This window comes from Hyperoodon ampullatus (genome assembly GCF_949752795.1).
Source record: "Hyperoodon ampullatus genome assembly, chromosome: 10".
Lineage (NCBI taxonomy): Eukaryota > Metazoa > Chordata > Mammalia > Artiodactyla > Ziphiidae > Hyperoodon > Hyperoodon ampullatus.
The window spans coordinates 20,725,486-20,869,664 of record NC_136923.1 but is presented as its reverse complement, the minus strand read 5'-3'; the positions used below and the strand labels follow the sequence as shown (position 1 = coordinate 20,869,664).

At 38.2% G+C, this 144,179-nt stretch overlaps 1 protein-coding gene across 1 annotated transcript; it reads right to left on the bottom strand.

Annotated features, from left to right (window-relative positions):
• Window positions 1-31,818: 31,818 nt before the first annotated feature.
• Window positions 31,819-131,360, bottom strand: MDFIC2 (MyoD family inhibitor domain containing 2; the record flags this gene model as incomplete). The annotated part of the gene is made up of 3 exons (XM_079712578.1): window positions 31,819-32,078; window positions 44,606-44,827; window positions 131,273-131,360. 3 exons carry the CDS (start codon window positions 131,358-131,360, stop codon window positions 31,819-31,821), a joined length of 570 nt encoding a protein of 189 aa, XP_079568704.1.
• Between the last annotated feature and the right edge of the window lie 12,819 nt (window positions 131,361-144,179).

The window sequence follows — 144,179 nt, the reverse complement described above, 5'->3', positions numbered from 1 at the left end:
CTCCAACTAATGCAACCAGGAAGTTTTACCAAAAATTTCAATAAGTGATATTTTGATAGAGACAAGACTAACAAATGAAGCAGAAAAGAGAAGATCCCATCAAAAGTGACAAAAAATGGAAGGATGTAGGTTGTTATCTGTTCTAATGTATTTTTAAAAAAGGAAGGGGGCAATTTAGAAATCGTCTGAAGAATAAAAATCTTAGCAAGAGCTGTTATTTCCTTTGATAAAGACAGGTCTTTTGGTTGAAATTCTGATGTCTAAATTCCTGGAAAATGTCTGATTTTTTTTGTTTCAAAGAACTATAGGAGGTAAAATAAGGGGAAAATTTTCTACAATGTATGTTTCTATTTTCGGAAATCAAGAGTTGCTAAGTTGTTAATAAGGAAGACTAATTGTGATGACAGTGATGCATTGCTTCATTCATAAAAATGCTGCTGAATATTTGCAGTATATTGAGGGAGTTTGAGAACAGAGTGCTTGGCGTTTCTTTATAAGTTAGGTATTTGACACACCTAAACTCCTGTGCTTGCCTGTTCCTACTGAGTTCATTTCTTGGGTGTTGAACATTTTAGAAAGCAGGGTAGGAAGAAATAGGCTTGGGTCTCTGTCTAGCAGCCAAAGAAGATAGAACAATAACCTAGTTAACTTTTTGGAATGTATTTTGTAGGACTTTTATCTTTTGTTAAACGTATTTATTTATTCTGCAATCATTGAGCATTTCTTGGTGCAAATGTATTCTCGTAAAGATTTAATCGAGATGCAAGGATAGGAAATAATATCAGACAACATTCCACTCTGGCTATCTGGAATGGTGGTAAAGAAAGATTGACATTACATCTCAACTTGCCAGGCAAGAGTCCCATGATTTGATCATCTCCATGGCCTCAGGCAGTGGGGGAGTATGGTAGCACAGGAGTGAAATTATACACTCAAGAAAAGGTAGGTGGCAATCATGTGATTGTGTGCTTCTGAATCACATGAGTGATATGTATGTAGTAAAATAGACAGAGGAGATACATATATATATATAAAGAGAGAGGAGTTTAAGTGAGAATCATCCCTAGTGGAATGGAATGCTCTACAGGGATTAGTGGAGCTAGAAGAATAGGTACTTTTGCGTGGCAGGGGGGTAGCGACCTGTGGTGAAGAAAATGATAATAGTGCAATATGCCAAATTAGGAATGCATAGGGACAGTTCCTTAACCAAAGGAGCTTGAAGCCAAGCTCATTTTGGAAGAGCCTGGAAGTAATTTGGAGAGGTAGCTAATACTGCTAGCTACCAATCAGTGAGCACTTACTCTGTGCCTAACTTTGCTCAGTGCTTTGCATGCCTTGCCTCTAATGGTCACCATGATCTCACAGGGAGACACCATTATTAATTCTGTTTTATAGACAAAAAGTGTAAGTCTCAGAGGTGAAATCGCTCACTGAAGTCACACAGCTGGTAAGTGGTAGAGTCAGATTTGAAGCATATCAGATAGTTCACCTTTCTCCAGGGTACTATTCCAAAATTTTTTAGTAAAATTATGCAACCATCACTGTTCTAAACCAGGTTTAGAACATGTTATAGTGTCCCCGTATGGTCACTTAATTTACTGTTAATTCCTCCTCTCTGCTCCCCCTCCCATCCCTAGGGACCACTAATCTACTTTCTGTTTTTATAGTTTTGTCTTTTCTGGACATTTCACATAAATGGAATCATATAATTTAATCATATCCTATAATATGTGGCCTTTTGTAGCAGATTTCTTTGATTGAGCATAATGTTTTTGAGGTTTGTCAGTGTTGTGACTTGTTTCCACGGTTCATTCCTTTCTATTGCTGAATCGTTTTCCATTGTAAGGATAAACCACATTTCGCTTATTTATTCACCAGTTGATGAACATTTAGGTTATTTCCAAGTTTTGCCTATTAGGAATAATGCTGCTGAGAACTTTCATGTATAAGCTTTTGTGTGGATATATGTTGTTGTCATTTCTCTTGGGTATATACTTAGGAGTGGAATTGCTGGGTTATCGGGTAACTCTATGTTGCCGTATTGAGGAAGTTCTAAACTGTTTTCCAAAGTGACTGTCCCATTTTACATTTATGTCAGCAGTGTATGAGGGTTCCAGCTTCTCCACACTTTTGCCAGTGTTTATTATTGTCTATTTTTATTATGGCCATTCTAGTGAGTATCTAGAATTGTATCTTAGTTTGGTTTCTATTTGTGCTTTTCTAATGACTAATAATGTTGAGCATTTTTTCATGTGCTTATTAGCCATCTGTATATCTTCTTTGATGAAATGTCTATTTAAATCTTTTGCCCACTTTTGATAGAATTGTTTGTCTTATTTTTGAGTTCAAGAGTTCTTTGTATAAGTATGTTCCGGATATAAGTCCTTGGTCAGATACATATTTTGCAGATATTTTATCCCAGTCTGTTTCTTGTCTTTTCATTTTCTTAATGAAATCTCATGCAATGCAAACATTTTGAATTTTGGTGAAGTCCAATGTATCATTTTTTTTCTTTTACAGATTAGGCTTCTGATGTAGTATCTAAGAATTTTTGCCTAATTCAAGGTCTTGAAGATATTCTCTTTTCTTCTAAAAACTGTATTGTTTTAGCTCTTAAAGTTTCTGATACATTTGGACATTTAAAGTTAATTTTTGTATATGTCATGAAATAAAAGGTCTGCGTTCTCTGCCCCCCCCTTTTTTGTAGGTGGATAGTTTATTGTACTAGCACCATTTGTTTAAAAGGCTATTATTTCTCCAGTGCACTTCCTTGGTATGTTTGATGAGTATCCGTTATCCATAAATATAAAGATTCATTTCTGGATTCAACTGTGTTACTTTGATCTATATGTCCATCCTTATGCCAATTCCACAGTATCTTGATAACTGTAGTTATCAAGTTATAGTAAACTTCCAAATTGTGAAGTGAAAGCCCTCCAACTTTGTTTTTCTATTTCAAAATTGCTTTGGCTATTCTAGATCTTTCCCATTTCCACATAGATTTTAGTATCAGCTTGTCGATTTTGGAAATCTGATGATAATTTGAGAGTGGTTGCATTGAATCTATAGATCACTTTGTGGATAATTACCATCTTAACAGTGTTGAGTATCATAGTCCATGAACATGGAATGTCCTTCCATTTATTTAGATTTTCTTCGATTTCTCTCAGCAGTATTTTGTAATTTTTAGTGTACAACTGTGGAACTTATTTTTGTTAAATTTATTCCTAAGCATTTTATTCTTTTTCATGCTGCAAAAAGAATAAAATTTATTGTGAAAGGTATTCTTAATTTTATTTTTGGACTGTTCATTGTATATGGAAATATAATTAATTTTTGTATATTGATCTTATATCTTGTGACCTTGCTGTATGTGTTTGTTAGCTCTAAAAATATTTTTTTTCTGTGTGGATTCCTTCAGATTTTCTGTATACAGGGCATATCATCTGCAAATACAGACATTTTACTTCTTCTTTCTAATCTGGAGGGTTTTAATTTCTTTTTCTTGACTGATTGCACTGGCTAGAACGTCTAGTAAAAGAAATGATGAGAAGGCATTTGAACCTTGTTCCCAGTCTTAGGGCACTTCCTTCATTTGTTCACAATCAGGTATGATATTCATTGTAAGTTTTTCATACATGTTAAGGAAGTTTCCTTCCATTCCAAACTTGTCAAAATCAGCTGTGGCAATTTAAGAAGTGGCAGTTTTCTTTTTGAATCTTCAACACTGAATATTCACCTAGAGCAAAAATTTAGTAAATTCTAGATCATTGAGGTCCAAAGGTTGTACAATAAATGTCTTAACAGATTTTCTCTTCCTTTTCCTCCAGGGAAAGAGAATATTGGAAATACGTAAGGCTAGAAATTATTGTATTTTATGGATATTACTTGCTTTAGTTGATCTCTGAACTAGCCTTATCTTCTATATAAGCCCTGTCCAACAGAAATACAGGGTGAGCCTCAAATGTGAACTATATATGTAGTGTAAAATTTTCTAGTAGTTACATTATAAAGGTGAAAAAAGTGCAGATAACATTATTTTTAATAATGTATTTTATTTAACCCAATATATCCAAAATATTATCAAATTTACATGTAAAAAAAATTCTTTGTTTTTGTATTTAGTCTTTGAAATCTGGTGTATATTTTATACTCACAGCATATCTCAAGTTGGAACCGCCACATTTCAAGTGCTCTGTAGTTACATGCGGCTATTGGCTATGGTATTGGAGAGTGCAGTTTTATATACTTGCATATAAAACTGTAGTTAGGTAACAATATTAAATAAATATATTGGTGGAAACATAAATGGCTTGTTATTTGCTACAGAGTAATAGGTATGGAATATATAGTTGTTGATTTTTGCATTTAAATAACACATGAGCAGAATTTTAGCATCGTCTAATAGATAATCTTGTGACATGTTATACCTGAAAATAAAGACCATGCCTTAATACAGGATTTTCCAAAGTGCATTTGAGTCTATATTTTCACAGTGTTTGGACATGGTGAGCAATACACTGTCTTTTGAACAATATAAATCTAGTAAGATGCCTATAAGAACATGGTGACCGAGAGATTGACCTGAGAAAAATATGGCCAGTGTACTCCCTTCAACTTCCTCTTAGGAAACTCTGGATTTTCTCCTACTAGGAGATCTATATCTCTTGGATATTTGGTCAACGAAATGTGTCAGCTTTCTTGCCAGCATAAAGAGCATCAGAGGAACAAATGGGCATCACAAAACCAGATGAACATCAGCACTGACTGCATTATGACACTCTAGCTGCTAAATCTTTCATGGTAATGGGCCATGCTGGAGATGGCTGCAGTGATAGACTTCATTCTGGAAGAAGCCTGTGGTCATTGCAGGTGGTGCTAATGTCATCTTATCACTGAATTCAAAGGATCACTTGCACGGCCTGTAATGAGTATGGCTAAAGCTATTGATTTTGAACTCCATATGAATGTGAAAAAGACAATGGCTTTGAATCTTCGAGAGCCGCCCTCCTGGGGCACAGTACCACCTTCACAGAAGCAGTTTTAAGTAGTAAAAAATAAAGCTTTGTTTCTGTGCTCAACGCTATGTTCCATGAAAGATTCATATATTCTGAACTGACGGCAAAGAGCATTCTCCTCATGCTTCCCTATTCCATCTTTGGGTATCTTGGTTAGAGCATTCGATAGCAGGCTTAAAAGGTTCAAGGGCACAGGTTCAATCATCATACAGACTAGTGAACTTCAATATTTCCCAGCCACAGATCACCTTCCTTCCTCTAGCTGCTGTCTTGAATGAGTGTGTACTTGGTCCCAAGGGAATTGGTCTAGTAACGGAAACTTTATAACAACAAGGTGGAGATATCAGGGCCCCGTCCAGAAAGAGCTCAGCATCTAGCTGGGGAGAAAGATTCATTAAATAACTAAAATATAAAAGGAAAATTGCTATCACGAAAAGGGTTTTTGCACACATGTGTTTAATGTCACAGATCTGGGGGAGAAAAGAAAATTTGGATAAACTTTTGGTTTTGCTTATGTTGCTACCTATGAATAATCTTTCAAGGCAAAAATCCTTCTCACTTTTTAAGATGGAAAATATCATTTGAAGAAGCTTAAAATAAACATGAGTATCGGATACACTATGAAGTCATTGAGTGAAGGCTATTCAGCCACAGCTTACAGGATATCAAAAAAAAACATATGATGTTTTATACAAGGAGAATTTGTGGCTTAGACTTCAAAACTTCGTGGATTTAGGAAAATGTTTGTATTCTTATTTGGTTTGATTTAGGGAAATATTTCTTTAACATCTCCTTTTCATATTGTGCAATTCACAGTAGAGACATGTCTGTGAAATATTTACACATGATTTTTATTTGAAAAGAAGTAGCTGCTTGCTGCATGAAAGCTTCATGGCGAAGATTCCTTGCTCTCAAAAGAAAATTGAAGCAACATAAAAAGATTTCAAGGAGAGTTTAGAGAGGTCTTTTCTTTCTTCCTTTTTTTTTCTTTTCAAGAGGTAATTGATTTGCTCCCCAAAAGGGTCTTTCTAGAAGTCTAGGTAGACAATGCTCTAACCTTGTCAGAAGAGGATAATAAATTTAACATTAGACTGGTTTGGAAGGAAAGACTTAGAAGGAACTACATTTTATAGGAACAGAGCGCTGAGGGCCTGTTGTTAGTTTATAGGGCCTTGATTAGGTAGGTTATTGATTTTGGCTGCTGGTGATACGGTTCATGTTCAGAAGGTATCAAACTCATGCTGAATAAAATAGAAGCAAACGCTTAAAAAAAAAAAACAACAGAAAGTAGTGAGACACTGGCTAGCAGTCTAGTTTTTCTTCAAATGGAACGGGCAGCTGTGCCTTATTGCCTTTAGCCCCTCTGGAAGCAGTTATGTGTATTAAATACTGGAATAACTTGATATTTTAAAAGCTTATATGCTCATCCAAGTAAAAGGGTTTTAGAAGACTACCGGGAGTTTCATGAGTTTATAGTTAAATCAATACCCAGATTTATGCCTTTTGGACAGAGAAACTTGAATTTAATTGAAAAAATGGATCTAATGAGGATAGACATATTTTGTGCAGATGTAGGAGAGGTTTTTTCTTCCCCTTATTATCTGAAAAATGAAACAGGTACTTTTGGTATGATAGATGAATATAGCTTTATAGGAAAATGACAAATGTTCAGAAACTTTAAAAGAAGATTTGTGATATTATATACAGGTTCCTGAATGTATGGAATCTGGTGGAATAATTTTTTGCCTCTTTTAAATTCTTGAATTTAAGATTCATTAATTATACAGAAAAGCACATAATATTTTACTTTATACCACACAGTTAATGGCCATATGGTATTAAATTGGCAGCCATACTGTGAAAAATAACAATTTTAAGCAGAATCACTTGCAGTCTAGATTTTCCTTTTTCTTGTTTTGCATTGACGATGCATTACATAGAAATTTGTATTTTATTCACTAGCTAAATGGAGATAAAAACATTTTTAGAGAAAATTGTAAGGGACATTGTTAATTTTTTTTAGAGATACCTATAAATAAAAATTCTCTAGATATTCCTTTCTGTGTTCTCAGACGTCTTCCTGGCATTTTCCAAGTAAAAGGAGAAATCTTGTAAGAAAAATTAGCCAGTTCAGAGATGTTTTGATGATCTGCAGTTTATTTTCTACTAACCCTAGTTCTTCACAGTCTTTGCCCACATTTTGCTTCGGGAAATATTCAAATACACTGTTCTTACACAAACAAAAATTCAATTTCATGGAGATTCTGTCTGTGTAATAACAGCAAGGTTAGACCTTGAAATGCAATGAAGCAAATTCAGCTTTTAGAAACATATGGACTCAAGTAAGTTTAAGAAAAATCATTTGAGGGCAGAATTTGGCTCTGTGATATTTTAATGCAGTGAAAGAGTTCCAGAAATAACTGCTTGCTTGCCTGCTGTCCAGAAAACACATGTTAAAAAAAATTCCCTTGTTACCTTTTCTCTCTTCTCTACTTCTCAGAAATGAAAAAGTCTTTTCTTTCAGGCAGCTCTATGAACATCGTAATTTTAAAAGTGGAATTTGTATATCAAAGTGTCAAAGACTATCCTAGGTTTTTCACAAGTGTGCAGAATTGATCACTAGTAAATCTGGGAGTACCTAAGAGTTATGTCTAGAAGGTTAGCTGAAGTTTAACTTCATTGCCATATATTTCTCCTGGAAGATATTGTGAATATAAGTTAAAAAAAAAAAAAACTTTCAGACATATCAAACCCATACTGTTGAGAGCATTTATAGGTTTTATGTATAATGCTATAAATAAAAATACATTTTCAAAATGTGCACTGTGGAAAATGGAAAATCTGAGTATTATTTTTGGCTGAAATAATTTTGAAAAAGCACCAAAAAACCGGACATTGGTGTGGGTAAAAAGGCACAGTCTTTTGGAAGAGTTTTACTCCCAGGTTTTTACTCAAATATGAATGATCTTCATTTAAAAAAAAAAAAAAAAGCATGAGGGATGTTTATATTCTTCTACTGTAACCTCATGTAGTGTGTTTAGAAATTTGTTCCGTAGTCCTTTAAACCTTCTCTACTTTTTTCAAAGTACGTAATCATTATCCCAGAAAATCAAAATACTAATGAATGGATATTCAAAATGAACAAATCCTCTAATGCCCACCATGGATTCAGGAAGACACCTGGCAGATTAGACAAAGAGAGATACAGAATTAAGTTGAAGAAGCTTCAAGTTGCAGGTTTCTGTATTTTAAGGCTGTGTTGGAAGTGATTTAGTTGTGCTCATAAGTGATTTGAAAAGAAAGCAGTGACTTAGTTATTTTGTCGCTGGAATGTCATCTGACAAGGAGATACTATCTAAATGACAATAATTTAATCTAGACAGCTGATCTAATCCATTAGACATACGCTTCCCATTACAGAAAACTTTCTATTAAGCTTTGTTAAATTGTTTCATTTTTAAACATATTTTGCCTTTATCCAATAAGTAACCACAGGCCAGGTAAAATATTTTTAAATTCCCTACAGGCTGGTTAGTTATTGAAAACCAGACATATACCCCACCTCCCCAAGTTGTTAGTTTGCTTCACGAGTAGTCTTTTTTTCTTTCTTTCTTTTTTTTTTTTTTTTTAGGTGATAGTCTTGTTTTGGCTAGGGGAGTTCTCTGCATCAGACTAAAAAGAGGTTATGGTCCCACCTGCATCCGTGAGAAAGAGAAAACAAAGCTTCATTTTTAAGTCCTTGGAAATTCTGTGTCATTAAGATACTGCTACTGCCAGTTTTTTCGTGCTATTTAAAGGGGTAAAAAGTTTATTGCACTAGTTTGCTTATACGTGCTGGTTTATTTTCATGTAATTTGAAGAGACATCCTATTTCATAATAATAAATTACTTTTAATATGTCAGACCCCTGTTTGGGTTTGGGATGGCTTTTGGCTGCAGGTAAGAAAACTCAAAAAAGAGTGGCTTGAACACAGTGGAGGGCTCAGGGCAAAGGCAGTACCTGTAAGACCTGCTCCTTTTAAAGATAACCATATTTTCCCCAAAAGCTCATTGAACAGAACGATTTCTCATGGCCCATTACAGCCAAATGTGAGGCTGGGAAATTCAGGATTTTAGCTGGGCACAAAATCTGAGTTCTTGATTTAAAATGGGAACAGGGCTTCCCTGGTGGCGCAGTGATTGAGAGTCCGCCTGCCGATGCAGGGGACACGGGTTCGTGCCCCGGTCCGGGAGAATCCCACATGCCGCAGAGCGGCTGGGCCCGTGAGCCGTGGCCACTGAGCCTGGGAGTCTGGAGCCTGTGCTCCGCAATGGGAGAGGCCACAACAGTGAGAGGCCCGCGTACCGCAAAACAAACAAACAAACAAACAAAAAAAATAAAATAAAATGGGAACAATATTAGGGAGATATATTTTCCATAATAGTTATTTGTTTAATAAACATCAGTTCAGGTCACATCTGAGATTTACAACTAAATTATTTTTTCTTTATTAGAAATTTTATTCTCTATGAATGTTCTACCTTAGTTAAGTTTGTCTCATAACATCTTTATAAATTAATCTCATATTGGTCCTTTCCTACGTAGGGTGTTGAAACCGTCCCCATAAGATGATGCAGTTCTTTGCGGGGATTAGGAATACGTATGAATTATTGCTTGCAAACTTAACCACCAACAGCCTACTGCACTTTTCTTCTCAGATAAATATAAGAGGCCTAAATTTGTACTGATAGACATGTTATTACCCTATCGTATTAATACATTTAATAGATTGTAATACAAGCTACTGTTTCTTCAACTGTTTATTTTTCAGCATGAATTACCTTTCAAATAGCCTCTGTTCTCTTTGTTACCTGGCCTGTGTAGTGCTGCATTGATCAATTCAGTTTAATGCTTAAAAACATTTATTGAATGCCTACTCTTTGCTGTGGTTTTTCAAAATCCATTTTTTAAAATGGCTTTTGAATATTTTGAGAAATGGTGTAAAATTTGCCCCAATTTTTCACAGCAGTAAAAAGCAAAATCCACTTTAACTAAAAAAGCAAGTGTGTGTCATAACTTGTAAGTCACCTGTTTAGGCATTATATTATCCTGGACACTCCTCCCTCCACCACTACTGTTATATGTGCTTTTAATAAATACTAACATTTGTATATGCTCACACTGGATTATTCTTGCAAAAACTTTAAAAAATACTTTTCTCTGCAATGATTACTTGCAGTGACCATCCATCAAGATGACAAAACTTGATACTTCTTAAAATTTTGCCTACTTTGTTTTCACTATCTTGTTAATCACATTAGCCAAGTTAAAAACTGTATCTCTGTTTAATTTTGTTCTCTGAGGATAATAAAAGGTGTGTCCCCCCCCCACCGATACTCATAAAATTTTCTCCTGGAAGTGGTATTTTCTTTTCAGTATAAAAATAATTTTATACATTGAAATTTATAGGGGAATGATCCAGCTGTATCATAACATGTTATCAAGTTTCACATTTCTGTATCTGGGGAATGCAGAATGGCTGGCAATCAGAATGGCTGATTAAAAAAAAAAAAAAAGACAAAAAGTACGAAACAAAAACAAACTGCCCAGGAAAGTGACTCAGTGTGGGGACTCCTAAATTATACCCTCTCTTTAGTTATTTGGGTGTCTTTTTGAAGAGGCATCCTGTCCCGTTTAATTTCTTATACCTTAACTAGGTGCTGAATGAGGTGCTCTTTTTTTGAATGATTTTCCTATTTTTTGGATGATTGTATTGGTTTGTATTTGTTCTCAGGCTTAAACCCAGGACCCCTACACCCAAGTGTTTAATAAAATGGTTTGGAGCACGGTGAGAATAGAAATTGTTTATGCTAGGAAACTACTGTTTCACCTTTTGGAAAAACTCTAAATGGTACATGTAATCATGTTTTGATCTCTTTTTAAGTCTGTTTTAAAGAGCTTAAGTAGCTGAGTAGAGAAAGAAAGGTGTCAGTTGCTTTATGAAGTGGTTGTATCTGAAACTCAGGCTCAGAGTTGAGCCAAAATAGAATAAACATGAAGGCATGTAGAGGAGAGGCACTGAACAAGGTATAATAGTAGAGATAGAGGATCCTGGAAGTGGCCAGAGATATTTATTAACTCTAGATTTAGGTAAATAGCCTAAATCTAAATAGCCATTAATTATAAGAAGAACAATTATGTGAGTTAGAAGTATTCATGATATCTAAAAAGAATTTTCTTTTCAACTCTTCTCAGTAGTCTATTTTTCTTAAAGGATCTAGTTTTATTGTGTTCATATGCGTACAAATGAAAAATCTAGAAAAGGTTAATCTCTCCTTTCAATTATCTACTCAATTAATATCAACACGGTCTAAGATCTTTTAGGCTGCTGTCTATGAAGGGGTCGCCACTGTCCTGGAACCACTTCTAATTATAGACCATAAAGTGGACATTCTAATTTCAGAATCATGAATCAAGCCAATTCCAACATATTTTTGTCTTATAGCTTGTCTCCAAAATTTTAATAAGTACTGCCCCTCACACTCCCATACATATTTTAATGTTTTCAAATTGAACTACATCTTAAAATCAATATGGACAGTTAATGCAGTAGTTTTCCTTTTATATCACAAAAGCGGGTATTTAATTGGCTTAAGTGTAAGGAAATTTATCACACTTAACAGAAGGTCTAGAGTTGAACAGGTTTGCTTTTTAATTGTCATAGTGGTTTAACAATATTAGGGAGCTTAGTTCTTTTCATCTCTTCTCTGCCAGTGATATGAATATAGATACGGCCTTGATTTAATCATGGCCATCAGTTGGCTATCAATAGCAACCAAGACACTGTAGTTCCTTATTTACGCCAAATGAGAATGACAAAGAGCACCTCTCCCCTTCGCCTAATATTTAAGTCCTTCCTTTCAATCAGATTGGGTCAGTTTAGGTCACCTGGCCATCCGTGGACCAGTCAGATTCGTTTATTCTCATCAGGCTCTACCCGTGAAGCTTCACCTGTGTCCCATGAATTACATGAGCTATATGAGAGACAGGAGGTGCATGACTAAAATTAGAGGGGTTTTTTTGGTGAGAGAAAGAATAGATCTGGGTAGACAATTCATAGTGTCCGTCTTAGGGAAGTGGATATGTATGAGCTGAGCCCAGTCCAGAAATCTGTGCTAAAAAAATAATGATAATGGTCTGTATTGAGACTTCATAGATATCATCCAAGGATTTGGATTTATCCTTCCCATTCCCTCTGCAGTCTCCTCCAGAAACTCTGCCAAATGACTGGATAATAAATTCCTGATGAGATGATAATGGCTTAGAATAACTTCATTTGGTCAGCTTCTCAGGAGTATTGCATTATAACAAGGAACTCTTAGATAAAACTCTCTTTTGATGATGGTAAAAAGTTGGGCTCTGTGACTCCCTAAGAGAAAGCTAGCGGAAAGGTGGGGTATCCTGACCATTCATGGTTGCTCTTTTCACTGGGCCACCAAAACACCTTTCCACATAGTCATTACACTTAATTTTTTATTGTTTGCCATTCAAGAGCACATTTCATCCAGAGATATTTCTGTCCACGCTCCAAGACTTAAATTTACCACACACGTAGTATCTCCATGCATTCAGGATTCACAGGTTAGATAAGAATTTGAATTCACCAAATTTACTAAGATACAAGATATAATGTCTGGAAGAGTTCTTCACACAGGTTTTTAAAGAGAGTCTATATGATCTTCGCTTTAAGATCTAAGGCTGAAATTTTAGGCTGTGCATTAAGGAGGTGGTATATGCAAGAAAAATGATGCAGGTCTTTATCAAACATCCACTTGTCCTTCGGCATTATCCGAAAAGATGAGAGAAAATATGTACATTCATATATTCTCAGTGAAAGAAAATATCTGAAGAAAATAGTCTTTTTTTTTTTTTTAACACTCCTTTGCTTTATCTGGACTTCTTTGTTTAAGAGATCAGCTTTTACTGTGATAATTTACATTTGTACATCTCCCTGATGGGCCAAATCTGACACTTCCCAGTTGCAGATCTTTCTGCATAGGATGTGTCATCTATGAATAATAGTTTGTTCAATCAGTATTTATTGAGCACCTACCGTGAACTGTCTCTGATCCACAGGCTGAGAAAACAAAGATGAAAAACACACGGTTCCTGATTTCAAGATGGCCATAGGCTAGTGAGGAGAGAGAGCTGCCATAGGGTAAGTACAATGACAGGCGCGTGCCTGGGATATAGTGAGAAACAGACAAGAGACGTCAAGTTGTTGAAGGCCCTAGATGGGCACTGTATAGTATCTTGCCATTTGTTTTGACTTCTCTTGATTCTGAAAGAAGTTTGGTGAGCACAACCTGGCTTGGTATCTAGAAGTAATACTGCCAACCTTTGCTGAGAATTTACCTGACACTGGATGATGCGCTGTTTTACATGCATCATCTCGAGTAGTCCTTACAGTTATCCTATGGGGAAGATCCCAGTATTATTCCCATTTTATAGAAGAGGTCAGGTCACATAGATGGCGAAGGTCAGGCTGGAGTTCAAGCCCACTTTTTTCATCTCCAGAATACATGCTCCAAAGTGTTCACTGTGGTACCTTTTGCAACTTTTTGTGTAAAGAGATCTTTATTTGTTCATGATATAGCTTAAAAATTGTTTGAACATATGGACAATATATGTGCGTGTTTGTATATCTGCAAAATATACAGTTGGATGGTCTCTATATGTACTTGCTGTGAAAAATGTATGGTGTATGTATATATCTATAAACACTCCCGCCCCATATGCTGAGCGTTATAGTTAGCAAGATGAACCAGTTGGCCGTTACACATGCTGGCAGGGCCATCCTAGGAGCAGTTGCTGGGGATGGATAGCACCCCATTCTCCAGGCCGCTTGTCTTATTGTCTTACGAGGGCTCTTCAAAACGGTTCCAGCCTCTTCTCCAATGCCAGCATTTCTGTAGCCAGTGGATATTTTCTGCTCCTCTCTTATGCTGGAGACGTGTGGAGGGGAGGCAGGGGCATTAAAATAATTCTCTGCTCGAGGCTCTGATACACTTAAGACGGCCCTCTTCCTGGAATATATAAATGCCTGCAAATCAGCGTTTCTTAAGATGCAGGATCCTTCCTGGAAATCCTGTTAAAGGACATACCCTGGCTACTTGTCTCAGACTGAATGAGAATATAGTGAGGCTCATGATTTTCACTGCTGAGATATTAGCATAAATCTCCCACTAATGCCCCTCTGCCTGTTAGTGGACAAATTGCTGCAAGAAAATACGTTAAACTGAGAAGGGACGAATGTTTTGCAACTGGGGTGTGGTAGTGGGAAGCCAGCATGTGTGGGGCATTTGCAGCTCGGCAAATACCGCTGGGGAGGCACTGAGGGTCTTCCCGTGTGGGTTATGAGAAATGATTAGATGCTTCTTGAGGAAAAAGGGTTTTTTTGTGGCTCATGGAGCAATCATAGGACCTTTATAATGGATAGAGCAGTTTTGTCTTATGTTTTTTTCTCTGACATCATACAGCAAAACTATCTCATGAAGCCTGAGGCAGGGTAACTGTCCCCGTTTTAAAGATGGGGAAATTGAGACACAAGAGGTTAAGTGAGTGTGAAACTTAGAATGTCAAGACTGGAAGGACTGCCGTGGGGCTCTGTCCTGTGGGTGCTGTCTGTCTTTTTTCCTTGTTCTTTCTCCTCCTCCCTTCTGAAGCCCCTGCTCCTCCTCTTTTTAGAAGTGAAATTTGTAGCCACTTAAACATTGACTAGAGCATAGTGCTCAATAAATGTATTTTTGGTGTGTGTTGAATGAATGTTCGGTGGGTGTCAATGACATCATATATAGGACCAAAATACCTAAGAGTTACAGTGGCTGCAGGGCAAGAGCAGGCCAGCATCTTGTCCAGTCATCTTCTCTTGGCTGCCACCCTGTATCCATTGACCCCCCAAAGCAACATATCAAATATACCCATAATGGTGTCCAATATCTCATTTTACTGGGAGTCTTACTTGCTGAAGGCCAGTATCACTAGGATATTTATTGACAAGCCCCGAGCTTTGCTTCTAAGCAGGTCTTTACTTGTTGATGAGAATGACTGTGTCTAGGGGTTGGAAGAAAACTTAGAGTTTACTTAAGCACCTACTGCGTGTTAGGATACTTCCTGTTATAGCTGAATGGAGCCAGTAAACTTCTATGTGAGATCTTGGATTATAATGTCAGGCTTGCTATGTCCAGAAGTCTTTAGGGAAAAGTTCAACTCAAAAGGAAGATGTCCTTGTTGAGCAGGTGGATGGATGTGGTAGCAGGTTGTTCATGCACAGTTTCAACTATCCTGTGGCCTTCATTTTCCTGCTCTGTTTCTTTTTTTCTCTTATCATGCGATGGGTTTTTGTTGTTCACTTAAGCTTGGGATGTGTGTGTTTGTGTGTGTGTGAAAAAAGAGAAAAATGGATAAAGGGGAGGGAGTTCTGATTTTTTTACTTTGAGTTTTCGAGTGATGAAATTATGAATTGGAAGTCGATTGTCCTTGAGGATAAATGGCTTTGAATAAACTTAGCTTTTAATCTTAGCTCTAAAAGAATCTTGGTCAGATGTCTTAACTGTTCTAAGCCGTAATTCTTCATATGTAAAATGAAGGTATTAATACCTTTGTATGGGTTTTTTTTATGAAGCTTGAACTAAATAATACATATAAATTGTTTAGGCCAGTATCTACCACATAGCAAGTTCTCAGGCCTGTGGGAGCTACTCTAATAATAACAATAATAACAAAATTATAATAATGACAAAATAGTAATCATGTTGATAGTTACTAATATACATGTATATTATATGTAATATACATACAGTATATATAACACACATATACATACTAGCATATACGTGTATGGGTGTAATATATATTTATATATAACACCTAGGCATTAGAAAATAGATATCTAAGACCTGAAACCTTTTTACAAAGCCAGTGTCTCTTTTATATACCTACGTAGGCAAGAATCTCCTTCAATTGCGTCAGTGTCCAATCAAGCACATGTTCAAGTCCTTGGCTGAACTTTTAGCTGTGCTATTCCTCATAGAACAGTCAGGGAGTACCAAGGTAGATTGTGCTACCCTGTATCCATTCATTCTTCCATGAAATATTAAATCCGTGCCAACCGTGTACCAGGGAATATACTAGTTATGGGGTGTACAGGGGTATATAAAAGACATACTCCTCCTGTTCTTACTGTGGAGTTACAAATTTAATTATGTAGCATGAAGGAAAAGAAAAGTGCTAAGGGATGATGAAACAAAGGCCTCCTAATTTAAATCTAGGTTTCAGAGGGAAACGGTAAAAACCTGTGACCTGGAGGGCTGACTGAAGCTAGTCAGATGAAGGAACAGCCCACGCAAATGGCCTGAGGTAGAAAAGAGCCCCTTAAGTTGGGGAACTGACTGTTTTTCTGCTAAGGCTGGAAGCTTTGTGCAAGGATCGTGGTGGGGAGCTTGGAATTAATCAGAGAACAATGGGAGATCACTGGAGGAGCAAGGAAGTGACAAGTTTTAGTCCCCGTTCCATTTTTAAGAGACTTCTTTTCACCGTCTCCCTACCAGCAGCTGCCCTCTTCTTGCTCCTTTCCCATCTACAGCAGCCCAGTGATGTTTCTGCCCTCTCTATCTAGTAAAACATGCCCAGAGAAAAGGATCTAATTTTCTCACTCCTGATAAGTTAAAGTGGCTGATGAAGCTGTATATTTTGTCTTGAGAGAACACTTACATCTTAACAGAGATCCAAGTTTAAGCCAAAGGAATGAATCTCTGTGTGTGATTTTCTTTGCATCAACAACTCGATAAGCTGAAAGGGCTTCTTTTTCAGAGGAATGTGGCCTGCCTAACAGTGAGAGCTCAGAGATAAAGAGACCAGGGATCAAGTCCAAGCCCTGCTTCCTAGGAGTGTGACGGGTGACTTAATCTTCTTAACCCTCTGTTTCCTTAACTGTAAATGGGGAAAATAATTCATAGGGTTGTTGAATGAACTGAAAAAATGCATGGGAATCAGTACACCATTGTGGAACTTTTTATCTTTAACACTACTGTGCAGGGTCCGAGAAGCACCTCCCTTCCCCTGAATTCTCCTTCTTTTGAAAACATTATCACAACGTTTCAGGATAATTTCAAATTGACTTTCTCATGATCTGTATCATGTCATCTATGTTTAGACATTTTCACACTTTCATCCGAAAACATTTTGGGTGTTCTTCCTTTAAGAAACATATACTTTCTTCCACACACATTTTTGCATATTACAAACTGTCTCAACGTGTAAATTATTTCCTTGAAATAATTGGCAATTTGGTGTCGGTGATGGGCAGGGGTGATTCAACTGAGAGCTCAAGAGAGAGATTTCAGGGAGGGGGCTGGGGAGGAGGTGGTCTTCGGAGTCCATGGTGATATATGATAGGCTGAAATAAATGTCAAGTAGGCTCAAATGCTCAGAATTCCAGTACTAAGATTGGCTGGAGGTCCTCATTTTGCCTTCAGAGAAGGGACTGGGCAGGAAACAAGTGTCCAATGGTGGTAACAAGTTTTTCAATTCCCATGGCATATGCCCTCCGAAAGCTTGCTTATCTCCCCAACCCCGCCCCATTCCACCAGCCCCCCTTCCAAAGAAAGGGGTAGGGGGGCTGCAAAACACTTGGCACAGGTGCAAGAAAGCTGAAAACGCCTGGCAGAGCTCTCAGGCGTCTTTTTCCACTCCGCACCAAATGTTTTACAGTCTTCGTGAGCCCATATAGATCCTGGCTTCTGCCCAGTCGTTTGTTTGAAACTGTAGGCTCCGAGAAAAGGCTCCACACTGCAGCTGGCCTTTAAACTGTATTTTATGGGGGAGAGCGTTCAGGGTACAGTTGGAATGAGGAGAGCTCGCCTTTGACGTTGGACGTAAAACTAACAGATTGGAGTGGGGTGGAGCTAACGCCCAGGAATTGTTGGTCTGTTCATTTTCCCAGAGAAGACCAAGCTTTTGGAAATTTCACCTCAATCTCAGGGATTTCACGGGCTAATTTATAGGGAGGCCCCCCAAATGTGACTTGAGCCCAGTTTAGCTCAATTTTAGCCAAACATGAATCTAATAGTTCCAAGTAATGGAGATGGCAGAATCGTTGGTAGGGATGTAAATTTCTCGCTAATTTAGGGCAACTGTGGCTTCGCTCCCACCTACATACAAGTTCATTATGAATGAACAGTTACTAGTTAACGATTTGTCTTTCTCCTTCTCTGTAGCCTTTTTTGCCTCCTTATCATGCTTATGGCTCATGATTTCAAAGGATTAATGACTAATTAGATTTTTTGGTCACTATATTTTAACGATGCAAAAGGAAAAGACTCCCAACAGAAGGGTTAATCCAAAGTGAAATTTGCACATAAAAAGTCCCTCTTACTTAACAATTTAGGGAAAAGTAGGCATTTGCGTCCTCCCCAGACCTTTGGATTTACGTAGCTATTCTTTGTTGAATACCTGCTGTGTCAACCACTCTCCTAAAGACAGGTAATGTACTTTTTCACTATATCTTCACTCTGAGGTCTGAGTTTGATCTCCCTGTTCTAGGTGAGGAAGCTGAGGCATAGGAAATTTAAGTGACTTGCCCAAAGAAATGACTATGAATGTACATTATGGACTTATTTGTCTGGTCCTTTTGAAAAGTTTTCAGTAACTATGACGAACAGAATATTCCCAGAATAAATGTTGCACCCACTTCGCTATTGTCAGTGGCTTGTGTGAAATGACTTACCCTGGAATGGAGTTAAAGAAGAATCCAATACTGCAGGAGCAGGGAGTTTCTCAGAGGTCATGACATTTCTTTCTCAAACAGAGGAATCATGGAGTATGCAGCTGAATCTCCGAGTTAACTAATTAGTTAATCTGGAAGTTACAGTTTCTTTATTATTTGGGGAGCAGCTTTCTCTGAAAGCCAGCAGATACCCCATGTCCCCTGGGGTGCCAGAATTGTGACAAAAAGGTAGACCCTTCTTGAAATAAGCTAGTCATCACATACATGGCGTAATGTGAGTCAGGGCCCCTGACGTTGTGATTCTATCCTGTTCTTATGAACGACATCAATAAATAAAGGAGTGTTTTCCCAGTTCTCAAACTGAGAGCAGGTAAAGAAAAAATAATAATAGGAGCATGGATATCTATTTAGAGGGATGGTTAGGGAAGGAGAGAGCACATCGCATACTGTGAAACAAAGAGAAAGATAAGAAGAGAGAGTGTGTCACTGCTTCCCCGTGGCAGAATCAAAATCTTCTTTTGGATGTCATGTTGAAAAGAATCCCAAATCTCAGTTCTGTAAAGCAGATGGATATTCCATGTTGGTGCAGATTCCTGTTTGAAGCAGTGTGGTTACAAAGATGGGGTGGGTCATTTGATTTTCTCTGAAGAAGTCTTGTGCAGCTATCTAAAAGAATTATAATACCCCATGAAGTGCACCATCCATGATGCTTTTAAAAGTGTTAAATAAAGGCTTCAACCAATGTCTCACATCTATTTGCCCTTATTAATAGACATGATTCTTTGGCTAATATATGTTTGGGAAATGCTGAGTTCAACACATATGTATAGGTGTTTTAACTGCAGGACTTCTCAGAGCCTTTAATCTGCCCTATGAGTCTCCAAGAAGGAGTAATATTATACCCCTTGATCTTAGAACGCTTATTCCACAAAGTATCTGCTTGAAACCACTGTGGTGCCCAACAGCCTTAGGGAAATGCTGGGATACTGTCACTTCGCTAAAGAAGGGTCTGACTTTTTCATTTTTAGGGTAATTGAGGCTAAGCCCCCATCTACCTAGACATTCATTGTGAATGAGTTTTTCACAGTTAAGTCTTCTTTCTCCCTCTCTTTAGTCCTTTTTGGTTTCTTATCATGCTTGGAGCACATAATTCCTAAGGATTAATAACTAATTAGATTTTCGACAACCATAAATTGAAGATGTAAAAGAAATGAAAGCAGTAGGGTAAGTCAGAACTGAAATTTGGAGTCTTGGCTTTCACTGAATAATTTAGCTGTAAACCCTTGCTGGAATAACTATGTGTGTTTATGTCAGCTTTGTGGGGAATCCTCGGGAAGAATCCTGAAATGGAGCCCGGGGTACCTCTTGGCACACTGTATTTTACTTCTCAAGTTGTCAGGTGAGACTAATGCATTGTGTACTGAGCTGAAGCATGATGGGCAGTTTGCTTTGCCCTTTTCCTGTAAGAAAGGACTGTCTACACCCAAAGAGAATGCTAGCGTATGCAAATCCCCTGCTGAGGCCCTTTCCCATTAGGTGTGAAGTTGCTTGCCCTGTTGATGTCTAGACCTCCATCGTAGATTGCAGAAACACTTATTCTATTGGATCCCAAACAGAAGCAAATTTTATCTTGAAGCTAATGAAACATACGCTTCCAGGGTCCTCTCTTGTGCGGAGCCCCTTTCAACACGTGACTGTGTTTTTATAAAATTGCCCAAGCAAGATATGTTTGCAGTCTTGAGTCTTAAAATGATTCTCCCTAGTATTGAGCACCAGGCCACACAAAACGTGAATTTGCCTCCATTCCAAAGAAAGCCTTAATTGGATTTTCCCACACAAGGAAGGGCCGTATTAAAATTTCATCCATGGTCACATCTAACCTCAGGCATCATAATAAAAAGGCTCAAAACACCCCTTCCGTGTGCTGGAGTGTTCACCTGAAGCTTTTGTGCAGGTGCTCAGCTGTAGCTGTGAGTGTCCATTCTGTCTTTTCTCCCCCCAGTTATGGGACTATAGCAGCTTCAGGGCCTAGAACTCTTCAGTGATCGAAGTTTCCCACCAACCTCTGGGCAGAGCGTTGAAAACCTTGCAGAGAATATCTGGACATTGTATAAACTTTACAGGACAGCAGAGAGCATGACTAACCCTTGAGTTGCCTCTGATACTTTTGGAAACTCGTTTTCATGATGAGTAAAAGAATCCAGTTTGCCAGATCCAGAACATACCACCTAAAGCCATCTAACTTCTATTTTAAACTCTTCTGTGGACATTCAAATAGGTCATGCTATAGTCCTGACCCAGCACTGCCAGGAGCTTGCAGTGTGACCTGCAAGACCCCTTCACTCCATCAGCACCTCAATACTCCCACCTGAAACACAGAAAGATCATTTCCTCATCACGTTGTATATTACCCAGAGCATGATAGGCTCTAATAACCAGAGGATTTCTTAAAAGTAGTTTCCCCTACCTTGTGTGACCATACATTCATCCATTGGAAGAGAAAATCAAAGCCTGAAAATGTTCTCCTCATATCCAATGATGGAATTTTTATTTTGGAAAATAATAACAGTGTTACTTTGAAAAAATTAACAGTTTTGTAATAGTTGGAAGGGATTTGATTGCAATAGCGAGTTGGAGGGTGGTTATGCAGAGGATCAGAAACCTAACTGTGTAGACCTTTCTTGGGTGAAATATGACATGATCAACACAGAAGAGCCCCCAAGAAGCTATCATGTTGTGAATCTATTCCATGGGGTGATGAGAAATAAATGTTAACAGTATGTGTTGACCAAGCAGTACTCATGGAGTGTAGTCATAAAGGCAACTTTATATTTGTCTCTTACCATCTTTATATTTATTCAGCAAACGGAGTCCTTCCCTGGCCCTTGGATGTGAACTTAGGGAGGCCCCATGACATTCTGTTTAGTCTTCAGCAATAGACAGTCTTTACATCATAAACACAACCTCAGTTCATAACTTAGCTTGAGCAATAATAGCCATAGTTCTGAATTTTATTCGGTCAATGTTTTCTTCTGCTCTAGTTGGTGACTGCCATGAGGACTGGCTGCTGGAGGAGAGGGTGTGTGGGTCTTTTCTCTTTCTCCAGCTGCCACTTTTCCTTCTCGACTCCCTTACTTGCTCTGGTTTCTGATTCTCCCAAGGTTGAGCAGGTTGAGGGGAGAGAAGAAGGGTTAGGAGGGTAGAAAACAACTAATTTGATTGATACCCTCATAAGATGGTGTCACCTTTTCTGAAACTGTCATACGTGTAAGATGCCAATTTCATTAATGCTGCCTTTTGTGGGTTCTTCAGAGAACCCATCATGGAGAACATTCTCCCACTTGCATTTCCTTTGACCTGGGAAAGTGAACCCTGTTTCCCCAGGTCTTGGTGCTATACACCTAATTGCCTTTCTGCTGAAGTCTCATAGACACTTTGGGTGGCCCTGTGACACAGGATGTGAGGCAGTTCTTGAACCAACTCTCTCCCAGGTACCTCACCCATATGTAATCCATCAGAGGCACCCACACAACTCCTTGCCCACACTCACTCATGTGGGGGGCTTTCTTGGGGTGAAGGCCACTCTCTCTCACTCTGTTGACAAAGCAGCTCACCCTTCTGATTTCCTGGGTGGGAGTCGACACTGTTCACCTCTTCCCAATAAAACAAGGGGAACACATCAAGCTCTCTGAGTGGTGACATTGAAGTCCCTCTCACCAGATTAAGGAGGAGGACAGACCCTCCCACTGCCTACCTTTTGAAATTGGCCAATCTGGACTTCAACCATGGTCTTCTTACAGTTTAAGTGGCTAACAATATGAGCTTTGGATTCAAACAGACTCCTGAGTTCAAATCTCCACTCTGCCATCATGTTCCCTTGACGTGAGACAGTTATTTAAATACTGCAAGCCTCACTTTCCCAGTAAAATTCCTCAGAGTTCGTTGAGGAGATTCAATGAGATAATACCTGAAAGGCCATTCATACAGTGCTTGGCACATAATAAGTGCTTATTAAAGTTATCTATTGTAATGAGTATTATCCTAATCTTGGGGAAAAAGGGTACTGTATCATAAGAGAAGGAAAAATAAAGAGATATGGGAATTAGATACTGTGCTTGTTTCCTGGATAAGTAACCAGGGAATAATGAAAAAGATGGCATATGGCTAAGTCTCAAAAGATTGGTGTGATGTGGGCTATTACAGAAATAGAGCATAAACATCTCTCGTGTTATGGGAACAAGTGAGCTGGGTAGTGCTGCTAATAATAATTAGAGCTGAAAATTTTAATGAATGTACTCTACGTACTAAATCTACACTAAAGATTTTGCTGAATTATCTCTTTTTACCCCTTACAATGACCCATGGGGTAGGTGTTAATAGCCACATTTTACTGATGTGTGACTCAGAGAGGTTTAGTTACTGATTCAATACATTTAGCTAGTAAGCAGTGGAGACAGGGCTGGTACCCATGTCTATCTTTAGACCTCAACCTTCTTATCTACTGTTACATGGCTACTTGAAGTCATTTAATGGAAGATACTTGCATTATAATTGGGCATTCTGGAGCAGGGATGTCCTGACAGCCCAAACACTCCAAGACCAGAAGGGAGGGCCCTTGGGACGGTGAACCTTTGGGATGCTCCTCTAACTGAATGCTTAGGTAATATTCTGACCCCACCTACAGAAAAGGATCTAAGATCGCTTTAAACCAAAGGATGTCCTCCATCCTCCCAACTCCCTCATCCCCTAGAAGGAAGCTTGAATTACTCATAATTGCTATGTTGGCAACAGATAACACCAGACAAACTGACAGGGATTTTTTTTTCTGCATCAGTGGTATTAGTTATAAAATTTCTGCTCTCTCTGGGCTTTCACAGGGCATCCTGCTCATGGCATAGCTGTCTCCCTCATGCAGAAAGCCCCAGCAAGGGCAGAGAGAACTAAATTTCAAGCATGACTAATAATATATACCCTGGGTTCTAAGCCAATGCAAATGTGCTGAAAGATCATCAGATGAGTTTTCACTGATTATTCCTACAGGACCAATCCAGCTATTGAGAAGTCAGTTTCCATTATCCTTCCCCATGCGGCAGAACTTGCCAGGGGCCTGGAATACAGTTTAGGCTCTAGTCAGATGGGATTTGCACTTCATCCAACCCTGAAAAGTCACTCCTTGGCTATTATTTTTCACTCTATTGTAAATAGCAAGAGGCAGATGAAAAAGTAAAAAATATGTTGGTTGGAAGATACTTATTCTCGCCTACCTAGGGCAATCAAAGAGGAGACATCAGCTCCAGATTTGGTAAGTAATAACTCACATTTGACTTTAATACACTGTGATAAACTTTGAGGAATATATCTTTTAAAACATAAAATGCTTTACCTCTGATTTAAAGTTTGGGGGATTGGTCCTGTGCCGTCAGCAGGTTAGATTTAGCATCTCTGGAAATTCCAGAGCAATTTTAAACTACTCTTTTTGATCACTTGCTGCAGCTCCAGCTTTCAAAGAGAATGAGATATTTTGGGAATGAATTGTGATGGACTTATATGAAAATTTATATGACCAAGAATTGGATTTGTTCCCCTGGAATATTATAGATTATGTTTTATGTTGGAATTACATCAGTGTGCCGAGCAGCAGAAGGCTGGCTTAATGTAGCTAAAAATATACCTTGACTTTCCACTTGGAATAAAACTCTCCCCTCCCCAACCTGTTCCTTCCCTAATGAAAATAATGGCTTCATGACTCATAGACATGATAGACAGTAGGGAATATTTGAGTCTTAAACTGAGAAGAGTTTGAGAAAGGACTAATGGTCCTTTTCTAATTTCTTTCCCATCCATCTCTTCCATCTTGTTTTTCCTGTCACCATCCTATTTGAGGCCTTCAGCACCCCATGCCTCATTGCAATGGCTCCTTTGTCAGTCTCTAGTGTCTCCTTGCTTTAATTTGTCCCGTACATTGTGTCATGGTCCATCTTCCTCCTACACCACTTTAATCACGTAACTCCCTGCCATTCTTCAGTGGTTTTTCATTTGCCCCTAAGTACATCACAAAGTAACATCCAAGGTCCTTTCTAGATATGAACCTTGTCTCTTCCTCCTTTCCAAGCACTCACTTCCCAACCATCCACCTAGTCCAGGCCTCTACTAAGTCTTACCTGGAGCTGGGCAATAACCTCCCAACTGGTCACCAAATTTCTCTCATTTGCTTTCATTGAACCTACTGTTGCCCAGTATAAGTACCATTGGTGGCATGCAGGATGATTTTTGGTGCTACAGACACTTCTATTCTCAAAATTATTTCTAATACCTGGCTAGTACGTTATTGTAAAAATGTTACTAGTAGATCAAGACCATGAATTTATGCATATTATTGCTTAGAACGAGAGTCATCAAAAAAGTGAGCTAGGAGGTAACTTCATGAGGTCTGTGGATCTGTTGGGGTCCTTCTTCAGCATTGAGAACCCTATCTCTGACTCATCTCTCCAGGAGCAGTTCCCCAGACTTGTCGCCTGAGCTAGGTGGTTTACTGCCTTGGCCACATGAGCAGATATTTGATTGTAACAATGGCGGAGTGACAGCATTGGCACAATCCTACCTTCTTGCCTTCCTCCCCCATCGCAGGGGCCTGCACGTCATATTACAAAGCTGTACAGCCGTGATTTGAAACATTCATGCAGCTTTCTGAAGAGCCTCAATTACAAATGATGAGTAGCTTATCTGCTGGGAGAATCTTGTTCGATATTCTTATTTTTTTTAATATTTACGGGAACTTGATGTTCGGTGAAGACCCTTAGGCAGAAAGTGCTGAAAGAGGAAACAAAGAGGATGTTGGAGAGGGCTGAACCTAGTGAAAGCTCAGAATCCACAAAGTAAGTTGTGGCATTGTAAATTCACTGTAAGTACATTTGAGGGACTATACACCATTAAAGAGGTTACCGTGACCTTGGTTTCTGCATAGCTTTTGAGATAAAAGGTCTCAGAATCAGAATGCATTTGGTTGACATCGTGTTGTTGACTGATTAAAAACAATTCATGCTCTCAGGAATACTGATGAGGGCTGGCCTGGGTGTGTGTGCAGGATATGGACTCTGGAGGTAGAGATCAAAGTTGCTTTGCTAAAATGGAGCACTAAAATGTAAGCCTTCATAACCAGACATGAATGGGGCACAGCTACTGGCATAAAGATTAAATTGCAATACATTCACTTTGCATTCACATAAAGATTAAATTGCAATACATTCATTTATTACTTATTGGGTACATATCTTAAAAGCATATTTAAAAAAAAGCATATTGAAGATGTTTCAGATTCTCATCATTGCACAGGATAACAACTTGGAAAACATTTACTATCCGCGAATGGGTTTCTTTGAATAGTGTCATATTTTTCTGATTGCTTTTGCTTTAGAAGTGAATACTTGAACTTTATTTTGATTTGGTCATTTTTCATATGGACAACTTTTAGGCTTAGTGATTAAAAGCATAAACTTTGGAATGAACAGACCTGGGTTCAAGCCTTGTGACAATTGCTTATTTGGTATGGACCTTGGGCATGTTACTTAATTTCTTTAGGTCTCTGTTTTCCCTAGGAAAATAGGGATGCTAGTAGAACCTGTGTCATAGGGCTGTTTAGAGAATTGCGATAATGTATATAAAGCACTTAATCAAATATTTTCTTTTCTTTTTTTAAACATGTATTTATTTATTTATTTTTAACAGCAGGTCCTTGTTGGTTATCTATTTTAAATATAGCAGTGTGTCAATCCCAAACTCCCAGTCTATCCTTCTTCCATCTTACCCCCCCCAAATATTTTCTATTTGATATTTTTCTCATCCGTAAAATAAATAAGAATAATGTAGTAACAGGAACACTTTCAGGCTCTCTGGTCTCCTCCTAACTATATACTAAGAGTGCATGTTGACGTTCAGGTGTTAGTAGATGGTATTGAAGAAATGTCTCAATTTCACCCTCCCACTCACCCTTTTTCCCTTACTGAATTTTGGCAGAGGGAGCTATTGATTATATGGAAAGCAAAACAGCTAGACGAGGAACAGACTCCCTTCTACCGATGCAAGCACTAATCAGGGCAGGTTTTTCTAGCCAAGACTGAATCAGAAAGTATGCTTTAGATGTGAAGGTGTAAGTGAAGACCTCTGCTTACTACTTCTTGAATCAAGATAGCTCTTGGCTAAGGTGCTTCCTCAGTTGCCAACAGAGATGTGACATGACCAGCTTAGTCCAAGACAGGAAACTTAGGAGGGAAAATGAGAGTGTCCTGTTTTAGAGCTGATCTTTAAACCAGGTTCCCCGACCTAAAGTACACCACCAGGTAAAATGTGGCCCAGTGAATGTCCTGGCTTCTGACCAAAGAGGTCAACAATCATTCCTCTCTTGGAGTCAGGGAGGGAGCTGAAGGATCACCATTTCCCTACATTCCTTCTCAAAATGGGGAGTCTGTTGAACTAGGGCTGCCAGACTTAGCAAATAGAAATATAGGACAACCACTTAAATTTGAGTTTCAGATAAACGAGGAATCATTTCATAGTACAAGTGTGTCACATGCAATGTTTGGGACATGCTTATACTAAAATATTTTTGTTACTTATCTGAAATTTAAAGTTAACTGGGCATCCTCTCTTTTACCTGGCAAGTCTGTTTCCAACAGTTTTTTTTTAAGGTCAGTTTGGTGATGGTTCATTGAGACTGGTAGAAAGGCTCGCAGAGCTCTTTGGGGAGGTTATCCTGTGTGTTGTAGGACGTTTATTAGCATTCCTAGCTTCTAATCACTAAAGGCTAATCACATCCTTCCTCTGTCCATTGTGACAACCAAATATGTCTCCAGACATTGCCAAATGATTGCCAAATCACCCCTAATTGAGAACCACTGCTTTAGAGATAGCGGCAAAAGCGAGGCTGTGAAGCATACCAAGATGGTAGACCTGGATAAAGGTGGTACTTTCATCCAGTCAAGATGGTAGAGCAGAAGGTGGCGCTTTCATCCAATCAAGATGGTAGGCCAGAAGGAGGCACTTTTATCCAATCAAGATGGTAGGCCAGAAGGAGGCACTTTTATCCAATCAAGATGGTAGGCCAGAAGGAGGCACTTTTATCCAGTGCTGATACAGGTCCTGTCCCTTCCTCCGTTTTCATCCCTCCCCACATTCTGGACTTCTTCACAGTAATGTAAGGAGCTGTCTAGACATACATAGAGGATCTCACTAATACAGTTTTGGTCCAGTGTTGATTACGATCACTAGAAAATTATTCTTTATTCACTCTGCCTTTCTAAACGGCTCACGTGAGGCTCTATATGGCAACTCTTCAGATTTTAACTCAGGTATATTTTTCAAAGAACACCCAACAAACTATTAAACCAAAAACGTAAATTTTATAATTTTATCACAGGTCATCAGTTTGTGTACCCTTGGTGAACTTAGCATTTGATGGGCAAAATTCTTATAGTCAAAGTGCCTCTCTTAAGTGTATGTATTATTCTTTTGCTTCATTTTGTAGAGGGAGAAATTTGGAGGCATTGGATAATGAATTCTGTCCTTCAAACGTTTCCACCTTTACATTTATCCTTGAAAAAATGCTGATATGCCTTCATGTGATGTTTCCTATTTGTAAAGGTTCCCTGACTATGTTGTCTTACTTCTTTGGAAAAAAACTGAAGCGACTTTTGCTTTATTAACTTTGATTGTCCAGCATTGATAATTAATTTTGTAGGCCTATCAGCTTATGTAGTGGGAAAATTTCATTAGCAAGTTAATGTAACTTCGTTTTTTCATGGCTTTCCATATATTGTAGGCTTTTAGAGAAGCAATGGTTTTATAAAAATCCATTGAGCAAAGCAAAGACAACGTACTTATCTGGTTATATTGCTGTGGGGAAAAAAAATTCTCTTCTGGCATCCCTATAAAGTTTGTATGTTCTCAGATCTCTCTTATCTAGTGTGCTTCCTTAAATCAGAATATTCTTTTCCCTTAAAAGCCCACCTTAAAGAACAACGTTATCTTTATTTGTGATCACCGGCCTTCATCATTGCAGAGAAAAAAGTCTGAGCCTTCTCAGATTCTGATATTTGTATTTAATCAATAACCACATTCCTTTTTCATCTGTCTTACCTCTGCAATTGCATTTTCCCAGCTGCGTATATTTTATTGTGTAAGAATTCAATTGAAAGAGCCATTCGTGTTTGCAAAAAGGATGATGTTTTATTATTGGTGATAAAGAAAAGAAATTGCACACTTTGTATAACTGATCCTTTCTGTTAGAACATGGAGCATGGTGAATTCTGAAAGTGAGGAATAAGTTAACCAACCGTGGTAAGAGAGGCCACAGAAAGATCTTGTAGTATTCTGACCACAGTATAAAATAAGACCTGACAATTATTATTATTTTTTTTTATTTTTTGTGGTACATGGGCGTCTCACTGTTGTGGCCTCTCCCGTTGCGGAGCACAGGCTCCGGACGCACAGGCTCAGTGGCCATGGCACACGGGCCCAGCCGCTCCGCGGCATGTGGGATCTTCCCGGACCGGGGCACGAACCCGTGTCCCCTGCATCGGCAGGCGGACTCTCAACCACTGTGCCACCAGGGAAGCCCAAGACCTGACAATTCTTAACGTCTCTAACTGACAAGCGTTCAATTCACATTCGAAATGGACCATCTTTGCCCAATTTGAGGGAATGTAGACTAGAAAGAATAAGGGGATGATGGTCAAAATAAATAACACCGATATGACATGGCCTGATCAATGACACCAGGTACCATATTATTGGGACAGGATCCCAGAGACCCTGTGCAGGTCCAGGTGTTCTTCCTTGACTGGCTGGATCAGGGGGAGGTGGGTGGGTGCTTGGAGAGGGGCCAGGTGGCTGGGGGTACAGGGGTAAGCCCTAAGGAGGTTCATGGTAGCAGCTGTTGATGAGCCAGTCTAGTAGTAGTTTAATATTTGAACAGTTGGAGTAGCTGTACCACTGTGTAGAGCTGGACTAAGAAGTGGAGAATCCTGGGGTGGTACAGTGTCATGAGACAATTAGACCACAGGTTTGAGTTCCCGACACTGCCATTAAATCACTATATGGTCTTGGATAAGTCAGTTCTTGGGGTCCTCTATTTTCTCTTATGAAAAATGAAAATACTGGGTAAGAACAGCTCTAAGTACCCTTCTTAAGAGTTTACAGTTTTCCCTCATAAAGATCTACAAGTTCTATGCATAGAGAATAGAGTTGTCTCTGAGCTTCTGAAAATCACTGAGACCAGAGTGTTTCATAAGGGGTGGGCAATCACATGCTCTGTACTTTGTGGAAAACATGATAGTCAAACAGGGATGAAGCCTGCATTAACCATGGATGCTCTGTGCTATCAGGAACAAGACAAGAGCAGTTCAATGCCTTTGGATGGGAATTTCAGCGTTTTGAGGAAATTACTGCAGAGTAGAAGAATGTGCTAGTTGACTACAGAAACAAAACAAGTGTAGTGGGCTTCCCTGATGGCGCAGTGGTTGGGAGTCCGCCTGCCGATGCAGGGGACACGGGTTCGTGCCCCGGTCCAGGAGGATCCCACATGCCACGGAGCGGCTGGGCCCGTGAGCCATGGCTGCTAAGCCTGCACGTCCGGAGCCTGTGCTACCACAACGGGAGAGGCCATAGCAGTGAGAGGCCCGTGTACCACAAAAAAAAAAAACAAACAAACAAGTGTAGCTTTTGTCCAAAATTACCTAAGTCAGGCAAAGACAGGTATTTTGGAATTTGTTGTTGTTGTTTGCCTAAATCATAAAAAGTTCCCTCAACTCTTCATTTTACTTTTGTGTTCTTTGTCAGTTATTGATATAGTGTGCTTTTTTATATTCGGTGAAGATGTCCATGGGAATATTTAAGCACATGTTTGTGAGCAACACCATGCCTATAGAAAGTAAAGAAAATTCCAAAGTAACTTCAACCTGCACAAATTGTTTTAATTCGTTTGAGTTGGAAGTCACTTTCTACGTTTGTATCACATCTTTAAAAAATTTTTTGTAAGTATGAGGAAGTGCTCAACATAATTATGAATCTCTTGAATTATCAGAAAAAGAAAAAAAAATATGGTTTCTGAAGCACATGCTGTATTAGGAAACTTAGTGCTGAATGAGTACCTGCACATGTATTTCTTTCAGGTGCCTACACAACTCATCGTTCAGTAAAATGAAATGGTTCTGTTTTAATATCCTGCTGCTTATTGTACCTGACAGACAGAAATGAGGAAAATGACAAATTGATGATCTGGGGTCATTTTCTTGAAACTTGCACATAATTCCCATTTCTGCTCATTAGAGTAAAGAAAAGCCTTTCTGTAACAAATTAAGAACATGCATAACCTGTTATGACATAGTCATAGACATATAATAATATGGTCTAGAATTACAGTACTCTCTCAAAGTACATCATATTCAAAATTCACTGGATATGTCTTGGAGACATCTGTAGTAATTACAGGAACATGGTTTCTAATTCATTTAATTCCCTTTCCTACCTAAACTGAACATATAAGTGAATTATTACAAAATGATGTTATGCAATGCATTATTAATAATAACCAACAATGCATAATGTTTATACATGAGTCCATTAGAAGGACAAGCTAATGTATGTCAGTTCTAAAAGAATGTGCTAATTTGTCCTGAATTTGTGAATGAAGTTGAATCCATGATGCAAGCCAATGAGTGCAATAACAGAATGGTTTCACATGCTGTTTTACAGTTAAGAAACATCTTGTACCTATGGCATTTAAGAGGTATTTAAGATTTGTTCATCACATGTGATCAAGATCTGATTTTTCAGTGAGCCATGCGGTTGGGAAATTTGGAATAAGGCCATTGAGTTGACAATACTAGCTTTTTCCCAGACAGGTGCAGAATAAAATGGTCTGGAGCATCCAAGAAATGTATACAGTCCTTGCATTTTAGCACATAGAAATCACAGTCTCACTGTAATGGAGTTTCCCCCGGGGGCCAAAGGGTCTGCCGGGATGTGGTTCCTTTGTCACGCTAGTGGTTACAGATTTCTGAAATCTCCATGGCCAGCTCCAGACACTCACTGGTCTCCTGGCAAGATTCAAAAAGGCTGCAATCTATGTCACAGTTGCAGTTGCAGTCATTCTGGGAGTGGCTTTCCTCTGAGGTGTGGCGATACCTGTGAGAGGGGCAGCACAAATTGGTACACACCGTTTCACACGTATCCGGGAGCATCAGGAGACAATCCAAAAACTGGCAAAACAGACAGGTGAGGATGAGGGAGGCACAGTCCTCTGTTTAAAGAAGAAGAAAGACAATTACAGGTGGCCCCTCTGGGGGCGCATATGAAGAGGAGGCATGTGCAGTGGTGTGCTTGATAACTTTATAGCCAGCTCTTAATTATTTATCCGTATGAGGGGCGATGTACACCAGTTATCCTCTCAAGCTCCCCCTCCCCCATCCAGTACTCACTCTACTTAATTAATTGCTTCATTAACTTCCTGAGCATTTCCTATTGATTCCACATAATCTGGTTATTTAAAGTGCTGTCACTTTTCTAAACTCCTTTATTTACGTTGCCTGCAGAGGTGCTGGGAAGCCGCACAATTAGCTGCCTATCTGGAAGCCTTGCAGTGGTCTGAAAAACAGCAAGTCCTCCCCAAGTGCAGGGACCTTGCAGCAGCAATTACATTTGGGGACAATGAGAGATCATACACATTTCTGGGTTCTCGTCACAAGTCTTTCTTATTTGTTTGATGTGCATTCCAGTAAATCGGCCACACCCATATTCAAATGTGAGTGAAAAGCACATTTCAAAACCTAACATAAATGATTTTTTAAATAATCATAGTTGTTTCGGGTTGTATTTTACTTTTAATCCCTGTCTTCTTTTTCCTCCAGTTATGTAAAGCCTTGATTTTATATCAACTTAAATGAAATATGTCATCGTGTACACCTAAAATGGTATAAATCTAATCAATCCTCTTTAAGAAAATTGGTTTAAAAATTTACTATGCAGACTTGTAAAAATGTGAAAAGTATCTCTAAGGCATTGAAGGTAATTGGTAATTCTAGCCAAACAGCTGTGATGGGTTATAGATTATTGTATTTTTTGTTTCCATAAAGGGAATTAGTTAGAAGATGTAGCAGTTCTCTTGTTAAATTATAACTTCTTAACATCTTCCTTCCTTCCTCCCTCCCTCCCTCCCTCCCTCCGTTCCTTCCTTCCTTTCTTTTTTTTAACATCTTTATTGGAGTATAATTGCTTTACATTGTGGTGTTAGTTTCTGCTGTATAACAAAATGAATCAGCTATACGTATACATATATCCCCATATCCCCTCCCTCTTGCGTCTCCCTCCCACCCTCCCTATCCCACCCCTCTAGGTGGTCACAAAGCACCGAGCTGATCTCCCGGTGCTATGTGGCTACTTCCCACTAGCTATCTGTTTTACGTTTGGTAGTGTATATATGTCCATGCCACTCTCTCACTTCGTCCCAGCTTACCCTTCCCCCTCCTCGTGTCCTCACATCCATTCTCTACATCTGTGTCTTTATTCCTGTCCTGCCCCTAGGTTCTTCAGGACTTTTTTTTTTTCCTTTTAGATTCCATATATATGTGTTAGCATACTGTATTTGTTTTTCTCCTTCTGACTTACTTCACTCTGTATGACAGATTCTAGGTCCATCCACCTCACTACAAATAACTCAATTTGGTTTCCTTTTACGGCTGAGTAATATTCCATTGTATATATGTGCCACATCTTCTTTATCCATTCATCTGTCGATGGACACTTAGGTTGCTTCCACGTCCTGTCTATTGTAAATAGTGCTGCAATGAACATTGTGGTACATGACTCTTTTTGAATTATGGTTTCCTCAGGGTATATGCCCAGTAGTGAGATTGCTGGGTCATATGGTAGTTCTATTTTTAGTTTTTTAGGGAGCCTCCATACTGTTCTCCATAGTGGCTGTATCAATTTACATTCCCACCAACAGTGCAAGAGGGTTCCCTTTTCTCCACACCCTCTTCAGCATTTATCGTTTGTAGACCTTTCGATGATGGCCATTCTGACTGGTGTGAGGTGATACCTCATTGTAGTTTAGATTTGCATTTCTCTAATGATTAGTGATGTTGAGCATCCTTTCATGTGTTTGTTGGCAATCTGTATATCTTCTTTGGAGAAATGTCTATTTAGGTCTTCTGCCCATTTTTGGATTGGGTTGTTTGTTTTTTTCATATTGAGCTGCATGAGCTGCTTGTATATTTTGGAGATTAATCCTTTGTCAGTTGCTTCATTTGAAAATATTTTCTCCCATACTGAGTGTTGTCTTTTGGTCTTGTTTATAGTTTCCTTTGCTGTGCAAAAGGTTTTAAGTTTCATTAGGTCCCATTTGTTTATTTTTGTTTTTATTTTCATTTCTCTAGGAGGTGGGTCAAAAAGGATCTTGCTGTGATTTATGTCATAGAGTGTTCTGCCTATGTTTTCCTCTAAGAGTTTGATAGTGTCTGGCCTTACATTGAGGTCTTTAATCCATTTTGAGTTTATTTTTGTGTATGATGTTAGGGAGTGTTCTAATTTCATTCTTTTACATGTAGCTGTCCAGTTTTCCCAGCACCACTTATTGAAGAGGCTGTCTTGTATACTCTTGCCTCCTTTATCAAAGATAAGGTGACCATGGGTGCATGGGTTTATCTCTGGGCTTTCTATCCTGTTGCATTGATCTATACTTCTGTTTTTGTGCCAGTACCATACTGTCTTGATTACTGTAGCTTTCTAGTATAGTCTGAAGTCAGGGAGCCTGATTCCTCCAGCTCCATTTTTCTTTCTCGAGATTGCTTTGGCTATTAGGGGCCTTTTGTGTTTCCATACAAATTGTGAAATTTTTTTGTTCTTATTCTGTGAAAAATGCCATTGGTAGTTTGATAGGGATTGCATTGAATCTGTAGATTGCTTTGGGTAGTATAGTCATTTTCACTCTGTTGATTCTTCCAGTCCAAGAACATGGTGTATGTCTCCATCTGTTTGTATCATCTTTAATTTCTTTCATCAGTGTCTTATAGTTTTCTGCATACAGGTCTTTTGTCTCCTTAGGTAGGTTTATTCCTAGGTATTTTATTCTTTTTGTTGCAGTGGTAAATGGGAGTGTTTCCTTAATTTCTCTTTCAGATTTTTCATCGTAAGTGTATAGGACTGCCAGAGATTTCTGTGCATTAATTTTATATCCTGCTACTTTACCAGATTCATTGATTAGCTCTAGTAGTTTTCTGGTAGCATCTTTAGGATTCTCTATGTATGGTATCACATCATCTGCAAACAGTGACAGTTTTACTTCTTCTTTTCCAATTTGGATTCCTTTTATTTCTTTTTCTTCTCTGATTGCTGTGGCTAAAACTTCCAAAACTATGTTGAATAAGAGTGGTGAGAGTGGGCAGCCTTGTCCTGTTCCTGATCTTAGTGGAAATGGTTTCAGTTTATCACCATTGAGAACGATGTTGGCTGTGGGTTTGTCATATATGACCTTTATTATTATGTTGAGGTAAGTTCCCTCTATGCCTACTTTCTGGAGAGTTTTTATCATAAATGGGTGTTGAAGTTTGTCCAAAGCTTTTTCTGCATCTGTTGAGATGATCCTATGGTTTTTCTTCTTCAGTTTGTTAATATGGTTTATCACATTGATTGATTTGTGTATATTGAAGAATCCTTGCATTCTGGGGTAAACCCCACTTGATCATGGTGTTTGATCCTTTTAATGTGCTGCTGGATTCTGTTTGCTAGTTTCTGTTTCCTTTCTTTCTTTTTCTTTCTTTTTCCTTCCTTCCCTCCTCCCTCCCTCCTTTCTTTCTTTCTCTCCCTCCCTCCCTTCCTTCCTTCCTTTCTTCCTTTTTTTAGTTAAGAAAGTCTCAGAAACTTGTGAGGGTTTTGGAAAAGGGTAGGTAAGTGTTCATGTGATATAGCATCTATTTAATTAAAATCAGCATCCTGAAGACTTGATGGTTGAAAGTAACATTCTAGCATGAATTGGAGAAAAATTCTTTCCTCCTGATGGGCTTATCAATCAATTAACATTAAACTTTTTGTAATCTATTTTTCCCCCATTAAGAATGTCAATAACCTTTGGTTTTCAGACTTCAGTTGACTGTAACTGTACAAGCCTGCAGGAGGGATTTCGCTCTTTGTCTCATCTGTCAGAGTGATCTAAGTGTTCTTAGAGCTCCCTTCATTGATTTCAAACAATGTTTTCCAGAAAACTTTTTTCTTTTCTTATTCATATACTTCTTAGTGTTTAAGAGAAGGGAGAACATGGAAACTTGCTCTGAAAGGGAACAAATATTTTAAAGAAACCCTTTCTTATTTCTTTTAAAAACATCTATAAAGGTCTAAAGTGAGTTCTGCATATAGGTAAACAGAAATCTGCCTTCATCCCTGTGTTCCTCCCCCTCCCCCCACCTCTCACCCTCCATTTCTTTCTTCCCCATAAGTGGTAAAGAACCACACCATGACTTTTATGACCACTTTGATTGCCATATATTGTTGCAGGTGCTGTGGCCATTACTCAGTATTTGTACTTTAGGTGGACTATTCCATAGTATGTCTGTGGTGTGTGTACTCATCTCTTTGCCAGACTGGGTGTATTTTTGTTCACTCAGAGCCAGTTTCTAGTATGTGGCCAACTCACCCATAACTCATAAGTCACTATAAATCTCCTGCAGAAATTCAGGAGTGAGTGAGTGCCGTACATAGACTCTATTCTGCATATGCATTTCTGAAGAGGGCGTGTTGGTGGTCAAAGATTTCAGGCATAAACCCTCGTCACGTTTTTTGCAATTCCAAGACTGCTGCTATAGCAGCCCCTGGCAAAGAAGAAGTTCTCTGGAGAAAATATTCCAAGCAAATGCTCCCTGATCTTTTAGGCTAGAGACTCAGGTCCATGGCCATATAAAAATGATTTTCCCACTAAGTCCTGTGTTTTGTAGTTGCGAGACTCAAAGTTTGGCTTGGAAGTAAGTCAGGTTGGGTGTAGGGTGTTCTGTGGGGATGGGAGCTGGTGTTTCCCATCAGAGTGTGAAAACCTGTTTGTAAAATGGCCTTATAATTTCCTGTGGGCGTATAACCGTTTGGTTCAAATCCTCTTGCCAACGTCTTCTCAAATTGGCAGACTCTGGAGGTCTCCGCTTCTGATGTATACTGTAGATTTTATTTATAAAAAAATATATGTTGGCCTAATCCTTTGGTCAAGTTGGCATTTGTTTCCTTCCATCTCTCTATTTTGCACTTGAGAATAGAGCCCATTTTTTTCTGTTTATAAGTCAGTCCTTTTTATTTGGTTGTAAAAGGCAGAGCCTCTTGCCTAGAGAAACACGGCAACATTAATGAATTGAAAACAGATTTTTCCCCACTTTCAAGTGTGTTCCACACTGTTCCTAAAAGACATATTAAATAACTCTACGCGAGCAGGCAAAACTGTTCTGCATATGGCCAGTTTATGTTTGCACAAAAGTAACGTAAGCAGTTCAGAGGAAAATTGACGCCCTGTTTGAAAAGAGAGTTGGACTTTCCATTCTCCTGAATGGGTATATTTTCCTTTGCCTGCCGTATTCCTTGGGACTTTAATGTTTAATAAACTTGATGTTCAGAGTCATAGCCTATGATTAGTACTCCTCTCGGCCCATCCAAAACATCATCCCTGCATCCAGCTGCCTGCTTCCCATCTCTTCGGCTCTGTGCTCAGAACATCTCACACTTACCAAGGCCGCATTACATCATGGGTGTCCCTCTTTCCCGCATCCCACAAACCTGTCTCTTCCCTCGTTTTCTCTTGTGAATGGCTCCCGAACACGCAGATGAATTGGCACAAATCTGGGACTCATTCTTGTCATTTTCCTTTTCCTCATCATACCCTTCCCAGCCAGTTCTTTCCTGAGTTCTGCTGATTCTCTCTCAAATTCCTATTTGAGGGCTTCCCTGGTGGCGCAGTGGTTAAGAATCTGCCTGCCAGTGCAGGGGACACAGGTTCGAGCCCTGGTCCGGGAAGATCCCACATGTGGCAGAGCAACTAAGCCTGTGCTCCACAACTGCGGAGCCTGCACCCTAGAGCCTGTGAGCCACAACTACTGAAGTCCACAAGCCTAGAGCCTATGCTCTGCAACAAGAGTAGCCCCCACTCGCCGCAACTAGAGAAAGCCCGTGAGCAGCAACAAAGACCCAACACAGCCAAAAAATAAAAAATAAAAATAATAAAAGTTCTCTCTTAAAAAAAAAATTAAAAAAAAAAATTCCTATTTGAAACCCATCAGCCTCTATCCACCGTCCTATAGCCTGTAGCCACCATCAGCCATCACCAGGTCAACAGAAACAGCCTCCTGTCCTGACACTGCTTCCACATGAGCCCACCTCAAATTCATCAGCCCCTGTGATACTGTTAATCATTAATTAGAACATCTCACTCTCCCTTTAGAGTCAAGTCCTAAATCCTTGCCATAGCCTGCAAGCTCCTGTGTGATCAGGTTCCTGCCTATTTCTCTGCCTTCCAGTTCTAGTGTCCTCCTAACTCACTGCACTCCAGCCACACTGGTTAAATTTCAGTTCCTGGGATGCACGTAGCTCAGGGCCTTTGTACATGCTCTGTCTCTGGCCTGTGTTGCACACTCTCCCCTCACAACTTTACCATCTCGTACTCAACCTTTGGCTCTTTAGCTTAAAACACCTTCCCTGTAAATCACATCCTTGCAGAAACTCTCATAGCACCCTGCTTTGTTTTTTTCTTCATAGCACTGACCACAGGATAGTATACTAATTAGTTTATTGATTAGTTCCCCCCCACACTAAAACCTAAGTTACAAGAATGGCTTATCTCTAGTTGAATGAATGAATAAATGAACAATAAGAGATAAACAGCATGGTCCCCACTTTTTAGATGTAAGGACTAAGGCTTAGGGATTGTCACTGACTGTCCTAAAACTTTCACCTGTATGGTGGTGGAGCAAGGAATTAATCTAACTCTGGATCCAAAATCTGTGCTCTCTTTCTCATTGTTAGATGTGTCAGCTGGTTCATGTAAAGCAAATTTGCAGTCCTGTACAGTTTACAAACATCTCACATGGGTCCTGAGATAACTCTCAATTGAGTACTACTACTGTTCTATAGATGAGGAAACTGTGGCTCAGAAAATTTAAGAAATACAGGAAGTGGTGGGGCTGTCATGTGAACCTAGATTGTCTCCTCCAGAGCCCTTAACTCTGAAGCTGACCTGCGCTTCATAACACACACGCTTTCTTCGGTCACGTTCAAGCCTGGCACCAGATGCTCTAGGCCTCCTGGTGACCTGTTCTCCCTTCCATTCCCCTCTCACCCTACTCCCCTCTGTATTCCCAAGACTGGTAAGGTGTGTTTTGCAGGTTCTTCCAGGTGGCTTCTGGCTAGCTCCAGCCAATAGGAGGCAGCTATAGGAAATGGGAGGGTGGGAGAAAGGAAAGCCTGGGGTATATCTCCTTCCTTCTCTCTGCTTTGTATCTTCCCTTTGGTTTTATCTTTTTCTGAATGCCCTTCTCTTTGTGACTTCTGCTAATGCCACTTACTAGTGGTCTGTCTACTAATAGTTAGTTGCTAGTGGCCAATGAGCTAATGCCAGTAGTAGTGATTTACTAGTGCCCTAGAGAGACCAAGGAAGGAGGTGGCAGAGCTTTCCTGTTGTCGGTAATTTCCTCACGTAGCTTTTCACTTCTCCCTATACCTTTGTAACACATTCCCAAGTATTAAATTTCTTTTATTGGACTACCTGGCATCATGGCATAGGCTCTAGTTGCTGCTGTCAGAGTACCCATCTCATTTCCTACTTCTTCCTTCCTTAAACCTGGATTAAAGGAGGTTTAAGATGTATCCAAGACCTGCAGGCCATTCACCTGGAAGTGGTGTTTGCCTTTGAGCAAGAAGCCATGATAAAAACCCTCTCTTAAGTTGGTTTCATTTCCTCTTTACACCCTTAGGGTACATTGAGGATGTGGAGGCTATAACATGCTAAGTGATATCCTTACGACCCTGAAGGACTACTGCAGCTTCTAAAGGTGCTAAATGTTAACTGGGTAGTGGCTACTTAAGAGGGAGAATCTGTTTCTGTTTTGTGTATACATTCATTTGTATTACTTTTAGATTCCACATATGAATTCTATCATATAGTGTTTGTCTTTCTCTGTCTGATTTACTTCACTAAGCAGAATATTCTCTAGGATCATCCACGTTGCTGCAAGTGGCAGTATTTCATTCTTTTTTACGGCTGAGTAATATTCCCTTGTATATGTGCACCACATTTTAATGTGGTTACCAAAGGGGAGATGGAAGGGGGCTACAAATTAGAGGTATGGGCTTCACAGATACAAACTACTATGTATAAAATAGATAAGCAGCAAGAATATACTGTACAGCATAGAGAATTATACCCATTAACTTGTAATAACCTATAATGGGATATAATCTACAAAAATACTGAATCACTATGCTGTACACCTGAAACTAATACAGTATTGTAAATCAAGTATACTTCAATTTAAAAAAGAACAAAAAAGGGGACAATGGAGGAAGAATCTGCCTCATAAGAATGGATCATGTTTAATCATAGTGGAAAAGGTAACAGTGCGAAGGAGTTTCCACTCATATACCTGAGGTCGGCCCCACATTCATGGTCCTGTAATCCCTGAGTTTGTCTTTCCAGCTTTCAGTGTTCTTGCCACCATGATTCCCCGGGGTCAGGAGGAGGGAGGAACAAGAGGTAGCTGTGGCTGCCCTCTGTGGTCCCTGGTGCATTCCTCAACTCCAGAAACATGCTTCCTGCATCTTTGGGAATCATTTTCCAAAGTGGCAAGAACATGGTTCTTCTAGAGGTGACCCCAGATAAACAACAGTCTCCCTTCCTCTCCCCCCAAAACAACGTAAGAGAAAAAAAGACAAGATGAACCTGGTCCACCCCCAGTATTCTCATACGTTAATGGTTAATGTGCTGTCCCTGAGAGAATTTGGCATAATAACAAGATTCATGACACCCTGGCGCCAACTGATCACTAAAAGTTTTTGGTCAAAGAGTATCAAAATTGGGACTTCCCTGGTGGTGCAGTGATTAAGAATCCGCCTGCCAATGCAGGGGACACGGGTTCGAGCCCTGGTCTGGGAAGATCCCACATGCCGCGGAGCAACTAAGCCCGTGTGCCACAACTACTGAGCCTGCGCTCTAGAGCCCGTGAGCCGCAACTACTGAGCCCACATTCTGCAATTACTGAAGCCCGTACACCTAGAGCCCGTGCTGCGCAACAAGAGAAGCTGCCACAATGAGAAGCCTGCGCATCGCAAGGAAGAGTAGCCCCGCTCTCCGCAACTAGAGAAAGTCCGCGCGCAACAACAGAGACCCAACGCAGCCAAATGAATGAATGAATGAATGAATGAATGAATGAATAAATAAATAAACCAAAAAAGTATAAAAATTGGTTCCCACTCCCCCAACATTTAGTTCTTTAAAAAAATGTCTATAATGCAGAATGGGAATAAATAAAGTGTGACTGCCTTTATCTAGCTGGGGTATCATCCCTGATGTTATCAATTTTAATAGCTACTTAAATATGTCAAGATCTATTTAAGTTCAGACAAGCACAACTAACATTCAAGTCAGTTCTTTAGAACTAGAATGACTGGATTTGGGTGATACTTAGTAAATTTTTGCTTATGTTTTTTTCTGAGCAAATGAACTGAAATAATTATAAAATTGAAACATTTTATAAGATGACACTATTCCATTTAATTGTATGAAATTTACAGTGTAGAAAATGTAATCATTTTATTCAGTAGTCCATGATGTAATTAAGACTGTTCTTTTGAGGTATCTTGTATTTATGATTTTCCCCTTCCACCTGGATGAGACATCTCAAATTCAAAATTATACATCAATTAGGTATATTCTCAGGATTCTTTTTAAGGAGCCTGTTTTCTCATATCATGTGTATCCCTGGTTTTATCATCCACGGGGATGCTTCTGCAATCCGAACATAGAAGCAGAAGCAGAGACACAGATAGCGCTCTGTACTTTTTCCATTTTCTTCAGGAAAGGGACCACACAGGATGAGGCACAATTTAATAATAATGTCGCAGCACATAGTGTGTGATGTGCAGTAAAGATCATTTTAAATTCCCATCAGAGCACACACCATGAACTGTGCTAATGGATGTAACACATTTTACAAAATCTGCATGTGTGAGGCTTCTGCATCCTGTTTTAAGTGGGGCAATGTATATAAATAATAGATATTAGCAATTAAGCATCCATTCCTATGCACTCATTTATATATTTGAAAATAAATTAACCACAAACTACATAAAAGTGGATGCAATCTTCTCTTTTCCCTTCTGTTTCCCCTGCTGTTCCTGAAAGATATTTCTGTATTTATCTCAGTATGAACAGTGACCCCAGCTCTCAATTTCTGCATCCTTAAATTAATTACTATCAAAATTTTCCTAAAATGCAATGAGTCTGACTTAACTCTTTGTTTCCTTGATGTTTGCTATCTAGGATAATGAGAGGTTCTTAGCACTATTTGTGGGCCCTAGTTGAGGTGTTTTACTCTCTTTTTTAACCAGGTACCAAAAACTCTTACCTCAGTGGGGGGATTTTTTTTCGCAGTGTGGGAAATGAGGATGAGCTGTTACCTGTGTTGTCAGCTTAATACTGGAATTTTCTGGGTTGTAGTAGCCTCTGTCCAGGCCCTAAGAAAACAGTCTAATTCAATGGTCTTCATGAATCTCCTTTGCTCTTTTGAAGAAAGAGTAGTTGGTTCTTTTCCTACATGAGGCTCCTCAGTATGTGTTGCCATTTTAATGGAGTAGTCATTTTGGTCTTCCCTGAGAATACAAGGGTTCAGATATCATGCTAGCTGCATTGGTCCTTCTCATTCTGCCAGGATACCTGATAAGACAGGTCAGAGTGGTTCCAGAGGGGCACTCTCCTGTATTGTGTGGATACATATAATGGTAATTCGTAATTCTGGGATCATTACAACCAAGATCCATTACAAGTAAAAATCCATGCATCCCTTACATGATCTGATAAAATAAAATTCCCTATTGTCAAAATGCAGAGAACTCACCTCTGTTGCCTGTTTTCTTTTCTTTTCTTTCTTTTTTTTTTTTTTGCGGTATGCGGGCCTCTCACTGTTGTGGCCTCTCCCATTGCGGAACACAGGCTCCGGACATGCAGGCTCAGTGGCCATGGCTCACGGGCCCAGCCGCTCTGTGGCATGTGGGACCCTCCCGGACCGGGGCACAAACCCGTGTCCCCTGCATCAGCAGGTGGACTCTCAAGCACTGCACCACCAGGGAAACCCTTGCCTGTTTTCTTGATTAGCGTCAAGCTCTAACAAAACCAGAAACCTGGACATCATCTTGGACTCAAGGTCATACCTGGCAGCCTGTTGGCCAAAGTTAGCTGAAAGATTGCCGGCACTTAAAAATTGGGAGATTTCCTGTAACACTCTAGTCCTGGCAGGTCTGAACCTCTTTTTCCTTCTGGCAACAATTAGCTGGAGCTGAGCAGAGGCAGTGTTCTTCTCCTTGCCACAGTCCTCACCCATCCCTATCATACATCTGGAGGTCCTTCCTTATTCGCATTGTCTCCTGGCAACTGCAGGCAATTGTGTCTTCTAGTCTAAAGCCTCCATGGCAATGTTTTCACGAGGTCATATATAACGTGTGTTAGAAACCTCTCCCCTTACTTTTTAAAACCATGATCATAATAAAAGCAGAAGTCGAACATCTGTTCTGTGAGAGGTTCTGTACTGGTGGTTTCACCCATGTTATTTCATTTGATCTTCAAAACACCCTATTGCGTGTTACTAGCTCCATAATATAACTGAGTCTGAGATTTAGAGATGGTAAAAAACTTAATCCAGTCTTATACAGTGAATAAATTTCAGAGCCAAGAATTAAACTGATGTGATTTCAAAGTTCCTGTTATACAAAGTTTATTTCACTTTTTTATGTTATTTTGAAAAAGTAAATATGAATTTAAATATAGACCAGAAACTGTACCTTTTTATGTTTTCCTTTGAGAAACTTCAAGGTTTCTTTAAATGCAAATGTCAGTATGGAACATTACACAATTCCTGAATGGTTTATGTCTCCTATGAAGGTCAGTGCAAAGTTAACATGAGTAAAATTCCATGTCTTGGTGTGGAGTCCATGACCTTGAACTTGACTGTGCTGATCATTTAGCATAAATTCAATTTGAAATTGGTTTTGCAAATGCAACATGCTTCTTATGTCATATATAGAGGTGGTTTGGTGTAGTTTTGCACTGATTCGAATGCCTAGAAGGTGATGTTACCTAGAGGAACCACCCCTTTCCCACAGGCTGCTGGTGTAAGCATCCTTGTATTTTATTGCAGTCTATATTTATACTTTTCCAGCTTTGCAATGCTATTCCACCCTGTCTTCTTCTCCTCTCAGCCTAGAGTCGCAGGTTGAATAGTCCCAGATGCAAGAAGAGAAGAAAATTGGCCATTTTTTAGTCTACTTCATAGCTCCATAGCAAGAATGATTTTACCTCACTCCGGCTATTTAAAACACTTTGCCTCAAACTCCCAGCTTTGAGAGCAAACAACCTGCCAAGCACCTCATAATTGCAAGGTGACCTTGACATGTGTCATTCCTCAGAGTTTTCAAATTGAAGCCTTCCTGTTTAATATTCATAAAGACTTTTTTTTTCTAACAGCATATATGATGGTTTTCCAGGGGCTGGGGTTTGGGGAGCTTTATTTAGAAATGGGTTGATTGTGAGAAACATACCATCAGTGTCTCTTGGATGAACTGAAGGATGAGTTTGGAGGTAGGAAAATTTCGTTTGGCATTCTTCAAGGGAGGACAGTGATATGCTGGATTCTGACAGTTTTTTCTCACTGGGGGTTTCCTTGGCTGGTCCATCTGTGATTTTGAATTCGGATACTGAATTTATAACGATGGTATTAATGGCTTTCTCGTCTGCCTGCTTTTCGTTTGTGAGTTGCGTATCTAGATGAAAAAAGAAAACACACATACACAGACCCGCTTATAGTTGATGTGACCTCGCGATCCAAGAAGGGACATTTGCAGAAAAATTCACATTCTAGACTTTTATAAGATTAAAATCTTATTTAGAAGCATGAAGCGTTATTGGACAGGATTATCTTGAATGAAAATATATGTAAGAATAAAAGTTCAATAATTATAAAATCTTACCCATATTACAAGTTTCACCTCTCCCAGGAATTTGTACCACTTATTTCAAAAACACAGATGGTTTTTATAGTGATGGGTGGGGAGAATCAAGGCATTCATTCACTAGGATTAACAAAATCTCATAGAATGTTGTCAGCTTATTGTCATAATGTTTTATGGATCTCAGAAGTAGTAGAAGCGTCTTAAATGCTGTTCAGTAATGTATATGATCTCAATCAAGTTGTTTTATTTCTTTGTGTCTACAAACCTCAGTTTCCTCCCCTGTATAAGAAAAGTGGTCACACATAACCATCCTATAAGCTCATTTCTACATCTGCCCTTAAAGACTCTTACTTTGCCAGTCTTTTCTCTGCCTTGCCATTTGTTAGATGTCTATGAGGTGATAGTCTTTGTGGCTTTGGGGGTGCACTTCTTGGGAACAGGCTTTTATTTCCATGTAACCACCTAGCAGGGAACCTAGAGCAAAGTCCTTGACTGAGATTCTGGTTTGGAGAGGCACAGAGAAGGCTGAAAAGACCTAGGTGCTTCGTGTATTTGAGAACTCCCATACTCATTTACTGGTTCCCGCAGAATAATTGAGGGTCTGTTATATAACAAGCACTGGTCTCGAAACTGGGGATTAAGTGCTGACTAAGACAGGCACGGTCCCTGGCTTTCAGAGACATCCAGACGGGGTAGTGATGCAGGCAGCGTATAGCTCACCTACACCAATTAAATCATCCTAAGATGGAGAGAAGAGTTAACAGAAGGTATTCTCAAACCTGCATCCAGGATGACGCCCAGGGACTTCTTCAGACCTAAACAAGCATCAGTCCTGGTGATCTGGCAGCACTGTTGGGAGATAGTGAAGATGCTTCTAGAGAATTGCCTTTTCCGTCACTAGCCCAATGCCTGATTCAGTGATGCTCACAGAGTGACTGAAATCAATAAGGCAGTTGGCAACCTGGTTTAATTTTACTGCGCTTAGGCAGCTCCGTGCAGGAAATACATTCTTGCCAAGTCCGTTTTCATTGTCCTTCCAGAAATTTCTTCTTAGTTTGAGGTAGATGGAAATCTCTGCTTGATCCAGCCTCCCAGGACAGTGGTAGATGTGTCTACAGAGTAGAATCATCTAGGAAACCTTCTAAAAATTTGGAATTTTTTTAAAGCTCAGGCAATCCCTCCTCCCCCTCAAGAGATTAGATCACGTTCCCTGAGGGATTTTTGAAGCTCCCTGAGTGATTCCAACATGCAGAAAAGTTTGGGAACCACTGCCACAGGGGCCTTCTGCTTTTGAGAGTGGAGAAAGGAGAGGACAGCCCACTGATACATACATACATCAGTGATTTTCAGAAGCTAATCATGAGACAGTTGCTCTCCAAAGGCTCCTAACTGGCACGGGAGCTGACAGTATTGCACGCACAATTGTCTTAGGCCATTTTTGTTGCTTTCTGAGCCTCCAAACAGCTTTGACTTTCAACAGTATTTCATTTTTATTCCCTACCTCTTAGGCTGCTAGCTTTAAATCTCTTGGTTGCAGTTTGATTCACCTTAAAAGGGATTGGCAGAAATAGGGATTCAGAAAAACATCTATTGTTGATAGCAATTAATGTAATATTGAATAGATAGAATTAGTTCAACAGATTGGGAAAGTCTTGGGTTCCTTTAACCCAAGAGAGATTCACCAAATTAATGGTATAGTGATGATAACGATGATGATGACGATGATGACAAAAATAATAGTTTATTTTTCTTGCTTGTATATCAAAGTGTCAAGTAACCAGCTTTAATCACAAATAGTCATTCAAATTATGCCTTCAGTACTTAGAGAAGAACTGATATTTGGGGCCAGGTAATTCTTTGTCACAGGGAGATCATAGGATGTTTAGCAGCATCCCTGTCCTCTACCTACTTGATGCCAGTAACACCAGTTGCCCTAGGACATGACAAACAAAAGGTCTTGGATATTGCCACATTTCCTCCATGGGGCAAAATCACCAATTTTGAATATCAACCCACTGCTTTATACACGCACACACACACACACACACATACACACCACAGAGTTGTATACCTTGTATGTCAAGTTTTCTGTTATCACTATATTCCTTATTTAATTTAAGCATCACAAAGACTCTAGGAGGTAGATACTGTCAGCCTCCCAGGACAGATGGGAAATGTATAAATTGGTACCCCAAGTTAACAGATGAATGATTGTAACCAAGGCTTAGTTTATTTAGATAAGTTCCCTAAGGCTTCCTTGTTAGTAAATGGTAGAGCTGGGATTTGAACCCAGGCTGTTTGGATTCCAAAAGCTTTGCTCTCGTCCCTGTCTCTTTATATTATTCAACATTTTCTCCAATTTGTTCTTAGCTTTTATCTCTGCTTCCTCACTATTGGGACTGCACATCAGCAAAACCCTCTTCACTCTAAATCCCGTGATGTGTCACCTACCTGAAATCAAGCCTTGCAAGTAACGTTGCTTTACAGACATACCTAAGCAGTCTGTGCAAAGCAAGACTACTTTCTTGCACACTTAGGGAACCCTGCCTCTTTAGTTACAGCTGCTGTATCCCGTACATTAAAGAGCATTTCAGGAAGAGCTGATAGATAACAAAACTTTGATGAGTATAGAGATTACAGCAGCTATTTACTACAGAATTAATTGACAGTCAGTTCAAATTATCACACGTAGTCAGGCTGCATGTAATGTAAATTGCTTTTGCACAAAGTAATTCAGTAACAAAAAAAAAGTTGGATAGAGGTTACTGGAATATAAGAACATGCGGAGAATACAGTATACAGCCAAGTGGTATATGATTCTCTTTTTAATTTCTCGACACTTTTAAGTATAGCATTTTGAATCTAAGTGGTGTGCTACATTAAGCAACCATTTGGAGACACTGGGCTTGTACTGAGAGAATTTTATGGAGAAGTTAAACTGCCATTCATAAAGTTATTTTAATTCTATAATCTCTGTTTATATTTTTATTTTTTTTTCATTCCCCACTGGGAGCTATCTGTTACTCATTAGAAAATCATCTGACAAACACACATTTCAGAACCCAGTCTGTTCAACCCAGAATTCTGACATCTGAAATGAGTCACAATTTTTGGGTGAATGTTACTGACATCTTCCATCTTTTATAGATGGAATACTAACAGTAATTTCCCCAGATTCCTTCTTTTGCGGTGTTATTTGACTTTGTACCCAAAGTATTATAAAGTAGCATAAGCTAAAAGGAGAAACACATAAAAAGTGGTATCACATCTTCTGCAGAGAAAACTATTTTGGAATTAAATAAGGAACTCGTGAAACTAAATTTGGGATGTTATACATAGTTCTTGACATTAACTTAGAGAAAATAATTTTTTTCAACAGGAAAAAATCACCAAAATTAGGACAAAAATTAGAAGTTCAACTGTACTTCATGGGAAAGAAATTAAAGTGTGTACTGAAAGTCAGGGAAATAGAAAATTTCTGTTTGGGCTAGAAGTAATTGCAGAAGCAATGGGCATAAACTTAAGTAACAGAGACGACAGACAGTAAATTAATTTTTTATTACCATTGAGCAAATGCTATTAATTTAATTCAATTAACATTTATTGAGTACCCACATGCAATGGATGAATCAATGTGACAGGAGCTATTAATTTATTTACTTTAAGTCATTAATGAAACATTTTAATGATTTTCATTTTTGCTCACTAAGTGTGACTTTAGAATTTTTGCATTGGTGCATCTTCTGAGTCTATCTATATATGAATTCAAGTCATGAATAAGTAGCATCTCTTCTCCCCTCCGCTCCTCCCATCCTATTCTTGTTTTCCCCCTCCCTTCCCTTCCCATTTCTCTGTCTGGGTTTACTTCTTTGACCTTTCCTATCTTGATTATTGGTTTCTTTTTTCCCTCCCATTCCTTCAATGTAGTTTTTCCTCACACTTTGTTCTCTTGGCTCCTTTCTTTGTTCCTTGGTCTTAAAGTCTGTATTCGTTCACACTCACAACTTATTTTCTTTGTGCACTTGGGCCCCAAATCTCTATGCAGTTAGCCAGCTAGCCACAAAAACTATGTGCCTAGCTGTACTAGGTGCTTGGGAATTCAAAGACTAAGAGCAAATAGTCCTCAAGAGACCCAGAGTCATCACAAATTGCAGTCTCAAACTTGCAACTGACTATTGGATGTTTTATTTGAATTACTGGCTAAATCCTTACAATTACTGTGTCTCTTTCTATTGGCCCCTCATTCTCCTCCCCAAACTTGGTAATCCTGGATATCCCTGGAGAATTCACAGTTCAATTTCTTTTCATAGTATTGTCATTTTGCCAGTTTCATGAGCTTAAAAATATTTGATTTGCCCCATCTCTCCGTTCAATGACCTTCCAGTTTTTCTTTATTATTCCTTCTAAATATCTCACAAGTCCATCTCTGTTTTTTCATTTAAAACACTACCACTCAGGTTTAATCTTCTGTGCCCTCAAACCTGGACTCCAAGGCATACCTCGGAGATATTGTTGGTTCTGTTGCAGACGGCCACAATAAAGGAAATACTGCGATAAAGCAAGTCACACGAATTTTTTGCTCTCCCAGTGCATATAAAAGTTCTGTTTACACTATAGTGTAGTCTGTTAAGTGTGCAACAGCATTATGTCTAAAAACACAAGGTACATACGTTACTTAAAAATGCTTCACTGTTGGGCTTCCCTGGTGGCGCAGTGGTTGGGAGTCCGCCTGCCGATGCAGGGGACACGGGTTCGTGCCCCGGTCCGCGAAGGTCCCATATGCCGCGGAGCGGCTGGGCCTGTGAGCCATGGCCGCTGAGCCTGCACGTCCGGAGCCTGTGCTCCGCAGCGGGAGAGGCCACAACAGTGAGAGGCCCGCATACCGCAAAAAAAAAAAAAAAAAAAAAAAAATTAAAAAAAAAAAAAAATGCTTCACTGCTGAAAAATGCTAACCGTCAGTGAGTTGTCTTCTTTTTGCCATAGTTATAGCAAAGATCAATGATCCCAGATCACCATGACAAATACAGTAATAATGAAAAAGTTGGAAATATTTTGAGAGTTATCAAAATGTGGCACAGAAGCACGAAGTGAGAAAATGCTGTTGGAAGGAATGACTCTGATAGACTTGTTTGATGCAGGGTTGCCACAAGCCATCAATTTATAAAAAACACAATATCTGTGAAGCACTATACAGCAAAGCACAATGAAACAAGGTCAGCCTGTGTTTCAGTAATCATTGATCTCAACTATAATAACAACTCTCCTAAGACATCTTACTCAATGTAATCAAAATGATGTCGTGAGCAGTACTCTTATCATATTACTCATGAAAAAGCAAAACAAAACAAAGCAGACGCACATCATGCATACACACAAAATGTCAGTAGCTCTTTCTTTCCCATTCTCTTATTCTCAATTAACTTATCCATTCTACTGACACATTGCCTTGACAAAAGTTGCTTGTTGTTAAGTTTTTCTTGTGAACACTAAACTCCACAAGCCTCTGTGAAAATTATTAGATAAGATGTTAAGGCAGCGTGATTTTAGTTTTAATTCTAGACCAAAACGTTTAAGGTGAGTGTGTATTTCAAATGTTTGGACCATTTTTAAAGCTGTAATGGTGAATTATATTTTCCTTTGGATTTAAACTATACTCTAGCTTAGAATTTAGTACTGTGATTATCTGTGGTTGAAATCAGATCGAAACAGACAAGTGACATTTCAAAGTGTAAGCTACTAAACCATTAATAAATAATTATGGTTAGTAAGCTGACACTGTAGGGGTAAAAAAAAGTTATTTCCTTTGTATGTAAAGTTTGTAAAGTTCACACAAATGTCAGAAATTATATTTGGTTATTGTTGGACTCTATGGACTTTCTTCTCCACAGCTTGGTAGGTAATGACACAATACACAAAGTAGCGAAAAGCATACAACATGATCACACATGATGAAAATTATTAGAATGAGCTAGAATCATTTTCTTTATGTATAGAGCATTATTTTTCTTACATTGAGTTAAATTTGAGATTTGATACTATGGCTAAAGACAGAACAAAATGAGGACGATAAGGATTCCCTAGTAGTCACAAAAGCATAATAAAAGGTAACTGATACTCAAAGAAGGTGTTTTTAAAAAAAAACAAAACAAAACCCACATTTTCTTTTTTGGAAGCTGAGTGGGGTAATTTTCTCAAGGTGAGGGTTGAAGGCTTCCTAAAGTGTTCTCACCTTTTGAAATGAGTGGCAGTAAGTAATTCATGGAGCATTCCAGTGTTACATCCTGTTAGTTAGATTGGACAAAAAATCTTGGGTTCATTACATCTATTTTTTTTTTTTTTTTTTTGCGGTACGCGGGCCTCTCACTGTTGTGGCCTCTCCCGTTGCGGAGCACAGGCTCCGGACGCGCAGGCTCAGCAGCCATGGCTCACGGGCCCAGCCGCTCTGCGGCATGTGGGATCTTCCCAGACCGGGGCTCAAACCCATGTCCCCTGCATCGGCAGGCGGACTCTCAACCACTGCACCACCAGGGAAGCCCTACATCTGTTTTTTCATGGGGGAGGGGTAAATGAACTAAGAATATTATACTGGACCTTCTTTTTCTTTAATTTTTCAAATGCCAGCTCTAGTTAGATGTCCTTTAAAGACATTCAGGTTTTTTGTTTGTTTGTTTTGTTTTTTAAGACATTCAGGTTAAAGCAGCAGTTTTACATATCATTGTTTTGCTTTGTCTTCTGCAGCAATTCAACTGAAACTCTGCTTCAAAAAACATTAGATAAAATGTTTATCAGGGGCCGTGACAAGAGGACATTTTAAGTCTTTTCAGTCAGCCTTAGTAAATCTTTTTTTTTTTACAGAGAGAAAAAGCAAAAGAATATTATTCCTCCAGATGTCAAAGCAGTGAGTGTTCAAGGTAAAAAGGATTCATGGGGAAGAAAGTTCTAAGAGAAAGTTGAACGTGGCCCCCTCCTCAGGCTTCCCTGATACCTGCAAAGCAACTTCAGTCTTTTGGGGCCGAAGTGGGATTTTTGGCCTAATGTTTCTAGATAATTACCTGCGTTTTCTGCTTGCCACTATACTTTGCACCGGTAGGCAGACATAGGCTAAGTGATATACTTTTATAGCTTGATCCTAAACTTTAACAAGGAGCAATTCAGTCCTAGGAAGTGGTTGAATCTTCTTTAGACATGAAAACAGTTTGCAATTATGAGTCTCCATTTCATTTTCATGCACTTAGCTTCAGTTTAACGTTAGTATAAAGTGTCTCAAGAAATAGAGATTATGTTATCTTAGGAAAAAAATAATTGGTTAGCAGTTTTTATAGCTTGATGCACTTGGATTAGTAATAGGTTAAGAGCTCTGAAAAAAATAAATGAAGCCAATCAGGCTATAAACTCATGTATAATTGGTGTTGTGTATACATTTGATTTCTTTTTTTACTGTTATGTTTGAATATAAATGTTAAAAATTAAATTATAATTATTCATGATCGTCCCTATTATGTTAAAACCATCACAATTTATCATCCCAACTATTTGAATGTCACTGAAAGTCTCTTACTTGCATTATCTCATTTGACGCTCACAACAGTATTGCAAAGTATTATTATCACCATTATATGAATGAGGAAGTAGATGGAGTGTCAGAGATTTTAATGGTTTGCCCAAGATTACCCGGCTGGTAAGGGGCAGGGCTAGTACTTGAACTTATGCCTTCTAATTCCTATGACAGTAAAACTTTCACAAATTGCTTTATGGAACCAGGCACTCTGATATGAGATCAAGACACTTTTCTTAAGTATAACTCCGTTGTCCTTTCTGATTTTCCTTTCTCTAGGCTAAGCGATTTTGCTGGTGTTTGATTAGGAAGCACGTTCTGTGTTTGCTCAAAACCAGGATTCTTACAAATGATTGCATTTTCCAAACTTATCCCTCAAAGACCATTGCAAGTGTCATCTCCTAGGTGAAGCTTCCTACACTGCCCCCCACTCCAACTGAAATTGTTACCTTTGGGAGCCCCCAGAGACCTGGGTTGGTCCTCATTATAGCCTATACTTCCATTTATTGTACTGTGGCTAATTGTGGATGTATTTCTCTTCCCTTTTCTGTTGTGAGCTCCTTAAAGAAATGTGACCTCCATTCATCTTTGATTTTCCAGCACCTAGCACAGTGTCTGGCAGAAAGCAAGCGTTAAGTAAATTTCAGATGACTGATGAACTGACTGACAGATTGAACGTGGGGTGTCTCAGCTTTCAGTTGACAATTGACTCATTTTCCCTGGGACAGGTGTTTCTGAGCACATCTTCCATTGGTCTTCCTCTCCCACTCTCGCTATGCCAGTTGATCCTGGTGAAAGTCTAAAAATTCTCTCTTTTGAGCTAAAATACATGTTGATTTTTATTTTGATGTGAAAGCAACATTTGCATTTGTATCTATAAAACTGTGAAGAATACAAAAAGACACAAAGAAAATAAAATCCCCTGTAATTCTACCATTATTAGCACATTATTTCATTTGTTTCACAAAAAGACAATGGAAAAATCTGGTGTATATATAGCATATATATCTACATATATGTCATATTTATAATATATAAAATATTAAAATTAGAATATTTATCTAATTTTAATATATTATTATATATGCAATATATATGTATATATTATATATAGTGTTTCCAAGATGTGCCACTCACTCTTCTAGGAACTTTGCATGTATTAACTCATTTAATACTCCCAGAAACCTTATGTGTTAAGTACTACTAGTATCATCCCCATTTTTTGGATGAGGACCCAAGAGCACCGGGATATAAAGTAACTTACCCAAGGTCACCCAACTAAAAAGTGATGGAGTTGGGATTATAATTAAGGCAGCCTGGCTACGGGTCTGTGCTTCTAACCATCATGCTATATTGTCTGTCTAGTTAGAGGTTTAAAAAGAAAATCAATATTGCAATTTTATTGAATATATTGTATTATATATGTTACAATTATTTCATGAATATTTCCCTGTATCCTAAAGATTATTTAAAAACATACATCTCAGCTCAAAAGTTACCTCCTCAAAGAAGCCTTCCCTACACTAAATCTAAAGCAATGGTTCTCAATTGGGGCAGATTTTGCCACCGGGGGCACTTGGCAGTGGTTGGAGACGTGTTTTACTGTCATGATTGGGATGAGTGTTTTTAGTGATTAATTGCCAGGGATGCTGCTAAACATCCTGCAATGCACAGGAATCCTCCCTGCCTCTCCCCACGACAAAAAAAAAAAAAAAAAAAGAAGCCTACACAAAGAATATGGTTTCCTCTGAATTTGAGAAATCCTTGTATAAACTAATCTCAAGCCCTCACCACCAGCCATTTCTACTACATCACAATTTCATTGTCTTCATAGTGCTTTCCATTATTCTGAAAATGTTTTGTTTATATATTTGTTTACTTGATTACGGAGTATATGTCTCTTCTACCCTTGACTAAAATATCACCTTTATGAAAGCTTTGTCTATATTAATTAATTGCAATCTCCTAGAAGGGTGCCTGGAACATAATAGGTACTTAATAAATAAGAAGTCAAATAATGCATAACATTTCTTGCATGACATATCATATTAACATTCCACCATTCAATAAAACTGTAAATTGTTGCCAATTTTTGCTATTATAAATATTCTTAAACACTATTTTCATGAATCTTTTCATATATCTATTCATTTATGCAGGTTTAATTCATAAGTAAGGACTTAATTGGATTAATGGCCAAATTTCTAAAGCTTTTCGTATAATTTACTATTTGCCTTCCAAAAGGATCATGTCAATTTATACCCACACCAGTAGTGATTGGGGGAAGTTTGCATACTCTCTTCTGGCTGACTCTAGGTTTTACCAATAAAATAATTTATTTTTATCAATTCAAACAGAACTTTGAGCCAAGTCTTCAGTTTTCTATATCTGAAAAGACAGTCTTTCACTATCATGAGAAGTGCGAGGTTTTTTTTTTCATATCCACTGCCTTTCTGAAGAATTTTTGCTCCACAACTAGATTCATGGGTAATTCTGAGCTCTGCTGCATTATATGGAATTAGACAGTGAAAGACATTCATTTTGGGTTTATAGATCTATACGTTTTTGTTCAAAAATATTTATTGGATGAGTGATGTTTGGTTTTTGTTTATTTAGCTGGTTCTTGCTTTTGTGTCCTGAGGGCTCTGAGGTGACATGTCTGTTGACAGACTGTGTAAGATCCCTGTTGGCTTGTAGGTCTTGACAGGTTCATACCCATTCATAACATGCCTATATAAATGTAGGATAGGGATGAGATCTATACAGAGAGCCTGGAGGCTAGAAGTCAAGCCACACTAGGAGGAAGGGCAAGAGGTAACAAGATGGAGTAAGTAGAGAAGCAAAGCACATGCTCATTTACAACTCCTTTGGCCCATTGTATGTGCCCAGTGTATTATGGCATCTATCAGAAGCCTAACTGGGCTTTATGATCTATTTTCCTGGTAGCCCATCTGGTGGAAGTTTAGTCCAATGGTCTCCCTCCTAGGGAAGGTACAAGTCTATCCAATGTGGGTTAGAGCAGCTACTGACATTTTTTTTTAAGAAAGTTATCATATAATAGTTATTTTGGTATATTTTATACCATACATAGCAGTTAATGTGGCAACTTATATATCCCTTGCATGCGCACGTGTGTGTGTGTGTGTGTATGTGTGAGTGTGTATATGTGTACGCATACCTACCTAAAGTGGGCCTTGCTCTTTTCCCCCCTTTTTTACTAGTAAAGGTTTACAAGAAAAACTCTGGAGACCGCTGGTCTAAGTAGTAGACTGAGGTCAGCCCTCTACATCCCTCTCCACCTGAAGGAAAATCCGTTTTCTTAGGCTTCCTTTTGGTACCGAGGGTGTGGCACACTGGAAGACTGACAGCCACAGCAGCTGCAGTAGTGGCCTGAGTAGACTTTTCCTCTGAGTTTCTATAGTGGTAACAGGATTAACAGACTCTATTCTGGAAGTACTTGGGTGGCATAACACCTCCCAGCAGAACTATTCCTGACAAGGACGTGCAGATGGAAATGCATATTTATGTCACTTAAAGCCTACCAGAGACACAAGGATTTCAGCTATAACAATAAATAGAAAAAAAAATTCTCCAGAGTTTTTGGTAACCCATACTCAAGTGCACTGACGGTGCTTGGCGAAAGACCTACGGTTTGCTCCTTGTCCAAGCGTAAAATATTCAGTATTCCAGCATGTGAAGGTAGACTATTCTGAATATATTTTAGAATACTTAAAGCAGACTAGCACAAAGTTAGGTTACATTTTCAGGTCTTAAAAATAACAGAACAATTCTATGAAGTGTTTGGACCATTTGAAGGAAAAAACAAAAGTCTCCTTTAAAAAAATATCCACTTATTCCATGTATTAATCATGATAGGTTTTAAAAAATTATTTCCACAGGCCAAATAGTCACTGTAGTCACAGCTTCCAAGTTTAAAATATTGTCTTTATAGCAATCCTTGATAGAATTTCTCCTAGTTTCCTTCTTAAACACCTCTGACAATATAGAAAAAGAAAAATGCTCACATCCACAAAATATGGGCTTGCTTGTTCTGGGAAGAATTAACACAACAAATTTACTCATTAGAATTAAACTAAAGAATCCAGTCAGTCTGGCGCTTCGGCTAGCTCAGCTGAGAGGGCAGTGAACAACCTCTGTCTCCCTACCGTGCCCCAACACCTTGCCTGGTCCAGTAATGAATATTCTGTATCATTTGGAAAATTGAGCTGCCCTCTCCTTTGAAGAGCTGTGCTTTTTGATCTGACCAGCGAGCTGTAGTTCTTTGTCACTCTAACCAGTCCAGGTATGATTTTTTACAATAAACAGAAAATTTTCAAAGATTGAGATTCTGATTAGATTGCCTGAAGAAATCTGTGAAGAAAAGAGAAGAAAATATTAAGGAGCAAACAAATGGAGGTGAAAAGCCTGCAGGATAGATCCAGAGGGACACAGTGAATTAAGAGATTCTGGGGCTTCCCTGGAGATTCTGGGGCTTCCCTGGTGGCGCAGTGGTTGAGAGTCTGCCTGCCGACGCAGGGGACATGGGTTCCTGCCCCGGTCCGGGGGGGATCCCACATGCCGCGGAGCGGCTGGGCCCGTGAGCCTTGGCCGCTGAGCCTGTGCGTCCAGAGCCTGTGCTCCGCAACGGGAGAGGCCACAACAGTGAGAGGCCCATGTACCGAAAAAAAAAAAAAAAAAAAGAGATTCTGAAGAAGTCAAAATTATAATGACAGAATTAAAATCTGCGTTCTGGGCAGTAAGAGAATTGACCCTACAGAAAATATAAATAGTCATGTAGAGAGTAAATATGAACAACTTTCCCATAGTTTAAAAGTAAAGGATAAAGGACTGAACTTATGATGACAAAAATGGTGTTAGATACAGAGGTCAGAGCTCATAGATCTCACCCAAGACTTAATAGTTTCCTAAAGAAGAAACCAAAACAATTTAAATATAAGCTTTGTTTAAAGATAATCTTGATGTGTATGTCTTCAGGAGAAACAATTTATGAGTGTGTACCTCACTGTCTAAAATTTAGTAAAAAAGAGACCAATAATCCTACAAAGTATTTTAAATTATAAAAATAAAGATATTTTTCAAGCACCCAGACAAGAAAAGTAGATCATATAAGAAAGAATTGTTCTGAGGTTGTCCCCAAATCATTTTTGCCAAAGCTAAGTGCCAAAAACAGTGGTGCAACATTTCTTAAATTTTGAGGAAAGATTAGGCCTTGACAGTTTTATCCTCAGTCAATTTGTCTTTTCTGTGGGAAGGTCTACTAAGGTATTCTCATGATACGTTATCAGAAGAAAATATTCTACTCTAAAGAAAACTAACAAAACCTTTTTTGAAAACATTATTTAAAGTTATATTTTCACTTCCAGAGAAAGCAAAAGCAAAGGTAGGAACTCAGGTTTTGAGATGCTGAGGCAAGGAAAGAATGACAGTTGTCTTGAGGAGCGATCCATGGTTATTACAAAATTAAAATTACAATGAAAACATTGAGGTGCATGTCCTTATTCACAACTAACACTGGAGGTGACAGAGCCAGAAACCAGGAAGTGTGTAGAACTCTTTGGTCTCCTTATCAGATGGTACCTGGGTGTAATTATAAAGCAACCTTTGCAGGATTCATTTTTATTCTTCATTATAGCAGTTACCTGGAAATTATACGTAAGAAAGATTCTCAGATAAAACCTCCACTCACAAAAGTGTTTTCTGAACTTTCCAAATGCCTGTAACGAGCATGAGTTTTCCAAATTTTCAGAATCTTTCACGTTTTCTTAAATGAGCATTTTGACACAAAAGGCCTTTGTAAAAACTAAGAAAAATATATTTCTTCATTGAAAAAAAAATTCCCTTTCAAAATGGCCAATGAAAAATGGGGAACCTTAGGGCTTCCCTGGTGGCGCAGTGGTTGAGAGTCCGCCTGCCGATGCAGGAGACACGGGTTTGTGCCCCGGTCCAGGAAGATCCCACATGCCGCGGAGCGGCTGGGCCCGTGGGCCATGGCCGCTGAGCCTGTGCGTCCGGAGCCTGTGCTCTGCAACGGGAGAGGCCACAACGGTGGGAGGCCCACATACCGCAAAAAAAAAAAAAAAAAAAAAAAAAAAAAAAAATTTTATTCTTTGGAAAGTATTAGTATAAGTATTTCCTTTGTTTAATGAAAGGAATGATGAAGGCAAGTATTGTATGTCTTTATTCTTTAGTGATTCTCTAAAATATTTTTATAAAGAAAGGCGGAAGAGAGAATTCAGGCATTTTGGAGAAGATCCTGGCGCTAGTGAATGTTTAGATGAGGAACCCATCTCAGAACCCTATGGGATGCCAAAAAGGTCAGAATCAGGGCAGCGAGCAGCACAGTAGTAATACAGCTATCCGGGACTTTCAGTTCACACAGTGTGTTCAGAGCCACTGTCTCTTTTTTTTTATTTTTATTTTTTTCACTGTCTCTTTTGATCTGCAAATCCTTTCCTCCCAACAGCATCCTCTCCACACATAGACATTTGTGACTCCCAATTTTGTGAATGCCCTTTACAAGTGCCATTCTCTCTGCTTACGGTTCCCTTCCCTCCTTCCCCACCTTACTCAACTCCTCATCCCTCAGACCTGCAGGACATGGTACTTTATTTATTTAACAGCTATCTGTCATCTGCTCCTGTACTCAGAAACCCTGCCAGATACAGGGAATATGGGGATTAATGAAACCCATTTCCCATCCTCATGGGCATTTCACCTTCTCTGAAGCCTTCCTTGACTTGTGACAAAGGTTCTTTCTGTGCTTTCAAGACATTCTGTTATGTGTGTGTCTTCCTTTTCTGTGAGGAAGGGGGTCCATGCCTTGGTATTCCTGACCTTCGCAGAGCATTTGGCATAAAGATTGAATGAATATAGATAGGTGTCTGCTTACTAAGTGGTAGGCAGTGAAATGTTTAAATTCTGGTTCCCCTGGCCTCTAGTCTCTTTCTCTTTCCGCTATATTATACTGCATCCAAAAGAGGTACAATAATAGCCAGGACAGGTGACATATTTTCAGGTAAGTTTTCAGATATGAAATTCTTTGGAAACTGAGTCAAATTATAGAATTTTAGATGTTGGATAAATCATAGATGTCAGTTTCATCTTCCAGACACCAATTCATCCATCCATTCATTCACTTAGCACCTGCTGTAATAATGAAAAGAAGGACACCTAACAGTCGCTCCACACTGTGAGAAGCTTTGGCTAAGTGCTTTAAATGAATTCTCCTTTAACCCTCACAATAACCCAAATGAGGAGGTTATTATAAGTACAGTTTTCCTAGCGAGGAAAATGCAGTTTAGAGGGGAAGGGGGCTGTGCTTTATTCATTGGTGTGTTCCTAAGCTAGTAAAGATTGGAGTAGGAATTTGAATTTGGGCATTTGGAAGCTACGGTCCTTCCTCTTAACAAAGATGCAGGAGGTACAAAGATGAATGTGGCGTGGTTGTGCCTTTGGGGTCTTTATGGTCTATTTATAGGAGGCAAACTTGTCAACGGATAGATTGCCCACAGGTATCCCTTCTCTGCCATCTGTAACCTGATTTTTGTACCAATGAAATTCCCCTTAATGACTAATAGCTGGTCAGACATCCCCAGTGAGGCCAAGGTTCAGATGAAGGGGCAGAAAGGACAATGTATGATGGAAGATAAGGCAGTTTGGCTCGTGTCCCACTCCCTGGGACTCTGATGCATATGATGATGTTAGGCTGTCATTGTTAAGGAGATCTCCCATATTTACAGCGCATCACGAAATTAGATGATGAGTGTTGGTTCTCATCCTATCAGTTGGGTAGATTAATCTCCTGATTCTCTTTAAGAGCCTCTATCAATTAGGTTGTCATAGAAAAAGAACCCCTGAGCCTGGCTGAAATCCTCTGTGTCTAGCAGGTGAGTGCTCTGACTCTCACTTAGAAAATAACAATAGTATTAACCATGATGTCATCCACGCTTTATGCTTTAGATTGCTGTAGGTGCTTTTATGGTCCACACACTCTCCCCCAAGTTTACAGGACAAAGAAGCACTGCCGGTCTCTTTCTTTGGAAATCTAAGAACTCAAGTAGGAGAACAGTCATAGCCGTGGAGAGTTGGAGGTTTGGGTAAAATTTGAGTTGTTCTTGGTAATTGGAGATGAAGACTCTTTGAGATTCTAAGTCCTCAGCATCTGAAATGCTTTTGTGTTTCCATAAAGATAAAACTAGGCATTTTAGCTCTTTGTTAAGAGCGCATTGGCATTTGTATTTTTGTCAAATGAGTTATATGAAACTATGCATTTTAAATCACTTTAAAGAATTGATATTTGTGGATTTGTTTGTGTCTATGTGCTTATAATTTAGTACTTTGGATGGGTAGGCTTTCAACAAAGCAATTCTTTACTACTACTACTACTACTACTACTACTACTACTACTACTACTACTACTACTACATCATCTATTTTGGATTAATCTCACTTTAATTGAATGCCAAATACATTTGCAAGAGCTCAAAAGGTTGAAAACAGTAACAGAAACTCTAAAGGAATAATACTTAAGGTGGAACCACAGGGCCTCCTGAGTTACGTGAACTTCCTTAAAACTTAGCTAATGGGATATTTAAACCTGAAATGAGCCAACCACACTTTGAGGTTGTCCCTTGGTGATACACAAACAGGTATAAATATACAAGGTGTTTCCAATTCAATAATTGTGGCAGACTGGAACGAGGATTTTTGTTTCTCTAGGAGAGCTCTGTAAGTCATCAGAAGATACTGCTGATGTTTTAAAGGAAGTACCTTTGCTCTTGTCAAGGTTGCTCTGAAAGGAATACCTTTATAGGTGATCAGCTTGTTGAGTCCAGCTGGTAACTGTGCAATAGTTTATACATCATTTTAGCATGAGCCCACCTAGATCTTGTTTTCTAATACCTAGGAGAGTGGTCCCCCAAATTTTTGTGTAGCTATTATGAGCCCCAAAGCAACTGAAATTCAGAGAGATGAAGCAAATTGTCTAAGGTCACACAGCCAAGACTCAAACCCAGTTTGTTCTGATTCCAAAGTCCTCTCTCTTGTTACCATCTATCTCTGCACAGATTCCTTCAGATCAGCTGAGATGAGTGCAGAGTGCCGATAATAAACACTCGCATCCAATACTTCGGGCACACATATGTTTAAGAAGATGTTTGAGTTAGAATTAGAAATGATTCTCTCTTTTCCTTTCCGAGCAAAAGTTACTCTTCTAGATTACAAAGAGACTAGTTGCCATGCATCAATTAGGAAAGATTGAAATGCTCTTCTAGAAAATGAGTCATCTATTAAATTCTCGTACTGTAGAATGAGACTTAAAGGCCAGTGCCCTGTCCTAGGTTCATCACCAGAACTTAACTCTGAGATATTTCTTTTCCCAACCTACTACCCAATTCTAAGAGCATCCTAGGATAGAACCAGGTCAACATGGTTACAGGCAGTCGATTTAATTCACATACAAGTGAGCAAGTGGCGACGCTGGGCTTCTTTGGTTTCTTTTGGTGGTTTTTTTTTTTTTTTTTCCTTCTCAGGGGTGAATTTACTTTTATCACTTTTTGGGACCCAATCTTTGACCCTCTTCGACTGTGCTCTTTCTGTGGTACCCGTTAGTCAATCTGACTTTTGTAACTTCTCCCCCCGGCCCCCCTCCCCAGTCCTTGTGGTTTTCTTTCTTTCTTGACTTAGCTGATATGCTCTCTGCGTTGGATACGTACAAGAGTGCAATATCTCTAGTCGTTATATATTTCCTCATGTATCTCACTCTTTATTCTTTATCACAACAGACGTTGTAGAAAACGCCAGGTTCATGTAAAAGCCAAATCCTCATCTGTATCCTTATCACTAACAAGCAGAGGGAAAATATTGAGTGTGGATGAAATGGGATTAGTTAACTGCAAGAAATAGCCAAAACATGTTTTCTTCTAAGTTTGTAAGTGGACTTTTTGCTTACTGGTTCAGTGTCCCTTGAGTTGAATTCTACACGGACCAGATACCCTGCGTTCTTCCTTGGTCTCACGAGTATTTATGATGGTGGATGAATAACCCTGGTACATGTGCAGAAATGACTCTAGCCCTCAATGGCTGAGGTGTTTTGCTTTATTACGTTCTTCCATCTATTCTGGAGGCCCTTTGGATGGGCTCCAGATGTTTCATAAAAGGTGGCACTTTTTCTAAAGACCAACGCATAGTTTTTTCATTGGCAGCATTTCATGAGTGTTCTCTGAAGATAGGAAAGCACCCTGCAGAGGACGCATGTAACACAACGCTATGACTCCCACGATGCTCACTCAGGGTCTGACTTTACAACTGCCCCTTTGCCTTCCCAGTGCCCAAGGCATTAATGGGGTCAGTTAGAGAGCTTCCTTCAACACTTGGGGGGTCTTCCCTCTGAGACTTCAGTGGAGATAAACACCAGGAGAAAATTCATCCCTGTGGTTTTTTTTTTTCCCCATTCATTTAGAGGTTCACTCAGCAAAATGCCATTTCCAATTCTGTTCTCTATTAAAACACTGCGGTTGATAACACCACTGTAATTTTTGTAGTATGTTTTTCCCCTCTTAACCATCCAACAAAGAAAGGAGATGGACGAAAATGTATGTTAAGTGAAAACATAATATTGTATCTTCTTTGACTTTCGCAAAGGGTGCTAAAACAGATTCATTAGTGTTGCCTAAATGTAAGGTTTCCATGAGGATTTGGGATAAGTGACATGACAGAGTTGATACGTGCGCTCAAGACAATGGAGGTTAAAACTGTTTTGAAAATATATTTCTCTAATATATCTCACATGTTGAGCAAGTTACAGAATAAATACATGGTAGATAGTTTTCAATGTAAGAAGAGAATTTTCAAGGCAGGTCTGTCTTTTCATGAGATGCCTTTTGTGCCATGATGAGCTAGCCAGCAAAAGAATTTGGGGGGGGAGGTCAATAAGAGAAAGTAATTTATAATACTGATATGTCAATATGTGTTTCAATAAATTTTTCCCCAGATTTTCTTGAATTCTCGTCATTGTAAGAATTATAATTATATGTCTTCCTCCCACTTTCAAAGTGGCACAAGGCGCCCGTATGCAGTTCTGCTGTCGTCGTCACTAGAATAGAAATGTCAGGACTCAGTTAACAATGCTTTATTATTCACATGGATCTTTTTTTTTTTTCTTACAGTGTTCTTTATCTCAGAAACATTGTAAATCAGATATCTACCTCCCACTCTTTTGTTCACTTGCAAATTTGTATTATTCTAGTTGAAGAAAGCAATGGTGTGTCAGGAGTCAATGTGTACTGTTTATGTTCTTCCTGCTTCAAAATCCTGCTCTCCATAAAAAGGGAAGATGCCAGAAGCATGCCTAATTCTAACTTCTTTATACATGTTTGTAAGAAAATTTTCTCTTGTGGATCAAAAGAAGTTTGGTGTTTCTGTAATCCATGAAGATGAAACAATGGAAGGAAAATATATTTATCATAGAAAGAAAAAAGTACTTTAGATGTATGTCTTTTAAAAATATGTCATTTGCTTCTATCTCAGTGTCTCCCTTTGGAGCTATGTATGTGGCTTTTACTGCAGCACTGCTGTGTTCAGTTCAAGATGTATGGTGGTGCTTTTATTGAAATAACTTCAAACTGTCCCTTTTAGACAAAAGTTACTAGTGGAAAGAGTGTTGGCCTCCTAGGACTTAAAAATCACGCTATCAAATCTTTGTTTCATCACCAACTATCAAGGTTTTTTTTTTTTGATATGATACTTAACACGATTTAAAACAATTTAAGACGTGTGAAACATAGCACCTTATTCCTGAATTCAGAAGTATGATATTCATGTGGATTAACCACACTGATAAAAAAAAAAAAGATCCCTCAGAAAATATCATGCAATATCCACCTAACAGATGAATTTGAAGCAAGACAACAATCAGTAATTCACTCATTCATCTGTGAAACATTTATGGATCCTTTATGTAGTACTTAGCAGTATGCTTACTGCTGGTAGATACACAAAGGTGAATAAGACCTGGTCCCTGTCTTCTGAGTTTACCCTTCAGTGTGGTGAGAGGCACTCAGATGACTTCAATAGCATATGATAAATGGATAATAAGGTTAGGTGGTACATAGTTCTCTGGGTGTGAAATTCAGGAATTTCTAATAATGCTTGGTGTATTGCAGCAGATAGATGTCTAAAAAGAGATGACGTTTTCACTGGATCTCAAAAAATTAGTATTCAGCTGCCAGGTGGCCACTGATATTCAAGAAAGAAGAAAAAGTTTGTAAAACATGGGAAGTGTGAAAAACAGTACTTAGTAGAGCATGGGGGGAAAAGGGAAAAGAGAGAAGAAGGACTGTGAGAGTTAAGGTGGAGTTTTTTTATGTATATCTTTGGATTTTAGATGTTAGCCATTGGGGCAGTGGTTCTTGATTTAGGGGGAATGGACCCCAAGGAAGTATATGAACTCTTTCCTTGGAAAAATGCACCATACACAAACATATAATGCAGATTCCTGACCCCCCGCCCCCCAAACACGCAAACTATATCGAAGTTCCCTTGACTCCTGTTTAAGAGCGTGAAAGAAATGTTTTAAGCAGAAATAAAACAAGATCATCTATTTGTCTTAGAAAGTCCAATATGGAGGATGAACTATAGAGAAAGTAAACTGGAGTCCAGGATTCTAGCTATTCTTATTTTATTCCATCACATTACCTGTAAACCAATTACAACCTTTTCCTTACACTATTTTTTCCGGGGCCAAAACTATAATATCAGTCTCTCTGAATTTTTCTGTGCCTCTTCTTGCCCAAGAGATGAGAACATTTCCAAAAAATGTGTGATTAAAAGGCCAAATGTTGTAAAGAAGGATACTTCAGGATGGAAAACAAACCGCTGAGTTTGGTAATTTGGTGACAGTTTGCTAGAGGAATTTCAATAGGTGGGTGAAGCCAGAAGACAGATTAAAGTAGGATGAATGGGGGAAAAGAGAAATAAGAAATTTAGAACAATGGAACATATAGTACTCTCTCAATAAGTAATAATAGCTAAATATTTCTAGAGGCTTTTGTTGTGCCAGAAGATGTTCCAAGACTTTTCATGTGTAAGCTTATATGATCCTCACCACAACCCTATGGGCTAAGGACTATTACTATCCAGTTTATATATGAGGGGGCTGAGGCACAGATAGGTAATATAAGTTATGAATTGTAATTGCAGGTGAATGGCAGAGCTGGGATTTATACTCAGGAAGTCTGGTTCCAGAAAAGAAGATGAGCTTTTAATTATCATGGTGCCCTGCCTATGATAAAGTAGACTTAGTAGGCAAGAAATAACATTCTTAGTATGTATAATATACTAAGAATAATATAATAAGTAATATTATATGTTATAATAAGTAATATTGATAATATAATAATAATATAATAAGTAATATTATAAGTTATAATAAGTAATATAATAAGTAATATTGATAATATAGTGGTATTATAATGGTAAGAGAATATGCAGTATACATTAAATGCAAAGAAGAAACTTTAATGATATCAGTTTGAATAGGTCACCACAATTATTAGGATTTAGTGTGAAATATTTTAATATTTGGAACTGAATAAGGTGCTAACAGTAGTCTTTACTACCCTTAAGTTTAAGAAGTTTTGTTATAAAGAAAGACATTTTTTAGAGGTGAATATTTATAATAAGATGTAAAATAATAATGCAAAAATCCTGAAGAAAATGTAACACTGTATATTTTCACAGTGAATTAATGGAAAAACCTTGATAAAAAATCTTGTAATCAAAGTTTAATTTGAAAAGTCACCCACCTTTAGCATAAGTATTTTTCTTGTATCTTAGAAGGAACTATTTGTCTTGTAATTTTATTAGGCTGCCAAAAGAAAAGTTTCACTAAGAGAGATTCAGAGATGGCCTTTTTTATTTTTTTAACCATAGCATGCAAGTTTTGGGAGAAGGATCTTTGATAGGCTTGTTCTAAGTTGTCTTTTCTCTTCAAGTGATAGTATATGAATACATGAAGGAAAGAAAAATATTTCCAAAGTCAATTTACTGGAAACTGGTGCAACATTCAAGATTGTTTACTTTTTAAAAGGTATGGTGTTAAATGTTGAAAATTGAAAAAAAAAGATTTTTATACTTTTATATAGGTAAATGTATATTCCTCCCGTTTATTTTTTTATGACTCATTTATTCTTTGATAGCACTGAAGTTCCATTTGTATTTTGGTTTTCTTTATTGACTAAGATGTAATAGCTGGATTTACCTCGAAATTCCTTAATTCATTCAGTGAATGGTATTGTCTGCTATGTGGTAGATATTATTATACTAGGGGAGGAGAAACTCAGATAAAAGACATAAGTCAGTTTTCAAATCACTTCCAAAGAGCAGATTCTGCTAAGGAGACACTGAGAATTCCATGTAACAAATGCTCTGACAGAGGTTACAGGGATACTGGTGAGGGGCACCCAGCTCAGTCTCCATCATAGAAGAGGTCTTCCCAGAGAAGATGAGTCAAGAGCGGAATCTGAGGAAGAGTAGGAAGAATGCACATTTTCTTTTGTTAAAAAAAGAAAAAGAGGGCTTCCTTGGTGGCGCAGCGGTTGAGAGTCCGCCTGCCGATGCAGGGGACACGGGTTCGTGCCCCGGTCCGGGAGGATCCCACATGCCGCGGAGCGGCTAGGCCCGTGAGCCATGGCCACTGAGCCTGCATGTCCGGAGCCTGTGCTCCGCAACGGGAGAGGCCACAACAGTGAGAGGCCCGTGTACCGCAAAAAGAAAAAAAAAAGTAAAACTTTTTATGAAAAATGAGTTCAGTTATCAGCATTCTGGTACATATGTTAGACAGGGAATCAGCAAAGAAGAGTGAGGAGGAATAGTCAGAGGGTAGAAGAAAAACCCAGACACAGCCAAGGAAGGTGAGTGTATAAAAGAATTTAGTGGTCAACAGCGCCAGTGCGTCTAAGAAGGACATTATATATTCAGAAAGCTCCTAATTTGCATAAATTGGCATACGCAGTGCTTCAAATATGGCTAAGGAAACTACTCTCAATTATACTGACTTTAGCTAATAAAGATTTATGTTGGTGACAGAGACTGGCTGTCTACTGAGCCGAATCTTCTTCTTCTTTCTGGATGCACAGTAAAAGTATGTTTTTTGGCCTTCTTGCATCTAGGTGGGATCATGTACATAGTTCTGTGCAAAGGGATGCGGCCAGAAATAATGTACCTCACTTCCAGTTTATCCCCTAAAATACGCCCTGTGATTCTCCACATTTTGTTCTTTACTTTTTGGACGGATATAAGCAAAGAATACAGTAGAAAACTCTGAGGGGGCTTCAAGGGATGGCAGAGCCACAAGAGAAAAAATGCTTGGATCCCTGAGTCACCATGTGGTAGGAGACAACTGAGAAGTGTTTATCTGCATTGAACTTTGGGTGGCCACAAGTGAACGTTTATTAAGTTAGGCCATGGAAACTTGGGGGTTGTTTACAGCAGCTACTGTTAATCAATCTGGTTAATAACATGTTAATTTGGAATACAACTCATAAGTAATCAATAAATATGTGTCAGTAATTATTATAGAATAATAACGATTTACTATTTATAGGGTTGCAGGATTGATACAAAATACAATATATTTATTACTTAATTTTCTCCTATAAGAAATGTACTTAGTAGATACTGTAACAGTGGTACTATGTAGTTGTATAATAGTAGGTACTATTACTGCCATCACACAATAATGGTTAAGAAACTGAGGCTCAGAGAGTTGGAGACATTTTACTTAAGATCATAGAATTAACAATATCATGGCCAGGATTTGAATCCATACTGTCAGATATGGGAGCTGTCCTCTTCACCGTATATTGTCTCCCATTGGTAGATACCGTAATACATATTGAGCAACTAATATCACGTATTATTTCTTTCCTGAAGGGGAACATAGTTTAATGACACCCAGTTCCCTTTATCCTGCAGAATAATGCAGAAGATCCATTTCACCCTTAGGATGACAACAGAAATTCTTTTCACCAGTATGTCCCTTCATAAAAATATGTATTTATTTGTGTGGTAGTATCAAAATCTTTATTTTTGACCACTAGAACTATTATTTGGTTCTCAAAATCTCTGTCAACTTGTTACCGTTATGCAAATAATAGATGACTCATATATATATATATTTTAAACTCTAGCCAAATGGATGTTTGAATGACAACAGAAATCTCTCTAGAAATTGGCTGATAGACGTTCTCTATTGATTATTTATTATTTAATATCTGGTTTCATTTAACAAAACAAACCTGAGCTGTGATCACAGCAAACTATAGTTTATAACTCGAGGATTCTAGTTTTTGGGTGGAAATCTCTTTTAAGTGGAGGTTTATCTATGGAACAATTCATCTTGCTTGAGTTTTAAAGACAGTGCTCCATGGTGAATCCAAGGGCCAAATGTATATTCAAATATAAGGATGCTGCACGCCCACCACCTACCTGGCTTGTGTTATCATCCAAGAGGATCTGAACAAACAAAGGTCTTTATTAAAAAGGTGAACTTCACTATGGAGAACAGTATGGAGGTTCCTTAAAAAACTAAAAATAGAACTACCATACGACCCAGCAATCCTACTACTAGGCATATACCCTGAGAAAACCGTAATTCAAAAAGAGTCATGTACCTCAGTGTTCATTGCAGCACTGTTCACAATAGCCAGGACATGGAAGTAACCTAAGTGTCCATCGACAGATGAATGGATAAAGAAGATGTGACACATATATACAATGGAATATTACTCAGCCATAAAAAGAAATGAAATTGAGTTATTTGTAGTGAGGTGGATGGACCTAGAGTCTGTCATACAGAGTGAAGTAAGTCAGAAAGAGAGAAACAAATACTGTATGCTAACACATATATATGGAATCTAAAAAACAAACAAAAAAATGGTCATGAAGAACCTAGGGACAGGACAGGAATAAAGACACAGACTTAGAGAATAGACTTGAGGACACGGGGAGGGGGAAGGGTAAGCTGGGACGAAGTGAGAGAGAGGCATGGACATATATACACTACCAAATGTAAAATAGCTAGCTAGTGGGAAGCAGCTGCATAGAACAGGGAGATCAGCTCGGTGCTTTGTGACCAACTAGAGGGGTGGGATAGGGACGGTGGGAGGGAGACACAAGAGGGAGAAGATATGGGGATATGTGTATACGTATAGCTGATTCACTTTGTTGTAAAGCAGAAACTAACACACCATTGTAAAGCAATTATACTCCAATAAAGATGTTAAAAAGAATTGAGCATTGAGGATGAAATGTAAGATCTTTTTATTTCTTCACATTTCTGCTCTTATAAGAGTCATCTACAGTGAGCATTTCTACAAGTCTCCATTCTGACCAGGGCATGTATTCTGGATAATGTCTCTATACATATATCTACTATATAGTTGTATAACTTACTATTGATTTAGCATTTATTTAAATGTAAGCAATAAAGTACTTTAAATTGTTATAGACAAAAGAAAATCAATAAGTAATCACCAAAGAAGAATATCTGTTCTACTCCCTGAAACAATATATTGTCTATAAAATGTATTTATGTTAGAAAAAAAAAAAGGTGAATTTCAATTTGAATAAAAAGACCACACCCTGATCACATTTTGCTCCTTTTCCCTGCTCTCCGGCAGCTGGATTGACACTTAGGAGGGACCAGCAGCCACGAAGCACAGCAACACTGGTCCATCCTGTCTTGCCATTGCTCTGCATTTGTAACAAATACTTTGCTTTTACCTTTCCTGACAAAACAGCCCTATTGTTATCAACTGTAAATGTATTAAAAGCTCACAAGGGCATTTTAGTAAGTGTATCATGCCTGAAAAATACTATTGCCTGACAGGTTCCCATTGGCAAGTGAAAAGAGGTTTTATTGAAGGAAACAGCAGTAGCAAACAGCGAGCAGTGCACAGGAAGGTAATTGTTCTTTTAATATTGGAGGCGCACGTTCACTTAAGACGAGGGCTCCTACTCGTGCCTCATCCACACCCAGAGGACCCGCCAGACAAGCAGCCCCTCAGCCTCTCTCTGGGATCAAGCTGTCAATGCAAACTTGCATTCTTTCCCTTTTTCTGAGCTAAGTAAGCTCTACCCCCAGAGCTCCCGATGCCTTCCTGAGTGAAAGCTCTGAAAGAGCTCCCTTCTAAATTGCATCACTCGCCCAGCGCTCTTCAAACTGACAGAACAAAAGAGCCAAATTCCAAAAGTCTGGTCTGAGTGACTTGTTAGTTGCGTTGGTTGATTACCTCTTAATGGGCTCTGAGAATGGACTGTGGTCGTTTTGACGCTGCTTAAGGAAACCTTGCAGAGTTCTTTTCTACTTAGTTCCTAATTAAGGTCGATTTGCTTAATCAGCAAAACACACACTAAGCAGGGGGAGAGAGAGAGAGACTCCAGAAGGAAGTTCTTACTACCATCCCCTTCCCCTTCCAATCAGTGACAATAAAATTACTTGGACCAGGAGTTACAAAAATAAATTCTCATTGGAAAGGACTAAACAGGACTGCTGTGATGTGTGATGTGTGTGTGTGTGTGTGTGTGTGTGTGTGTGTGTGTGTGTATCTTTTTCCCTTCCAGAGCTGATGCAACACCAAATAGTAGTGTTTCCTTGCCGGCTCTTTAGCGCTGTGAGTTCCCAAAGCCTTATTGTCTGCTCCTTCCGCCTGCTTCCCCCCCACCCCAGCCATTAATGAATACATTCAGCCAGCCAGGGTCACTTTATTATTCTGACATAATGAACTGGGGATGTGATTTCCAAGTTCTGAGGCTGACACTGGCAGGGTGACACTCTCACCTCGAGGTGCCGCAACTGTATACTCGACACACTTGGAAGAATAAATATTGATCTGCTTTCCGAGGATGTGTGGCCATGTGAAATGTTAATGCTTTTAAACGGCTTTGGACATACAAAGCAGCTATTATTACCACTATTATTATAAGGTATAAAATCTCAGAGAGTATCTCATCTTTACCCTTTATCCTCATGATTAGTGCGTCTGTGTTGAGTGCCCGCTGTATTCACATCACTACTCATGTGACTGGATACGATGATGACATTCACAGACAAAGACACTAATTTTGAGACGCCCCAATAAGGAAGGTAAGGATGATTCTCAACAGTAATGTGTATACGTATTCCGTGGACTTCCAATGACGAATGTTTATTCCCTCACGGGGCCTCATTTATTATTGGGTTGGAGATTTTCCATTTGTCTTCCCAGGATGATTCATTCTTTTGTATGGAAGGAAGGAAAAGACCATTTAAAACCATAACTGGCTATGAAAGTTTGGGGCCCTAAAAAGGTTGGGGTTAATATCTAACCTTTGGTTTGGCAAAAGCACTTCTGGGAAAGTTTAGGTACTAAAAGTGAGATTCCCCCCAAGCCTCCGTGTAGAAGATAGTCATAATGAAACTGCTCTGCATAAGAAAAGGTGAAATTTGTGGTTTGGGTGGTACTGGTGAAGCTTGACAGAAATAAGAGTGCAGCAAGATGGCGCGAGGCAAGGACTCAGCATGGAATAAGGGCCACTGAGAATGGCCAAGTGACGTAGTTAACACTATGGCTGTCTACTAGCTAATTTTAAATTGCTTGCTGGCTGGTGTTTTGCTGATAAAGCCCTCCTCCCCATTGTTTTCTCACTTTTGTAAAACTTTAGTAAAAATCGATTACCCACATAACCTATTGTTGATGGAATAAAGAGGTTGAAATCATATCCCCTGAAACCAGCTGAGGCCCCATGTAGATCTGAGATGGGAGAAGTATTTGCAGTGAGTGACTTGGGATTGTGTATGAGATGATTCCACCTTTCTCAAGGATTCTAGATACTTGAAGAGAGGGCTGGGCTGCCACCTGAGTTATGCATTTGTTTTTTTTACTAAGTTATTCATTCAACTAATGTTTGTTGAGTATCCACTGTATGCCAGGGCCTCTGATGCAGATTGACTGGGAATACAAAAGAGAGTAGTACTGTTAAGACCCGTGCTTAGTACAGTTTATGGCTGTTAAGTAATGGGATGCACGTGTATCTACTTTGCAGCAATTTGGAAATTTATAAGGATCCTTTGTCATCTGCCCACATACTAGTGTTTCTATTCTCTTGCCCACTTCTTCCTTCCTTCCTTTATTTTAGATACATTCATTTCTTTATTGGATCCTAGTTTTTCAGATTTTACTGAAGTTGTTATCACATGTAACCTCCCCCCTAGTCACACCTTGCCAAATCCTCTTTACAGCCTTGGATATCCTCAGCCTGAAGAAACCTCACATTTTTCTGATTTAATTGGTCTGGAGTTCAGTCGAAGCATCACAGTTTGTAACAACTGCCAAGATGATTCTAGTGTGTAGCCAGGGTCGAGAACCAATGTCTAGAAGTGTGCACATAAAATCTTACTGGTACAGTTTCCTATGATTGCATTTTGCAGCAGCATTTCCCAGTTCCTTTATATCTTCTTCTATCCCCTATCAGAGGAAAAGGGACCCTCCTCCTTTTAAAGATAACCTTCTGCCTCAGGAGTTTGCGTCTCCTTCTCTTTCTCCATCCATAGGAAGCATCTGTATTCACCATCATCCTCTTTCCCTGTATTTTCACTCTCTCTACTGACTCCATCCTGCCTCTGCGTGCTTGCTTAGGTACACCATAGCCTGAAAATCCTTCTTAAGCTAATTTTTCCATCACCCAGTTCCTCAGAGGAGTCCTTAATGCAAGCGATTTTACCATCTACTCGTTCCTTAATCCTTCACAATTGGCTTCCATCCCCACAAAAGTAAAACTGATCTTTCAAAGCCCATGCGGTAATACATGCTGGCTGCTTAATACATATTGGTTGAGTGAATAAATGAATGAATACATGACTTTCTAATCATCAAATCAGTGATCTTGCATCAGTTTCCCTCCTCCTTGATGACATGGCTTAGCAGGCCCATGACTCTGTCCCTGTCTTCTTTAGCATAGAATGCTGTTGTTGTTGTTGTTGTTGTTTTTATTCTCATGTTTCTTCTATGACCCCTTGGTTGGCCACTTTGCAGCATTACACAGGCTTATGGGTTGTGGTCGTAGATAAACTTGGCGTTCAAATCAAGTCCCTGCCACTTCATAGCTGTATGACCTGGGACACATTGCCCACCTCACTAAGCCTCATGTCTTCATCCATAGAGAGGAGATGATAATGACATTGTTTTAAGGTTGACGTGATGCTTCAATGCCATTGCAAAGTCACGAAGCGTTCAGTTCATGTTAGTGGGCGTTCTCATTCCAGTGGTTATAAGTCCCTGTGGGCAGTCACCATGCCATTTTTTCCACCACTCTATTCTGTCCTCAAAACCTACAGTGTTTGGCTCAGGGTCCTTGAAGAAAAATTAGTTGTGAATGAATGAGCCAATGCATTGCTTCTCTTCTCTTAATGGATGATCCTTCTCAAAGCTTTGCCTTAGGCCCTCTTCACTCTTTCCCTTGCTGACCTCATTTATTCCCTGATGACCTTTTGACCTCATTCATTACTTCACTTCTCGTCTTCATGTAGATGACTGCCACATCTAACCTGAAATCCGACTCTGCTTGTTGTGATCTCCATATCCAGATGTGGTGTCTTTAAGACACTTTGCAAGCAAACATCCCTAAAGGCATTTCTTTGATATCTTAAAATCCCTCATACTCAGAAAAGAACTTGTCTTTCTTCTCTCTCCCTAACTCTTATTATTCATTTATATATATTCATTATTATATATGTTCATTATATGTATTTGGAATAACCTCCTATATAAAATATATTTATTTAGGCTATATATTTGTTTAATTTATATATACATATACACCTACAAAATTATGTATTTATCTATGTAATGACCTCCAAAGAGTTCTACCTGCCTATTTGTTTATTGGCTTGAAGATAATCCCACCTGCCAAATGTTACTCTTCCTAATGTCTTGCTCAGGGTATTGACTATCTACCCCACTGACAACCAAAAATAACAAGAACATTAATTTTAAAAAGTTCACACTCCTTATGCTGCCAGTGTTATTTTGGTCCTTATTTTGATCAAAAACTTCCTTCTATGTAAACAATATTTATTTATTAGGCAAGCAACATGTAGATAAAATTTTATTGTGGAAAAAAAAAGAGCTTAAATGTTATGGAAGTACAAAAGCAAAGGAAAATTCCTACCTCGTGCTGCTTGCTCCATTCTTACTACTCTTTATGGAGGTTGTTCCTATTTTCAGTTTGGGATAACTCATTTCTAGACCTTTTATCTACATTAACGAACATATGCATGTCTGATTTTTACTTAATGTAAATGGGCTGTACTGTATTTGTCAACGTGACATTGGATTTTTTTTTTCCCCTCAGCAATGCGTCTTGCTCCTTTAGCCCTGCCTCTTCCTGAAGAACTGGAGCACAGTACTGCCTCCTACTGGAGAACCATGACATATTTAGGCAGACTTTCATTGCTGAATGCTTAAAAGCTACCTTGCTATTTATTCCCCATTCTTCTGTGTCATCTTTTCACTAAGCGAGAAAGCACATTTCAACTTTTCTGTCTTGGCCTCTTTGTACATGCCTAACAGTGAAACTTCTACTTATGCCCCCAAACCCAGCTCAGATGTTAATTATACATGGAGTCCTCTTTGCAAATTCCAGCTTCAAGTGATATCTTTGAGAGATTCCTCAGTCCTTAGAGGACAGAGACTGAGGTTTTTGTCATCCCTCAACGCTGAACATAGGGTCCTAAACATAGACTCTGAATCCATGTATTGTATAAATGAGTACATGATTTTTAAACTTTTGTGACCTAACATGTTTGCAGAGATAGGGTATAAGCACCTTCAAGGTAAGAACTGATTGCAGTATGCCTTGAATAATGCAAATGTGTGATGATGTGTGTGCCAGTGCTGTGGCCACTATACTGTGGATGTGGACAAAGATGGAGTCCTTCCCTTATCATATTGCACCAAAAGTACCCATTAGCCAGTATAGGAAGCTATTACAAAGAAATAAAATGAACCTAACAGGGTCTTCCAGAGGATTTTGAATTGAGCTGGATGGTCCTAAAAGAAGGGAAATTAAAAATAATTATTTGAGTGGATATCCATTTTTTTGCCTTTCCAGGATCCCTTTACTCCCTTTATCAGGAAAGAGAAACCCACTTTCCAACGGAAGACCTATTCCATGTAGCTTGAGTGGAATGGTCTTGTCCATCAGTGCTCCGTGTACAGAGACATGGTAACCCATGTCCTCTGTTTCCCAGCCATAGAGGTTTGTTGTGGGATGGCTCTAAGAACCAGGCAGTACCAATCAGGTTGCTCCCTGAGACTTGAGATTAGCCTGCTGGAAGTGAGGGTTCTCTCCTCCTTTGTGAGGTAGAAAGATAATGTAGGCTTGTGACTGACAGAAGCCATCTTTCCTGCCTTGTGTAAAAAGCCTGAGAATAAAGCCAAATCAGGGAGCCAAAGAGCCAAGAAAAAGTAAAGACAAGGTACTGAATTCATCATTTGGGTCCCTGGTTTCACTTACATCTGAAGCTCATCTACTGCTGGACATCCTAGATATGTGAATCTACAAATTCCCTTTACCTATGCTAGTTGGCTTTCTGTGTTCTATAATGGAAAGAGGCCCATGACATTATATAGGAGGCTTTATTCATTTTAAATATTTTCTTCTGACTTTTGTTTTCCTTCCCATCTCTCTTTAGAGGATGTGTGCTGATGAAATTCTCTAAATTCAATTGTTTAATCTCTGCCTTCTAACTCCCAAAACACTCACAGAGTAGAAATGTTAAATTATGTGGAGGTATGCCAAAAATGACCTACAAAAATGGATTAAAATTGGAGGCTGGATCTTATGCTAAAATAACTGGTAATAAATAAAGAAACTGAGGTGTGGTTTCTGCTAACCTGGTCTTTCAATCAGTTCTGTTCAATTTATATGAGTGAGAAGAGGGGACAAAAATTTATGTGTATTTAGTTTCTACTCAATTTCTTTCATGAAATTTACCCATTTCATGTAGATATTGTGATCCTGACTTGGAAGATTTTTTAAAAATCCAGATGATTTTCAGAGTTTCATTCTTCTCCAAGGTCACTAGTTAGTTAGGTATGGTCGAGTTAAGGTTAGGATCCAGTTGGGTCTGACCTCTGAGCCCTCCCTCTCCACCATCTGGAATGCCATACAATTAGGAAGAATGTTGACCCTTTGATCTCAAAGCATATTTCCAACAAGTCAACTGCTTTGACATTCATGGCTTAGCATTATTGTTTTCAGGAAAATTATGTTCTGGGGAGAAGTGTATTGCTATATAGGGAGTTTGAGATTTGAATTTGGAGACATGAATTCTAGTCCTGTGATTTTTTTCCACTAAAGAGCTCTGGGATTATGCAACTCAATCTTTTTAGATCTTAGTTTCCTCCTCTGTCAAATAAAAGATGTGAGGGCTGATCATCTCTCAAGTCTATCCTAGTCCTCTTCTACTGGTAAGCACTTCCCAGAACCCTATACCTCCAATATTAGAGATGGTAACACCTTGTGTTATGATTATATGCTATATGCAGTGATGTCTTGTTTAGTTAGTATTTCCCAGCAACAAGCCCAGCGTATGGCAAATAATAGATGATGAATAAATACCTGTTGAATAAATAGATGAGGGAAAGAAGTCTATTCACTTTTGTGTACAGAATACTACGTTTTATATATTTTTTTCAACTGACCAAAAGAGTGATCTTTGAAATTGCAGAAAATACCTCTAATTTTGCTGGTGAGAAGTAAAAATAAGCTAATGGTAGATTTGAGTACTACAATATTCGATCCATCACTGTGGATTTTAAAGAGGACTTTCCTTTAATTCAAAGCTCAAGATAAGCAAAGAGTTAACTGAAATTTTTCAGATGGAGATGTACTTTAAAGTATAGAATGGTCATTCTAGGTGGCCATTGTAATTCAGCTTTTAAGGCTTGGTAACTGAGCCATCTTGGTGAACCTTCTGTGTGAGTGAAGTTTTCCTTAATCGGCTTTTCCTATATTATTTCATCCTGGGAAAGAAAAGCAGTAGCTAAGCCAGAAACAAGCAGGATAACAAAAAAAGGAGTCTGTGGCCAAAGCAACAGAATTACTTTTCTTTTCTTTTCTTTTCTCTCTCTCTTTTTTTTTTTCCTTTCACTTGCGTTTATAAAGGAGAAGTAAGAAACATAATTTTTTGTCTTTGTTTAGACATTAGACAATACAAATCACAAGAACGTTTATTTTTGACATCCTATTTTTTAGGTGTTCTTTGGGATTTGGACCCTAATTAAAAAATATGTGTTTCCTAGCCCTTCTTACTGTGAAAATCCTTGGCAATGTAAACAGATGCACTGGTTGGCTTTTAATTCTGACACCAGACTGTCTGAAATAATAGCTCTAAGAAAGTGTGAATTCTTTCATTCCTCAATCTTTAATTATAAGTACTTAATTTGTTTCTCTTTCTACTGCTGACTGTCATACCAATCTGGTTTATTTTTTATCTGGCTAAACATGGTACACCTTAGAAGCCCCTCATTTTGAAAAGTTTATTCTGCATGGGAAGACAAAAACAAGCTAAAAGTTTGAGTTATTTTCATATTCCAGGTCACATCACTGTGACAACTAAGATGTTAAGTGGTGTTCTAAAATTTTGAGTAACATAGGCCTTTAAGATGACAGAATTAGGATCTTGATAAGCAGTTTGAAAACACTGAATGTTTCTCATAAAAATTGCCTCATCATTTGAAAAATGAGCCAAGTTAATAGCTTACTAACTCATCTTGACCTTTCACAGTCAAAGATATTCTTCATTTTTGTGTCCACCATTTTTTACATCTTATAACCAATTTGCTGTCACATCATTTTTAGCCATGGGACTGACTGTGGTGATACTGACTTCTGTAATTAGGTGAGGTACCATGTATGGCACATTAGCCAAAAAAGTCATCAGTTGCTGGAAGTGGGAGCATTTTTGAAGACTTGCTAGGTCTGAGCTTTCTGAATATTGTCATATTTCCACTTTTAAAACTTCACTGTGTTGAGATGTGTTTTTATTTTTCTAAGGGCAAAAATAAGATCAAAGAAAGACAGATCCTTGCTGGAACTCATGATAAACATAATGAAGAAAGTCTTGTGTTGTTCCTCCAGTTGGTTTCTTTCCAAGTTTATCTCTATATATGCATTTACATTTTGAGATACTTTCATCAATTATTTTGGAGCCTAATACTAAAGATGTTAAACCCCCTTTGTAAATATGATGGAAAGAATGATTATGGTTAAAATGTAATGTGCTTTAGGTTAGGAATTGTTAAGCCGTTTTTATTATGATGTCACTTTCATTCTCGTAACAATCCTATAAGGTATTATTATTACTATCCTCATTATAGAGGTGAGGAAATGGAGATTTTATCCAAGTTCACAGAGCCAGGAAGCTGTGGAAGCAGGGATTTGAACCCAGGAAGGGTTCCTGCTGCTTCTAGACTTTACTACTATTAATTTACCTAATGTTTTACACACATGGCCCCATTTAATCCTTTCCCAAAACCATTAATATAAGTACTGTTATACACCCATTTTATGGATGGAGAAAGTGAAACTCTGATAGCGGAATTTGCTCAAAGTCACTCAGTTTGCCCATCTCACTAAGTAGGAGAGATCAGCTTGGAAGTGAGGTCTGCCTGATTGCAATAAGCCTGTGCTCAAAACCTTTATTCTAAATTGCATAATACTGTTTATCTAGGGCCTCAGAGTTTACTATCTAAATCTAGTAGAAAGCACCAAAAAATTCTTTGGTGTGCAATGATTGAAGTAAACTATTTTAGGTGCCAGAAAGACTTTAAGATAAAGGTAAGGGCCAGTGAAGTAATTGCTGGTTTTGATTTTTTTTTTTTTTTTTTTTTTAACAGTGATGAAAAGGAGTCTTGGGGGATACGTATTTCTGGTGGTAAAAGCAGAGGCTTTGGGCTTTGGGATTTGGGCAGGGATTTGGGCTCCTGGGTTATCTTCCTAATTCCCTTTCACATGACACATCATTTAATTCATTTGCCTCCAATTTATCTCCCCTAAAATCAAGTTGGTCATGATAACATCTCTTCAGGAACTGTGGGAAAAAAAGATGGTGACGTTCTCTTGACCTTTTTGCGAAAATTGCAGCCACTCTTGTCCATTTTTTACTTTTTTCCCATGAGTCAAAAATTTGTTTATGTGGAATTAGAGTTTTGAGAATATGAAGTCTCAGTGGCCCTTGGGTTCATGACCATGCTTTAGGGCAATAGCTTGCACAGCCATGATAGCTTCTAAGTTGTTTCCTGTTTTTCTTGGTCTTACTGCAATCCTTGCCAAAGCTTCCCTTCTCCTCTGCTGCATTAGTAATGCAAAATGAAATTCATTGTGCCCATTATATCTGTTAAATGGTTTCCATTTTAACTTGAGAAAAATGTATTGACGTTCATGTGTTTGGCATGGAAAGTGTGTATATCTATCGAAGATAGCAACTTGTCTGTTGGAATTACAGTGCATTATGTATAATGCTGCTTTTAGCTGTGCATGTACATTTCCTGGAATCTTATTGTGTCAGAGCTTGGAAAGTTTACACAAGCATTGGTAATCTAATTTTTGTCTGGTGGGTGGCTGTGGAAATATGGAGTATTTAAAAAAGCAAATGTCTTGGCCATCTGTGCCAGGCAGGGGTGTCTAGTCAGGTGGGGTAAAAGCACTCATCAAAAAAAAGGTTTTAAAAATATTGCCCCAGGTCTAACCTAAATATTAATTTCCCAAGAGCAGAGAGATATAACAGTTACTGTAACACGGTTTTGAGCATATTTCTGGTTATTCTTTTTAGGCGTTCTAATTGTAAGGTGGAGGAATCTGTTTTATCTTTCTCCTGCCTCTTAACAATAATCCTTCTCTAGACTATATTGTTTCCTATGTCTTTTGTCTTCTGCAGACATGAGTCTTTGGCTCATGAACATCTTGTTAAGGTCTGTTGAGGATTAGGGGCTGTGATGCAGTTTTCTTGCGGAGTCTTTTGATTGGAGATTTTTCAGTTGGTTTGTCTTGGAGGTCTTTGAAATGTCTCCTCTCAAGCCATGATTTTCATTTTTCTTTGTTCTCCTCAAAATTGGGGTTGTATTTTGCTCCACTGTTCCTGGGGTCTAGGTAAATGAATTGTGTTATTTAATAGGCGAGTGTGAAATCCCGTGCGCAGTCCCTGGACTGCTGCTCTCTGCCTCTCAGAGCTGCTAAAGTCCTGCTCACTGCACTGCTGCTGTACTGTGATGTAGGTTTTGTTTTTTAGCTTTACGTGTATTTCAGTCAGCCATCTAAAGCCGGGTTTCTTAACTTCGGCACTATTGTCATTTGGGGTGGGTAGCTCTTTGTCGTGGAGGTTGTCTTGTGCACAGTGGGGTGAGTAGCAGCGTAGCTGGCCTCTACTCACCAGGTGTTAGTAACACCTTCCCCCAATGTCTGCAGGTATTCCTGATGTCCCCTGGGGGGCGTGAAATCACCCCATTTGAGAATCACTGATCTAAAGCAAGGTTGAAAGACAAGGCTGGCGTGATGTAAAGGAATTTCCATAAAAAGCACTGAACTCAGGCAATGCAATGACAATGCTGAGAGAGCTTTGTGTCTTGGAGGATATGTGGAGAAACTGTATCACACATCCCTGGAGAAAATACTGTAATAATTGTCTATAGTTTCTTAGACTGAGTAACAGAGGAGGTAAGGGTCACCTTTTAAACTGCTTTGCTTCTGATCTGCTAATTATCTCCTCACCCTGTAATGCCTTTTATCTCCTCTCTAAGCAACTTGACTCACACAAGGAAGATTCTAATTCTTTGCAGATTTTCACCTTAACTACTTTTCTACCCTAACCTCCCTGCTCTTCTGTTTCCCCCACTGGTTTTCTTTGACTCCAGTGGGAACATGGTGCCCATTTATTTCTTTAATCCACTTCACCATCTAATAGTACATTCTCTTCTGAGGATGAATTTTAACAAGATGCTTTTTACTCCATAATACACTCCAGTAAAGAACTGATGTTTACCGCGATGAGTATCCTCTATTCCAACTGAAAAGCGGAGATGCCGCTGACCACTGCCGCTGTTCACTTTCTCCCGTTTAACTTTTTCTCAGTGCCGCTTTGAGTGAGTTACATCTGTTATATTTAATGGCAATCTTATGGGCTTGTCCAAAGGGCATCTATTTGCTACTGAAATAACACTGAAGATAACACGCAAACGAATGAAGTCATCAGATGTATCTGATGATAATATCGAGGTTATTTTTTATTTTTTTAACTGCTGTGAAAGCTGTGGAGGGATGCTAACAAATCTATTTGATCAATATATGGGATGTAAAAAAGAAGAGGAGACAAGATTGACTGATGAATAAAACGAAACTGACACAAACAGGCTGACAGCCAGCTGTAAGTCTCTTTAGGGCAAATGCAATTAACTTAGAATAATAGACTCAAATTTGATGGTTAGAAATGCATTTTTATTAACAATCACAGGCTGAATCATTATGCTCTTATGAATAAAATGGTACTTATATTTCATGCATGTGTGTGCATGCATATATAAATATATATACATATGTCTCTCTATGTATATATCCATGCCTCTCACATTCCTGTGTGCTCTGCTTACAATTTGGGTGGAAAAGTTGATTTTTAGAATAATGTACTTTAAAAAGGAAATTCATTCATAAATTGTCTCCGGGACTATAAATTCTGAATATTCTCCCAAATTACATATCTAAAAATCATGCTACTTATCTGGTGCTATTAGACATAAAGCCAGTGAGCCCTGGTCCCAGAACTGCTGGTCCTTTGGGGATTTGGAATTGCAATCAGGGATTTACAGATTTCATTTTGAAGAGGAGAAGTCATTACTAGAAACCTAAGCTCATTTCCTCTCCTTTAATAGCTATTTTAAATCATTCATTTAGAAAATACATTAACTATTTAGGGTACTTGCAATGCGTTTCTCTTGGCATTGTCTGCATTTTTTAAAGAGTTTTTTTTTTTTCTAAAATTATTTCAAAAAAAGATGAGAATTAGAAGAAAAAGACCAAATGACTTTTGGGTGATATAAAATTACTTTTGCATAATATTTCCCTCTCTCATTTCGTAAGAGGAAACGACTTAAAACTTTAACAAAATATTAGAATATTATAAGCAAACTTTTTAATGCCATAGAGATAAAATAGGTGTGTGATCCTTGGAAACTTACAGACTGGACTTTAAATTTGGTTAAGGAATGGCATATGGTTGATGGCCTCTTTAAATGAATTTGTTCATTTAAATCAAAAACAGTTTTAATTCTGTACTACTTGCTTAATATTGATTCCCACCTTGACTAGGAAGTGGATAAAAAAAGGATATGAGATTACAGGAAAAAATAAGGGACTTTAATTTCTACAAAGAATTCAGAATGTGGAGTCTTGCATAACCCTGCAAACTCCTTTAGATACATATTTTTTCAAATGCAAAATAAAGCTCCCTGAGTTATGTAATTGCTATTCTTCAAAAGGACATCATGAAGGTTGACAATTTAAAATGTACTCTTCCTGTCACCATCCAATTTTGTAAAATGTCTACTGATGGTGTAAAAAACAATCTCTGCAGAAGAGGGCTGCCACTGCCAGTTTAGGACACTGGCTTTGTTATTAGCGTAGGCATATTAGATCATCCTCTTGCTCTTCCTGCCTGCTTTGTTCTTTTGATATGGCAGGGAACTGAAATTGACAACAGCCTACATTTATATAACAATAACTTGCATTGTTAAATATATATGTGTAGATAGACAGATAGAGAGTTCTTTTATTCCCCGAAGATATCAAAGTTCACTACACACCATGAAGAAAACCACAGAAATATGCAGATGCTTCTGGGGTGAACCATGGCAACTATTTAAAAGCATAAAGTATTGACAGCCTCAAGATCCTGGAATAGTTCATAGTCTTTTTTAATTTCGGCTATTTTTACCCCTTTAGAAAATTTCTGTTTTCTTCAGGAGAAGAGAAGGATAAAGGTCACATTTTGTTACTTGTGTGATAAACCAGAAATAGTTTAGGAAAGTGAGCTGGGAACTCAGCTGTCCAAGCCTGCAGGCTTGAGAAGCAATGTTGTGGTAAACACAAGGCCGAAGAGACTGCTTTGTATCTCAGTCACTGTGTGATCCACTGTGTTCGTTAAGACCACATACAGTGCACTCAAAGTGGGGTGTCCGAGAATTGGATGGGCACCCCTATAAATAGGGTTACCATGTTAAATTAAAAAATACCAAATAAAAATACAGGATGGCCAGTGAAATTTGCATTTCTGGTAGATGATGCAAAAGTTTTAGGAGAAGGAGGTCCCACGCAATATGTGGGACATACTTAATACTAAAAACTTACGCATCATTTAGCTGAAATTTAAACTTAACTAGGCATCCTGCATTTAATCTGGCTATCTTCACCATAAAAGCAAGGCTTCGTGTATTGTTTAGAAAGTAGATTATAATTGGGGAAAGAAGGTTTTAGAGAAAAACCAGTAGAACTTTAACTTTTTCTTATCCTTACAACAACCTTACCATCGTAAAGATTGTAAATCTCTTTCCTCCTCACAGAATGGTAATGCACAATATTATGTTGAGACATGACTCTCCGCTCAAAAATTTATAATTATAGGTCCTGGACAGAATATTCTTGAACAATGTAAGGCTTAGGTCCTACATAATAATTGGTGTCTGTCTGTTTCCCTAACTGCCATAAAGGATAGATAATTGTTTTTAAATGTGTTTTCCTGGGTACTGAATATGGAGTCAAGCAAATGGTAGGAGTTTAATCCACACTGCTTGAATGAATTTATTCCCTCACCATTGAATTGATTTTCTCTTTCCTTCTAACTTTTTGTCATTTCCCTCCTTTTTCAGACATAATGATAATATTTCCTCTATAGTTGAATTTCCATTTTGAGATATCCTTTAGCCTGCATAGGGTGAAATGTCATACCATCTTAGCAGTAGGGTATAGGCAATATTTCTTACAAGGATGGAACTAGATTAGATCTGGAAGGTTGAGGGTGACTTTCATGGTGATTGGGAGACTTAGTGAAGTAATTTTTTAAGGCCACCAGGAAAGTTGTATTATAGAAACATTTAAGTTCAGATATTCAACTATACTCTTGAGCACTTCATACGTATTCTTTTTTTTTTTTTTTGCGGTACACGGGCCTCTCACTGTTGTGGCCTCTCCCATTGCGGAGCACAGGCTCCGGACGCACAGGCTCAGCGGCCATGGCTCACGGGCCCAGCCGATCCACAGCATGTGGGATCTTCCCGGACCAGGGCACGAACCTGTGTCCCCTGCGTCGGCAGGTGGACTCTCAACCACTGCACCACCAGGGAAGCCCCATATGTATTCTTTATTACGTAAAGTATATTATCTATTGTATGAATGAATGAAGAATTTTCTTAGAGGACTTTTTTTAAGATTTTTTTTTTGACGTGGACCACTTTTAAAGTCTTTATTGAATTTGTTACAATATCGCTTCTGTTTTATGTGTTTTGTTTTTTTGGCCACAAGGCATCTTAGCTCCTCGACCAGGGATGGAACCCACACCCCCTGCATTGGAAAACGAAGGCTTAACCACTGGACCTCCAGGGAAGTCCCTCTTAGGGGACTTTAAATATATAGAATTTTTATCTTAGGCACTGTACCAAGTTCTGAACCACAGACCCAAGCAGCAACTCCATTGTATTAGAATTTTGATATATAACATTATGTCTCTTTTAAAACTCAGAATTTTGTGACCCTTTAATAGCAAAAGGTGAATCTTTTTATCCCCATCATCATTATCATTGGTTTTGTTCCTATTATATACATGCTATGGGCTCTTGCCAAGGAAGTATAAAGTGAGGGAAGTGTGGGGTGAGGGAAGCAAGAAGTAGAATGAGGTAGAGCCTTAAGAAAGATTCAAGGTTACAAGCATGCAAAATGGAATTACGGTCATCAAGAAAACAGAAACTGGAAGTTCAGCAAGAACAAAAATAACACCAGCGTTTCTTTTTTCTTAAATGTAAGTTTCCATCTATTTTCTGTGATAAAGAGATGCTTACTCGTCTTTTAGATTAGGTTAGACATTACATTAACAAAGTAGAATTTTCAGTTAACTTCATCAAAATAAAAGTCCCAACAAGCCAGTTTAATCCATCTTTATACTATTTGAAGGGTAGGGAGGAGAGTGCTAGAGGACATAGGCTAACATTTACTAACATCTCCTGCATGCAGGCACTGTGCCAGGCAGTGGGCATGCTAAACCATAATCTCTGACCTCAGGACTCTCTGACTCATGATCTAGCGGGAGAGATACACAAGGAAGTGAATGATTGCAATGCACTGTAATTAAGTGCTATAAAGACAGAGTATATTGTACAGACATGGTCCCGTGTAGAATCTTATCAACCTTCTAAAGCAATTGCAGGAATGTCTTCACTGGGGAGATAATGCTTGAGATGGGTTCTGAAGAATTACCAACTGGCCAAAAAAAGTGAAAAGACATTTTATGTAGAGGACGCAACAGTTGCCAAAGTGTTGAGTCTGAAGCAGCATTAGAAGCAGTCTGGTTTCACTGGAGTATAGAAGTAATTCCAGGAAATGAGACTTAAGAAATAGGCATAACTCAGTACTTGGAGGCCCCATAAAGTTTCATATGGTCAAATTTAGAAAGAGAATGCTGGCCGCAGATTGGAAGAGACAAGGCTAGGTTAGAAGAGCAGTGTTTGAGCTCTTGCAGTCAGTAGTTCAGGTGAGAGGTAATGAAGGCTTAAACAAGATGTCAGTTTCTAACTGGAGATGCACAAGATGTAACAAGCCAAAGAACTAAACAGCTGCACATTCTGAGAAGTGGAGATAACCCTGGTCAGCATCAAACAGGATTACACTGAATAAGGCTGCCATAGGTGATAAGTGTGCTGATGGTGGCCTATATGACTCAGAGGAAATGATACCAAGAGAAGGAAAGTGAGTCTACTTTGTTGATGGTAAAATCAGTCACCTTTAAAGGAAACGGGATAGGTAGCTTTACATGCATTATTCTAAGTGACAACTTCACAGCCATCTTTCCCCCCCCCACCATGGAGTTTTATCCCATGTGGCTGAAGAAGAACCTGAAGCTCAGAGATGTTAGATGTAATATTGTAAATTCACAGAGCTAGGAAATGATGGTGTGGAGCTCCCTGCTCAAGTCCACCCAATCACAAAGTCCCTGATCTCTCCGTTAAATTGCAGAGCCTCGGGTTGACTTCAGAGTGATGCATGTGTTTGGACCACGTTGTCTCTACATCAGAGACACTTTAAGTAATCTCTGCAGGAGTTTGAAGTGGTTTCAAGAGGTTTGTGTCTTTACTATATCCTAACCAGTTTGAGAGGCCAGAAATGGATTCATTCATTCTTTCACTCAATATTTATTGAGTGCCTACTTTCTTATTTTTAGTCATAATTTAGAGCTACCTCAGGCTTTAGTGTCTAAGGGAAGGAACTGCTCATACTGTGCAAATATGAGCATTGGTTTGGATACAGTTGAGGAGATGCCACCATTGTTGTGACCCCCAAGTTCCAGGAGAAAAGGGAACAGAAAATCATTACATTTCAAATTTTCCCTTCATATCTTTCTTTTTGGATGAATCGTCCTTTTCACCTCCCTCTTTCATGACTGCCCCTTTAGGTCTTAGTGAATTTTTCCCTAAAATATAGTATTGTAGGTGCCCCTGCTGTGAAAATGTAAAGAAATGTAGTGTTTTGGGCCATGGGAGAGTTGCCAAGCCCAGAGTACCAGCCCGGTGAGAGTCATCCTCTGTTGATTTCCCCCTTTGCCTTTTTTGGATGGAGATGAGACACTCGTGTGGCATGAAGCCTGTTTGCTCCTTGCTGTATTTATTTTGTTAAGATTAGAGTTGCTAAGCTACGGTAGTCATTTCAAATTGTAACTGCTGATGCCAGTGGTCATAAGATAAAGAACTAAAATTCCTTTATTTGCTAAGCCTAATAAAAAACATTCTTGAGGGGGTGAAGGAGTTTTCTGGCAAAAAAGTGAGCAGTATGCCAAGTGGCCTAAGTTTTAGCACATAAAATTAGATCTGCTAGTCCAGCTGATGTTGAGCTATTTCAGTCAGAAATCAAGAGCGAACTTCTGCCTTCGACTTGTTTATGAAATTATTGTTTTTAAACAAAGGAATGGTCAGGTTGTGCACATTTTGTGCCCCCTCTTCTATTCAGTGGTTTAAGCCAAGGGATTTCTTTTTCAGTCTGTTGCTAGTTATTCCTCTCTGTTCAATAAATATTTTGAGGGATTTGAAGTTTCAACATTTTCTCGCAACTTCTTGAGTCGGGCCCCTTAATTCTTCTCATTTTCTGTAGCTAACGCCCTGAATCTCTCTTATTGTATTTATTAATTCTACTCTCGTAGTACATAATTTATAAGTCACTTGGAGCTTTATTGTTGTCAATGACATTATTTAAGTAACTGAGAAGTTACCACACCCTATGTTTCAGATTTAATCATTATTGACAAGAAAACATTCTGTGTTTTTCTTCATAATGAATAATTTTTTAAAAAACTCAGAATGTTTTCCAACCAAATCCAGTCAATTCTGGGACATTCCTCTGAGCTTCTAGGTAAATATTTTCAACTAATACTTAAAAGAAAAACCATTAAACTATTTGGGTGGAAAAATAGTCTCAGAGAAGCCAGTTTGGCAAGGTTTATTCTATGAATGTGTGTAATTTCAAATTACTGTATGTTTTTATTTCACAAAAATTTCCAGCTTCCCCAGAACACTTCAAATGCTAATATCCAGAGTTTCCACTGGCAATCCTTTGTTTGTCCTGGAAGCATCTTGCAATTTGGGACCAAGAAAATACTGTGTTCCCTTTGGATTTATAGACATAAACATATGTATTTCCTCTTCAGCACACAGTTCTTTTCAGGGGAAGCCAGGTTTAATGGGCAGGTTGTCAAATAATAAGGATTCACCAAAACTACAGAGCACGTTTGGCTGAAAAAGTGAACTTTGATAAAATTTAATCTATTTAGAGAAAGATAAACTATAAAATAGTGACTCATCCCGATGTGATTTGATTAAAAGTAATATTTTGTGAAATCACCATTTAAATGCCTTTCCAGAGAGACCTAGAAACTGTGTTGTGTACTGTGGAATTGTATTCATTAAGCCGAACTTCTAATACCCAGTGGAGCCTTATTCCACAACAAGCCTGTGGTTAATTGTAATTCCATTAGAGAAATTGCAGAAAGGTGGTTTCTGCCCACATCTTTGGAGACGGACTGACTCTTCAGGTTCTGTGGTTATTGCTGTCTCAGGATTTTGAGATGCCAGCCCTTTGTAGTTTCAGTTCTAACATCTGAGTTCTTAGAACTTAATGTCCTGAAGGTAGTCATTTACCACAGTCTTCAGCCTTCATATTCTATGTTGGTAGCTCATCTTTGCCATAATAAGGGCACCATCTGAAATTTTATTTTACCTATGTATACTGAGGTCTCAGATTATAGATATACCGTGTCTCTACTTTCATATAATAGTGGGTGTATTTAGATTGATTTACTGGTCTAAAATTTTCACTCCCCTAAAAAAGTATTTTACCTGCAGAACATTGCTCTGGCTCATGATGGGTGGTGGAGTGTACATCGAGAGTTTAGTACTGTGACTTGACTGGGCAAAGATAAGGAATGAGATGTGAGCAGCGTGCTTGCAAGTGCGGGCTCCTGCCGCTTGCATTGAGAATAACATGACTAAAAGTTGCCGGTCCACGAATGATGAGAGACATGTGGGGCAAAACGGGACCTAGCCTACAGCTTTGAGCTAAGCCCTACTGTACCCAGCCTACATTAGCCAAACTGTAGCTGACTCATAGATACACAAGCATGAAATAAATGCTCATTGACATTTGTCACTGATATGTGGCGTAGTTTGTTACATAGTATTATTATGGCAGCGTCTGACTGAGACACTGTGTCCGATTATAGTTCCTTAACCTGTGTCTTCAAAACAACATTCTGCATAGGTGAGCAGGTGAAGGAAGACATCTACTCTTTTCTTAAGTCTTTTGGTTCTGTGCTACCTTTAAAGCTGTTTGACTTCAGCTCCATACAGATTTGAAACATTTCAATAAATTTATGAGTTGTGTGTAAGTGATCAATGCCCAAACCTCTTTCTTGGTGAAATAGAACAAAATAGGAGATTTTTACAAGCTCGAAATAATTTTTGAAATGGAGCTACACACAGTCTGGGTGTAATTCTTACCCAGTATATCACGTAGGTTTAAAGTATATGCTGTAGTTGTCCACTGGATTATGGTGGCACGTACCAGCGGTCCATAAGCCTTTCACAGATGCTGCTACTTCATTTGCATCAATGGATGACCTTTTTTTTTAATGGGTGGTAGAGGAGGGGACAAGTCTTAACTGAGGGTATAAGCTATTATAGTAATAGCTGGCAAATGGATTATTGAACTAAGTAGTTCACTTAAGGTAGATTAGAGAGTAATAGGTTAGAAGTATAATTCAAGTGTTTCAATCTCAAAACTTAAGCAAAGACAGGCAGAGAACATAAATCAATAAAGTGGGCCAGGTGATAGGAATGGGACATGACTGGTAAACTGGAGAACATGTACCCCATTTATAGGAGGTGGGTATTTGGCTCTAACTAGTTTTGTCATGCAGGCACTGCATTGTCTTTGAACACCGACTGTGTGTCCAAAACTATTCTAGATTCTACAGATACAACAGTAAACAAAACAAACAGAAATCTTAATCGGATTAATATTCTGGTTCATGAAACAGACCATAAAAAATTAAATAAGTAAAATGAAAAATATTTTAGATGGGTATAAGTGCTAAGGAGAAAAAAAAAACCAGCCGAAAAGTGAGGTACCATAAAACATCCAACAACACTATGCCATAACCCATTTTAGAGAAATTTGAAATTCTCGCATCAAATAAACCTAAAAGGAAACATTCTGTTCCATGAGATGAAAATATTTAAATATATTAAAATGCACAATCACATCTAAAAACAAAACAAAATCCAGAAGCTTTTCTGTTTTGCTCATTGGTAAAATTGAGCTAGTTCAGTAGAATTAAACAAGAGGGTTAACAAATACAGAGGTAAGATTAATTATGAATCTGTATAGTTTGATTCAAATAGCAAGAATTTAGTAGGCATGTTTATATTTTTAATATTCTTTTCAGAACATTAAAATTTTTTGGTAATTGTACATAACAAAACCTAGTTCCAATTACACACAAAAAATTGTATGCTAAATAGTAATGATAAAACATTAGTGTCAGTTGCATGATTTTAACAGCTGTAATGCCTGTTTTTGAATTCTCTTGGATTTAATGGATAAATTAAAGTCATATTTTAAGACTACTTAAAAGAATCTTTTTTTAAAAAGCTCAACCTCAAACATTCAAAAATTGCTTATTTTTATTCAATCTGTGCAATTATTCTCAATTATTATTTTGTTTTATACAAGTTTTACATTATTAAAAACAGATGTGAGTATGATCTGAAATAATATAATCCATCTTAGATACAAAGGATATAGAATAAAAATAAATTCTTTGGGGGCTTTCCTTCTGCTAAACATTGGAGAAAATTAATTTTCACGTAGAAGTCTTTGGAACAATAAATACAAGTTTATTTTCCCCAATGGTGAAGTGGCAAAGATAGTTGCACTTAAAAACCAAAATGTGGAAAGCAGTTTTCTTCTATGAAATCAGTTAATTACGAAGAAGTTCATTACTTAAGTTTATCACAGTGATAGAAAAAGATATTCTTTTTCTTGAGATTACAAAGTGAAAATTAGAAGTCCTATCATCACTCAATCACTCTACCCCAATGGAGATGTTCAGTCACTTCCCACCCCATAGTAGTTAAATTGTGGGCCGTTTCTTGTGTTTTTCTTTACATGATTTCCGCATATATAGCACTTCCCATTTTTATTTTATTTTATTATTTATATATTTATTTTTAAATTTTTTAAAATAAATTTGTTTATTTATTTATTTTGGGCTGTGTTGGGTCTTTGTTGCTGTGCGCGGGCTTTTCTCTAGTTGCAGTGAGCAGGGGCTACTCTTCGTTTCAGTACACGGACTTCTTGTTGCGGTGGCTTCTCTTGTTGCGGAGCACGGGCTCTAGGTACACGCGGGCTTCAGTAGTTATGGCTCGCGGGCTCTAGAGTGCAGACTTAGTAGTTGTGGCACACAAGCTTAGTTGCTCCGTGGCATGTGGGATCTTCCTGGAACAGGTCTCGAACCTGTGTGCTCTGCATAGGCAGGCGGATTCTCAACCACTGCGCCACCGGGGAGGCCCTCATTTTTATTTTAAAAGTGAGAGCTTATTATATACAGTGGTCTTTATTTTACCCTTTTTCTACTTTAACATTTTCTTTAATGATTTTATAATATTCCTCTGTATTTGACCAGTAATATGGCATTTAGCTTGTTTCCTATAGTTTTATAATACAGTCAGCCCTCTGTATTTATGAGTTTTGCATCTTTGGACTCAAACAGCCGTGAGTTGGAAATATGTGGAAAAAGAAATTCCAGAACTTTTCAAAAAGCAAAACTTGAATTATGTAGAGTTTACACTGTATTTACAACTATTTACACAGCATTTACATTGTGTTAGGTATTATAAGTAATCTAGACATGATTTAAAGTATATGGGAGGATGTACATAGGTTATATGCAAATACTATGCCATTTTATATAAGGGACGTTAGCACTGGCAGATTTCACGGGTCCGTGAAACCAATCCCCTATTAATACTGAGGGAGGACTGTAGTAATTTTTGGAATGATTGGGGAACCAGCTTGAAGAAGAAAGAAGTGCAGATGAAAGTAGTGGGCCAATTAAAGGTAAATAGTTCAATTTTAAAAATAGTAAACTGGTTCTTAAACCATGCTGCGTCTTTGGTATCAAGGAAGTTATTTTGAGATATGTCATTACAAGAAAAGTAAAAGAAATTTTAAAATTTTAGTAAACTACAGGACAAAGAGTAGATTATACTAATGACTGATACATTTTTTTATAAAACAAAACTATGAAAAATACTTTGTGATTTTATGGGTGTCACCAGGCACACAAATAGAAGGGCCATAGATGAGTCTAAGCTGTTCTTGACATTTGGTTCATAATAAGCAGATATGGAACAAGTGTGTTGGTTCTGTGATTCAGGAGTAAATAAGCAGTCCTATTCCTCAACTTGCCTTAGGTACCCTCTGAACACTGGGAACTGGGACAAACACACACCAATTGACGGAAGCCTCTGTCACTTTGGGAATTGCTTTAACTCCTTGGTTATGTGTAAATTGTGGATCCTGAACATGTTGTGGAAAAAAAATCTTAATTACATGGAGAATTAGTAAAAATTGTAAATATGTGATTTAAAATCAGGATCTACCCCCTTCTCTCCCCATTAGAATTGAACCAATTTACAGGTAATAATACCACCTGGAATTCATTTTTAGTGCAAATAGTAATGAGAATTCAGGGTTCTAGGTGATGGGGCAAGAACCAACAAGGTCAAAGAATTTTATTAGTTTCCTCTAGTGTAAGGAACAACTTTTTGAGGCGGGTCCTTGTAATTCAGATGGCAATGTTAAAGCAATTATAAACTGTTTGCTGCTGGTAAAAATAAAGCCACTTTCTGGGAATCAAGATAACATGTGTCAAGGAGGCAAGAATATACAATGGAGAAAAGACAGTCTCTTCCATAAGTGGTGCTGGGAAAACTGGACAGTTATGTGTAAAGGAATGAAATTAGAACAGTCCCTAACACCATACACGAAAATAAACTCAAAATGGATTCAAGACCTAAATGTAAGACCGGGCACTATCAAACTCTTAGAGCAAAACACAGGAAGAATGCTCTTTGACATAAATCACAGCAAGATCTTTTTTGACCCACCTCCTAGAGTCATGGAAATAAAACCAAAAATAAACAAATGGGACCTAATGAAACTTAAAAGCTTTTGCACAGCAAAGGAAACCATAAACAAGATGAAAAGACAACCCTCAGAATGGGAGAAAATACTTGCAAATGAATCAATGGACAAAGGATTAATCTCCAAAATACATAAACAGCTCATGCAGCTCAATATTAAAAAAACAAACAACCCAGTCCAAAAATGGACAGAAGACCTACATAGACATTTCTCCAAAGAAGACATACAGATGGCCAAGAAGCACATGAAAAGCTGCTCAACATCACTAATTATTAGAGAAACGCAAATCAAAACTACAATGAGGTATCACCTCACACCAGTTAGAATGGGCATCATCAGAAAATCTACAAACAACAAATGCTGGACAGGGTGTGGAGAAAAGGGAACCCTCTTGCACTGTTGGTGAGAATGTAAGTTGATACAGCCACTGTGGAGAACAGTATGGAGATTCCTTAAAAAACTAAAAATAGCATTACTGTATGACCCAGCAATCCCACTATCGGGCATATACCCAGAGAAAACAATAATTCAAAAAACACATGCACCCCAGTGTTCATTGCAGCACTATTTACAATAGCCAGGTCATGGAAGCAACCTAAATGCCCATCGACAGACAAATGGGTAAAGATGTGGTACATATATACAATGGAATATTACTCAGCCATAAAATGGAACAAAATTGGGTCCTTTGTAGAGACGTGGATGGACATAGAGACTGTCATACAGAGTGAAGTCAGAAAGAGAAAAACAAATATCATATATTAACGCATATATGTGGAATCTAGAAAAGTGGTACAGAGGAACCAGTCTGCAAGGCAGAAATAGAGACACAGATGCAGAGAGCAAATGTATGGACACCAAGGGGGGAAAACAGCCAGAGGGGGATGGGAGTGGTGGTGGGATGAATTGGGAGATTAGGATTGACATATATACACTAATATGTATAAAATAGATAACTAATAAGAACCTGCTGTATAAAAAAATAAATGAAATTCAAAAAGAAAAAAGGATAACATGTATCTCTGTTACAGATTCTCTGAGTCATATAGAAATGTGCTCATCATTTGAGAGACATGGTCTGGCCTTCTTATTAACCCTCCCTATAATGATCCAGTGTATAAACTAACCTCTAAGGTTTTTTTAAGATAGGATACTGGACTTCCCTGGTGGCTCAGTGGTGAAGAATCTGCTTGCCAATGCAGGGGAAACGGGTTCAAGCCCTGGTCTGGGAAGATCCCACATGCCTCAGAGCAGCTAAGCCTGTGCACCACAACTACTGAGCCTGCGCTCTAGAGCCCACGAGCCACAACTACTGAGCCTGCGTGCCACAACTACTGAAGCCCGTGAGCCTAGAGCCCGTGCTCCACAAGAGAAGCCACTGCAATGAGAAGCCCATGCACCGCAACGAAGAGTATTTCCCGCTCGCCGCAACTAGAGAAAGCCTGCGTGCAGCAACGAAGACCCAATGCAGCCAAAAAAATTAATAAATTTATTTTTTTAAAAAAAGATAGGATGCTGATGGTAAAATGTAACTATTAAAAGCTTGTAATCCCAATTCTAATTTAGGGCAGTATACTCACTCTTTGAGGGTCTCAGGACCCCATTGTTCAATTAATTCTTCTAAATGTTGGAATCCTAGTGACGAATGAAATTAATATAACATTGGAAAATTGCTGCCATTTTCTGTTCCATCAGTAAAATAAATAATGCATTATTCAGTAGGGCCTAAAGTTGTGAAATATGTCCCTCCTTTTCCAGGAGTAGGGGGAAGCAATGGAAAGGGTGGAATGATATTATTGGTATTGGTCCTCTAGTTTATTCTGACTGTGAGAAATTCCCCTATTAATCACTTACTTTCGAGTTGAGAGCTTCTAAACATGTTTTATCACACTGACAGTGCAATTCAGAGTAGATAGGCTATCTCCCCTATGTTGACAACTAGAAACTTAAATGAACTTCTGTAGATGGATACTTGGAATTTAGCAGATGCTTTCAGTTCCTTGGGAAATGGATTAAAGTTTGTCCCCACTGTGACGTCCAGGGAAAAGCCAGACTTTGTGACTAAGCAAATGAGAGAAGGACACGGCCAGTGGTGGGGAGAATATCTGGTCAGTATTATAAAATTCACAGATATGATGGTGAAAAATCAACCTTAGAGCGTAGAATGAAAAAGGAAAGAGAATATTTGTAGTGTTTATGGAAGGGTAAACCAGCACAACTTTCCTAGAAGGTAATTTGATAACATACGTTATGATTATTGTTAGGAATTGGTTAACTCTGCTTTTTGTCTTCTGAATACCCCTCCCCCTGTGCCCCCGCCCACTCAGTATTGGAAAGGGGTTTCCTTGGCAAACTCTTCCTAATCTCTTAAAACCTGTTGCGTTTGTTCACTCAGGGCAGTTCAAGAATAGACTTCCTGGGGAATTTCTTGATGGAATCAACAGGGAAGAATCTTTTCCTTTGGGACCATGAGCTTTAAGGAATTAGGTTTAGGAATGCCAGTGGCCATTTTCCCTCCTAGAGAGAACCTGTTTGTGGCAGGAGAGAGTATCGCTAAGAGGAAAAAGGAATCGTAGACAAGCTGTAAAATGGAGGTAGGGAGGTAGAGGCAGAGGGAGAGGGAGAGAGAAGGAAGGAGTGGAGAGAGAGAAAGAATTGGAAAATGAATTTGAAGAAAATACCACTTACAATAGCATCAAAAACCATAAAATACCGAGGAATGAATTTAAGGACATATGTGCATGACCTGTACACTAAAATCTACAAAACAATAGATTTTTGTTAATAATTTTAGACTATCAAAACAATCTGTTGTTTTGATAATCTAAACAATAGATTTTAGTTCAACTTCTGAAAAGTAGACTTAGGAATTTGAGCTTTGGTTCTAATTTCTAAGCATTCTTTTTCAAACGATTAAATTCTCAGTGTCTGTCCCGGCTCCTTTGCAGCCAATTGAAAAAAAAAAGTTATTGATTCTAGTAACTCCTTTAGAGAAGTATCTCAATGTAGTATCCACTTTACATGTGATAATTTGCTTCAGAAATGTTTTTCTCTCATTTACCAAAGAAATTAAGGTATTATTACCTAATTTTTGGTATCAGTGGATTTATAAACTCTCAATATATGAGAATTATGATTTATTTTTTTCTGAAGCACATATCATGTATGCCTACTATTAATAATTTACAGTGGAAATGATTAAAACATGGTGCTCTCTTTTGAACCAGAAGACTTCAGCTTCCTATATATTACAAAGCTCAAAGATAAAGAGAAATTGAGAAAAATACTTTTTTTTTTTTTTGCGGTACGCGGGCCTCTCACTGTTGTGGCCTCTCCCGTTGCAGAGCAGAGGCTCTGGACGCACAGGCTCAGCGGCCATGGCTCACGGGCCCAGCCGCTCCGTGGCATGTGGGATCTTCCCGGACCGGGGCACGAACCTGCGTCCCCTGCATCGGCAGGCGGACTCTCAACCACTGCGCCACCAGGGAAGCTCGAAAAATACTTTTATAGTGGGAGATTTTAATATATTTTTATCAGTCTATCAGAGGTTAAAAAATACATACATTTTTGCATAAAAAGGAAATAAAGAGTGGAGTAATAAAACTTACGTATTCTTTTTAAACATTTGTGGAATATTTGTTTGAAATATCCACATTCAGTATTTCAAAAAATTAAAAGGTGGTCCCCTATCACATGGTAGGTCATAAGAAAATACCAATAAATTCCTCAAGTAGAAAATGTACAGGTCATATTTTACTATAGTGAAATAAAATTAGAAATTAATGACAATTTAAAAAAGATATGCCTAGCCAACTGGAAGTTTAAATACTATTCTCCAAATTGTTATTAGGACAAAGAAGAAATCAAAACACAATTATACTGTGTTTAGAAACAAAGGCAGTGATACTAAATAGCCAAGTTTAAAGCATGAGTCAAATATAAACTTAAGGAAAATTACTACTCTTAAGTGACAGTTACTTATGTAAGTATTCAACTCAAGAAAATTTAAAAAGAAAACGATCCTAAGGGAAGGAGAAGAAAGGGGAAACAGGTTGAATGAGAAATAAGAATTGGACAAGAATGCAAGGATAAATGAATCAGAGAGTTTATTTTTCCTCCAGGGAAGGAAAGCCACCGAGAACACAAAGTTCTGAGAAATATAGTAATGCAAACCACACAGTTATACAAATAAATTAGAAATTTTAGATTATTTTAAAATTTGGAAAACGTAGACAAACAGAATAGACTAAGAGCTTTGGAAAAAGTGGTTGAAGTCCCAACTGTTAGTTGATTTTAAGGATGATTCACATTTCTAAGGTACAACTATTAATTCCAGCGCTTTATAAAATATTTAAAGCAGGGAAAATAAATAAGAACAGCTTATAATAATTTTATAAAGAATATGTAGTCCTGAACCCCAAATGATAAATTAAACAAGCAAACAAACCAAAAAAAGAAAAACACAGAGCAGTCCCATATAAATGCAGGATCTGTTTCAAGGCTAAATGTTTGTTTCAGTCACTAGTAGATCTGTGGCTGATTATCATAGTGTAGGTCTTGGGCTATTTTAATTATTGAAACTTTCTCTGGTACATGTAGGCTGCTACCTTAGTCCTACTCCAGTGTTCGCAAAAGGTTGCCCGGAATTGCACAGCTTGTGAATGTTTTCTCTTTGTGTATACCTGAGTGAGTGGCTTTGCAGGGCCAATTTTTAATATATTGCGATTTAATTCCTGCAATTAGATCATAGGTCATTTCTCAGAGCTGGGAAGTTGTTCACACCTTGAGGGCACCAGTTATTCATCATTAATCTAGCTTGGGATTTCCAAACTCAACATGACCAGGGGACATGAAAAGGGCCTGGGAGAAAGCAAGGCGAACTGGAGAGTATTATGCATGGCTAAATGGAGTTGTGGTTAATCCTTTCCAGCTAACTGGTGCCATTTGGGGTGCAGATTAAGTGCCATCAGATATTTGCTTTTCAAAGAAGCCGGAAGTCTGAAATTTCTATGAAAAGTTTCTGATGTTTAAATATTGGTAATTAATTCAAATATTTAACAAGAATTACACTGCAAAAATTACATTGCACTGGACTTGAAGATTTGATCAAATGTGGCCCATAGCCCATCATTTTGCAAATTCTGGCCTAGTCCATTACCTTCATTTTACAGCCGAGAAAACTGAGACCCGTGTAAGTAACTGACCCATCTAAGGAGGCCTCACAGAGAGTTGGGGGCAGGGGTGACCCTTGAATCTCAGCCTCTTGACTCACACTCGCCAAAGCTGCGTTGTAGTGAAAATCCTATCAAAAGGCACAAAAGAGTGCCATGCTACCTCTGCATGACATTGGTTAAAGTTGTGATGGTTCCATCACATTTTTTAAAGGAATAATGACAATCCCCATCACAAGCCAGGGGTTGTTCAGCACATTTATTTTGGTCAAGTTTGTTTAAGTATAATTTACATATAATACAAGGTACCTCTTCTATGTGTGTGGTGGGATCTTGGCAAATGAAAACACCGCCATGATCAAGATGCAGAACATTTCCATCTCCCCAAAAGCTCTCCCATTCCCCTTTGTAGTTAACATGCCCCCCACCAGCCAGCCCCAGGGAACCACTAATCTGTTTTCTGTCCCTGTAGATTAAATCTGCCTTTTCCTGAACTTAATGTAAGTGGAGCCATACAGTGTGTACTCTTTTGTGTCTGTTTTCTTTTGCTCACCATAATGTTTCTGAGATTGATGCATTTTGCTGAGTTCATTCATTTGTAATGCTGAGGTGTGTAGTCCGTTGTATGAATAAACCACAATTCATTTATCTATTCTACTCTGATGGTCACTTGAATGTTTCCTGTTTGGAGCTAAAATGAAGAAAGTTACTGTGAACACTCATGTGCAGGCCTTTCTGTGGGCATATATCTTCATTTCTTCTCTTGGGTAAATACCTAGGGGTGGAATTGCTGGGTTGTATGGTAAGTTTATGTTCAACTTTGTTAAAAAACTTCTCAGCACATTGTGAGTCTAGATAGACTATGTAGCAATGCTGAAATACCAAAACCCTCTTCTCCTTCCTCTAAATTCTTCCACGCTTTCCTCCAGGTTTTCATTGAAAAGCACAAATGAGTGTTTCCTGGGTCACTGGGTTAGAATTTTCTTTCAGCAAGATTTTGGGAAGGAAAGGAAATGGAAAAGAGGTCAGAGGAGATCACTCAAATAACTAAGAGAGACAGCCAGCAGGTAACATTCTGCAATAGCTCTCCAAAGAGCCCTTCCTGGTCACGTGCCTTCTAGTTGGTTCCATTAAGGCCTCCGTCCAGGTCACATAATAACCTCCCTCCTCATTTAGCTTCATAGATTCTTTGTCACACTCCTGACTACCTTTTGCCAAAGGGAGTCCAGCCTGAGTTTCGCCTGAGAAAGGTTATGTGTAAAAGGAAGATGAATAAGATCCTAAGAGGACTGCCAAATCTAGGATTTACCCCAGTGATCAGGGAGACATGAAAGGTATGCATGAGGTTTCACGCAGATGTGAATGCTTGTCCCAGATGTAGAATAACAAGTGTGCTAAACCCAGCGAGTTCATTAAAACTTACTTGACTCCACAATTTCTCTGAAGATTACTCTCAAGAAAATATGTGTTTATATAGTACTCATCACCTCGCTTTTCTTCTTAAAGATGAGATGCTAAGACCTTTAATCCGAAGGGAAGTCTTAAAAGCTTCAGGATGAGATCACAGAATTGTTTCTCTCCAGGAGTATTTTAGGATGATTGCCATCACCCGGGAGATGCTCCAGAAAAATCCTCCCTAAAACAGTAAACTCCAGATAATACAATAGTATCATCTAATTGGGAAAAAGTCAATCCTTGTGTAAAGTCTGTGTTATGAGGATCTTTTTTTTTTAAAAGAAGTGAGGTGTCTTGTTTTTGGTTATAAGAGCATTTTGCTAGTGTCAGAGGGGAGAAAGGCAAGCCTTAGAAATACTTGGCACACATATGTTGCCATTCTCCATCTTTTGTGCCAATGGCAGGCATTACGAATTGATCATATATATTTTTTTGATCGTAGTTTTTTAAAGGGTAGCTTTTTCAGAGTTGGTTAGTAGTCACATTTACAGAGAGGTCCAGAATTTGCTTTTTGATACCAAAATTTATTGGCCTTTTCAGAGCAAGAGGTTGGTATAAATATTATAATTAAAATGAAGAAATAGCTGCATGTGGGGTGTGTGTGTGTGTGTAGTGAGAGAGAGAGAGAGCTGATTATTTGAATCTCAAGGAGTTCAATTAGGCAATTCAGGTTATAATATTTTGGTGCTTTTGATTGCAGATAAATTATGATCGATGAAAATGAAACAAGGTTTAGAGTCATCATATTCAACAAAATAAACTTAACTCTTGGAAAACAGAGTGAATATCTGACAGAAATGAGCATTGATATATAATTTTTCAATGACATTCATCAGCTTGGTGTTATAAGATACATTTGCAAAGTATTTTCTGGAAATAATTAATGTTAAACTGAGTAAAGAACTTAGGAACTTCCAAATTGAATATGCATTAAGGAATGTTATAAAAATTATTAGATGTTGCTAGTGATCTAACTTTAAAACCCAATTATTTTTTACTATTCCTCCTGTAAGCTCTGGGTTAGTTTTGTTCAAGATTTTTGCCTGTTTTGAAATATAAGTTATATAAAAAGGGAGAATAAAATCTATTACCATTTGTCTGTAAGGAGGAAGATTCTCAGTACTTTGTCTTCCAAAGCAAACTGCAAAAATAAGCTGCCTCTTCAGGGTGATATAAGTCTGCAGCTGTCACTCATAACTTCCAAACAAAAATTCCCATAGTTAACAGAAATGCCTCCTCATCATTCTAACTGATCTTATAATTGTATCAATGTTAGAAAATTTAACTTACAAAGAAAGTGGATATTAAAAAAATTATTACCTATTTTATATATTGCGTTTCCAAACAGTATTCATGATGATGAAGACTACAGGCCTTGGAATGGTACAGCCTGCGTTTAAACCCTGGCCTTGCCATTGGTTAGCTTTGTGACCTTGGGTAAGTCGCTTACCCCACCTCCCATACCTCAGTATCCTCATCTGTCAATTAGGGATAATAATAATACTTACCTCATTGGGTTGTTACAAGGATTAAATAAGTTTATATTTGTGAAGTATTTAGAGCAGTGTCTAGCATAAGATATGTATATATGTATGTGTGTGTATATATACATATATATACACACTATATGAGGGCTTGGTGAATAAAATAAATTTCATTCAAAATAGGTACTTTTCTGCTAAAAAATTCTAAAAGTCATGTCTTACCCCATCAGTGTTTAATTAGGCAATAATTACTTAAAATCAGATTATTTATTATTGATACCATTCATGTTAAGTAATCAACTTTGTTTAGTATTCTTAATCAAAATGTCATAGATAAAATTACTCAGGAGTTTATTCCCTGACAATTAATTTTTAAAAATATTTTGATGAAGAACATTTAAAACTTAAAAATATTATATGTACTTTTTTTTGATAGTACAACCATACTTATTTAAGATAATATGTCCTCTATGTGGACAGGATTTTTGCTGGTTTTGTTCCTCCTGTATTTCAGTGTCTAGAATAGTGTTTGGTATATAGTAGGTGTTCAATAAATATTTATTTAATGAAAAATACTTTTTTCTAATAATGAATTAGAAAAGTGGGTGGTGAATGAATTATATGGAATTTTAAGGCTTATGATTCATTCAATATTTATTTAGTAAATATTTACCAAATATCTAATTTGTGCTCTTCTCAACACCCACTTGGAGATACTATGATGAATAAAGCAGGTTTAGCCCTATGACAGGGATCTTACAGTCTAGTGCAGAGGTTGGTAAACTATGGACCATGGGTCAAATGCAGCGTCTCTCTTTTTTTTTTAATAAAGTTTTATTGGAACATGGTGACACTAATTTATATATTGTCTATGCTGTCACACTATAATGGCAGTTGAATAGCTGTGACATAGACTATATGGTCTGCAGATTTGAAAATATTGACTGTCTGGCCCATTACAGAAAAATTTCACCAGCCCCTGATCCGGTAGATGGTAATTTTGTCAAATTATCCTCCAGAAAGTTTATGTCCTCAACTGTAATTCAGAAGTTCTCACATTAACAAGCTAAACATAGCTTGGTTTTTACTGGACTTATTTATTCTTTCTTAAGAAACTCCTTAGAAGCAAGTCATTTTGAGCATAGCATGCATGAATAATCACCAAATCTGAAATTTAGTGGAATCAGAAATAGTGAAATTTACTTTAAGTGAGATGTGAGAAATGTTGGCTGAGCCAGTGTGACTGACTGAGCCCTCAGCAGTTTTATTGAACTTTCCTTCTGTCTTCATAAGGCCTGAGAAGGCTTCAACAACTTAAGTAGCCCATATCTTCAGCTGCCTGGAAATAAGATTTTAAAAAATACTGGAGTTGTTGAAAGCAGTAGTATATGACTTTACATATGAAATCCATTTTGTTTATTCCAAAACTAACCAAAATTACCTTAATGACTTATGTAAACGAGAATATCAGTTATTTGACTTTTTTCCCTCAGTCCCGGCCTCACACAAGCACGCTGATGATTATTTGTCAGATTGCTTACATGGTATGAAGGCTTTTTAGACACTGTAATGGCGGTTCTTGATTCACTTGATAATATTTAGAATTAGCCGTAAGAGCTGATCTCGGAACGAACAGACCGCTTTTATCAGCTTTTAGTGCTATTACTGCTGTCATAAGTGGAAAATTGGCCTAATGCAAGCAATACTGCTGTGTCATACTGCAAAACTGCTGCTTGGTTTTATGGTTTATTTCTTCTAATGAAGATATGGCCAGGTTTGGGGATTGGTCCCACCACCTCCTGAGCTGCAGAGCCTGATACCACCACAGTCTATGGTTTACCTGAGGAATGGAGAGGGATGTACTTAATGGTGGGTGGGAACTTGCCTATTGCCCTAGGCATGTGCTCATTTGTTACATAAATGCTTGTTGAGTTCTACTGCTGTGTGCCAGGTGTAGGGCATGAAAGGGTGAGACAGATCTGATTAATGTAGAACTGGTTTTGATCAGAGGTTGATGATTGAGGGCCTGCTGGCTAGTTTCATTGGCCTCCTTAATGTTTTAAATTAAATTTTCATTGAGATATAACTTATATAGAATAAAGTACACAAATCTTAAGTGTACAGATTGTTTTAAGTTTTCATGTACACCCATGTAACCACTGTCCATCAAGATAAAGAACACTTTCAGCACCCTAGACAGTTCCCATGTGACCCACTCCCTGTTGGCACCTTTGCCCCCAAGAGTAACTGTTATCCTGACTTCTGTCACCATAGATTACTTTTGCCTGTTCTACCTATAAATGGGATTATGTGATGTATATTCTTCTATACCTAACTTTATTTGCTCACCATCCTGTTTGGTAAGATTCATTCATGTTTTTATGTGTACAAGTGGTTCATTCTTTTTGCTGATGTGTAGTGTTCCATTGCAGGACTACACCAGAATTTATTTACCCATGTTATTGTTGGGGGACTTGGAGACTCTTCCAAGTGATAGGTTGTTTTGAATAAAACTGCTTTGAACGCTCTTGTATATTATTTTGGTGGACGTAAACACTCAGTTCTCCTGGTTATAAATCTAGGAGTAGAGTTGCTACGTTGTAGAATGAGCATATTTTTAGCTTTAGGTAAATAAAGCTTAGCAGTTTTCCTAAAATAGTTCCAGTTTGTACATCCGTCAGCGGCATATGAGAATGCTAGTTGCTCTGTGTTGTTGTCAGTACTTGATATTGTCAGTTGCAACATTTTAATAGATGTGAATGCCTTTATGTGCTGCATGTGTAGAAAATTCAAGAAAAAATATACTTGGCTTGGGAATATGTTTTCTAAGTATACTTGAGCATGTGTGCGGAATATCATGGGGCATGGGGGAGGTGGTAAGAACACCAGTTTTGGGATCAGAGGAATTTAGGTTGACATCTTTGTCTCTACCTATTTATAAATGAGTGGCTGGGGTAAAATAACTTATGTTCCCTATGCCTCAGATTTCTTTTTTTGTAAAGCATAGCAAAACACCCTAAATCAAAGGGTTGTCATGAAGACAAGTGAAATAACACATGTAAAGTAGTGAGACAGTGCCCGACACATAGCTGGGACTCAATGAATAGTTCCTTTCCCCTCTTCGCAGTGGTCTGGGTGGTCAAGCAAAACAGTGAAGCTGCTCCAGAAAGATCCATCTATATATAGCTGCCTGTCAGCTTCTCATTTTCTACCTTGTCAAGCTTTCTCTCCTCCCTAATATCCTCAGTTGCCCAAGCCAGACTCCTGAATGTCTCCTCCTATATTCATTCCTCTGCCTCATGCACTCCATGCACTAATGACAACGAGCATCATTCCCCTTTTTAATTTACCAAGTGCTTTGTGCCAAACCCTGTGATAAATGCTTTACACATATTGCTTCATTAGAACCTTGCATAGTGCGTATTATTCTTTGCATTTCACAGATGGGAAGAGACTGAGAGTTTGAAAGATCAAAGTATCCTTAATAATTTGAATAGGTGGTAGAACTAGGATTTGAAACCATATCTCCTTGACTCAGCTGCTCATTTGATTAACTACAATTCAACATAGCAAACGAGTTAGAAAGTCCTCTTGACCGTATCTACAATACATCCCCAAATATGTAATTTCATCTTTATACCCCTTATCACGTGCAGATTTTGTACACGTTCTCAGCCTCCCTTGACAATGTTCTTCTTGCCAAATGAGTCACCATGCCGTCACCTTTACTGGCACCGCCTGCTGAGCTCCCAGTTCAGACAGAACCAGAGTTGAAGGCTGAGATTTGCATGGGTCTCTTGCACCGCATGCTGAGTCCTGTTTACATTAAGCAACTCTTCTGTTTCTGCATTTACATGAAATGCACACCATGAGGTGTGGAATGGGGTTTTCCAAATAGTTGTCAACGGGCTGGATTATACATACAGGCAGATAAATTCCTCACCCTTTGTCCTTTAGCGGGCTGCTCTGGAGTATCGTTTCTCCTTGTATACCTTCTCCAGAAGTCCCGTGGGCTGCATGGCAACCCACCTGTTATGACATGATGTGGTTGTTTGTGAAGTGGTGACCAGCATGGTAAGGCATCGTAATACATCACATTGCCTTGCATCCTTTCTTCCCTTGCTTACCGGATTATTTTCTTGGGGCTGCTATAACAAATTACAACCTTGGTGGCTTAAAACCACAGAAATTTATTTCCTCCTAGTTCTTGAGGCCAGAAGTCTGAAATCAGTTTCACTGCAACAGAGTTGGGTCAGCATGGTTTTACTCCCTCTGGAGGCTCTAGGGGAGCATCAGTTTATTGCCTCTTTCAGCTTGTGGTGGCTGACTGTAGCCCTTAACTTGTGGCTGCTTCACTCCCATCTCTGTCTCTGTGGTTGCATCCCCTCCTTCTCTTCTGCATGTGTCACATCTCCCTCTGCCTGTCTCTTATAAAGACACTTATGATTGAGTTTAGGGCCCACTCAGGTAATCCAAGATAATCTCTACTGGTTACTATCCTTAACTTAATCACATCTGAAAATATCCTTTTTTCCTTACAAGGTAACATTTTAAAGGTTTCAGGGATTAGGATCTGATATCTTTGGGTGGTCATTATTCAGTCTCCTACACTTACCTTATTTCTTCACCTTCACCACCATAGGTATGCACCTCTCAAGTAAGCCATCAGCACTTTACCCTTGCCTCAAGCTCTGATTTCTAGAGCAGTTGAGTGAAGGCATTATCTTTGCCATTAACTTGATTCCAGCCATCACTACTTCTTGCTGCCAAAAATCACATGCTAAAACTCACATCTGATTACATCATTCCCTTGCATAAATTTCTTCAAGGCAACCCCCCATGGACTTTGTGTCAACACTCAAACACTTTGGCTTATTATACAAAGGCGTTCCAGGACCTCCTGATCTGTTCTATTATCTCTCATCCTTTGTTATTTGACTCTCCCCAGTCTAATGGCTAAGATCACAGGCTTCAGTTAAACAGCATTTGCCTCAATTCTGCCTTTACCATTTACTAACTGAGTAATCTTGAATAGGTCCGTTCTTTCTCTGGTTCTCACTTTCCTTAAAGTTCCTTTCATGGTGATTGGGGTCATAAAACGAGATCACATATATGCCTGGCACAGGATAAATGTTGAAAAAAAGTTGCTTTGGTTATGTCATATTGCATGTGGGAATCTAAAATCAGATAATATTTTATGTATCTAGGTATTTATTCATAATGGTTTCTCTCCCTGAGGGATCCTCACCACCATTGCTCTCTGCCCCTCCCCCATAAGTTAACTCTTTCTTGTTTTTGGAACTCAGTTCAAGAATCATCTTCTCTGCCAAGCTTTCCCTGACCCCATTAGCTTTCCAAAATTCTCGTATATGTAAGCCACTAGGGTACCTTGTTTGAAATGCAGATTCTTCAGCCTTGGCCACAGAAATTCTGGTTCATCATCTCTGAGCTACCCTCATGGAATCTTCAATTTTATAAAGCACTTTGGTTGATTTCACCGTGTGTGGCTCCTTGACCTACTTTAACACCCTGTGTACCACACATGGTGAGTCCCAGCTTGCGTGGAAGCCCTCTTAGACAGACATACCATTCAAGAAGATGTGTCCAACCCCGTGGAATCTGTTATGTTCTCCCACCAAATTCTGAAATGCCCATGTCCTATCCTGACAACCGAAGTTTTATAAGTCAGATCATGATACTTATACATACTAATGATTACTCATTCCTTTTGAGCTAAAATTTAAAGGCTGCTGTGATCTGACCTCTGATCCTCTCTGACCTTAGCTCTTAGCACTCAGCCTGGCTCTTCCTACTTCACTGGCCTTGAACACGTTGAGAATTCTCTTGACTCAGAGACTTTGCACTTGTTATTTACCATGATGGAAATTCTTTTCCTCCAGATACAAATGTGGCTCTTGCCCTCATTTCATTCTGGTCCCTGCTGGGGTGTTACCTAATCAGAGAGTCCTTCCTTGACTACTCTATTTATACCCTACCTGCTTCTACTCCTTAACCATTTTATCACCAGAAATACCATATACCTGTTTGCTTATTGTCTGTCATTCTCCACTAAAATACAAACATCATGACTATTTTGTTTGTTCCTTCCACAGTGCCTAGAACAGTGTCAGGGAAATGGAGGCGTTCAGTAAATATTTGTAAAATAAATGAACCTGCCAACATTGTCTCACGAGTACAAAATAGAGAAAGGGGGAATTAGAAGATGAGCCTTATAACTACTGGGTGTTCAGGACAGGCCTGTTGACAAGACTAATTCTGGTAACAAGACAGAATGGAGCAAGAGATGGAAGACACAGTTGAATATATCCTAATCATCAAAGCTTTTTAGGTTCACGGCTTGGGAACCTCGGTAGAATTCTCTCCACCAGTGGCTTTTGGGGTGATTAATAATCAAGCAATAGAATCCATTTCTCTAGGCACAGAGAGTAGCACTAGATGGCTGGGAGCATAAGTGATCCTGTGGCAGGAGATGCCCGTGAATCCCAGCTTTATTAAGGAAGGAAGACACTGGAATAGATTTGCAGAAGCCTTGTAAAATCAGCAGTGCTCTGACTGATTCTCTTTTGATTGGCCTGCGTTTTTAATCCACTGTGCCTGGAGCATAGTAAATGCTCAATAACGACAGTATAAATAGGCCTAGATTTGGCAGAAGCTGGGACGGAATGGTTACTGTTGAGACTGATGGATATCATTATTATTCTTGGGAACTGTAGACACATGCAAAGAATAGGGACCTTGAAGACAGTCAGAGCTCAGTTCACATCCCACATGTGTCACTTACTAGCTAGCAGATCTCAGTCTCTCCTATTGCTGGTTACCTCTTCTGTATGACAGACATGATTGTGTCACCCAACTCCATGGTGTTTGCACGGGATTGATGCTTGGGTTAGACCTTTTGTAGCTATGATCATAATAAAAGTTAGGGTTTGAATGTCTGAATCTCCAGGGGGATTCAAGTTAGAATCCTGATTTCATACAGAGTAAGAGAGATTAAAGAGTACGTGGTACTTAGTTTTTAAAAGAAAAAAGAAAAAGGATCTGAGGCAAAGATGGCCATATGTTAACATCTGTTCAATCTGGGTGGTGAGTAAATAATATCTTTTTAAAAGAATGTGTAAAATGTCAAAAATCAAGTAGTTAATATACGTCTGTTAATAATCTTACATGATGATTCCAGGATTAACAACTCTGCTTCTGATCCCTGATCTGTAGTCTTCATACCCTCATACAGAAGGCCTTTACATGTTTTTGGGTGGCAGTGATACTGGCTAGTGGCTTTTTAAAATCCTGAATAAAACTTGGATTTAAAGCCCAATTAGACTGGTTTTCATGAGTCTGACTCTTAAAACTGTTACCTTGTTCTTGTTAAAGTTCCATGAAAGCTAGAGTCATGTTGTGCTTCATTTATAGTTTTTATTTCATTAGACAGGCTTAATGAACATTAAGCAGCAGGAAAAGTGACAAGGCCAGGATATCTGTACTTGTTAATCCCTGTGATTTATTTCCGTAATCCTGCCCTACAATTTTATAGAATTTTATAGAATTGTATTTGGAATTTGCAATTCCAGTTGGTAAACTATCAGAATCGGTATTTGACTCTTCATATGTTTCCTTGCAAAACTCTGTTAACCTATGTGAAAACAAAGCAAAAACAAACAAAAAAAGAATTCCTTGAAGAGTGACAAACATCAAGAGTTAATGAATTGGTATAGCTGATCCATGTTTTTGAAGTTTCATTGACAATGTTATGTGGGTTAAACTTAAATCACTGTGGTTCCAAATTACTTGCTTCTTACTAAGGAAAAGAATATTCTTAAAGTAATTTTACTTATCTCTGGAGGAAACGCACCCAGTGCAAAAAAAAAAAAAAGTATTTTTCACATATTTTAATGGGTAGCATCTTGGGCTCTGGACCATGTGAGGTTTGCACTCCAGTTCCCCACCTACCATGTATTGATCTTGGGCAAGTTAATTATATTATCTAGAGTTCAGTTTTCTCAACTGTTTCTCAGTTTTTTGCGGATAATAATAGCAGCCATCTCACATGAATTTTGAGAGAATTTTGTGACTTAAGACATGTAAGTAATTAGTACAGTGCTGGACAGATTGTTAGCTTGCAATATATTACACTGTTATTGTTATTATAACTAATAAATCAAGTTACTGATAACTGCAGGCAGAACTCCTATCTCCCTTCTCTGGACTGACCTAGAATCTTGAACATAGATCTGTTCCTGTACTTGTCACAGTGTCCTGTGCTTTTTCTCTTTCTTTGAGCTTATCTCCTGCTACACTCTGAGATTCTCCTGAGAAAGGACAGTTCCCTTAGCACAGTATCACAACATCAATAGCCAGGAATGGCAAATCGTTGGCAAGCATCCTGTCATTCTCCCCTCCGGTACTCAGTACAGCGTTGCTACCCTTACCCCACTCAGAATGCTCTTCAGCACAGCCCTCCTAAGAGTTACTGACAGCCGATTAGAACCAAAGAGTTCAAGATCAATGTATTTGTTACTCGTATAGTAGATGCTCATCAGATAGTAAATAATATGTAATATTTCCCTTGTCTATTTATTTATTAATTGTTTATTGTGAAAAAAATGTAAAGAGAATTTTTTAGAGCAGTTTTAGGTTTACAACAAAATTGAGAGGGCGCACAGAGATTTCCCGCCTATGCCTGTCCCTCCGCAGGCATAGCTTGCTCCGTTACAAACCTCACTCACTAGAATAGTACCTTTTTTCTGTTTTTTAACGGAAGGTGAACGTAACCTTCTTCCAAAATGTACAGTCGGCAGATCTTGTCTTTGGCTTCCTAGCAGAATGTAGGAGTGTAATACTTTGTGTTCTCCCATTCTTTACCTCTTAAATTTTGTCCAGTGATTTACTTTTATTGTCATTCACTTAAGTTTTACCTATCACATACAAGACATGATGGTTTCAAAGCTGAATAAATAATCACTGTCTTCCCTCAGAAAGCTAAACACCACTGTAATATAAAGCTGTTACTCTACAATTAAATTTGTATGTTTCAACCTCTCCTGTTACACTTGTATCTCTGTGGCCCCCTTTTGACATGGGGAAAGTTACTCCACGTCTCTGAATTTAAGCTTCTTTTCATGAAACGAAGATAATAATAACCTACCTCACAGAGTTGTTTTAAGAATTAAGTGAGATAATACACAATATGATTTTCCTTCATAATATTAACAATTGTATTTAACCGATTATTTACATTATATAATATCTGCCTTACTAAACCAGTGTCTCTCAGTGTAGTTACTGTGCCTGCCTTGTTTCCTTTTATAGCTACAGTTTCAACTAGTGTGCCTGACACCTTGTAAATGCAATTACTCTTACTTTACTGTTCATCACTATTAACCATAATAAGGGTGAATCTGGAAGCAATTGCAGAGTTGGAGTTCAAGCTGTGTTTGTCTGGCTCCTTTAATTTGAGAGATATTGAGAAAAGAAAGTTCACAAACTTGTGATTTCTTTTTTATGTAGGAGTCTTTCATATCTATTATGTATTTTTATGTATTTTTTATGTAGGAATATCTTGTATTGGGATGAATTTTCTTCTCTTTGAGCAATAGCACTTTTAAACCACCTTAAAATTTGACAAAATCAAAATTCATTTCCAGTATTTTCCCCTATGAAATGTCCTCTTTAATGATGTGCAAACGTTTAAAAGTACATATTTGATGACGTATATACTACATATATATCTACATATAGATATATGTGTTATCTATCTATAATTTGCAGGTGAAAAACAATCACTTTCCTTTCCGTGGTTACACATTGGAATTGTAATTTAAAAATAGAAGTTTTGGGCTTCCCTGGTGGCGCAGTGGTTGAGAGTCTGCCTGCCGATGCAGGGGACACGGGTTCGTGCCCCGGTCCAGGAAGATCCCACATGCCGCAGAGCGGCTTGGCCCGTGAGCCATGGCTTCTGAGCCTGCGCGTCCGGAGCCTGTGCTCCGCAACGGGAGAGGCCACAACAGTGAGAGGCCCGCGTACCGCAATAAATAAATAGATAGATAGATAGAAGTTTTGTTCAAAAATTTTCTTTTGAAGGTAGAATTACCCTGGTGGGTATAAGTCTGATATAATTAAGTTTTCCAAAATAAGCTTAAAATATTTTTGATTCAAAATTATCAAACATATGCAGGAGAAACATATGCACAATTGATTTCTGAAAATTTAAGAATTTATCTTTTTGAAAGAAGTGAAAGCTGCTTGTGGAAAGTGTAATCGACTTTGATTTTTGTTGTTTGAGAAGAAATAAGTAGCATATTGTATGATGGGAGGGGCAGAGGTTCAGTCTTAGCTGATTCTGCTTCCACCCCCTTTACTTTTTAGATTTTTGGAAGTGTTCTGCTCATTTGCATTTCCTTAGTTCAGGGGTCCTTAACATTTTTTTTTGAGCCATGGAAGTCTGGTGAAGGCTATAAACCACTTCTCAGAGTCATGTTTTAAATGCATAAAAATAAAATCCATAGGATTATAAGGAAACCAATTACATATAGTTATCAAAATATTTAAAAATTGTTGATATAGTAATAGATGTGCATCTTTATCACATAAATTCAATAAGTACAGAAATTGAACAACTAATGATGGGATAAAAATAAACATTTTGAGATATCAGTTACAATTGTAAGGTGATGTGAAAATATCCATGATTTCTGTTGTTCACATAATCACAGTTGTTGCCAATTATTGTGATGTTGCCTTTATGATTGAAGGGAATTGAAAGTTTAGTTAGAGGTCAGTGAAAACAAAACACTTCTGCTTTAGTTGGCATGTTACAGTGATATAAAACTGTGTTAGCTTGGGATTTGTCCCCAGATAAGATTTTTTTGGTACAACACTAGACTTCACTAGAAGTTAACAGGATTTCTTTTTTTATGACATTAATATTCATCCAGAAAGTCTTAAGGAAGAAAAAAAGGTGACTGAATATCTGACTCTTACTGAAAAGAGAGGGAAAAAAGGCCTCCTTATGAGCTTGCTTATATTTGCTAATTGGTAAAATTAACTGTGCTGTTTTCTATTTCGTCACTTTATTTACTTTTGTGTTACACATTGAGGCCTAAAGAGACTCTTGGAGGCAGAAAGAAAGAGTGGAGTTATCTGATGAAAGAGGGAGCATAAAAATATAAAAAGCACAAGCTATCACTCAGGAATATGAATATAAGATCAAGGGTGGTACTTTGGGCAACAGTTGAATGAATTTTTAATATTTATCAATTTTTATTAAGAGTACGGCTTGGTTTTACAAAGACATTGTCATGTTTTAAGTTTTCTCATCTGAATTTCTTTTTCTCAGTGCTTTAGAAATGTCACTTGTTCAAAATAGTATTGCTCTAGCATTTGAAACTTGGTTCATGGAAATTTATATTTCTCTTTAGAATGAAAAATATATCATTCTTTAGAATAAAAAGTACATTGATTTTTCTCATACTATTCTTTATAAAATACACCCTCTTTTGCTAATGAAATCTGTCTACTCTAGTTCATTAATAGACTTTACAGTACAATGTGTGAAAATGCTTTGATTCAATTCTGTTTCATTTTGACAATATTTGTAAGCACTTACTGTTGATAAACACTGTTGTAGGTATGTAGGGGAATATAGAAAGGAATAAGAAACCACACATTCCCTGATGGTTTCCAAAGAGTCAAGAAAAGGGAGAAAAAGACCTAAAAAGTGACTATGAGAAAAAAAGGTTAAAGTAATAATGACAGTAGTTATTATTGGGTGCTCAGTACTTTTCATTCATTATTATTCATTCTGCAAAGTAGCCTTCAGCTGCAAATAACAGAAAATTCCAACTAAAACTTGCCTAAAAAAAAGGTCATTTATTTCTCACATGTCAATTTCAGAGGTAGGTTGGCTCAAGGGCTGATTACCTCAACTGCTTGACAACACTCGTAAGATTTTTGTTTCCTTTTTTTCCCCTGTGTTAATTTATTAGGTCAGACGCATGACTTTATTATTAGGCTGACTTCCCTTTAGGACCATAAGGTGGCTTCCCACTTTCAGGCGTCACATAAAGACTCAACAGCATCCAAAAGTGGAAAGAACCTTTCTTGTAAACTTCCTTCGGGTCCCCCAAAACCTAAAACCTGAACAAAACTGAATAAATAAACAAACAAACAAATAAACAAAGCAATCAACTCACCTTTCCTTATACAAAATAAAACAAAACAAAAACCTCTACCAAAAGTCTCCAGCAGATTCACGTCTCATTGTCCTGAATTATTTCACAAACTTGTCTAAAACAATTACCGGTAAGGGCGATTGGGACCACCATGATTGGGTTAAACCAATCAGAATTCATTTCACTCCTGGGACTGTTGATAGAGCCAGCCTCCCTGGAAATGCATGGCTGTGATGAAATAGGTGGGTTTCTGAACAAAATTGAGGTTCCTTAGAACAAGGGGAAAACGGATGTTGGGTAGGCAATCCACTGTGTATGCAGCCTTTATTATTTTTGATTTATAGCTTTGGAAACTGAAGCTCAAGGATGTTAAGTGATTTGACTAAGATTACTGTTTAATTAGGAGTAGAACCAGATTTTAAATACAGGTCAGTGTGGTTCCAAAGACTCGGCTCTTGACAGCATCATTCCCAATGGTATAAATACTGCAATGGAAATATTTTAAAGTGCTGTATTTTTGATCCATGATACCTCTTGATCATCATGTTGAATATCTTGCTGCATTTTTGTTGTTGATATGGGCCTTACTTAATGAAACTAAGTATGGTTTGATAAAAAAACACATGCCCCCTATTTATCTTCTCTTTGCTCCTCATACCTGCTCCTTATATTCTTTCACCTTAATGGAAACAACAAAGGTAAATTATGTGTAAAAATAGAAACAAGCTTGATTTGCAAACCTCACAGCCTCTGTGTACCCCATTTAAGACTGTGTTTAATGTGTGAATCACCTTGTTAAAGACATCAACAGAATTCTACATCTGTTTTACATCTTAGATTTCATTCCAAGCAGCAGTATTTTTACTGATGGGGAAAGGGTGAAAGCCTTGTTTATCAAAACATTTTCTTTACTTTGTAATAAGGTGAAGAGAAAATGAATGAGTAGTTTATACCTACTACAACCTTAGATTTCCTTTTCCCATAAGCCCCCGAACAACTTGAAATTTAAAACATAAAAGGCCATGAAGCTTCACTAAAACCCTATGCTGTTTTCCCTCTCCAGATCTTCAGCTTATTGTCTCCCTAAGAGACTGAAAGAACTCTAAACATGCTGCTTCCTCCCTATTAACTTCTGCACCCAGAGCCCACCAGAAAATATGATGGAATTCATGTTAGTTAACCGAAGTCCAAGAAATAGTCAACTCCAATTTCTAGATCCCAACACTTCTAACACCTGGACATTGGTTGACATACTTCTTCAATTAAGCTAATTAACAAAAAACCAAACCCATTTAGTTATGTAACTCACAGCAAGTGAATGATACACTACAGTTCCTGTGTTTCCAACTGAGCAAAGAGCTTGGTAATTGACCCAGCAACTTGCATTCTGTCTTTGACGTCTGTCTCCTTCATCCCCAGAACCAAGTTACCAGGAAGTCCTGACAATTGTCATTTTCAACGAATCCTCATATTTTCTCTTCTCATTCATATTGTCGTTTAAAAAATTTCTACTTCGGCTACAGCAGAACCCTTCTATCTGCTTTCCGCCTCTCCCAACCACACTGCTGCCAGAGTGGTCTTTAAAAAAGGCAAATCTAATAATGGTCTCTCTGTGTTTAAGGCTGTTTAATATTTTCCATTGCCCTTCAAGTAACTTCTTTCACATAGTTAATAAGTACACTGTGATCTGCCTCTCTGGTCTAGCCTATTGCCAGGCTTTGGTCCAATACCCTCCTCTCCAACCCCTACCCCCAGTATATTATGGTTTTGCCAGTGGTTTTTGATTGACTAATTAGTGTATATATTATTCCTTATGGAAATCTGAAATGACACAAACCTATTTCTCTCTGGTCTCTGCTTATTTTAAAAAAGAGGACAAATAAAATTTACATTTAAGCACAATTCTCTCCTTGTTGAATTTAATATTGGACAATTTTAATAATTGTGCAAATTATTTTGTCTGACTCTGAGTCATTGGTTATTGTAAAATGAGTCCTTACAGAAACAAAGCAAAAGAACCAAAGATCCAACCTGTTTACTTGAATATGCTAGGCAAAGTTTAGATAAAGGTTGTAAGAAAATTGCTTCAGACCACAGAGACTAGATGTCTTGGTGAAAATGAACAGTTTAGATATTTGAGCCACTAGAGGGCTGTAATTAGACTCTACTTCTGTTTAACCCTCAAGTTATTCATTTAGCTTCTCTTATTACTAATGCCAATTTCATATAATCACTGTAGTTTCAATTGGTTAGACAGAAATGAGAATGCTTTTCATGGCGTATGTCTGGGTGCCTTGTGGAGCAGAAAGTGTATTTGTGTAATCAGAGTTCTTGGAGTTGCATTAAACTTCTTAGAGGGTGGGAAAATACTTGACTCACTTTCCTCCATTATGTGAAATGAGAAATTAAAATCCCCTAAGCATTTTGTTATTGTTGTTGTTTTACGTTGGTGGGGTAGATGGTAAGAATTCAGGTAATTTGTTAAGTGTCATTGGATTACCTAAAAAAATAGCGTTATTTATAATTTTAACTAAAAATATTATTATTGTAAACTAGCAGGCTTCTGATCACCAAAGTACAATGGAATTTAATTTATGGTTGAAAAATACAATGGATGAAGTATCCATCATGTCTGCAGTACATTGTGTTTGTTTCTGGCTTCAAGCTTTTACAGAATGGTGTCTTTTATTCTTTGCTAAATCCTACTATTTAAAGATTTAAGGGGACAAATTTCTAAAAATTCTGAATATAGCAAGGAAAATTAAGGTCACATCTAAGGTTGACCGTGGGATGCTACTTGCTGAATATGAGAAAGCAGGGCTATGTGTAATGTAATTTTCTTGCTGGAGAGATGGTAAGACCAGATAAGGATATTTGAAAATTAAAGTTAGATTTGGCATCCAAATATCCTTAGGTCTGCAGGTTTTTGATCTGTTTATTAGCCATGCAAAAATATATTGCTGTTTCTTAATCTGATCATGGCTGATTCTGCCGCTGGAGTTGTTTTTCCCCCACACTTTGATGTGATATGTTTTATTTTCAAGTGCTCGTTTCAGAAAGGTCAGCAAACAAAATAAGATTTCCACTTCCCTCCTCCATCAGCCATATTTTTTCTTTAGTTAGCCAACATCAGTGGGAAGATATTAACATGATTAACTCTCTTGTGTCTTAAATGACTGGATATTATGGGAACTGAACTCCAACTTTTATCTCTTAAATATGAATGCAGCAATATTACAATGTTGTAATTCATTCTGAACTATTTAATCACTACAGTCTGTAGATAAGTTGGCTTCTGAATCTTTGCCTAATGTCATAACTAAGTCCTCTTTCCCATTTAAATCACCATGTCTTTGCTAAAGACAGGTGTTTAGAGAATCCAACTAAATGAATTAGAGGTTTAAAGATGCATTATCAGGCTTCCCTGGTGGCACAGTGGTTAAGAATCTGCCTGCCAACTCAGGAGACACGGGTTTGATCCCTGGCCCAGGAAGATCCCACATGCCACGGAGCAACTAAGCCCATGTGCCACAACTACTGAGCCTGCGCTCTAGAGCCCGTGAGCCACAATTACTGAGCCTGTGTGCCACAACTACTGAAGCCCATGTGCCTAGAGCCTGTGCTCCACAACAAGAGAAGCCACGGCAGTGAGAAGCCCGTGCCCCACAACAAAGAGTAGCCCCCGCTCACCGTAACTAGAGAAAGCCCGCGCGCAGCGAAGACCCAACACAGCCAAAAATAAAATAAATAAATTAAAAAAAATTAAAAATAAAAAAATAAAGATACATTATCCACAAGGCTTCCCCAAACTTTTTCAGTTTTCTTTAATTTTATTTGTCATAATGAGTGCAGGTGAGGGATTATTGGTTATCTACCTTCAAGTATATTTCAGAGCAGAGTCTATGGTGAACAGACACTGGATTTAGGATCAGCATGCCTGGTTTGAGATCTGGTTCTGTGATCTGTTACTTGTGTGACTTTAGACCTCATTTTTAAAATTTCTCTGACCTTTACTTTCTTCCTGAGCATGGCTGTTATGAACATAAAGTGAAGCACTGATGTGCAGTACGTTGCATACGGTTCCCTGACAACCAAAGATAAGGTGTGAGGATGCACAAGGTGCTTCTGGTTAATCCGTTTAAAAGGAAATTGCAATAGATGCTGTAGTGTATTCTTTTGAGATTTCAAAGCAAGAAATTGGAAACAACCTAAATATCCGAAAGTAAGGAAATGTTGACATATAGTTTTTGACTTCAGTAATGGAGTACTATGTGTATAGCCATTGACATGGTGCTATAAATCTGTATTTGTTAACCTGAAAAGGTATTGACATTCATTTATGAGTAAGAAAAGCACAATATTAATTATATTGCATAATCAAATTTCATTAAATTTACTAGTGTGTGTATATACACTTTGGTACACATATAAAACATATAAGGAAAGATGTACAGTGGCTACCCCTAGGTGTTAAGATTTGGAGTAATCTTTTGCCATTTGCGTTTTCTAATTTTTCTGAAACAGATTACTTACATAAGGGGACACACACACACACACACACACACACACACACACAGGCAATCCAGTTTCAACCCTGAGGTTTTCTAGAATCTCTGACAACTCCTCCTTCTCTTACCCTCTAACATCTAGTCCATGGCCAAGGCATTGGGGCCAGCACTCTCTTGGGTGCCAGTCCCTTTGTTCCCATTGTCCTGGCAACCAGTAGCCCAGTGCAGAAGTCATTCTTTCTCATCTGTGGATGCAACACTCTGTTTCTACCCTTCCCCTCAATTTATATGCTTCTAATCCAGTTAAATAAAGATGCTCAAATCACAAATGTTTTCTAAAGCACAGAGTTTTCTGCCATCTTTAGGTCCTGTCCGCCTTCCCAACCCCCAGCCCAGATACATTTGATAGCTTCTCTTTGTCCTAGAACTTTCCAAATATGCTCTTCAGCCTAGTACTAAAAGTCCTTCATGATAGAGCCAATGTTTATTTCCTACTGTCACACACATACCCTTTACCCAGGAAAACATAACTACTGTTCTCTGAACACCCCAGACTTTCCTGTCTCCACTTTAGACCATAGTATTCCATCAGTTTGTAATGCTACTGCCTACTCTACTTATGATTTATAGCCCAGCCACATCCCCGATTTTTCTGAATTGTAGATGTGTTCTTTCTTATATCATATATCACTTCTGAGTATCATATCATCTTTGGAATTTACTTATGTATTCTTTCATTTATTCATATCACTTTTGAGCATCTGCTCTGTTCCAGGGGCTATCTGGATGCTCAAATATAGAAGTAAATAAGCTGGATACACCCATGCCCTTGAGCAATTAGCAATCTAATACTTAACAGTTCTGCTTTATTAAATCTGTTGGCTTATGGTGCAGTTTCCTTAACTACTACCGGCCTCTGCAATATCACATATACACTGATTGCGGGCACCTAGAGTGTTATTTATGTCTGATTCTCTCCTAAGAAGCTACTATGTTGTCTTACAAAGAGAAGATAGTCAATAAATATATTGTTAGAAGGCCAGAGAGAAGGATGGAATAAAATATTTTGTTCCATATACATATGTATTATATATAACTATGTATATTATATGTATGTAATATATAATTATATATATAATTCTTAACCATGTAACTTTTCCCTGTTCAGTGTTTTTACAAATTAAATTCGATTTCCAGTTAGCACTGTTAACCTGTGAAGTGATGAGAACAAGTTATTTCTCCTAGCTGCTAGGGGACTACAAGACAAGACTGATGTCCTTAAGTAAAACTGAAGCAACGAGTACATTCTTCTGTTAGAGAGGAAGTGATGAATTGAGTTTAGAACTCAGACTTCGTAATTTGTCCTAGAATCCAGAGGCCTGAGGGTAGCTTCTTAATTAATGGTTGTTGGCCTACAGAATTTAGAGGTTTAACAGTGTATTGGACACCCCAGTGCATTCATGACCTATGAATATATTTTGCCTCCAAGTTGTGTTGTTATTTTTTTTTTTAAAGTCCTTAATGCAGTTTTCCCTCTTCACTAAATAAGTCATTCACATTAGAATTTCCCTTGGAAAAGTGAACTCCCTTACTATTTATTAAGTATCTTTATCTCTTCATGTTATAGTTTTTCCTCATTTTAAAATGTGGACATCAGTTGTTTTTCTTTTCTTTTTTCTTTTAAGAAAAAGGGCTGGGTAATAAATTGAAGAATATTTACAAAAAGTTCTTTTCTTTTAAGAGACTATGTAAGAAATCTAAGTTAATATTTTTAAATGAATCCTGTTTTCAAGGGAATCTTTAGTGCAGTTGTTTTGGCCGAAATCTGCTAAATCCATTAAATATATAGCAAACCAACAAGCTCTGTTTTAATCTTAAGAGAAATCTTTATCTGAGGAATTAGGTATACCCGTATGGTTTGGTGTGTGAGAGAATGATACTGAAAAGTTCCATCCAAATTGGTTGTGCACATTGTACTATATTTCATATAAAGTTGAAAAGCTTGCTCTTGTCTGAATCCTGGCACACAGGATATGTTGTTGATATTTTGTTTCTCCAACTGAATTATAAGTTCCTTGGGCCCAAGAATCATGACATATTATTTGTGTTAAGTCATTGCGTTGCAGGAAATCAAAACATTCGTTGATTTGGTCTACTTAATTGTATATTATTTTGCAAAACAAATGCCTCTTTTATGGTATGAATACTTTGTCTTATCAATCTGAGTTTTCATATAGTGGTCTAAGAAATTAGTTTTAAGACACGTGTATAGAGTGGAATCTTTCTTTTTTTTATTGAACGTAGATGGAATATAATTTTTGATGAATTTTTTCTTCAGAAGAGTTTATTTATAGAAACTTTACATATTTTAATGAAATTTACATTCAGGATGTTTTAGTGTTGACATATATCTTTTGTCAACTCTGGGAGAAATTTGGTTTCCAGTCTATAATGCTGAATATTCTAAATATAATAAAGAAAATAAAATCAGCAAATGAAGGAGCTAAAATGCAGATTTTCCTCTCCTATTGTCAGTTGTTTGAGATTAGACATCATGAAGCACCTTTCTTACCTTCTGCAAGGTAGCTGTGTCTTTTCAAATCCATACTAGTGTGGAAATTCAGCTCAAGAGGAGAAATTGCCTGATGTCTTATTTAATACTATGCCTCTAGGAGTTATCCCTTCTCTTTTTTCTTGAAGTTATACGCTGGCAAAACTATGTCATTGCCCTTGCTTTTTGTCTTTGCTGCGCATTTACATTTCGACAGGCTTAAATAATGGCTAAAATGGTTGAAGTGATTTATGTCTGTAGACTGATGTCTTCATTTGCTCTCTTCACATTCCTTTTTGTACTAATGGTCTGGTGCACACCTAGCGCAGGTACGTTTTATTAGAGAGTATATTCCCTCTACATGCTGTTCCTAAGCTGAAAGAAATGGGCCATAATCATATAAAAATAAAGTATCTCTTTGTGGAATTTACAAGAAATGGAATGTCCTTATTCCTGAGCCATAGAACATAGGGGACTGTTTCTCTCCCTATAAGATTGCTCTTTATACTAATGTTGATTAAGTGAATCACACCAACAGCTGTTGTGACATAGAGGAAAATGAGTCTCCTGAAAAATCTCAGTTGAAACGAGTAAATCTCTTGAAGTTTCTAGTTAGCTACAACTTTCATTTTCCTGTTGAGACAGGAAAGATTGGTTCCCAGTTTCTACAGATGGCTTCACTCCGAGTTCATAAAATTGCAGTTAATAATGGTGAGCTAAGATCATTCTGGATTTGATGTACTGCCCTATCATCATTGAAAGAGAGTGTTTAAATCTGCTGTTTAACAACTTATAGGGACTTTGCACTGATGAATTCATCTGGTCATAGTCTCAAGGCTGACATGGCATCTTCTAGGCCTTCCATTCCGTTGGGATCAACATCATCATTTTATAAGAAATGAACTTACCACTTTATAGGCTTAGTTGGAAAGAAATTTCAACCATCAGCTGTAGGATGTGCCATGTGAATTTAATTTGTTGACCTATGAGAACACAGATCTCATCTTTTACTGGACTTTCTCAACATAAAATAAGGTTATCAGAGAAAGAAAATGATTCTGACATTTGAACTTCGGTAGAAGACCAATACATTTAAAGTAAATACGCTACTTCCTGAAATGTTCAGTGTTCCATCAGCAGCACATGTCAGGTTCTTAAGAAAATATTATCCCTTGTGGAGCAAAGCACTGAAAATCGTGGGTACTGTCTCGTAGAGTAGACATTATTTGGAAGCCACACAGCATCTGTTCTCCTTTCATTCTGGTGCTAGCATACTGAATTTCTTCTGAAGAAACATCTCTCCCCCATTATGCGTAGCCTTGTGGCGCTGTCAGTCACGGTTTCCTGCCCTGCCTAGCCAGGATGGGGACTCATGGACAAATCTGTTGAGCTTTCTTCCTTGAGATTTGGAGTCTTGAGTACAGGAGGATGAGAGGACAGAAAAAGTGTGTGGAGCTAATGTTTCAGGAATGGTGACCTGAATATATTGTTAAATCTTGCTATCTGGATCACCAGAGCTAGATTACTTCCTGTCCATCCTGGACCTGAATTTTCCTTGTAGACTGCAAACTGACTCCCAGCCTTCCAATAAATACTGCTCTTCATTTATTTAACTAGAAAAAGTATCTGTTACTTTCCTCTCAAAAACGATGTGATGATTAATTTTATGTGTCAAGTTGGCTGGGCTAAGGGATACCCAGGGAGCTGGTAAAACATTATTTCTGGGTGTGTACATGAAGTTATTTCAGGGAATAGATTGGCACTTGAATTGATAGTCTGATTAGAGAAAATCTCTTTCCAGAGTGGGTTAAGGGATAAATAGAACAAAAAGAAAGAGGAAGGGCATATTTTCTGTCTCCACTGGAGCTAGGACGTCCATCTCCTGCCCGTGGACATCAGAACCGCTAGTTCTCAGAACTCCTTACTTGGACCAGGATTTACACCACTGGCTCTCAGAACTTGGGGCTTGGCCTGGAGCTACTCCACCTGCTTTCCTGAGCCTCCAGCTTCCAGACAGCAGATCGTGGGACTGCTCAGCCTCCATAATTGTATAAACAAGTGCCTCATAATAAATCCTTTATTATCTATCTATCCATCCATTCATCTATCTTCTATCTATCTATCTGTCTATCTACCTACCTATCCTATTGGTTCTGATTCTCTGGAGAACTAATACAAACTATTAAAGCTTCATTTTATCATTGTTAGATCTTGAAAGTAGTATGTTATCCTTTCATAGTCCTTTACCTAATTTTCTTTTGAGAATAGAATGCAGTGGGTTATATTTTACTACAAGATAAAATATATCTCTAGTAGGCATTTCCAGGGTAGAGAGTTCATTGGAATCCAAGATGCTGACTGACCAAGGTCTCTGAAAGGCTTGAGGCTTGGTTCCTGGGCAAACTCCCCGCACTCATCAAATGCCAACCTTCCTTTGGGTCAAGATGCTCCAGCCCTTCTTGTTTTTGTTCACTTCATGGCACATGCCATGTTCTTTCCTGCCTTGAAAGAAATTGTATTTCTACTTGAAATTGTATTTCATTTCCTGTGCTCTCCCATCAGTAGATGCTTTCTCAATCTTCGGGTCTAAAGCAAAATCTCTAGCCAGCTTTCCCTGTCAGCGTTACTTAAACTGGGCACTGATCTCATATATCCTGTTGCCCAATTGATAATCTTCACGGGGATTATCTTCAGCATTTCACACTTAACCTGACCCACCCAGATCTTCTGATTCTCCCATCTCCTGTCAGTTTTGCTCTTATTCTTTTTTTTTTTTTTTTTTTTTTAATTTTCGGTAGGTGGGCCTCTCACTGCTGTGGCCTCTCCCGTTGCGGAGCACAGGCTCTGGACGCGCAGGCTCAGCGGCCATGGCTCACGGGCCCAGCTGCTCCGCAGCATGTGGGATCTTCCCGGACCAGGGCACGAACCCGTGTCCCCTGCATCGGCAGGCGGACTCTCAACCACTGCGCCACCAGGGAAGCCCTCTCTTATTCTTCATGCAGCATTACCATCATGCAGTGTCTCAAGCCAGGAGTCAGCCTTGCCTCCCTTCTTTCTGTTGACCCACACCAGGGCACCAGCCAGTTCAGTTGGCTCTACCTCCAAAATAGGTCCTGAATCCTATTCTACCTCTTTCACCTTCACAGTTTTATCCTATCCCACTTACCATCTTTTGCTTGGTTAACTGCAGTGTCTTCTGTTTTATTTCCGAGTACGCTCTTTACCACATCCAGTATAAATGAGTCCTTTTATTCCCCTGCTTAGAATCTGCAGTGCCTTCTAATTCAAATTAAGGAAAAACACCTAAATTCCTGACTGTGACCAGCAAGGTTCTACATTATTTGCAACTTGAGCCCTTTTCTTCCTCTTTCCCTTCCTTACTCCCTCATTTCCTTTTTTTTCTTCCTTCCCTTTCTTCCTCCTTCCTTCCTTCTCATCCAGCCATTCTGAGCCATACTATCTTTAAACAGGATCTTTTTCCTGTTGGAATGCTCTTCCCAGATTTTTGCACAGCTGGCTTCTTCTTGTCATTTAAGTCTCCACTCAAATCTCTCTCCTTCAGAACTTCTCTGACCACTGATTCTCAAGGACAGTTCCCCACACCAATTTCTATCACATCATCTTGTTGTAAAGCTTCAAAACAATTACCCTGTGAAATTATCTTGTGCTTATTTTACTTCTTTATGTGACTTGCGAGGACATATTTTCACATATAATTTCGCCTTTCAGCTCTGGTTAAAAACAGCACAACATTCTATTTGACTATTACCTTCTTCTTACCTGTATTTTGGTTATTAGGTAACACATTTTCACAAGTTCATGGAGACCTCAGAAACAAGAGCTAATGATTCTGTTTCCTGTGTGTACATAGTAAAAGGAAACTAAGATATGCTATTGGTGGAAATTAACAATTTAAAATAGGCGTTAGTGTGGCTTAATTTTTAAGCTAGACACACAAAAGTAGCCCTTTTAAAAATGAAAATTATCTGAATAAGCGAATTAGCATGGATTAATATTTAGTCATTATAATAAAGCACTGAAATACATGAGTTCCTTGAGGGCCAAACCTGTGGTGTTTTCATTTTTTTGACATCTTTGTTTCTTCGCCTAATATGTTATCTGTGAATTCAAGAGGAGCTTCATCAAATGCTTGTGGAATTGTATAAAGTATGCATTTTGGAATTGTCTTAATGCTCAAGATCTGAAACTATTTTTCTGAGCAAACAAAGTGAACTGTCTTCACTTAGAATCAAGGGAAATTGAGTGAATTTATGAATGTCAATAAATGTAAGATTTATACTTTCTCTATCTCATTTGCAAACAAACCTGAATCAAGAATGAGCTGGGGGGGACTTCCCTGGCGGTCCAGTGGCTAAGACTCCGAGCTCCCAATGCGGGGGGCCTGGGTTCAATCCCTGGTAAAGGGAGCTAAACCCCACATGCCGCAACTAAAGATCCCATGTGCCGCAACTAGGACCTGGCACAGCCAAATAAGTAAATATTAAAAAAAAACACTGAACAACTATTTCTAGAATTGAAAAAAAAAAAAACTAAAAAAAAAGAATGAGCTGGGATTTTTGTGTTATGGATTTGAGGTTTTGCATTATATTGAGAAGGAAATTTGTGTAACATGGCTTTTTGGACCTCTTGGATGTTTTCCAGTATCTTGGAATATCAGTCTCTAATACTCCTGAATTTTGATTAAATAATAACCACTGTATTCAAGATGCCAGCTCATTGGTGACTTGACTCCTCTACATCAATACTAAATAAGTTTAGGGAAGTCTCCTTTAAAATGTCTCTAAATAATAATTTTGAAATCACCAAAGACAGTAGTCACCATGTGACTGCTTACAGAAAAGGATCTGTAGTTTGTTCTGAGTTACTACAGAATTCTCAACTCCCAGGCTCTTTTCTTCCTGACCTTTTTGGAAAGTGAGAGAAAGCTTATTCATTGCCCTCTCCCTGTCCCCACCCCCTGGCCATTTTTTAAAAATCAAGTATTTTCTCTAATATGAATTTTCCCTCTGGGGCCCACCCAGTGTAGCAGGTATGGGACCGAGTCAGCATCAGGTTAGAAGATTATAAAACTATGCTTCGTACATTGAGGGCACACTTGTAACTTGGGATAATTTTATTCTTCCCTCTATTTATTACACTCATAAAGAGACTGCTCCACTAAAACCGTTACAGAGAGCTAGTCTTCTGAAGGACAAACGGTTTTATTTCGATCTGCTTAACTTCACACTTTTTAGGTCACACCATTGTTTTGACTTTGTGTGTATATATATATATATATTTATGGAAAACCAGTTTTTAGGAAATTGTACTAGATTTTGTTAAGAGATACAAGCTCTTAGAACAGAAGTTACACACTGGTAGCCCATGGGCTGAAATAGACTCACAGAACCTGGTTTCATTTGTTCTGCATGGCCCTTTCTTGTAATTGTTGTTTGTTGTTGTTAATTGTTATTATTTAACCTTTAGAAATCAGGAGATTTCATATAGAAATCCACTTTCTCCTGAAAAATCAGGAGACACTCTAAGAAATCGTGTGCAGTTCAAACACTGGTGATGCTGTGATTTTAAACTGCAGATGGCAACAATTTAAAGGCTTCCATCCCTTCATTCTGATGTTTCTCTTCCCTATCAAATAGTGTAAGGAACGAGCACTGAAATGCTTACCCAGAATGCTCCCTGGTTTAATGGGGTGTTACATGCCATCTTATTCCACCTGTAATTCCCCCCCCCCAATTTCTATGTTATATCAATTTTTCCTTTGTAACCTTTTTCACGTATGGGCCTATTTTCTTCTCCTTGTTATGACTTTCATGCTGGTCGTGTTGTCCTCACTTCAGGGCTACTGAATGCATTGCTGTCTTAGCCATCAACATCCCCCTTGCCTTAAAGTTTCCTCTGCCTGCCTAATCCCACTTTGCACTCCAGTTACAGATTTAAATGACGCTTCAGTATATTAGTCCCTGACCTCAGACCTGCAGTGACAACTTAGAACCCATGTCCAACTAACGACTTAACCTATAGTTGGAACTCAGTCTTTCTGGCCTCCTTGTTTTGTGTTAATCCATACGCAGGTAACTAGTCCAAATGCCCATTTCCCTAGTGCCAAAGCGGGCATCATGCAGCCTGTGATTTGCACCCAGCATTACTCCTCTTCACCTGTGCCAATAGAGGATGACCATCTTCAAGACTGGCCTTTCTAGACCACTTTGGTCCACAGTTACACAGTACAGTTCATCTTGCCTGGTGCATATTTCACAATCATATTTTGTTTCTCTGATTTTCTTAAAACAGGGTTTCCCCAGGTATGGTCCCTGAACATGTTACTTCGTGTTACTTGCTCTTAACCATTTATCTGGGCTCCACCTGTATCCTCCTGAATTCCTTAAGTTGGGACCCAAGAATTTGATCAATCTAAAATTTGAGAAGTCAGGAATTTAAAGGCAAGATGACGAATAATGGTACAAGATTGCCAGGTAGTTTGATAGAAGGTAAAATAGGATTCAGTTAACTTGACTCCGGGTGCATTTTCAGGTTTATTGGTGCGTTTCTTAAACACCATTTACCCTAATTGTTAATAAAAGCTCTGGATGTTGCTTTAAGCAGCTCTTTGACACCATTGCCGAGGCCATCAGGCCCATGGTCCATAGGAGAGAAAGTAGAAGGCAAATAAGAACCTCTTCACCTTTCAGGGGAAAGCAGAACAATTCGATAAAATTCTTGAGTGCAGGGCTGTGTTTCTTTCCTTCTTTCATATTTTAAAATTGTTCTCTGTTATGCTCATGCCTTGTCTCCAGTGATACCGCTGTTAATAAATGTTGACTCGAATTGGATAAATTGACTGAATGTTTGAAGGTGAGAAGTTAGAGTATCAGTACTCAGGTTGACAGTCGTGGTGCTAACTCCTGTTGGTCCCATGCTCACTCTGAGGTCAGGTACTGTGCTCAGTGGTTTATGTAGATTATGCCAGCGAGTGCTTGCTGCAACCCTAATAGGGCAGTGCTGTGATTCCCTATGTTTTAAACGTGGCCAGTATCCAGCTGGAATTGCAGAGGGAGGCAAGAGGCACTGTGACGGGAGAAGCAATTACTTTTGCTCGTCATGCAAAAAACTTTTGAACCACTTTCCAGTCTCTTCAGTCAGTCCTTCCTGTCTGTGGGTTCTGCAACTGTGGATACAGAGGGCTGACTGTACCATGCCATTTTGTGTAAGAGACTTGAGCATCCTTGGATTTTGGTATCTGCAAAAGGTCCTGGAACCAATCCTCCTGCAGATACTGAGGGATGACTGTATTTCTTTTTCTTTTTTAAGGGGGAGGGGGGTTGATAAATTTCAGATACTGATAACTGTTGGAGAAGGCATTGTGACAAAGTGGTTTAAGGCAAAGAACAGAATTTGGAAGATTTGGGTTCAAGATTCAGTTTGCCACTTAACAGCTCTGTGAGTTTGAGCAAGATCTAGTTTCTCTGAGCCTCGGTCTTTTAATCTGTAAAATGGGACAATACTACTGCACACCAAATGGTTGTAGGGACCACGGGAAGGAATTTATATAAAATGCTGTGAGAGAAACAATGGCAGGAATGACTGAAGCGTCAAGAAGGACCTCTGTGTTTGCTGTCCATGCTGAACTTTGGCTGAACACTCAAAAATAAAGCTGCTGAATAGTTGCTGAATTGCCAAAAGGAAACAATAATGCTGAGAACTGGACTTTCTTTGGACTAGGAAACCCTATCTTTCCCTAGTAAGGGATGAGACGTGCTTGATAACCCAGTTGTATATATGGAACAAATTTACCCTCCAATCCAAATCACTGTTAAACAACTTGTCTAAGCCTGCATGAACTTCCTCCTTTTTTCCATAAAACCCCCTGCCCGTTTTCCTCTGTTGAGACACTATTCTGGATTCCTCCAGAATCTGTGATTCCCCCGGAATCTGTGATTCCCCAAATTGCAATTCTAAGATCCCAAATAAACTGCCTCTTTGCATCTTTATAGAGGTCCTTTCTGTTGACAAAGCTATTAAAATATACAGCGCTGGTACTAGTGCAGATTGTTCAAAGTGTGAACCAGGATCTCAAAAAAACGTTATATTATTTTGAATCATGCTTTAAAGAGGAAAGAAAGACACAAAAGTAATAAGATCTCTCCCCCCCATAATTTCACAAAGTAGGTGTTATAGTCCTTGGCTAAGGAATCTGAAGCTCAGAGAGGTTAAGCAACATGGCACAGCCAAACAGCTAGTAAACAGCCGAGCTGAAAATTTAAACCTTCACCTGCCTGACTTTAAATCCTCTGCACTTCCCATTGCACCAGCTTGCTTTAAAAAGAAAAGAAAAAGAAAAAAAAAGCCAACATAGATCCTTTTTCTTAACACTAAAAAAAAAAAAAAAATTTATGTTCAAAAACTAACTCATCCTGGTAATTCCCAATTAAGATGTTGTCATCTTGCATCTGGCTCGAATCCCTTTTATGATACAGTAAAAATAATTTGAGTGTAGCTTAAGTGAAGTGTCCAAGTGGGCTAAAACAGGTCACCTAGGAAGTTAGATTTTGTAGATTATAAGAATTTAATCCTAAATTGTACTTAATGGAGACAATTTTTTAAAATGGAAATTCTTCAGGAAACAAATGACTGGTATATCAATTTTTGTCATTATTTCTCTATGAGACATCTATAGCATGGGCAATTGAAGCAAAAGAAATAAGATAAACTACACTATAAGTCACAGTGAAGAACTTCTCTGTCTTTGCGGGCTTGGTCTTCTCAAGAAAAACACAGAGGGATCTTTAGCCTGAGTTCAGTTTTTTTACTTCTATATTGTTCTTTTTAAGATTCTATTTAAAAGATTGTTTAATAAAAAGAACTGAGAGAATTTCTTAGCTCTGTGGCTTTTTGAAGGGAATGATTCTGAGAATACATGTCTGTACCCACTTTTATCCTGAAATAAAGTCTTCACTGGAGATGAGTTCCAGCTATTAAATTTGATTATGGGGCCCTGGGGCAGAAGAATAATCTTTTTTTTTAAAAGTGAACAGTTAAAAAATGAGGATGGGGTAAAGCAGGATTAAGAATAAGAGTGGATGGAAGAGTACGTGTGAAGGTGGAGGTGTTGATTTAAACACTTTAGGAAAACTTTCTGAGCACAGATCATGTCCTGACAAGTAACTTAAACATCTTTTCTATGAAACACTGTGTAAGGTGGTAGTTCAATTTGTATGCTATGGAGTCACACAGTCTGGGATCAAATCCCCGCTCTGTTACTTCCTAATTTTGTAATTTTAGGCAATTGACTTAAACTCTTTGAGACTCTATTTTCTTACCTGAATATTAGGAGCGATTAATGCTTCCTAGGGTTGTTGTGATGATTCAGCATAATCACTAATGCACATTGTCATCGTGTTTGATGTCATTATGATGATTATTATTATTGGTGTTGTAGAACTTACTTGACATATATATTAAAGTCTCCTGTGACCTTAGAAAACAATTTGGAGGCATGGCAGCAACTTAAGAGCTGTCTTTTAACAGTGGAATAGATTCAGGAAATGAGGTAAAAGACACAACTTATCTATTTAGATAGAATATCAAGTTGGTTTCCTTTTAAAGATGTTCATAAAAAGATTAAAGACATTAAAGATGTTCATAAAAAGAAAAGATTATGAAACCAAACCTTCTAGTAAATAATCATGAGTTTATATGTATTTTCGAAGTACACATATTTGTACTTCTCCGAGGAGGACATATCGATTTGTGTGTGTATTTCAAGCAAGCATCTTACGCACGTCATGCTTGTGGCTGACAGTGCTCTCCCGGGGGAAGGTGGTTTCTGTAATTGCAGTGAATGGCAATTCTATTTGTAGACATGACTTCCTACAGCCTGCACTCCTTTCTGTGATTATTATTTACAAAATACTTGTCCTCAAATTATTTCATCTTCCTGGCTACAAGGGAGAAAATTCTCCAGCACAACAAGAACCTCACAGGTAACGTGTATTTGAATTGAAAATGTATATCCTCTTACCCATAAAATCATCTGAGTGACCTCTGCAGTCTAAGGAATACAAAAAGCATTTCAATACTAAACACCCTCAAACTACCACTTAGGCCAAAAAAAAAAAAAGAAAGAAAGAAAATCAGAAGTATTAATGTCATTTGAAATGCTGGGACATTTTTCTTCCTTCTTCCACACTCTTTTTTGCTTATAAACAAAAGCACAATTCTCACATTGATAGAAAATCAACAGCAAGAGGACTTACCTTCCTTCAACCAAGAAATGTTATTTTTGTCATTTTCAAAATGCTCAGCTGTTCTGACTTTTATCTTTTCCAGCTCAGTTTCTGACATCTAAGTGGAAACAGAATTGGTTATATAAAAAATTCATTAAGAACCCAAATTTATAACACGGAGCCTTATATTTAGAGACGACTATCATATTATAGGAACATTTTATCTCTGTAGTTTTTCAGCTTCCTGTCTAGCGTTAAGTCTTACATTTTATCCATGTATAGTATTTTACAACACTGACATTGAAAACGAAACTTTAGATGATATTTCACTTTTCAGCAGTCAAGATTGCTGTAAGCTCTGATTTCTGAATACGAAAGGAAAACAGATGAACAAGTAGCCCCAGATTTGTCAAAACCCAAACATTCAGTGGCTGTTCTAATGCATTTCTTAATAGCCTAGAGAAAAGCATGCTGCAAAGTGACGTGCAAAGCTAGAAAGACTAATAAACACCAAAGGACTTTTCAGCAATGTGCTGGGTAGGAGAACCTTATGACCTCAGCCAGGCCAAGCTGAGCTTCCTGAAGGTGTTGAGACCTATTAGGCATTCTCAGTACATTGCTCTTGACTTCCTCCATGGCTTGATCGCAGTGAGCTAGGATGCCCCACTTGCATCAGCAGCTCGGTGTACTTACCTGTTTGTTCCTAAGGGAGGAGGCCCAAGGCGTGGGACAGGGGAGCAGCGTGCCGATGCTCTGGGCAGCCTCCCTTCTTGTCTCTCAATGTCCAGCATTCCTCTGCCCTGCTAGAAGTGAGCGAAGAAGCAAATACGCTCCCTCCCTGGGTGGTGCTAGATTTGTATTGCTGCCAGAAGCATCCAACTTGCGGCTGAGAGTTTTTTTTTTTTTTAAGGTAATGTAAAGCCTGTGGTTCAAAACAATAAAAACCTTCTCCAGGCCAGCACTTATTTAAAATGACACTCTGCAAAACAGGGTGAAAAGAAGGAACTCTTTTCAAATGGATGGAGTTTCTCCAGTCTCCTTCTTTCCACACCCGCCATTCATCACTTACAGTTAATATTAAGGATGTAGAAAGAAGAGATTGAAAAATATACGTAGGCTATTTGGGTTAAGAGAAAAGGAAGAGAAACCTCTCAGGGTTTATTTTCTAGAAGTTCACCCTGCAGCTGCTGTTTCAAAAGGCAAGTTTTTCTAACATTTTATAGACAACAAGAAAACATTTCACGTTCTTTTGAGAGTCTGCAGGTATTCCCAAAAGAATTTGGAATCACATTCCAAAGAGGATTTGTCATTAGATTCTTAGGCAAAGATAGTAGTTTTCAACAGAAGGTTAACAGCAGACAGCATAACCCATAACCCTTAGGAATGCATGATAATAAATAGTCCAACATTCCTAAATGTTGTTGTTGGTTTTATTTTATTTTTATTGGAGTACAGTTGCTTTACAATGTCGTGTTAGTTTCTACTGTCCAGCCGAGTGAATCAGCTATACCTATACACATATCCCCTCTTTTCATCATAAAAAATAATCTTTATTTTTTAACCCAAAGTGGTTTGCCTCCTCCAATGTCTTTACCTGGAAACTGTCTGTTATCTGATGGACTTGTATCCATTTCACCTCTTTTCCCAACTTCATTCCTTCTTCTACTTTGCTTCCAGTTTTGCGTGAAAATTGACTGATCGACGTAGTTTTTAAAAACAATAAAACTGGGAGCAAAAGATAAATTTCAGATTCCTTACATAGCCAAGGAAGACCTTGACCGGTCAGAATCTATAACATCATTTTCAAACTGTGGCTTAAAGATTTCTCCGAGGTGCCTATCCTTTCCCTTTAACCTAATTGCAATGCTGCTGTTCTTGAACTCACCTGCTTTTGTTATGAACATTTCAGAATGTTGCCTCAAAATCCCACCTCCATCCCCATTGAAGCCTTCTTGATGTGTAGAAACAATCATTCCCTTCTGTGATCCCCCTTGGGACTCCTGGCATCATCATCTCCATTGTGGTCTTCTGTAAACCTGTCTTATCTTCCTGACAAGGTTAGAAACACCTCCACCCCAACCCCCCAGGGCTCAACCTCTGTCTCTGCATTTTATGCATCTTGCTCAGCGTAGGACATGATCACCTATAGATTAACAATGGTTGGATAAACAAAACCAGCATATCAAAAACCAGTGGTGTTTTCCTTGTCCCAAAGTCATAGGAAACACCTGATTACGATGTTTCTTTAGGTTGTCTCTTTTCTCTAGTTATAGCACTTTATGTCCCTTCAGCATAAATTGGAGACTTAATCTAATGCCCTTAATAGTTTGGGCATTGTCCTTTGGAAAAGCAAATTATCTAAATTTTATGTATTCGTAGGGTCAGAAAGATGTTTGGTAAATGACAATCACAGTGATCTTAAAACAATAGAGACATCATCGGAGCTAAAGAAATCTAAGATGCAAACACTGTCCAGATGAGAAGAAATAGTCAAGTGTTCAGGCGAGAATGAGTGAGCCGAAACACTGCTTATCACATTATTCCTCCTAGTTTATTTTCAGTTGTATTTTAATCATAGAACATATGAGTATCCATGTTATTCCTCAACAGAAACTATTTTTTTTAAGATTCAAAATGGTTTTAGATCTCTGTAAGTTTACAAATTGTATAACCTCTTCTTCCGTGCAATTTCTAAGGCAGAGAATCCATTCCTACCTTGAGTGTGTGATGATGAAGCCTCTCCTTGGATTCTGTGATTATGTTTACATATTTTATTTATGTTCAGCTAAACTAGTTTCTAATTATCTGTCCCCAGAGCAACATATAACTCAAATCCTGTCCACATTTCTTACTTTGAAGGTTATGGTTTACTCTTGATTTTTCTTTTGATTTTTCTTGATTTATGCTTTGATGTTTCTTGATTTATACATATTTTTCAACTTGTTTTATACATATCTTACCACTTGTTTTACTTTTGCAATTACTGTGATACAATTATTTGTATTTGTTAAGTAAATTGCAAACTTTAAATCCTTTGGAAGAATAGTTCTGAGGAGGGAATTTTTATGAAGATAACATTCATTTCTAATTTGGAAATATTATTCAGTTTTGACTGATATATTTTATTTTATTTTATTTATATATATATATTTTTATTTATTTATTTTATATCTTTATTGGAGTATAATTGCTTTACAATGGTGTGTTAGTTTCTGCTTTATAACAAAGTGAATCAGTTATACATATACATATGTTCCCATATCTCTTCCCTCTTGCATCTCCCTCCCTCCCACCCTCCCTATCCCACCCCTCTAGGTGGTCACAAAGTACCGAGCTGATCTCCCTGTGCTATGCGGCTGCTTTCCACTAGCTATCTATTTTATGTTTGGTAGTGTATATATGTCCATGCCACTCTCTCACTTTGTCACAGCTTACCCTTCCCCCTCCCCATATCTTCAAGTCCATTCTCTAGTAGGTCTATGTCTTTATTCCCGTCTTACCCCTAGGTTCTTCATGACCTTTTTTTTTTTTTTCTTAGATTCCATATATATGTGTTAGCATACGGTATTTGTTTTTCTCTTTCTGACTTACTTCACTCTGTATGACAGACTCTAGGTCCATCCACCTCACTACAAATAACTCAATTTCGTTTCTTTTTATGGCTGAGTAATATTCCATTGTATATATGTGCCACATCTTCTTTATCCATTCATCCGATGATGGATACTTAGATTGCTTCCATCTCTGGGCTATTGTAAATAGAGCTGCAATGAACATTTTGGTACATGACTCTTCTTGAATTATGGTTTTCTCAGGGTATATGCCCAGTAGTGGGATTGCTGGGTCATATGGTAGTTCTATTTGTAGTTTTTTAAGGAACCTCCATACTGTTCTCCATAGTGGCTGTACCAATTCACATTCCCACCAACAGTGTTCCCTTTTCTCCACACCCTCTCCAGCATTTATTGTTTCTAGATTTTTTGATGATGGCCATTCTGACTGGTGTGAGATGATATCTCATTGTAGTTTTTTTTTTTTTTTTTTTTTTTTTTTTTTTTTTTGTGGTACGCAGACCTCTCACTGCTGTGGCCTCTCCCATTGCGGAGCACAGGCTCCGAACGCACAGGCCCAGCGGCCATGGCTCACGGACCCAGCCGCTCCGCGGCATGTGGGATCCTCCCAGACCGGGGCATGAACCCGCGTCCCCCGCATCGGCAGGTGGACCCTCAACCACTGCGCCACCAGGGAAGCCCCACTTTTGCTCTTTGAATTGGCTTTTGTCTTGAAGAGTGAGTGACGTTATTTGAATTTTCTATATGGAATTTTAATTTTCATTTTGAAGATGCCATTTTTTGAAGTTAGACAACTCATTTTAAATTCCTTTCCTGTCTTTGTTTTAGCAATCATTTAAAATGAGAACTCTAGACATTAATAAGCATGGTATTTAATTTTTTTCATCTACTTCATCAGGAAAGATGATAAAAGTAAGCGTCAAGTACTTTATCCTGAACCAGTTGTATATCACTAGTGTCCCTGTTGGTTGGACATTGCATTAGGGTATTCCATACTGATGCCAACCTTTAAATCATTCATTCACCCACCTAGAGATGTACCTGGGTCACAGAATTCTCCATATGGGTGATGGAGTCTGATTTGGACTGGGTTTTAGTCTCTTGAGCTAGACTGGGCTTTGGGATGAATAAGATAAACCACAGTGGATGATAGGAAGTGAAAAGGAGTTAAGTCCAGTGGGTCCCAGGCAGAGCAGACTTGGAAATAGATGGTCCAAAATGAAGCCCAGAAGTGACTGGCCAGCCTCGGAGGTCAGACTGGTTTGACTAAGCTCCAAGGAGAATAAACATGTTATTGAAAGGATCCCCTGTCCAAATTATGTTTATTGTGCTCATTTCAAATAATGAGCTAAATAATTCAGACCCAGGAATGTGGTCTCCAGGCTCAAGTTTTCTTGTTAAATTCTTTTTTTGTTTTCTCTGCTAAAAGGAGATAATTTGAATTATCCATTTCCCTTTATTTTGACTCATGCAGCAGTAATAATTCCATTCCCTTTATTTTGACTCATGCAGCAGTATTTCTAGTTCCTAATCAAAATCCGATCCAGAAATAGAATCTTTAAGGGCACACTATCCAGCATAAAGCTATCTTTGCCAAAAAAAAAAAAAAAAAAAAATCCCTGCAAGATCGTCATATGTTTCATCTTCTTGTTTCTTTTAAAATAAAATTGAATGTGTGAAGCTAGAGCCTTCTTTAACAAATAATTATGTGCTATCATATTAGTCTTTTGTGATTGTCTTCAAAATCATTGCATTGTCCCTTGCCATTGTTTGTATAACAGTGACATTATATGTATAATGCACAAAATGCTATTAATCAGTGTGTAGAGAAGTCACCAACTTAGATTATTGGATTTGAGGACTCATGTAGAGTACATCTTTCTGAAGGATTGGTGGATTGGGTCCAGATGGAAACAGTATAGGATGAGTGCTTACCCTTCGAAAGTATGTTTTCTGCTACAGAATGGAATCTCTATATTATTTAGTATAGTTAATGAAAAAGTTTTCAGTAGCCATTCTAATGACCAATGTATGCCATCACGTTTTACATTTTAAAATTCTCTTTGAGATTATGTGGCTTTGATACAAAAATACACATGGAGTAAATAAACATTGGTCTAAAGTATCAGTGGTAAAGACAAATAAAACAAGAAGAAAATTCCTTATTTGTAACACAGGCTCTCCCAGCAGAAAGTTACAGCTAACACCACAAGGCATACCAATTCAAGGATTTATTAGATGTTAGATCTCATCAAAAGTTTAGGTTTAAGAAATAACACTCAGGGATATAAAATGCATTAAGTTTTATCCGTGTTTCATGCCAAACCATTAAAAAAGCTGTTTACCTTGACCAAATTATTTTTATGCTTTACGGAGTTTCTGTTACTGACATAGACCTTGGTTGGCACTGAGAAAAGATATAAGAATAAACATGTGAATGACACTTGCTAGTGGGTTATGAAGATTTTTGTTTCCTCAGGATTACAGTATAAATCCTTTAATTTACTACTGTCCCGTTAGTGTAAATATTGTTCCACTTCATGTTAAAAGTAGTAACTTTATAACTATATAATGCAATTAACACACTCTCACCTTTGTACTATTATTTCTGTATGCTGTACATTTACAGATGTTATAATCTGATGGGCAGTGTTCCTGTGTGTATGTGTGTGCATGTGTGTGTGAGTGTGTGTATTTAAATAGTCAACTGTCTTTTAAATAAATTAGGAAAAGAAAAAATAGATATTTTAAAAAACGTTTACCCACACAGTTGCCATTCCTGGTTTTCTTCAATTCCTTCTAGTAGACCTGAATTTTCATTTGATTTCATTCCTCTTCAGCCTAAAGAACTTTCTTTACCATTTCTTGAAGTTTGGGTCTGCTGGTGACAAACTCTTTCAGCTTTTGTTTATCTAAAAATGTCTTGAGTTCATTCTCCTTAGTAAAGGATATTTACCCTGAGTGTAGAATTCTTTTTTTTTTTTTTTTTTTAATATTTTCTTTGACAGTTTTGCTTTATTTATTTATTTATTTATGGCTGTGTTGGGTCTTCGTTTCTGTGCGAGGGCTTTCTCTAGTTGTGGCAAGCGGGGGCCACTCTTCATCGCGGTGCGCGGGCCTCTCACTGTCGCGGCCTGTCTTGTTGCGGAGCACAGGCTCCAGACGCGCAGGCTCAGTAGGCGTGGCTCACGGGCCCAGTTGCTCTGCGGCATGTGGGATCTTCCCAGACCAGGGCTCAAACCCGTGTCCCCTGCATTGGCAGGCGGACTCTCAACCACTGCGCCACCAGGGAAGCCCTAGAATTCTTGTTTGCTAGTTTCCTTCCCTCCTTCCCTCCTCCTTTCCTCCCTTCCTCCCTCCCTCCCACCCTCCCTCCCTCCATCTCTCCCTCCCTTCCTTCCTTCATTTTAGTTTTGACATCCTTCCTGTTATTGTACCCCTGTATCTAACATGCCTTTTTCCCTCTCTGATCACTTTAATTTTTTTTTTTAATCTTTGGTTTTCAGCAGCTTGTCTATGATGTGTTTAGATGTAGTTTTTTTAAAAAGTTTTTTCTGCTTAAATTTTGCTGAGATTCTAGATTCTGCAAGTTGATGTTTTTCTCCAAGTTCAAGACATTTGGGGCCATCATTTCTTCAAATATCTTTTCTCTTCCCTTCTCTGTCTTCTCTTCCAACAGCATTCCAATTACACATGTGTTAGACCACTAAATATTTTCACAAAGATCACAGAGGCTGTACTTATTTTTTTCCCCAGCCTCTTGTCTCTCTTCTTCAGATTGAATACTCTCTGTAGAATTGCTTTTGATGTCACTAGCCTTTTCTTCTATACTCCCCAATCTACTACTACTAAAGCAATCTTGTATATTTTTCATTTTAAACATACTTTAAGTTCTAGAATTTACATTACATTTGGTTCTTTCTAATAGTTCCTACATTTTTGCTGATAATACTCATTTATTATCACCATTTTTTCCTTTAATTTCTTGATCATATTATTATAGCTAGCTTAAAATCAGCATTTGGTAACCCCAACATTTGGATCTTCTCTTGACTGCTTGCTTTCTTGGTTATTCAAATGGCTAATAATCTTTTATTGTATATTAAATATTTTGGATGATACGTTATGGAGATTCTGGACAACACTGCATTCTTTTAAAGGGTAATGAATTTTGTCCTAGCAAACAGTTAAACTACTGGTATATCCTTTGGATCCTGTCAGGCTTGGTTTTATGTTTCGTTAGGGTTGACTCAATTTCAGTTTTTTTCTTAGACTTACGATGTAGCTCCGGCTAAAATATCTGGTTATTAATGGCTGAGACATGTCGTTTTTCAGGGCTCAGTTAAATGCCCAGGTGCTCAGTGAGATATCTCTAGTCTAGTTGGGCCAGAGTGTGCTCTAACACTGTATTAGCCCTCATACATGCATTCATTGCTCAGTCCCGCAGAAGCTAATTTTTGCAAGGTACTTCAAGTCTCATCCTATGCATGCACAACCCAGCCCCTAGCCAGGAATGCTAGGGTGAACTCTGCCCCCTTACCTACTTCGTGCAGCTCCCTCTTCTCCAGAGCCCTGCACCGAACATTATAGTCACTTCAATAGCCCGAACTCCGGTCTCTGCCTCTTCACTTCAACAACTTTGCTACTCTACTTTGGCCCCATCTATTCAGTACTTGCACTTTGGTAGGGAAAGGCTTGCCAAGTCAAGAGCTGGAGCAAATATGTAGCTCGTCTTTTGTTTTTACTTACTCTCAAGAATTATACTACTGTTCTGCTTGTTGTCTGATGCTTAAAAATAGCTTCTTCATTTATTTTGTCAGGTTTTTTAACTATAAATGAAGACATGCAAGTCCAGTATCATTTATTCCATTGAGACCAAAAGTTAAAGAAATTTTGCACATTCCTTTATCCCTATCCTTCCAGTCGATCAGACATCAGAGACAGGTTTCAACATCCCCTGGTGTGGGGCAGATGAGTCTAGAACAAAGGATGACTCCTTTTTGAGATTCAAATTTCATTTTATTTTAAGTTCATAGAAGCATCAGTAGTTTTGAAAGCAAGTCCTTTTTATGATACGTACCAAAGGACTGAGATCACATTTAAACCATAAATCATATGTTAGGTAAGACTACAAAATTGCTTCAAAGTAGTGTTTGAGCTAATCACCCCACCAAATTAAATTTTGACAAGTGAGTAGGAAGGGAATTTGAAGGGGATGTGTGACTGTGGTTTAGATGCTGGATGTTCGTTAAATAGGAATTTGGTGCATTATTGTTTTAGTTAATTCTTGAAAGATTGGGACAGTAGGATCCCTGGATAATCTGGAGATTAGTAGGGCAGAATAGTTCTTTGCCCAGTTTCCTAGAAGTACCTTAGTAGTTTTCAAGACTTAGAGAAAAATGTTTGCATCCAGCATGACATCTAAATATCAATAGCAGATGGAAAGACTAGGTGAAGAGATTTGAGTATTTCCATAATACAGTGTATTCTGAGAACACCTGGGGAGAATTCCAAACTTCGTCCAAGTTTAAGAGAAGTGCTGAGGGCCAGTAAACAGAAACAAGGCTCTTGGTCCCAATAAGAGATGCCATTCATGGGTGCTGCATAGTAGACAATCCAAACTAGCAGCAGTGGAAGGATTATGGATTTTGGGAGAAGAAATCGTGGGGAAAGAGATGATCCCCAAAGACTATCAGGAAGTGTTCTCTCTAAGTGAAGACCAGCAATGACAGAGGATTATCATGTACTAGATTTGCTATCCAAGGGGAAGTTAAGGGGGGATTGTATATAGCTTGAAAGCCTCTCTTTGAAGCTGGAAGAGATTGAATTAGCTTGACTTTGTAAGTTTGTTTTCAACCATCAGTAGGAATGTTGGCACAAATGCTAAGTTAATATCAGTTAAAGAGAAATAAAAACACCATATGTTTTGTTGATCTGAAGACATAGCCTTGCTCTATACTTCCATTCCCACTACTCTCCTGAGATCTCTAAAGATGAGTTCACCAATGTAGGCAACATTTAGAAGTGCTTTTTAGGAGTCTATTTAGAAAGGCTTCCTTCTTAGATAATGACCACCATCACTCACAGAGGTGGGTCCAGCACCCTATTCCTTGGCCATAACAGGTGGTATCAGAAATAGGTGGTTCAAGCTGGCCAATCCAATATCCTCTCGCCCAAAATTTGGATTTGGGATCCAATCATTAGGGTTTAACACAGGATGGCCTGTTTGGGTTGTGAGAAAGAGGAAAAATTGGGCGATCAGGAGAGCAAAGTGGGCAACTTATTTGTTCCAGTTTCTTCATCTTTAAAGTAGATATAATAATTATGGTATCTACTTTGAAGTTGTTGGGGGTGGTGGTTAAATATTAATGAATGTAAAGAGCTTGGAAAAGAGCCTGAACATACATTAAACACTCAGTAAAGACTTAGAAATTATGTTTATTATGAGTGAATTATTTTTCAACTCCATTGAGGTATAGTTGAAACACAAAAAGTGACACATATTTAAAGCATGTGGTTTGGTCAGATTTGACATGTATATGAACCCATTAAACAATCACTGTAATCAAGATAACAAACATCCCCATCACTCCAAAAGTCTCCTCATCCGTTGGTAATCCAACCTTCTCTCCACCCCCATTCTCAGACAAATACAAATCCTCTTTTTGTTATTCTCCATAGATTAGTTTGCATTTTCTAGAATTAAATCTAAATGGAATCATATACTATGGTTTGGTTATTATTTTTTTTTTTTTTGGTTTGTTTTGCTAGATTTTTAAATTCAGCACAATGATCCTGAGATTCATCTATATTGTTGTGTCAATAGTGCACTTTTATTTCATTCCATTGTATGGGCATACCACAATTTGTTGATCTATTCACCTGTTGATGGGTGTTTGAGTAGTTTCCTGTTACAGCTATTACAAATAAAACTGTTGTAAACACTTATGTATCAATACAAGTCTGTGGTTTTACTTTTTGTTTGGTTTTTGTATTTATCAAATTAAAAAATTTTAAGGGGAAAATGAGAAAAAAAACCCAATAAATAAAATTGTGATTAGAAAATACAGTTTTAAAAATAGTGTTCATTAGCTTGCAAATTAATTTCACCCTAGAATATACAACTTTACTTTTAAGAGACTAGTTGACATCCAAATGGAGTTTACAACTGTCTCATCTTTATATTTGACTACTGTGAGGTCTTTGTTGAACTACTCTCTGCTAGAAAACCTTCTAAAGAGGAAAAAGGTGGCTTATAAGATTCAAGACAATAAGATCAGACACTGCCCCTTAACCTCTCAAAACTGTATTGTAGAAATGAAGAGGCATATCGTCTTCCCAGAAATGTACACTATTGTTTTTTTAAAAGATAATTGAACTTTTCATACAGTTAGAACATTTAGTGCAATTTATTTTAAAAAGAAATTGCAGAAATAGCAACTTTGCTTTCTTACTGGAAACCTAGATATTTTGAAGTATTTGGATGATAGCAATTACAGCCATATAGAATGTTGCTTACTGAGTTTGTATTAGAAATTACTTAAAATTATTTATTAATGAGAAGGGATTGATTTATTGGATTCTTACATTACAGTACCTTTTGCTAAATTCTTAATAATTATTTTGAATAATTATGTAAACTAGTGGATATTATTGGTGGAGATATGATAATGCTTAAAACAAAGTCCTCTTTAATCAGTACATTATGTCATTCAGATGTACTCTTGAAACGTTAACATCTGGAAATATCTGTCTCTGGGGGAGAGACATTTCTTGACTACATGTAGTTATTTCCCTCCTATTTGAGTCTCGTCATTGTCAAGTTCTTTGTCATCTTCTTGGCTGTGTGTTGGCTTTTTGAGTTCCAAGATCTCCTTTGCCAAGTAGGATGGACAACCGTGATTTCTTTTGTACCGTACTTGGTTTTCTACCTACATCAGTGAGGAATGCTGTTTTTTTTTTTTAATCCCTGGAGAGAAAGAAAAAAATATTTTATCTTGATCAGTCTTTTCTCCAGACCACCTCTCATGGGTCAGTCTTAAAGCAGGACATTTAAATAAAATGAACTTCAAATACAATCCCAGTTTAATAGGACTTTTGGATTCAAAGAGAAATTCTAACATTTGATCAGCTATTCACAAATGATGTCTTTGTATCCTTTAAAGAACTATAAAGCAAATAAAAAGTTGTAAGCTGTTTTATTTGATGTTATCTGAGATAAAATAATTCTTTGAAGAGCTGTAGAGACTAATTGGAAAAGAATATCAGTATGTCCCTAAATTATGAACTTAATAAAGTTAAAACCACACAGGACCTACATAGGTAAGCCACAGTGATCTAAGAATACACAATTGTTAATGTTCTACAAGTTCTAAGGGGAAAAATGAGTTTTCTTAGAGAAGAGATGAGAAAGTTTTAGTGGACAGAGATTAAAAAAAAGGAATGATTGAAAAAGGGAAAAGAGTAGGGTACAGATAATAAAAGGGGAAATTCTCCTTCCACAACTTAGATGGAATTTATCCAGCTTCTCTGCAGGGTATCTACTTCCTCAGAGTTGGAGGTAGTGACAAGCAACGCAGTTTCCAATCCAAACTCATGGCTTCCAGCTCAAGCTCATGGGTGTCAGTTTATCCTTTTTATCCTCTGCTTTACATACTTTCTTGTCTTCCTGATAACCTGCTCCACCCACTTGAAACTCCAGCATCAGAAGCAAAACAACAACTTTATAGAGACTAATCGACTTCGCAAATTCTGTAAGTTCAAATCCCTGTAACAGATCCCTTACTATATAAACCTTACTATATAAAAGGTTCTGCTTCTCTGATTGAACTCTGACTGATAAAGTGCTCCATTCACACTGCACCATGTAAATGGCGCCAACTGCTATAGTCCTGTAGCGTACTGCCTAGGGGCCGAATCAGCAGCTCTGAAAGTCTGTATTCCCATAGCCTAAGTGGCTAAAAAACTAGAATCACTTGTTTCTCATATATTGCTCCATTAATAGGTGGGAAAATCGACTTCGTAGCCAAATACATTTGAAAAACATTGAACTCATTCCTCACCACTGTACTGAGATCCTACCACCTTCACACAGTAAAGGCTCTGTAAATCCACGCACTAAAATAATTTGTTCAGTCCATCCTTCTCCAAACTTATTTGACCATGGAATCATTTTCCAATCATTTCCAATTTCATTTCATTTCATTTCCAATCATTTCCAACCCTGCAAACAGTGGTTACGAAACACACTTTGAGAAATATTGGAATACATTCTGATAAGCTCAGTCATTTAACATTTGATTCTCATCATTTCTAAGTACTAAGAACAGAATTAATGTAACTTAAAATCCTACTTAGGCAGTCAA